The sequence below is a fragment of the Thermobia domestica genome, chromosome 18, assembly GCF_964235325.1.
Source record: "Thermobia domestica chromosome 18, izTheDome1.hap1.1, whole genome shotgun sequence".
Lineage (NCBI taxonomy): Eukaryota > Metazoa > Arthropoda > Insecta > Zygentoma > Lepismatidae > Thermobia > Thermobia domestica.
Genome location: NC_137471.1, coordinates 176,164,058 through 176,308,236, shown reverse-complemented (window position 1 = coordinate 176,308,236; position 144,179 = coordinate 176,164,058). Strand labels below are relative to the sequence as shown.

General features: G+C 36.6%; 1 protein-coding gene across 2 annotated transcripts; it reads right to left on the bottom strand.

The window, feature by feature from the left end:
• Nucleotides 1-55,283: 55,283 nt before the first annotated feature.
• Nucleotides 55,284-114,544, bottom strand: l(1)G0320 (signal sequence receptor subunit 1 l(1)G0320). Of its 2 annotated transcripts, XM_081745271.1 has the most exons (6): nucleotides 114,312-114,544; nucleotides 90,254-90,457; nucleotides 80,780-81,039; nucleotides 73,146-73,404; nucleotides 65,498-65,536; nucleotides 55,284-55,429 (listed from the first exon to the last, which is right to left on the bottom strand). In XM_081745271.1, the coding sequence occupies exons 1-6, from the start codon at nucleotides 114,373-114,375 to the stop codon at nucleotides 55,356-55,358; spliced, it is 900 nt and encodes a 299-aa protein (XP_081601397.1). In that variant the 5' UTR covers nucleotides 114,376-114,544; the 3' UTR covers nucleotides 55,284-55,355. The 2 variants fall into 2 exon arrangements, with proteins under 2 accessions (XP_081601397.1, XP_081601398.1); XM_081745272.1 differs by lacking the exon at nucleotides 65,498-65,536 and having other exon boundaries at nucleotides 114,312-114,541.
• Nucleotides 114,545-144,179: the final 29,635 nt, after the last annotated feature.

The following is a 144,179-nucleotide window of genomic DNA, read 5'->3' as shown; positions in this document are numbered from 1 at the left end:
TTATTGATTATACAAATCTGTTTATCAGTAGTGTACGCGGTGGATTTAAAAGAGAACCTGATGCAAGTAATGTCGATTTGAGTGAAATCAAGATCTCCGTTCGATTTAGATCATTACACACAAACAGATTGACACTGGAAAATTTTGTAAGGAGATGGTGTAGATGAAATTAGGAACGAACGTTATAAGCCTTCAGATATTTAGTTCTTACGGGATGCCAGGCTTTACGACCGAAGAAAGCGTAATGAAAGACGAGCAATTGGTTCCTTTCATTGCAACTAATAGGGTAAATGGAATGGAGCAATAAACGAAAGTTCTGCCATATGTCATTATATCAGGCGCGTATACAATTTGTTGTTTTTGTTGGGAGTGGTCCAAGCTTGAGGACAAGGTTCAATACTGCAAGCCACTACTGTATGTATTGGGTTGGCAACTAAGTTCCCGACGTTTTTTAAATTGGAAATATCTGTATGACATTAAATACTTTTGGCACGAAGTTGTACATTATTCAAAAGAGAATGTATTGTTCTACCTAAATATATGTTTCGTTGTTACTAAGATACTACTTTTTTTGTTATTTTCAGATCAGTAACATAGAATGTCAAGTTGAGAAGAATGGACATTTTCGATTCCTCCTTCTTTTTGCCTTTAATCAAGGTTGTAAGACCGCAGAAGCTGCTCGCAATATTTGTGCTGTGTATGGAGTGTGTGCTATAGCTAAAAGAAACGCCCGTGATTGGTGCGCAAAGTTCAAAAAAGGAAATTTTGACCTCAAAGACGCCCCTCGTTCTGGCCATCGATGAAGAGTTCGATGAAGAGCGATTGAACCATCTTTTGCATGAAAATCCGCGTCAAACAACAAGGAAGCTGGCAGAGACAATGGATTACTCCCACACTACTGTAGAGAAGCATCTTCACTCGATGGGCAAAGTTCAGAAGTACAGGAGCATGGGTGCCTGACACTAAAAACGGCGGGAACTTAGTTGCCAACCCAATATTATTGAACGGGTATTATTCTGCACCCGAGAGATGGTAAGTAATTGTAAAATACTTCCACCTATACTTTCAGAAAAACAAGAACCAGATTGTTTTTATAGGAAAAAGAGTACAGATGAAGTGTAAGATCAAATTTTGACGCTATATCAATCATTTTTCTGCTAAACAAATAGGGCTATATGCAGAGTCGTTTTGACGTGTGATTAGTGACATACTAAAGAGTTCGACTAACTTATGTTTCCTGCAGTAGTCAGCCCTTTAGCATGACACTAATCATATGTCAAAACGACTCTGCATAAGGCGGAAATAGTTTTATTAAGAAAGTGTACAAACGTATGTTCAGTTGGGAAGATTTGGCCGAGGGTTTCCAGACCCGATGGACCTCCCCGTGGGTGCGTCAATGCATTACGCCTACATCAATTTTTATATTAAAAGATGTAGTTACAGAAAGCGAATGGATCTATCAAGAAGTTTTGTTACCAACTACATATAAATATATATATACCTTCAGGGAGCATATAAGAAAACCTGTTATTCTTATGGTGTAACGTATATTAGTTTCAAACCAAAGATTTCAATTTTGAAGTGAAAAAGTACTTATGAAACGTTGAAAGAAATAGAAACCTAATAAAAATTATGTTGTAGACTAAGAATAATTCATACATATTTTGAAGCGGGATTTTTAAAAAAAAGAATTGAATAAAAGGGCAAAGTATTCTTCCATTTTATCAGTTTGATACATTGCTACTCTTTTCATTTTAAAAATCATATCTCACTGACTTCACATTATTTTCATTCTTATTTGTTTCTTCAAATGAGGAAAATCATACAGTTAATTTAGTCTTAGAAATATTTAAAATAAGTTAATAAATATAGCGTATTTATAAATATATATAAATGAAAGTAACTATGTTTGTAATTTAATAACTCTGGCACCACCCGACCGATCTCGATCAAATTTTCAACATAGATGAGAATCGGACCTGGGATAGTTTGTATCATTTTGTTTTGAAGGTGCAACTTGGGGGGTGTTGAGTGATCCTCACCGTACAGCGTGAGCACATGTTATTCAAACAACATGTGCTATTATTTATAAGCAGCAGACGATACACAAGGCTAGAAAGACACGAAGAACAACAAGGGGACGAGCTACCCCGAAATGTCCTTAAAAAAAGTGGACCCAAGAAGCCGGAGGCATCAGTTGGCCACTGATCGCTTAACCTATACCTGCTCCGGAGGTCGCCTTAAACAAAGGAGTATTACCTTGTATAAAATACGTGGAGGCTGCCTTGAGGGAAGGGGATTCCTAATCACAAACCGAACCTCACGAGGCTGCCATGAGCTGAAGCGGTTACCAAAAGGACCATATCCTAAAGTTGCTGTAAGACGCCCTGGAGGCTGTTTGAGCTAAAGAGGTTCCCGTCCTTCCTTCACCTTTCTGGTCATAAGGAAGATCTAAGATATTAACTGCGTAGGTACAAAGACTATTTTGTAATATTTAGTAAAATAAATTAGTTGAGGGGCTAGAATCCCGGACTGTCATTGTATCTACTCACACAAATATTACAAGATATATATATAAACTCTTGAACCATCCGACCAATGTTGTAAATAATTATTATGTGAAAGTGGAAGAAAATCAAGTGTATCAATTTGATACATTGCAAAAAATGTTACACATCACAATGTTGCGACTAACGGACAGATATGTACACTTTTGTTGCGTTTTTTCTCCTTATTACAGCATAACGTTCCTCTCTTTTTTCCTACGGAAATTGCCCCTTTAAAAATCTGAATCTTAATTATTACTTTTTACATTTCTTTTTCTATTTTGAAGTTTTATTGCCCGTTTCTTTAAGCGTTTTCTTAAATAACTCATAACTCACTATTATGCTCTTTAGAGATGTTGGTTTCTTTATCATCGCCTTTATGTATAACAGTCACTGTTTCTTGACGCCTAATTTTCCTTCTCGTTATCTAAAATATTAGAATTCTTACGCAGATTTTTTTTTTTTATCCGTAAAGACGTCTTTTGTAAAGTTCTTTTGACTAGATATGAGAATGAAATATTAATAAAATTCAAAATATAGTAAAAGTACATTACACAAAGGAAACCACAATCTCTGCGTGGACTCTGTTAAGTTCACTACAATTGCCTGCAAAGAGATCAACACCAACCTCGTCATGTTCGTAGCTGTGTTTGACAGACTTCAAAAATGTTAGTGTTAATGGCAGACATCTTTAACATAACTAGTAGTATTTTGTAAAATTATTGCTTTTATATTTGAAATAATTTATTTATATAGGGTGGAACAACATTTTTTTTTTTTTCAAAACAAAATCTGTTGACAAATTTGAGTTCGTATTGAAATAACATTTTACAAAGTCCAGTGCGGAAAACAAAATTTGACATAATCCCGTCGTCATTGATGATTTCCGAAGACCTACTGCTAACAGTGATACATTCTTCTACGAATAATTTACATACTGCTAACTAGGCTTGCCAACTTTTGGAAATGGAAATACCGGACTCTCTTCTGGAGTTACATATACTCTTAAGATTGTGACATCATCGGTCGTCAAAAATGTCAACGACTTGAAGGTGGTTACTTCACATAAAATTGAACGATTCGGAGTTCGAATTTAATAACTTTAGTTACTTTTGAAGCATTTATTCAAGTTACTTATTCCACTTTGGTTGAGCGTACATGTAATTTTTGTAGTCTACCATCAATAATACGTCATATTTAAAACAACAGCAAACTGGCAGTATAATTGGCAATATAATTATGGCATGCACAAAATATACTTGAAAAATAAGTCTTACCAGCTTCGCTGAAGCTGGTAATGTTTTATAATATATACATACTTTTACTGGATCTGAATACATTATTTAATTGGAAGATGTGCTTGAGCATGAAGCCGTGCTAGCTGCTAGCTTGAAAATATACTTTTGTTGACCTTTAGAAGTTTTGATAAGTTCAGTAAATTTTCCTGTCTTCAATTCTTCAGTAAATTCCGTGCACGACAGGTCGATATCAAACCGAATTATAAGCTCTGCATTAACCATGTTCATTGACAAACCGATTCCTTTCGTCACTCAAAAATAATCTGAATAGAACAGAGAATATGACTAGCAAGACGAAAAATTACCACACATTTAACGTCCGGTTTTGAGGTCGTACCGGACACCGGACAAGGAGACCAAAAACTGAACTGTCCGGTAAAACACCGGACAGTTGGCAACCTTACTGCTAACAGTAACGCAATCAGAAACATAAAGAAGCAAAATTTTTTGATAAGCAAGTAAAATTTTAATTTCTAATGTTCAACGACTAACTTTTTTTCCCCTCTAAATAGACTAAGTATTGATTGTTGCCGAGATACAAACGGTACTTGTAGTCAGGGTTGGTAGCATAATTTTTTGTTTGATCTTTTTACGTAAATTACACTTGAAGAGGTGAATTCCAAAAGAGCCTAAATGAATTTTTGTCAATTTTGAGATATTGGTTCTATTAACTTCCTTTTCAACATCTTCGTATATTGAAGAAGGTTTCATCCCAAAACTACATAAATCAAATTAGTTGTAGACAAAAGAAAACTGAGTTGTTTTCCAAAATATCCTTAGTCAACTGTATTCTCTGAAGTTATTTTCTGACTCATGCCTACAAATACTTATAAAACTCTTGCTATAGATGATAATTTCAGCGTTATCTTACGAAACGTAGGTAATTACAGTTTTCTTTTATGTAATTACTTTTCTTTTACGGAAATTGAATGATGGAAACGCACACAAAATATCGTCTCCTGAAAAACTTGCTTTTTAAACTTAGGCTCTTTTTGAATTGAGCTCTTCAATTAATTTACGTCACGTAGAAAACCAGTTGTAAAAAAACAGAAAACAATTTTTCTTTAAGAGAAACTATAACCATTTACAAGCAGAAAACAAAATACAGTTTCTTCAACTGCTTCAATTAACTGCTAGGGGTCCGCGGTTGCTGAATGGTAGAGCGTTCACCTCTGGTGCTTGGGGTCCCTGGTTCGATCCCAGTCCCCGCCAAGTGAACTTTGTGGTGGACAAACACCGTGTGCGTGGGTTTTCTCGGGGTTCTCCCGTTTCCACCCACTTTCTTCATTCCACCGTTTCACTCGTTTCTCATAATCACCGTCTCCTTTAGCCTAAGCGGCATAATCGTGGGACGTAAAACTCAAAGATTTCATTTCATTTTCGATTAACTGCTAGTTCCGTGAAGCGAAGTTTAAACTTTTAGGGCCTTATGCAGAGTCGTTTTGATTCGTGATTAGTGCCATACTAAAGAGTTCGACTAACATATGTTTCCTGCAGTAGTCTGGCTTTTAGTATTCGGCTTATCATACGTCAAAACGACTCTGCATAAGGCGGTTAGAGTTTATCTTAAGAACAGAGATTGTGAAAAGTAACATGTGGAGCATGTAGCTAATATTTCTTATTGTTCTACTTTCGTTGCAGACTGCGAAGCAGACAAAGTACTAAAAACTAAAACCGACAAAATAGCCCACAGCAAGTGTGAAGTAGAGTGAGTTTCTCTGAGTGCAGAAAGCCGTCAGACGCGGTGACCGCGAGGGCGCATGGATATCAAAAGCAAGTATTGTTGTTACATATTGTATATACAATCGTCCCTTAGTTGTACATCACTGTCGACCACAGAGGATTTAAAACGTAAAACATTACGAATTTTTTAAAAACATAATCACGCGTGCAAATTCTAGTACTTATTTGCAATTTATATAGACGAGATTATTTTACGAAGTCAGTATGGTAGTTTATAAAATTGCAAAATCCAGCAAAGGTCCATACGAGTTTGGAAGGAGTCTTTCAAATTGTTTTTCTCTGTATTAAAGCAAAAAGTAACCATTGCAGAAAAGTTTGATTTTAATTTGTAAACTTGTCTCTATGTTTTCTTTTACGTACTTTGCATATTTTAACGCGTGTGTTAAGCGTATTCTATGCATTATCACATAAAATACTCCTCTTTACGTGTAATTACCCCAGCGCCGTAACAGATCTTTTCGGGGTGGTGGTGCAAGCATTAATACGCGTATTTGGGCCCCCTAGAAAAAGTTGTTTTTCTAATTCTTGGGCCCCGTCTTTCAATCTTTCTTATACTCTTCATGCCCCCCCGTAGCCTGTGAGCCCTCCGGCACGGCAAGGTCTGCGGGGTCGTTAATTACGCCCCTGGGCCCGTTCCATACATGACAAATTAATTAAGGGGATATTATTGACCAATCTCAAAGCCATATGAATAATTATTATTTCTAGAGCCCCTGATAGTAAACATTTTTACTGAAATTGGCCCACGACTCATTTTTGCCTTATTTACCTTTTGTGTGCTGTTTTCTTAAGTGTAATGTAGTGAACCTGTTTGATGCTTCATTTATAAATTAGTGTTCGTATCGTATATGGAGTAAGAAAATTTTGTCTTAAAATGCCCCCCCCCCTTGGAAAGGCGGGTAGCTTTCCTGAGGGGAGAAGTTGCCCCCCTGCCCCCACAAGTTACGACTCTTAATTACCCCATCCTGCTTCTAGCGTACTGTAAATTGTGGAGCGAGTAGTTTGCTAGATGTGTATACTCTGAAAGCCTGGCGTATAGGCAACCAACATTACATGCAAAAGAAATACCATGCGAGAATATTCAATGCAAAACAAGCAATCGATAACTTTTCTGAGCGACAACAAAAAAAAATCTAGTATGTCATTGTTTGAGATCAAAGTCCTTTGTAAACAAGCTTAATTGCCTTTTACTTTATTTATCTAATTATACGAGACATTGGGAGTAGTAAAGTGTATAAATATTGGGAATAATTGTCTGACGATTGTCATCATTAGAAGCGTGGTTGCACGCAGCGTGGGACGACAAGGAAAAGTCGCTCTCTACTGGATGTTTGAAGGGTGTTCAATTCTTGGAACTACACGTCAAAAAAATACTAATTTGACGTCAAGACATACTCATTCATGGTACTTAATATACTATTAATTTTAATTATTATAATACCACAGTTTGTTTTTGTAGTTAACAAGGATATTTTCGAAGATAACTGTTCTTTTACATTATGAATTATGTCCACACATGCATCAAAGTGTGCGTGTGTGTATTCAGAGCCGGCTTGTTCATATAGATTTTAGGGACGGCGCTTAACTTTGCTTTGCGGAGTTTGTAACTTTAATAGTCTGAGCAATTATTATAACAAGCTATATGAAAACATTAAAGCAAGCTATCATATATGGTAGCAAGCTTCACCACGTACTTGAAATCGAAATCATATTAACTTATGTTCAAGTCAGGAGGCTAGTGAAAGGATATTTTTGCTTAGGTAAATTTACTTTAATAAAATAGAAAAAGGGTAATATTACTGGAAGAGACTCCCAACCCTGATATGAGGCGACGCCTTGTGGGGGACGCCGAAATACGTCTCACCTAGGGTGTCAAATAGGTATGACCGGAACCGGTTCCTGGTGGAACCGGTTTTCGGCTCTGAACGGATCCGGTTATAAAAGATACGGTTCCGGAGCCGGGTTTTCGGATTCAGGTCTGAAACTAGTTCCTAAGATCCGTTTCCGGAACCGGGTTTTCGTATCCATGTCTGAAACCGGATCTCGAAGAATCGGTTTGCCACGGAACCAGTTCCCCGGGATCGGAACTTTGTTGCCATCTCTAGTATCAAAATAACTTGAGCCGGTCCTGGAAACCAGATCTCCAAGAACCGGTTTCCCACGGAACTGGTTCCCCCGGAACCGGAACTTTGTTGCCATCCCTAGTGTCAAGATAACTTGAGCCGGTCCTGTGTATATTCGTGACTGCGCTTGGGTCCTTCAGGGTCATAAAACTTTGATTTCCTCCATTTTCTCGAAGCCTACGCATGTGAATTTATGCTCGAACATGCAATTTTGTTCAGTTTGATATTACAAATTGACAGATATATTATAATTCAATAAAATTATAGTTTATATTTTTAAAATTTGAAGTTTTAAAGTTTGTAGTTTTGGGGCATTCCACGTTAACCATGGCGTGTATGTCGTCTTTGAAGTGTTATGTTTAAGAGCTTCTTACACTTAGTGGTACACAAAAGCATCAGTTTCATTTTAGCAAGTGTTGGCCACGAAATGAGAAATTCCTCGTCTTGTCTCAATTCTCCTCTCGAATAAGATACATGACAATTATTTTCATGCGAAACAAAAACTGCGCAGCCCTCTGTGTTTAGGTAGAAACTATTCCTACTGAACACTGGTCGCCAGCTTTAATTTTTTTTAGTCGCTAATGGCGACCTGGCGGCCGGAAATTTTGTACCCTGATATATATATACAAAAGCATAGACAAAAAGTATAGACCAACCTGGATGCACAAATACTGTCGAAAACATGAAAAAGTTAATTTAAAGATGCATAGCTCCAATAGGATGGGACGTATCATAGTCGGGTCAAGACTTCACTTAGGAACTAATAGGTGCTCTATCCAAATATCCAAGTTTCACAATCTACGGTACTTCCGCAACAATTTTTATAGAGCTAGTTGCTGAATACTTCAAGTTACATATTCGTAATCAAACTCCCTCCACAAAAATTCTTGTGTGAGTATCGCAGGACTGATATATATATATATATATATATATATATATATATATATATATATATGTACAGTGGCGGATCCAGGATATGATCAAGGGACGGCCTAAAGCAAAGTTTGCCACTTATCCAGTGTAAAGTAGGATTGAAGCCTATTTTATCCAGTGTATACCTGAGCGTCAAGAAGGGGGGCTATAGCCCCTATAGCCCCCTATAGCCCCTTATATATATAAGGTATGGGTCGCGGACATAAGCTCACCAGTAATAATATAATTTATATTGATATATTGAGCCTATATATATATATATATTGATAAAGTGATTGTACAAACAGAATGAACAGCATTTATCATCGTTTAAAAATACAGAAGTTATTACACAATATTCTCCAATAATTAATATGATTTAAATCTATATATATAAAAGAGAACGTACAAATCCTTTGTCCGCTCATCACGCTAATACGGCTGAACCAATTTCTTTTATTTTTGGGGGGTTATTAGGATTTGGACCCTAGATGGTTTTTATCATATCACTTTAATTTTCAATTACCAGTGTCTTGAGATAATTGACCATTCAGGTGTCCATTACGTACAAATCCTTTGTTAGTTCATCATAGGTATAAAAATAAACGTATTTATATGCAACCCGCATGACCGTGTCACTCGGCGGGTTAACATAAATGACAGGCGTTATAATGGTTTTTATCATATCACTTGAAAGCGAAAAAGTAAAAATTATCTAAGTAACAAAGTTTATTGCGTTCGGGGGTGACCGCAGCCAAGCGGGGCGGGTTAACATAAATGACAGGCGATATAATGTTAAGATTTACTGCAATCTTCTATGGTTTTTATCATATCACTTGAAAGCGAAAAAGTAAAAATTATCTAAGTAACAAAGTTTATTGCGTTCCGGGGTGACCGCAGCGAAGCGGGGTGAACGCTGCTAGTTCTGTTATAAACACTCTTCATAGATCTCTTGTCACTCAGACGGATTCTTAAAACTTCTACACGAAATTAAGAGAAAAGAAACCATGCTAATAAGTTTGTATTTAAATTTACAAAAAGAAACCTTTCTAATATCTTTCAAGTTCTCGTCTCACGATTATAGCCTTTAGAGTAAAGAAGTGATGATTAAAGTAATGATTAAAGTAGTGATGATTAAAGTAATGATTAAAGTAATGATTAAAGAAGTGATGATTAAAGTAAGTGAATGATGATGGAAGAATTGGTGGAATGAGAAAGTGGGAGGACACCGATGGACACGATGCTGCCTACTACAAACTTATCTGGGCGAGGATCGAACTAGGGACCTCATGTACCAGAAGTGAACGCTCTACCACTGAGCCACCCTGCCCCCTTTACAAAGTGAGACGAGACGAAAAAGGTCTTTTTGAGATTCGAGATGGGAAAAGAAATAAATCTCTGAGAATCCAGACGAGACGAGACTTTTACAAAATTTGAGCTCATTCGTGGCTAAGCGGTTATCGTACGTGCCTTTGACGTGGGAGACCCGGGTGCTTTTCCCGGCGGAAGCTCATGTGGTTTGGATCACACGTCTCGCTGCTGAAAAGTACGCTAAACTCAAAATCAAATAAAATCAAATTCTACAAAAATTCACAAGACGAGACAAGAAAGCTATTTCTCGTTTCATGGTTAGCATTAAGCTTAATACGTGAATGGTTGTCTTATAGCATCGATTCTTACGATTTCCAAAGAATTCGTTCTCGAGCAATACGTATGAAGTTACCCATATAATTTTATTCACTTGAATTAGATCTCGATATCTCACCTTCCGCCATTTTTTCCCCTTGAACATTAATACTATTGTGGAGTTCCCGCTCTCTGCTTTCCTAACATTTTGTAATAATATTTCTGTTCTAATCACTTATTGATCTCAATTCCTCCACATAACAGACTTTCAAATGGTTCCAGTCATACCCTCCATGCTCATCTAGTGGCTATCATAAGCGAACCTCTCGTACATGGGGTTCGAATTCCACCTTCAACTGTATGTAAAAGAGGGATTTGAAGGCCAATAACTCTCCTCGCGGACCCCAGTATTGTAAAGGAGAACAAGGAGACGCCATTTTAGTTTGTATTTATGTAGAATAATGTATCACTTACTTAATGCATTGCACAGCTAATAATTTGAAAGTTGAATTTTTTTTTTCAGTTTTCCTAAGCAATATGGCGGAGGCAAGTTTCCACAACTTTGAGTAGAAGTCATTATTCTAACTGTGTCTTCATATTTTTTACATTATCTTTTCATAAAATTGTTCCTATATTTTCCAACTTTTAGAATAAAGTGTTGATAAATAAATACTAAAGGTTGCCGCTCTTTCGGGACAAGTCATGAAGCCACAAGGGTTGTGTATCTATTACTTTTTTTTTGCTCTATATTCATCATCATCATCATCATAGGTATTCTGCCATTATTGGCAGGTCATTTACTTCAACTGAGACGCTTGCATGTTCCACGATTTTCCGTAAACCTCTTCGTCTTCACGTAGATTTTTCTGTGCTGATATCGTCCATTAATTGTAGTCCTCTTCATCCCTCCCTCTCTTTCCTGTCACTATACACTCTAGTACATCCCTCATAATACAGTTCTTTCTTATCCAATGTTCAACAAGTTTCTCTTCCTCTTCTTAATAATATCTGAAATTGTTCTTTTCTCCCCGACCATTTCTAACACCGTCTGATTGGTTTTCCGCTCTACCCAATTAATTCGTTCCATTCTTTTCAATACCCACATTTCGAAAGCTTCCAGTTCTTTTTGATCATTTTTTTGCCTAATACCCATATTTCTGCCGAAACTCCACACGAAGCATTTTATGAGTCTTTTTCTTAACTCTTTACTCAAGGTCCCACAAAATAGTATTTTCTTCCTCCTAAAGGCTTCTTTCGCCATTCCTATTCTTCTGACCCATACAATACAATACAATACAACTCACTTACCACTTTATGAGTCTTTTTCTTAACTCTTTACTCAAGGTCCCACAAAGTAGTATTTTCTTCCTCCTAAAGGCTTCTTTCGCCATTCCTATTCTTCTGACCCATACAATACAATACAATACAACTCACTTACCACTTTATGAGTCTTTTTCTTAACTCTTTACTCAAGGTCCCACAAAGTAGTATTTTCTTCCTCCTAAAGGCTTCTTTCGCCATTCCTATTCTTCTGACCCATACAATACAATACAATACAACTCACTTACCACTTTATGAGTCTTTTTCTTAACTCTTTACTCAAGGTCCCACAAAGTAGTATTTTCTTCCTCCTAAAGGCTTCTTTCGCCATTCCTATTCTTCTGACCCATACAATACAATACAATACAACTCACTTACCACTTTATGAGTCTTTTTCTTAACTCTTTACTCAAGGTCCCACAAAGTAGTATTTTCTTCCTCCTAAAGGCTTCTTTCGCCATTCCTATTCTTCTGACCCATACAATACAATACAATACAACTCACTTACCACTTTATGAGTCTTTTTCTTAACTCTTTACTCAAGGTCCCACAAAGTAGTATTTTCTTCCTCCTAAAGGCTTCTTTCGCCATTCCTATTCTTCTGACCCATACAATACAATACAATACAACTCACTTACCACTTTATGAGTCTTTTTCTTAACTCTTTACTCAAGGTCCCACAAAGTAGTATTTTCTTCCTCCTAAAGGCTTCTTTCGCCATTCCTATTCTTCTGACCCATACAATACAATACAATACAACTCACTTACCACTTTATGAGTCTTTTTCTTAACTCTTTACTCAAGGTCCCACAAAGTAGTATTTTCTTCCTCCTAAAGGCTTCTTTCGCCATTCCTATTCTTCTGACCCATACAATACAATACAATACAACTCACTTACCACTTTATGAGTCTTTTTCTTAACTCTTTACTCAAGGTCCCACAAAGTAGTATTTTCTTCCTCCTAAAGGCTTCTTTCGCCATTCCTATTCTTCTGACCCATACAATACAATACAATACAACTCACTTACCACTTTATGAGTCTTTTTCTTAACTCTTTACTCAAGGTCCCACAAAGTAGTATTTTCTTCCTCCTAAAGGCTTCTTTCGCCATTCCTATTCTTCTGACCCATACAATACAATACAATACAACTCACTTACCACTTTATGAGTCTTTTTCTTAACTCTTTACTCAAGGTCCCACAAGATAGTATTTTCTTCCTCCTAAAGGCTTCTTTCGCCATTCCTATTCTTCTGACCCATACAATACAATACAATACAACTCACTTACCACTTTATGAGTCTTTTTCTTAACTCTTTACTCAAGGTCCCACAAAATAGTATTTTCTTCCTCCTAAAGGCTTCTTTCGCCATTCCTATCTTTGCTTTTATTTCAAGTTCACACTTCATATAATTACTAATAATACTACCCAGGTATCGAAAACTAGTTACCTGTTCTATTTTCTCCACTCCTACTTCTATATTTGACATCGACCACTTCGTTCCAATCACCATGGCTTTTGTCTTTCTAACATTTATTTTCATCCCATATTCTTCACAGCCCTTCCTCAAGTTTTGTAACATCTTACTGATTTAATCTATGTCTGGCTTTTGTCCCCTCCCCGCCCTTGGAAAAATCCTGCAGATGTTTCTGGATACGCGTAAAAGTGTTCTTATTTAGAACTGTTATAATCTTCAGGTGTGCATGTATAAAATGTGATCGTCCCTCAACACTTTTCTATTCGTAACTCATGTGGCAACATCGCATGTGTCGCAATGTGCTCTGCCATCTAGTGAGAAAGTTTTACCCTAAATGTGAGTAGCGATCCAGCTTAAAATCAAACAACAGACAACTTAAATATACCCCATACATAATGACATACACATATATAAAAATAACAATGAAATATTGCATTCTCACACCCCTAATATCACTGAAATTCAAAATTTCATCACTGAATGACGTCAGAAAATGAGTTAAATTAGGTTGGAAGATTTGAGGACACAGTTAAAGAAAAGTTAAACCTTTATTAAATTAAAGAAAAACTTCTATTAGGTAAGAAGCCAAAAGTAACCTTTGAACTATATACGGTATACTAGAATTTTGTCTTTATTTTGAGCAGGAATTAGCTCCTTTTGTTCCAATAAAATCAAACATAAGTATAATACTCTCTGCAACCCACATAATAAAAAAAAAAAATGAACTTATCATTTCTATTTTACGGTTTTTGTTTCCTCTTAGCGTATCAATGATCTGAATTTGAGCTATGCGAACATCCTGAATAAAGTTTCGTAAAAGACAGACGCTCATTTGTTGTTGCTTTGGAGGGGATTATTGGCCATTTAATCGGAACAATAAACAGGAAACTCTTCGTTTGATTGGTCTCCTGGGCGAGAGAGTTAATAACGCTATTTACCAGTTAGATTGTATCATAGACGAAACACAACGAAAGCTGGGTGCGGTCGGATTAGCTTTACGATTTCGTTGCCTCTAGTAAAACGCTTTGGATTTGGGTTCGTTTTCGTATTGATTGGTGTTGGGCTAGTTTTCAACGGAGAGCGCAACTCCTTCACTCCCTGGCTACGTCATAGATCGAACCCCGGTCTACTCCCGCCATTGACCAAACCCTACCCCCACCCCCTCGTCTGTCGGGAATGCAGCCGTCCGTAGAAAAGCCAAGAGGAATTTCACTCAATGAATGGTCGTCTCGTTCATTCACAAACTTCCATGTTTCACTGAAATTCTGTAAAGTTGACATTACATCGAACCGTGTGACTTAGCTCCTACTTTTCAGAAAGTGACACACAAAATAGTTGAAAAGCACCAAGTTATGGCAGGAGAAGTCAAAGAATTCTATCAACAAAGATAACTTTGCTCTTTCCTTCTCTTTGTCTTTCAACATTTTGAATCAAATCAATTGTGCTTACATATTGAAGTTCAAAAACAAGGTTGCTACGGACACATACATTTAAATTATACAATTTTTCATTTTAAATGTGGTAAATACGTCACACTATGCAGAACGCAATTCATTTTATAGAAACAAATATTATTTAGCGTTTAACAAGAAAATAATATCCAAAAGACTAGATATATGTCAATCAATATACAGGGTGGTACGATAATATACCAACAAACTAGAGGAGGTGATATTAGACACAAAATTGAACAAAACGTGTCGACTGAACAACTGAACATGGGTCGAAAGGGACATCGTTTTCTCGTGAGAGATGTTGGCAATTGTCGAAGGAACTGGTATAAAGCCGAATATGTTATGAATGCGGAAAGATAATATTGTCAAAACAAAAGACTACACAGAGAGTCGCATCCGATATATGAAATGACGTACACACAGGGAGTAGCGGTCGCCACGTAATGGGATCTCCACAGATGAAGAATACGTGTTTGAATTTTGTATCTATCTGTACAGATTGCCGTGTCGTAGCGACCGATTCGCTCTTATTTGCGTATCATTACATTTGAAGGATTCGACTTTCTGTGTAATCTTTTGATCTGATAGTAATGTCTTTCCGCTTTCATAAGATATTCGGCATTAGTCAGTTCCTTCGCCGGTTTTCAATATCTCTCATGAGCAAATGATGCAGTTCTTGGCTCATATTCAGTCGACATTTTTTTTTTTTTTTTTTTTTTTTGTTGTTGTTGTTAAATTTGAAAAGTGTGAACTGCATCTTGGGCGCGCTATACATTACGAGATCAATCCTAGGAAATATCTTAGGATTTATCTTCGGAAAAATGTTGACATATCTTGTAGGAAATCTTACCCTTGTGTGCCATACACGTGAAGATTTTTCCTGTCTGACCGAATGACGTATATCAACATTGTGAAATAGTTCTATTTAATAAAAGTATAAAGTTGAAGAATTACTATGCTAACCACACTGCACATCCCACTGATACACTGATATTAATATCAGGCGCTATATTGTTAAATTGGATACATCTAAAAAAAAAAAAAAAAAAAAAAAGCATAAGTCAGAAGGGTGCTGGTATACTTTTGGCGCACCACATTTTAGGAGATTTACAAGTAAAATTTAATACTTTGCATGAAAAGACATATTTATAAGGAACAAATTTTTTGGAAGCAACATAATTAAATACAAAGTAATACACCTGTATTTTATGTTTACAACTGTAGGGTTACTAGTGTAAAATCATTATAAATGTTTTAACGACGGTTAAAATAGGTGAGACAATGTTTAACAGAAAGGGTCCAGCTATTTTTTCTAAGAAATGCTACAATTTCGGTAGTTTATATTCACATTAGTTTAGTTTAGGTTGGTTCAGGTTAGTTACGGTTATGTTACGTTAGATTATATTGGTATATGGGTCCAACACAATTTTCAAAAAGTGATAGAATTTCGCTTACTTCTATTAATATTAGGTTAGTTTAAGCTAGTTAACTTCATTAGGTTAGATTTAGTTAGGTTGTGTTAGGTCTAAGTACTTGCATCTTCCATTTCTCCTGTAAATTTTGTATGTTCTGCTTACTTCTGGACCCCTTCTGCGAAACTTTTACGTAAGTGAGTGCATATGAAAGTTGACCGGTTCTACTATTTTCCACCACCGGTGTATTTCTGCATAGTTTACAGAAGCTATAATTTATGTTTACGAGTGGAGCGCTACTACCACGATACCATGACAAGTGCTATTCAAACTCTTATCATTGCCAAAACCCACTCGTTTTCACTACATCAACTGACGCGCCTGCTTCCTTCGCTCGCACCCCCTCACTGACGCTCGGGACCCCGCTTAGCCCTGCTCTGGCTCGGTTAAATAGCATTCGTACTTTCTAGAAACAACCTAGCACAACTTGGTTTGCGTTTTTTGCACTATAGTTTTTATACTATATATATATATATATATATATATATATATATATATATATATATATATATATATATATATATCTTGACCCCGTATTTGTACGCAAATCGTAAAAGAATTGTAGTTTATCAACAATTGCTTTTGTAGGTTCCCTTCAGGGATTTTATCTATGCTATGTAAGATATTTTCATGTCGGTCAACGCAAATCATTTAGGAAATAGTGACAAATTATAATTTTTCAACAATTATTTCGAGTGGTACATCTAAAGTAAACCTGCACGATCAGAAGATACCTCATCATTTGTGTTTTCAATTGTTTTGTTTTCACTTTCTCTCACCTGATGTCGCTTAAATCGAAATCTTACGAATTTTCTTTCCGAAATAGAGCGTGCTCTAAACAAGAGAAATCTCATAGGATCGTTCAGAACACAGGAAATGACATGGGATCTGTTGCCATACACGTTGAGATTTTGACTCTAGGATAAATCGTAAGAGATTTCCTAGGATCTATCTTATAGTGTATAGCCGGCCTTGTGTACGAGTAATACAAGATGTAGTATGCGGGCTTGTCGCCATCGGTCATGGATATTGATCAATAGTTTATTTGGGAAAGCACAGGCATTGACTTTCCACCAACAGACATTGCTATACACTTGAAAGAACTTGAGCTAGCATTAAAATTATACCGTAAAGACCAATTGGTACAAGAAGCACAAAATAAACTGTATAAACAATATTTAAATTCTATGTGCAAAATGCATGTATGTGTTAACAATACCAATTAACAATCAGTGTTTGTGAAAAGTAGAAATAAAATTATAATCTTATTTTTTTTTATTTTGTTATATTATATATATATACGGTGTATATATATATTTTTTACAGTTTACCAATAAATTTATTACAATTCAAAATTATTCGACATTCAACTAAAATAACAACAGGCATAAATGAGGAGTGGAACAATAATTGCTAACAGAATAACATAAAAATATATTTTTGTTTTTTCATTTCAAGTGAACAGTAGAACCGAAGATTAAAAGAATAATTATAAAAATCACGTCATGGAGTTACAACAACCAACCACATCTATGACAACAAGAAGTAACTGTTATTTTTGCTAAGTAATGAAAGGCAGGCTACTTCTAGAAAAAAAAAAAGGTTTGATTGTCAATAAAAATATCTGTTTATATAAAATTTTGTTCAAATTTTGCTTACAATTTCTTATTGCATAGGCTAAATGTTCTTTTTTTTTTTCAAATTGTTCGTAGGATTTATTTTTATCGTTTAATTTTTTTGTTTGCGTAATGTTTTAGTCGATATTTTTTTTTCGTTTAAATTTTAGTTTGCATAAAGATTTAATCGATAAACACTTTTGTTTAACAGTTTGCTTACTTTTTTATTCGCATAAAAATTTGTTTAATTTCTTGTATTAAAATATTTCGGTTTAAATTTTTAGGATTTTTTTTATTTGTCCATTAGAAATATTTTCAAATTCTTTTCTGTTTGAATACATATTTTAAATTAATAAAAACTTGTTTAAAAGGTTTTTGGTTACAGTATTTTTGGTTCTATAAACATTTCTCGTTTCAAATTCTTGCTTAAACTATTTTGTTAAAAATTTTTACTTACATTTTTTGTTTTATTTTCTTGTTCTGATAGAACAATAAAATTATCATTCAGAGGTAAGAACATCGTTTAGCTGACAAATCATATTTCACCTAAGATAACTTTCCAGCAATTAAAACTCAGCAATGTAGACCAAGAGAACCTTAGAGTATTGCAGAATTTTCAGGACGTTTAATTGATTACAGATAGCTTCTTGCTAAGTATTATTGTTTTTACTTTGTAGTGATCAACGTTAAAATCAGACCTGGTTTGAATATTATCTCCATCAAAAAACGCGATTCCTAACTTCTAACTTTCCACATCATGGCTTAAATTCAGTAGCGGCGATTGGACGTTAAAAGTTGAAAGGGGGGCAAGGTATGATCTGTTCCTGTAGTTTTTTTAACTCTACGGGAAGACAAATAACCAATACGTACTCACGCAACGACAAATATTATATGGCACCATTTTTTTTCTATGAACCAGCAATATATACAAAAACTTTACATTTACATATACATTACGGGGTCACTTCAAAAAAGTGGTGGGCAACTGCATCCTCTTGCCCTCCGAATCGCCGCCACTGCTTAAATTGATGGTGTTTCATCAAGCAGTTCTTCAGATTTTGTATTTTTCAGATGGACGGGCACATGGACAGACAGAATAAATAGATAGAAGAGAGCTTGATAAACCAAACCTGTTAATAAATTAGTGCTACCGCACAGTGCATTTTCCTTTTTCTTTGAAAAGCAATATTGAATGGAAATGGAACATGTCATCAAAGGTTGTACAGAATCCCAATATTGCATACAACTCATCAGGCTCGTACATGTCCAATCTTCAGTTTGATTGAATCAGGGGTACAATACATGATAGAAAAAATAATCGTATATGAACTGTCAAAAAAAAAAAAGAGCTTCAAGTGGAAAGTGAACATTGAAACAACTAAGTAATGTTTAGCAATTTTGTAAGAAAATGAAGGATAAAATTAAAAGGAAAAGCAGGAATGAGGAATTTCAAAAGTAAAGGAAGTGAATATTTATATCTCTCTGGAACAAAATGTCTCTGTGGATGGAAGCATTAAAGAAAAAGATAACAAGAATTATATGATTCTAGAATGGATTGAATTCGGAAGGAACTGCTAACTCAAGTAATTAAGGTAAATATAAAGGAGTGCTAGTCACCAATGGACATAGTCTCCATATTTTTTAACAATGTATTTTGTTAGAGATCGACAATATTCGGAAAAAACTCAATAAAGATCAAAAGATGGATTTCAAAATTTTGCCCAAATACAAACTGAATTAATAAATCATTAGAGAATAATCCGTGCAGTTTTTTGAGACCTCGTTTCTTCCTATTAATAGCGAAGGATTACTATGGTTGGGATAAATGTTCTTTATTAATTTATTTAATGCTCACTGTTTTCATAAAGCATTTGAAGATTTTGTGATCTTTATATCATAAACTTAAGGTTGGGACGAGATAAATGTGAGGTGCGAAAGTATGAAGAATTGCTGTACACATCACAATACATAGATATTGTTAAAGAGACGAGTGACGGTATCTTTTTGATCCAGGGCAACGTGGGACATTGATGTAAAACGTGACAGCCCTGTTCGTACAGCAGAATCATTTCACATGATATGATGGGAAGATGAGATTGAATGAAAATGGAGTTGAAAGAGGAATATCGGGTTAATCAGAGGGAATTGTGAAACGATAAAGAGTAAAGAGCAAAGAGAGAATGGTGGGGCGTGGTTGGTGGAGAATAGTGTATGATTTGTAGTCAGGAGTTGAGTGATATATTTCAGGTGGAGCGATTCTAGGTGTGCAAGAAGAGTAGGAAACGTATTATGGCTATATAGGTCGCAGTGAGATTGGGCAAATATATATGATAGGCGATTCGGAAGGCATGACATTCCAGAAGTTTAGCTTTTTGTAGAAGAAAGGGGTTGCATGTACCCAGGTTGTGAAACTATAGGTCAACACGGGTCGAAGATTATAGATTATAAGGACTGTATGTGATTTGAGGCCCCAGGTTGTGCCAGTCAGGCGACGAAGTTAAGTCTATTATACGCTTTAGTCAGAATAGATTCCAGGTGAGATGTTCGTCCAAGAGAAGACTAAGATATTCTCCTGTGTTACAAGGAAGAATACGTGTACCTTGACGGTGTACATTCAGCAGGGGTGGATTGCGATGAACTCGAGTACGTTTGCCAGGGGGAAGAAAAACAACTGCTTGGGTTTTATCGATATTAATCTTAAGCCGCCATTTGAGACACTAGCACGAGAACAGATCTCTAGCTTCTTGAAGATTTCTGTTTGTTTGTTGAATGGTTTTACCAAGTGCCAACAAAGCCGCATATTGAAAAATACGTAAGTGTTGTCCTCATTTTGAAAAATACTGATGTTACGTGGAAAAGGCGGGAGACAATGCGACATAAAAAAAGATAATGGAGCGGAGACAATGCAGATCCTTGTGGGACACCTGAATGTAGAAAGATTGGATGAGGTAATACGTTATTAATGGAGATGTAAGCTATGCGTCCGGTGATAAAGTTGAAAATAAACGGATGTAGGTAAGAGGTAAATGACACTGATTCAATTTGTAAACCAGGTCACCGTCAAATGTTTTTCAAAGTCAAAGAGGACAAGGCAAGAAGACTTTGTGGAATAGAATTGATTGGATATTAGAGATATGATTAATGAGCCGAAGTAGCTTTTTATTCATTAATGTTAAACTGAGGGTGAAAACGGGTTTGATAAAGAGGGAGAAGGCGGTGATTGATACAATAAGTGTGAAGAGTACGACCAGCAATAGTGCGAATCTTTGATATATCGGTAGGAGATATTATATATTCCCGGTGCATTATTTTGTTTTCGCTTTGTAACATATAGGATGTTATCGAGGGTTATAGGTGCTGGTTAGTTCGTGGTTGTCGACTAAGAAGTAGTCGACTGGAGGTTGCAGATGGGTGAGTGGAAGCCGATGCTATCCACGGGATGTCGACGTGAATAAGGAAGTGGGGGAGGCAGAGTGGATATATCCTATAGATAATCAGCACTTTGTCAGTGTCTGTTGGAAGCGGCTGATTATTATGAATAAGAGGATATGTCGTGATTGAACGTTTGTCAGTGAGTCGGTTGGATTGCTTCCAGTACTGTGTCGGATCTGATATATCAGATAAAGTGTTTCAAGTTTTCACCCACTATCGGTGTTTATAGGCTGTAATGTAATTGATAATAACATGTTGTAAATAATGGTGATGAAGTAATGATTCCCTGTTTCCTGTGCGTTTATAGTCTCGGAAGAATTAATGAGATCTGCGAATGAATGGAAAACAGCGTAGTGGCAATTTTGGACTATAAGGATTCGAACTACTTGCTGGAACGTAGATGATGGATGCCTGGTTTGTCTATCAGTTAGGAGGAGTCTTCTGACGTGCGTCGTGAGATTTTAGAGTTTATCCGTGATGTAAGTGGGATATCCTATCCAACCTGCTTTGTTACAGTTGAGTGATGGACGGATTAAAGTTCGGCGGTTTTGAGGAGTGTGATGGCTATGATTGATATTGAGCTTGATTGATAAATTATCACTTTCAATTGGATCGAACGTTTCGATGGTGCAGGAAGGTACAAGCTTAGTAGACGTACCTACTCAACAAGAGAGAACAACATCAGGCGAGGTTTGAGACGATGGTAGTGTGGGCTTAGGTGGTTGATGAAGAGTCTCAGTGATGTGAGTTGTAAGAAAGCTGCCGAATATATATCAACAGTTGAAAGCCGATAGTGACTCGGTCGACAGCTGAAAGCCGATAGCTTCGTGCAGGCATAGTGCTGCCTTTACGAATGATTGTATAACTAGGCATTTTGCATTGCTCGAGGCGTCAGGTGCATGTCGTTGAGAAGAAAGACTGAAATACATTGTCTTGCAAGACCAATGCGAAAAGTGGTTTGTGCTGGGTGATATAACTGATGTTTACGAAGATAAATATAATGATAGGAAATAAGTATGGAACTGGTTTAAACCTCGGTTTCCAGAGATTAACATGAAAGTATACGTTATTTCCGCTGTATGTTGCATGCAAGTTCATATTAAATATGACATTGTTGAATTTTGAAACTTTTGTAGTATGTGGGGTCGATTGAAAGGACGAACATTTTATAGTGTGTGTTTAGAACTCCAGAAGTTGTTCAATGATGACAGCCTGGGTTTTTCTGTAGATAGCTGAGAAAATGTGGTAGGTTTGCTGTGATGATGCAGTGGAACAGACAATTCAGGTTTGCTTTCCTCCGAAGATGGTCGTTGTTTGCACTTGTAGCTAAACGCCGTGTATTGCTCATGACACGTTGGACAATTTGGAGGTGCTGAAGATTTTGACATTGGCGGGTATAATGTGGGCCGGAGTAGTAAGCACAGAGAGGTTGATTTGGATATTTGTCGGTAGGATGGGCGTTATATTGCTGGCAGCGTTCGCAATGTAGCGGTAGTGGAGGCTGCGACCTAGAAGGTTCAACTCTATGGCGTTTACGATACATATAAACCTCATTTGACAGTAAATCGTCGATTGTCTCTTGCGATTGCGAGAGAACTCTGCCGTTGTTGTTCTGAATCCAGATGCATTTCGAGAGGTGTAGCCTTCTTCCTTGAGCTCTTCCTCTGAAATATCAGTGTCTACTCCACGAATGAGAACTGATAATAGAGGTTCTTTCCGTGATGGAGGCACCTGTTTAAGCGGCTTCTAATCGAGTCGAGTGGGAGTTGTGTTTTTCCCAAAGAGTTCGAAGCTATGTTTGTTGGGTAGTGTTTACCGAAATTGGGATCTAGAGTTCGTAAGATTGTGCCGTTACGTGTGGGTATGATTTGTGTGATGTTGGCTCGCGGCATGTTCTAAAATAATTCCTTGTATATATTATGTTCCAGCGAGTATTTAGGATCGACGTTACAAAGTAGAAATAATTGAAGCTCTGGGTGAGTTGTCTTTCTTAATTCTGGAAAGCTCTCGTGGTCCATGGCAGACCAGACGCACTTGTTGAATCACAAATGTCGTCCAGTCGGATTTTCTTTGGTGGTGGTGACTTCTGGTTATCAGTATATGGCTGGCCATTAAGAGACCTAGTAGCGGGACTCGGTTCGCGACTGGTGCCACGGTTGCTTTTACCCCTTCGTTTTCTTCCCGTAGCAAGAGTATAAGGACCAGCTACTATCATAGGTAGGCCTTGATGATGTTCGAGGTCCCGAGAAGGAGATATGTACACAGTCCTTATGTTTGGGCCCGAAGGTCAAGGTTGAAGCTGTGTGGACTACTAGTGTATGCAAATGAGATGATGAACAAAAGTAAGACTACCCGTTTGGATGGTAGTCTTGGGGTGAGCAGCTCCATTGCCTTTACAGTAGAATCAGACGCCCTTGGCTGGATCATCTAACGTCAAGATTCTTTTGAAAAGGCATGACAAAGTACCCGAGATGAAAAAGGAAGGAGAACAACTTTTTTTTTTTTTAAAAAAAAAAAAAGCTTTACAGGCGTTGGGTCAGTGGCGGATCTAACCCCGGGTTGGCCGCTCAGACTTTTGAGTGACAAAAATAATTTAAGCTATTATTTTTATGTTTTTTAAAGTTTATAGTAAACTCACGATATACTTATCATAGTTCTGACTGCCCCCTCCCAAGTTTTTAAATTCTAGATTCGCCTCTGCCTAGTTGATATGATCGAATTAAGTATCGATCTAGAGCATGATTTTCTTCGATTGTAAAGAGATAATCATTGTCAGGAGCGTGTTTCTAGAGTAAAACTAAATGATTTCAACAAATATATATCCTCTGAATATATATTCAAGTTATCTTTCAATAAAATTTGAATAGATCTAATAATATCGTGAATTTGACTGAATTATTGTGATATTGTCTGTTCTTAGAAAATATATTGGAAAGATATGAAAAATGGGAAATGTGCTGCCTTGTATTGGCGGTAATCGAAACTTTTCACTTACCTTAATGGAAACTGCCACTTGGATATCAGTATTAAGAGAAAAATGTTGATGTATGTACCTCAAGCGTAATACTTTCAATGAATATACAGGTATTGTCCCTGCTTTGACATAGCATGAGAGACGTCGTCATTAACAAAATCAGACATCGGTGGACTATAAAAAGACAAAGGTAGAAACGGAGAATACTCCGCAAAGATAGAAAAGAACTAAATCGGTCAGCAAGACGGCAAGATAGAACATATTGTAAGGTTCCGCATGTCTACACGTCATGCAATAACCACGTGTGAACTACATGTGTTAATAGTAAATAAAAACAGACGACGGTCCCGAAGAGGAGTCGCCCACCATCGTCAACAGTCGGAAGGACGAGGACCACCGAAGGAAGCCGACACTACAGGATAAAAGGGAGCTGCACGCCTCGACCAACATCAATCTCCACAGGTTGATCAAACTACCTAAAGCCCTAAGGCGCCCGGCCATTGGGTTACCCTACCCTCTCACGACGCTTGGTCAATTAACAGACACCTAATCCTAAAGCCCTAAGACGCACGGTCATTGGGTTCCTTCTCTCTCTCTCTCTCATGACGCCCGGTCATCGAGGGAGACACCTAAATCATACAAAACTTAACCCCTCTCACGCCGCCTGGTCAAGGAGAGTTACCTCACCTCAAAGCCCACGACGCTTGGTCATCGGGTTCCCACCACACTTTAACCTAAAGTATTTAAAGGAATCTATCATTGTACATGCTTCTGTATTAGATGAAATTTTTATAATAAAAAGGTAATGGGAAAAGTCCAAATCCCGAGTACTATATTTGTTCTACCCAAGAAATTTTACAATATTAAAAGACATTGAAGTGGCAGTGGGCAAGACATATTGAAAGAGGTAATGTTGCACAGTGTTTGAGCGTTACATGATTCAACGCATAAAATCTATAAATAAGTAAATTAAATGTAGAAGCATGATGGAAAGCATTTTATGAACGTTTAAGATACGCAAGTCATTACACACTATACTCCGATCTTAAATATGATTTAAACGTTATATCACACCATCGAATATACTGAATAAGCAGTCGCGGACAGACGGCAAGGGATGGTCCTCCAGCTTGGGAGTTTGACTTAAGGCCAACAACTTCATCCTGTAGAAAAAAAAAAGCACTTGTTCAGAAACATTTACAAAAAATCATGCCTGATGTTCTGTTTGGTTGCGAAATATGATCGCTTACTATGAAGGAAGAACATAGACTGAAAGTATTTGAGAACAAAATCCTGAGACGAATATTCGGACCCAAGATGAACGGGAATGGAGAATGTCGGAAACTTCATAACGAGGAACTACGTAACTACGTAATATCATTTATCAAACATTGTTAGGATCATCAAACATAGGAGACTCAGAGGAACAGGTCACGCGTCATGTAGCCAGAATGGAAGAAAATAGGAACGCTTTCAAAGTTTTAACTGGGAGTCTAATCGGAAAACGTCCAATAGGAAGACCTAGGCGCAGATGGGAGGACAATATTAAGATGGATCTCGCAGAGATAGGAATCGAAAGTAGAAGCTGGATCCAGTTGGCTAGCAATAAAAATAGAAGTCAGTGGAGAGGTTTTGTAAACGCGGCATTGAACCTCCGGGTTCCATAGGCCATAGAGTTAATTAGTAATATCACACCATTCTTTGACCTCTTGTAGAGCGGAATGATTTTGATAACTTCTAGATAAAAACAGAAAAATGAAGGCAAATTTTGAAAATAAATTTACAAGACGAGAAATAATTCTTCGATAATCGAGACGAGACGAGACTTCTGCAGAATTAACGAGTCGAGACGACAAAACCTTATTTCTCGTTTCGACTTGAGGGTAACATTAAAAAGAAAGAAATCAGCAGTTAAAGGGAGACGGTATACGGTGGTATGCCATACCACTTCTGGTTTTTCTGTGATGAAGGCATACCGCCCTAGATTTTCAGTGATCAAGACATACCATCACTGCTAAATACCTTTAATAAATCTATTTTTATACATAGTAATTGACGAATAGTTTTGCACGTAAAGAGATCTTATTTCTTATATAGAATTAATTTCTAAGTTGACAACACCGAGATTTTTGTTATCCTTTTCCTATCTTTTGTTTTTAAAATGAGATGTCTTCAAAGAAGTGCATCTAGTTTAGAGTTGCCATATTGCCCGATTTTAGCGGGTACCACCCGATTTTCAGGTCCTATATTCGTCCCCCGCTTAATCGTCTCTTAATCACGAAAAACCATCCGCTTTTCTGGATTGGAGAAAAATCTAAGACGACTTTGTTGATGAAGTGTTGTTATATTCAACGTAAACCGCTACATCTCTGTATCAGTCCCAATCGCGATTGAGTTAAATTTAGACTCGCGCTCAGGCTCAGGCTGTGAGCTATTTGCCCAGTGCGCGTGCTAAAAAGAGATTTGCTCAAATGCACAGTGGTTTTCTTTGTGTAGTTTATATGTTTTAATGTAAAGTACTGGAGGTTCTATGTCTTTACCTAGTCTATGTTCACCTCGTCTTATATATTTAGAAATGATTGCAAATTGAATTACGGTATTTTTGTTTAGATTAAATCCATAAAATGTTTATGCTGTATTTCACATATTGTGAAACCATGGTAATTTTGTATGTTAGCACGATTTCAAGTAGCAATCTTTCAAAATGATTAGAAATTTTATGAGACGGAACAAGAATTCTAATATATGTTTTACCTTTCTTATGTAAAAATTTAGAAATTATTTTGTGCTTCTTACTGTTAGAGACAAAACCGTATCTGCAATATATTGCTTGCTCTTTTATTTATTTATTTGGGGGAGGGGAAACTTGCCTTACATATACCCTTACAATTACAGATATGTTACTGTAATACTTACTCTACAACTCGAGACTCACATTTGTTGAACTTGATAAAGAGTAAGGAAAAAAATAAATTTGCTTTACTTTAGTTTCGTTAGAAAAGTACATTGGAAGGGTCACTTAACAAAGAAATAATAAAAAAATAATAATAATAATAAAATGTTCCAAGGATTCCAGGTCAGTATTTGTAAAACACAATTTACATCAGTACTTACAGTTTAGAATCCCCCGCTTTTCTAATTTTAAAATATGGCAACCCTAATCTAGTTTATATTTTGATGTGCTATATTGAATTATTTCTTTCTTATATATATATGTGTATATTTTCTTGCCTTAATGCATATAAATGCCGTGTTTTGAGCATGGGCGGAGTTAGCTGTTATCTGCTGTGGGAGTGGATCTTCCAGGAGTTTGGAATACCCGTCAGTCGAGTGGGAGGTCCAGCAGTTTTCCTGCAGCAAATTCTTAACATAAAAACTCAATTTTTCAGCATTTTCGTGTATAATTCTTTATAATACAACATACGGAGATACTTTTTATTTTATATTTCAGGTTACATACCCTCACTGTATTTCAACAATGTCGGTATGTCAAATCAAAATCGAAATGAAACATACCGCCTCTGCTTTTGTTTTGCACTTCGAACACCGGAAATAATGATTGTTGGATAAAGAGAATTCTTGATTGGCTGGATACAAAAGAGACAAGATGCTAATACGTTCTCCTCATACAAGATGGCATGACGTAATGAAGAAGTACTACAAACAGTAACGCGGAATATATAGTTACCAAAATAAATTATTTTACATAAAAGCTGGAGACACCTTCATCTAGCAGTAGATTGACAATGAATGATGACATTCTTGGAACTACTACGTGTGCTGGATCCATAACAAAATATTTATCGTACAACCGGATACATGTGATAAATATACAATATTGATTCCAAATGTATAGGCGTGTGTATGACGGCACATTAACCATCAGTGACGTATTTAGGAGGGCGCTAATGGGCTCAAGCCATCCCCGTAATAAATTTTTTCGCACTCCACGTACAACAATAATACTTCTTACCATTTCTAAGAATGTCATTGATCTATTTTCTTATGCTCTTTGTTCAGAAATAATACTGTATTTGTCAAATTTCATTCCATGTAAGAACTGCGTTCCTTTTTACTTTCTATCGTCCATTCTACTCTTCTGTTTCTTTTTCTTAGTTGTTACTTTCTTTCGTTTTTCCTATCATACTTTCGACAGTTGTTAGTTGTGATTCAAATCGGCCGTCGTCACTAACACCAAAACTAAGAGGAGCTGATAAGCGAAACTGGTGTTTTACACCAACTTCCACGCATATTTACATAATGGGAATTTAGTTATTATAGCAAAGGAATATTTACATCGTTTAGTTATAAAGAAAGGTAAATGTTTGAACTAAAGAAATCAAGAGGGGATAAGTAGACCGGGAAATTAGGTAGGCGAAGAGGATTCTTCCTTTTCTTTCTATGAATGGAATAAAAGGTTAGATTCACATATCACGTAAGATTCACCAGTCTGCAATTCTTACCATTAAAACTTCAATTTATGCATAAATTAAAATATATTTAATTCTCAAATTGATATGGACAATTGTCCCTTGCTTCTCCGTGTCGTGCATAGCCCTCCCGAAACAAAATCCTAAATACGCCACTATTAGTTACTATATCTTGATCTCGTGAACTTACGAACTTCTGTATGATGACTATATTGTGTAAAACCATGCCCACTTCTGATGAAAATCTAACGAGGATGTGATAAACTTGTTGTGGAATAGAAGGAGGTACTTCCCTTCATGTTCTGAGTAATTATGAAGTGAATTGGTGGAAACTTGGTATTACTTAGAATGTGCGTTGTTGAGTGTAGAATTGTAGGTCAGACGATCTCCATGACTACAGCAAATAGCAGAGATCGATCAGCAACCACCACACTCGCGTTTCGCTTCTCCTGCTCAGCCGAGCAAGCAACAACAAATTAACCTTTTCAAGGACGAGCTACGGGCACGGGCGGATCTACAAGGGTCTCCTTGGTAACACAAGCTTTCCAATATTAAACGTAATTACTTACAAACTACTCTCTTTCAACAGAGGGCGGTGGATGCTTGATAAATGCCTTGTAAATAACATTTAACTACGACGGAAATCACGAGCCTTCTTTTTTTTTTCTTTGTCCTGTTTGCTATATTTAAATGAGTGCAAATTATAATTGGTTGAACACAATGTATTGAATGACGATCTGTCTTTAGCTCGGCTGCAAAGGGCTCATAAATCTAATGCTGGCACCTGTTGCATGGGGAACAACAAGCATTTAAGTTAAGCTTGCAATTTGGCTCATAAGGTGGTTTAGACACGATCACATTTTGCCATAGAATATTACATTATCTACCTATTAAAATGTTGCAATAGCAATAAAAGCGCCTGAGCTCCAACCTCTAACTGTTGATTTCAAACATTTGATTTACGGTTATTCGTGATTTCAAGTTTAACAAACACAAATGTTCTAAAGTATGCGTACTTTAAATAAATTATGTAAATAGATATTTTCTATATAAAGTAAACTTTTTTAAAATTATTGTTCAAAGCCTTTGTATTATAACAAGCCTTCTCCAAAATCAATGGAAATGAATTGTGCTGCCATCTTTGGACTTATTTTAAACTACCGGTATATGTTTGTGGGAGTTTACATGTTTGTGGCCAATCCTTTCGACAATGAGATCTCGGAAACTACAGGCTCTAGATAGATGACGTTTTCACTGATCGATTGCAAATTTTGCGTAGATCGTCCAGTTCTAATTGAATATTTAAAAAAAACATGGCCATTATTTCTTTATTACATTTTTAAAGGTACACTGGAAGTGTTGAATTAAAAAAAGGCATCATATCCTACGCATTATACATACCAACACCACATTGTTGTATATAGGGGTTGCATATGTCTCAGGCGTTTGTTTCATGGCCAAATAATGACAATGAAAAAGGAAAGAATAACCATTTCTCCAGTCTAAGATGAGTCTTTATTTTTGGAGTGTTTTGCCCAATGAACACCGTATATAACTGACATTATAATGAATTGTGTATGTATTTGCTTATTACATACTGCATGCAAAAAGAAAGAAAACACTGGTCATACATGAATTAGAAATTCCAACCGGAAGTAGGCTAAAATCTTGCAAACGGTGCGAGATATTGAGAAAAAATAATCGAAAAAATCTCCCCTTTATGATACCCCTTGCCGATTTTTATCAAGACGTCCTTCACTTATGTCTGTGAAGGGTCGTGTACAGATGTGAGGAATGACAAGGTGATTTATGTTCATATGCGAATGATGCGCTGTGTAGAGAGCGCAGGTTCAGCTAGTTTATATATTAAAATGCTACGTTTATATGTTTGTCTCCAATTCTTTCGACAATGAAATCTCGAAAACCACAAGTGCTAGAAACGTACCCTTTTCACTGATCGATTCCAAATTTTGTGTAGATTGTCCAGTTCTAATTGAATATTTAAAAAAAATAAACATGGAGTACACTGTAAGTGTTGATTTTTTTTAAAAAAAGTAAAGCATTATATCATACAAGTTACACATTCCAACACCACATAATTGTATACAGGGGTTGCATATCTATCAAACGTTGGTCTCTTGGCTAAATGATAATGAAAAACGAAGGATAACCATTTCTCCAGTCTAAGATGAATCTTTATTGTTTGGAGTACTTTGCCCAATGAACGCCATATATCACTGACATTATAATTATTGTGTGTGTAATGTATTTGCTTATTACATATTGCGTGCAAGAAGAAAGAAAACACTGATCATATAGACTATGTAGAAACTCCAACTGGAAGTAGGCTCAAATTTTGGAAACGGTGCGAGCTATTAAAAAAAAATAATAATAACCTCCCTTTTATGGTACCCTTTGCCGATTTTTATCAAGACATCTTTCATTTGTGTCTGTAAAGGGACATATACAGATGTGAGGAATAACAAGGAAATTCATGCTCATATGTAAATGATGCGCTGTGTAGAGAACGCAGGTTCAGATGTTACTTATAAAAAGATTGTATGAAGCTGAGTACTGAACTCAAACGAAATTTCCTGTAAACTGAAGGAAACAAGGTGAACTGTTTAAAGAGTGAATGATTATATATAAATGATTAAATTCACAGACTTACTCATCAACAGATCTACGGAATTATTAAGCATAGAACCTTGAAAATTTTCACAAATGTTCCTCTTGCTTCGTAACCTGTAGATAAGACGGTGTTTTGCGAAATACCAATGCTGAGAGAAGATAATGGGGCTTGAATGATTTGTTGCAGATTCCTGATCTCCAAAACTATTAGGCGTGCTATGCACTATGAGATAAAACCTAGAGTCAAAATCTCAACATTCCTTTCCTATATTCTGAACGATGCTATGAGATTTATCTTTTTTTAGAGCACGCTTTATTTCGGAAAGAAAATTCGAAAGATTTCGATTTTAGCGACATCAAGTGAGAGAAAATGAAAACAAATTTGTTTCTCCCCGCCAGCAAAGATGCAATTTGCGCACTTATTAGTGCATACGAAGAGCATCACTTTTATATAATTCAAAGTCAATGCTCTATTACAACAGATATGCAAGGCAGAAGGCATTGGAAAACATTGCTGGCCGAGTATGCGTTGTGAGACTTGGCACCTTTTCGAAGGATGTGAAACAGGAAAAAAATTCATGTGTATGCCATAAAAGGATATGTCTTAACATTTGTCCTACGACAAATCCTAAGATTTATCTCATTGTATAAGTGTTCTCCATGCACAGGTTGTAGATAATGCAATATTTTGTAAAATGCGGCCCCTAATAAGGATGCGCACGAGACGAGACGAGACAGAATTTTCCTGACAAAATTCGAGTCGAGATAAAGCTCTTCTAATAGAAAAATATACATTATTCGAGTCGAGACATCACTTTTACAACATTTTCAGTCGAGACAGCCTCAAATCTTGTCTCGTGCGCATCCCTAGCCCCTAAGGGGGATAGGGAGGCTTGAATCATTTTTGTGGTTCACTAGATCTTTGAAATTATTAGGTATATAATCTTGAAATCTTGCATGAATGTTTTTCTTACATTCTTAGATGTAAATAAGCCTTTTTAATGCGGTTGAATGAGGGTGGAATTAAAGGGAGACTGTAATATATTTGCGTTATCCAGATTTAAGAAACTATAGTAGGCGCAAAACCTACAAATTTCGCATATGAATATTTCCCATGGACCCTTGACTAAGGAAGTAAAGAAGGTTTGCAGATTAAAAGAAAACATTTTCTTCGACTTGTAGCACATCTTCGGAACTCTTGGGCACAAGAACCTGAAATTTTGTACAAATGTTCTTCTTGAACCTTAGACCGAGAGTGATGTAGAATATTACGAAATGGCACTACTGCAGGAAAGAAGGTACCTTAAACACTTCCTTCAACTACAGGGTGTCTACTAAAATTCCAAAATGAAATTTCGTGACTTTTTCGCGACCTTTTCTTTACCAAACCATAAAATTTCGTAACATTTTCAAGAACGAATTTGGATGCCAATTAGGCCAAATTTTCATGTATATGATAGAAGCTGGCTTTGCTTGCTATTTGGAAGCGTCTAAAGCTGATCACAGACATTTCTGGTTGTGAATTTTACGTTTTATAGAAAAAAATATTTGTACAGATAAAAATAATCGTGGCCCAAAAGTTAAATTTCGTGACTTTCTCTTGATTTTCATGACCGTTTTCTGATTTCGTGACTTTCGTGACCAATAGACACCCTGAACTAGTACCAGATTTTTTGAACTCTTAAGAGCCTGCTTTACTAAAAGTAATACAAAATTTACCATTTTTCTTTTGCTTGTTTATTCATCAGTGAAAGGAGATAATGAAATGCAAGTCGCCACAATCATAGATAATGCTATTCTACAATAAAAATATGAACCTGAAGAATGTTCTGTGTTGCCATCCATAGAAATTACAGTGTTGCCAGAAAAAACAATTTCCGTAAAATCTAAGTTAAGGCAGCGAGTAGAGGAACAAACTCAACTGCATTTGGTTACGTTTCATATTGGTTTGGTTTCCTCTGAACTACTTTTTAAATAATAGTTGTATTTAATTTGTAATAAACAAAATAGTTTTAACATACACTTATTAAAATTGAATAATAATGTTAATTAAAAAGTAGTTCACAAGAAACCAAAACAACATGATTCGTAATCAAATGCAGTTGAGTTCATTCCTCTACTCTTTGTCTTAACTTAGATTTTAGGGAAATTGTTTTTCTGGCAACACTGTAATTTCTATGGATTGCAACACTGAACATTCTTCAGGTTCATATTTTCTGTTGTAGAATAGCGTTACCTATGATTTGTGGTGACTTGCATTTCATTATCTCCTTTCACTCATGAACAATGATGCAAAAGAAAAATGGTAAATTTCGTATTATTTTTAGTAAGGCAGGCTCTTAAGTGTAGAACTTGATATTTTGTAGAAATTTCTTAATTGAATCCTAGGCTGAGGATAGGATAGAGTTTGCTGTGTACCAGATCTCCAAAATAGTTGGGGTTAAGTAATTGAAACTTCTTTTTCAAAAAATCGTCAGACTATGCATAGAAAGATTAAAATTTCTCAAATTTGAGACCAAAGATGGCGGAAAAGGGACATAAACCTATTCTCTGCTGAAGAGCACTTTATTATTACTCGTATTATTATTATTTGAGGCGTTCAGAAGCCAAACCGATTAACTCCATTTTTTTTAAAGTTCTATAAATTTTTGACTTGAAAAAGATATATTCTTTTCAGAAGCAGTGGCCCCGCGAAGCGTAGTCGCTAACGCTCTCGCCTTCGGTGGGAGCGGTCCCGGGTTCGATTCCCGGTGGGGTTACTCGGTCGAAAAGTGTAACACGCTTTTTCAGGCCAGCCACCCTGAATGAGCTTTTCCTGGGTTTTCCTCATTCACACCAGGCAAATGCCGGGGTGGCACCTAACTTATAGGTCCCAGGGCGCTTCCTTCCTTCCCCAATCCTTTCTTCCTTCCCTTTCCCCGGATTGTGTGCTCGTCGAGGGACGTCATCCCTCAAATCGTGAAGGGCTAAATGGCCTTAGATGCCGAAAGCCCAGAAATCTAAATCCTAAATCCCTAAATCTTTTCAGAAGCAAAATCGATTAACTCCATAGTGTAACAATTTGCCACTATAATGCATACACGTTCTGATCACTCTCATTCATATGGAGCCGCGGTTTCTCAGTGGTAGAGAGTTCACCTCTGGTGCATGCGGTTCGATCCCAACTCCCGCCAAGTAAATTTTGTAATGGACAAACACAATGTGCGTGAGTTTCCTTGGGGTTCTCCCGTTTCCTCCTACTTTCTTCATTCCATCATTTCAATCATTTCTCATCATAACTGTTTCCTTTAGTCTAGCCGGTATAACCGTGGGACGTAAAACTCAAACCGCCTTATGCAGAGTCGTTTCGACGTATGATTAGCATCATACTAAAACACTGACTACTGCAGGAGACTTATGTTAGTCGAACTCTTTAGTACAACACTAATCACGCGTCAGAACTACTCTGTATGAGAACCATTATATCTAAGTTACTAAAATGCTCGCTACTGAAAAATCTCTTTTGATGGAATTAATCGGTTTTGCATTACATAAGATCTTCATTACATAATATTTCATTTCAATAGAGAACTCATAAACATCTACCATAATGCCAAAAGGTCTTTCCTAGTAAGATATAAATAGTATAAAATCTGCCCTTGTTCCTAAATTGGGTCGTTATTGACCCTAAATATTAGTTACGACCTAAAACCACCCTCAAAAAGTTTCTACCCCCTACTCCCACTCCTTACGAATTATCGTATCATACATACTCAAATTTTAATATTGTTTAATTCTGGTGGGGGTGGTCCAAATAACTTGAAAGTTACACAGATTGTAGATACAATGTAGGTGTAAATGTAAGCATATTTTTTTTTCAAAACAATTTATGCGTATTTTCTTGTCTTTATTGTTAAAAATTTCAAAAAATCATAAAAAAGTGGGGGGAAGGCACGTCGGTGATTTTTTGTTAAAAATGTGGTGATACCCTTAGATACAGAGCTCCTCCATGGCTAAGCGGTTAGCGTACGCGCCTTTGGCGCGGGAGACCCGGGTTGGATTCCCGGCGGGAGCTCATGTGGTTCGGATTCCACGTTAATCAGTAGGTCCACGTCTCATATAGCCTCGCTGCTGAACGGGAGATAAAACTCAAAATCAATCAATCAAACCCTTAGATACAACATATATTTTTTTCAGGGTCTAAAAATGATGGTAACATTGTCAAAAACATAAACAACACAAATAAATAAATAAATAAATAAATAAAACTGGAAAAACGTGCTTTTCACACTTTTTGATAATTTTATTTAGGATCCTCAAGGGCAAAACTTCGAATATTTCTTTGCTCTTCCTTTCTTTTTCGTCACCAACTTATTTAAAACAGTCTCTAAAGTTGAAAATATTCCAATCAACGAAGTTGAAAACATTCCGATGTTTACCTCTAATCTCTAACGAAGCTAGAACTGGTGGAACTATATCACTTCCGGTTTCAATATTAATCGAGAAAATATCACCCTATACAAACCAAACTTTTTCACGTGCTGTACACGCGGCGCTGCTACTTGCTTTCATCTGTGACAGCTCCATAACAATCTCAGTATCCACCGTCCCCTCCCCGTAGTGTACAAGAATTTAAGACTGCATACTTTATACATTCATCACGTAATTGCATAGCATTTTACCCCTCCCCTTTCTCTGTCTCTTTGGGTAGAATCCTCTTTGGAATAACCGGTTGGCACGGAAATAGCTATTAAGTGAATTGCAATTTTGATCAGTACATGCTGCTTTCGGGTAATCTGACACCAGACCATAAATTGTGTAAGTGCTGTAATAAAAGTCAGAAAGCCTCTGAATATATTAACTCATGGTCGTCGGTAAAATTGCTGTTTCCTAAGTGCTTCTGTCCATTCAAAGTGTTGAAGTAATAAGTAAATGCATTCTTAAATGAACGAGCAAATGACATGTCTCTCCATTTTGAGTTTACAACTCTTTTTGCTTTCTGTAATAAATTAGAGAAAAATATTTCTTCAGATAGCTGAAGTCTATAAACGTTATTATTTGCAAGGAATTCTATAATGTTATTAGATCTTAAAGAAAATATGTTCAAGGATGGAATCGAAAGATCTTATTTAGCTGAACAAAATAACATGATTGCAAGTTTTCATGCGTAGTTTTTGAGAAAAACTGTTTGAATATCAAACTACTAGCAGTGTCCCGTGTATGCCCAGAGCCGGCCCTAGGTAACTTGCCGCCCCGTGCATTATTTGCCGTCCTCTTTCTCCATAAAGAACAAATCTTATAAGCCACGATTTTAAGCGTGCTACCCAGGCCCGTAGCCAGCCCAAAAATTTAGGGGGATCCGGTCGAAGTTTGGGGGAGCCCGATCCAACCACATCATAGTTCATCACCATATTATATAGTTCACTTGTAAGCCTACCGTGAAAATTTTAGTAGGGGCCAGTAAAAATTTAGGGGGTGGGCCTCCCTTGACCCACCCTGGATACGGGCCTGGTGCTACCCCTTCATGAACAATGAAGGGGACTAAAAGAGCAATCACACTCAGAAAAAAAAAAAACACGACAAATACAATCTCGTTGTATCTAATTTTTCTTTAAATAATAATATATTATGTTAATGAAAGATAAAGTAAACTCCTGCAATGGAAAGATGGTAATCCTTTTTATAACATTCAATATCGAGCTCTTTTATCTTTATTTCTTGATTGGCCTTCTATATCTTTTATTTAAAAAAAAAAAAAACTTGTTACGCCTTCAATGATAAGGAACTTGTTTGTGACAAAAACAAAACTAGTTTTCATATGAAAACTGTGATAACTAACTAAATGGAACAGGTGTTCGATACTGTTGCAGAATTGAGTTCTTGTATTTGACAACAATTATGCAATTCATGCTGGGATTTGTTCGACCATTTGGTTTAGGACTGTCCATGCGACCTTAAACTAATGCGACCTAAACATGATTTATGAATGTAGTATTCAAATGGAAGGTCAGCTTAGTAAATTTAACTACCATCATCATGAAGTCTGTTTCTAACAAGAAATACTTATTTTAAATAATATAATTATGACACATTTTGCCACCTCTCAAAACTTGTCTAGGCCAAATGCACGTGTTTCACGTATGGTAGAGTTGGTCCTGTGTATACCACGTGAAGGAATTTGGTTTTTACAGCGTGATATTCTCTCAATATTGAAACCGGAAGTGGTACTAGATTTATATCACTTTCGATTTTAGTAGGGAGATTTTTCAGTTCCCCGTAAAACCACTCTAAAGTTGGAAATTTTCATTTTTACTGATTTACTTAGGTAATGCTAACGAAAAAGTACAAACATACCAAATTTCAAGCTTTTATTCTAATTCCAAGTACCTTAAATATGAGAAAATAGATCAACGAAAAGCCCATTTAAATAACATGAGGAAATTTTTCACCCACCTTTAGGCCCCCTAAAAATTAAAAACATTAACTTTTTGGCAGTTTTTCTGTGTGTTAGCACTTGAAAGGTATAATCATGCCAAATGTCAACTTTCCACGTCAACCGGAAGTGCCCCTTTAATTTATGTCAGTTCATGCAGCTTTATATATAGTTAGGATTACAGTGGAGATGGAATTTTGTGATGAAAAGGCCTTGTGTCCATCTTAAACACAAACTAAATACAACTTCCTTACAAGGCTGTCTATAATCTTTATTATAAATTAACTAGAAATGTTACAGTTTCGGAAGTAGTAGTCTGAAGAAGGAAGTGATATACTTCCGAAACTGTAACATTTCTAGTTAATTTATAATAAAGATTATAGACAGCCTTGTAAGGAAGTTGTATTTAGTTTGTGTTGGAGATGGAATATTTTGTTGGAACTCTTGATTGCAGGAAATCGTTTCTCGCTATCTATTACCGTTTTTGCCCTACCGTTAAAACCGGAAAATGTTGATTTCTGACCCACATTTGAATGGAGGGTTAAGAGAGAAGATGACACCAAAGATGGAGTGGGTCGTAAGTTAATAGGACGTGATCCACTGCGACCCACTCTGGTCAGTGCATTGTAGACAGCATCTTCTGAACACTGGTGAATTTATCTACGTTTTACTTTCAAGGCCTCAATTTTTCTTTCTTTTTCATGTTTCTTTCTTTTCCTTGTTTCTTACCTGAGATGGGTATACGTAAGTTAAGAAAGAACTTCAGGCACTTTTGATATTGATATTTGTTATTGTAATAATAGTAATAGGACTTAGTGCTTGGCTTTCGAGGCACAGTTAAACTTTACATTGATTTTTACCCTTTACGTTGGTCTACTTTACCTTGATTTGAGACTTTCAAATTTCATCCTATTTTTCACTGAAAAGTATCGATAATTCAACAAGGAAATAATTATATATGATAATTAAATTGAAATGCATCGTAATGTGGCGCACGACAAACACTTAACCGTTTTATATCATAAAGGTCAGATCCAGTGGTATTGTAACAGAACGATGCTTGAGTGGTTGACCGTAGAAATTGAAACCCCGATGAGTGACAATTTCACAGCATCGTTTTATTACAAGTGTAAGCTCTTTAAGAGTCTTCATCCCGGCGAAATTAAAATACCGCTAATTTTACAGAAATTATGCGACATCTTGAAATAGATAAAAGATAATTGAAATGTGGAACAAGAGCGCCCTAGACAATATTATTTTACATGAGAAATTGTTATCACGACTCACTTATCTGCTTTCGATTTCTAGCCATTTTGAAAATCGGCATTTATTTTCGCGTTTCTAAACAGCTAAAAACGGAAAGCTAGTAGGTGACTTGTGATAACGGTACCTCACGCAAAATAATATTGTATTTTATCTATTTGAAGATATCACATAATTACTGTAAAATTAGCGGTATTTTAATTTCGCCGGGACGAAGACTCTTAATCAGTGGAGAGAGAGCGTGGATCATGAGTCAGAGTTGAGATGACGATGGGTTTTGGCGCGTGGTGGATCGTGGGTCACGGTGGGTGATGAGTCAAGTTTTCATTTAGCCGCGCCATCTCTGGATGACAATTATTCTTAGAACGCCAAATAGTTTTACAAAATATAACGCTTCTTCTTCTCTTATCGTTTTTATTCTATGTAGATTAATATTGGAACCGGAAGTTGTAGTGGACTTATATCAAGGGCGTTATTTGGGGATGATAGGGGGCAATTGTCCCCCTCCCTCCCACTGATGCTCTTTAATAAATTGTATTACTTAAAAACCGAAAACTCTTTTTTCGGTTGACAATTTTGCCTCCTGGCAAAATCTGAAATGACACCGCTGATTTATTTCACTTCCGGCCGCTCTCTACAATGAAACCGGAAATGGTTGATTTGAACCACTTCCTGTTTGAATATCATCTCCATCAATGAACTTTTGACACTCTATTTTTGCACTCTGGTCAAAATTGATGGTGACGCAGCAGTGGCGTATTTAAGGGGGGCTTCCGGGTTTAAGCCCCCTCGAAATTCAATAAATTATTTTAAAGTAAATGGAATATCGTTCAGAATTTTCACATTTCCACGAGTAAAGTTAGCAAAGGAAATAGTTCATGAGATTATTTGTCTCCTGGATGGACAGACAGGGTAAATACAAGATATGATCAAAAAATATATGAATTATTTAGCACCAAATGCTGACGCTACAATCATGGGATGTGATTTCTCCGATAGCCTGGTTCTTTGAGACAGGCAGCGTCAAGTTGCAACATGTTATGACTTGTCAGTCAGCGTTCAGAGCCGCTAGAGTGTGGTTGTGTTTACTGTGTCTATCGTCTATCATGGATTTCGAACAACGTGTGAACATTAAGTTCTGTTTCAAATTGCAAAAAAGTCCAAAAGAAACTCACGAAATGTTGAAATTGGTGTATTCCGATAATGCTGTAACTCTGAAGACTGTTTATAAGTGGTAAGCCTACGAGCAATTTAAAAGCGGAAATGAGTTGGTAGAAGACGAGTAACGTTAGGGACGTCCATTAACTTCAAAAACAGAAGAAAACGTGCAAAAATGTTCGTTCAAACAGACAAATATTCGAGAGGTTTCCGAAGAACTGAACATCCTGTATGGGTCCGTCTAAAGCATTTTAACAGCGGATTGGCAAATGAGAAGAGTGAGTGCGAAATTACTGTATTTCCCCACGCCTCGGTTTTGATAACGCGAATTTTTAGCCGAATTCTTGTTTGTCCATATCCACGGTATTCTCCGGATATAGCATCATGTGATTTCTGGCTCTTCCCAAAAATCAAAATTCTGCTTAAAAAGAGACGTTTTTATCAAGAACGCCAATCCTGGGGGGGGGGGGGAAGCCCCCCCCCCAAGCTCATGTGGGCCCTCTCATTGTATTTGTGAATATTCAATATTTGGCATAACTTGAATGCAATTTGTCTTAAAATCCTCATATATGTCGTCTGCATCTGAATGAATCCTCCCAAATTTACAGAGAAATCGGCGCCCTTGGTTTTTATACTATTCCTGACTTGACAGAGCAGCTCAACGCCCTACTAAAAGAAGCCATCCAGAAATGCTTCCAGTCATGGATTCAATGTTGGGATAAGTGCCTTGCTAGCCAAGGACAGTACTTTGAAGGAGATTAAATAAATTTCCATGTAAGCTTATTGCTTTATTTTCAATAAAATTAATAGTATTTTTTTATCACATGTTGTATATATATATATATATATATATATATATATATATATATATATATATATATATATATATATATATATATATATATGTTTTAGTTGGTAAACCGAACTGTTTAAAACTTGATGGTTTACAATAACGAAGCCACATCTGAAGCAAACCCTCATAACGCTTCTCTTTATGACAGCAGCAACATCAAAGTACAATTAATGAAAAAAATGAAATGAAATCTTTGAGTTTTACGTCCCACGGTTATGCCGGTTAGGCTAAAGGAGACGGTGATTATGAGAGATGAGTGAAATGGTGGAATGAAGAAAGTGGGAGGAAACGGGAGAACCCCGAGAAAACCCACGAGCACGGTGTTTGTCCACCACAAAGTTCACTTGGCGGGGGCTGGGATCGAACCCGGGACCCCAAGCACCAGAGGTGAACGCTCTACCACTGAGCCACCGCGCCCCCTACAATTAATGAGATATAGTCCAAATTATTATTAAGAGTCTTATCCCGGCGAAATTAAAATACCGCTAATTTTACAGTAATTATGTGATATCTTAAAATAGATAAAAGATAATCGAAATGTGGAACAAGAGCGCCCTAGACAATATTATTTTACATGAGAAACCGTTATCACGATTCACTTATCTGCTTTCGATTTCGAGCCATTTTGAAAATCGGCATTTATTTTCGCGTTTCTAAACAGCTGAAAAAGGAAAACCACTAGGTGACTTGTGATAACGATACCTCACGCAAAATAATATTGTCTAGGGCGCTCTTGTTCCGTATTTCAATTATCTTTTATCTATTTGAAGATATCACATAATTACTGTAAAATTAGCGGTATTTTAATTTCGCCGGGATGAAGACTCTTAATTCTTACACTTTCATTTTTTATTTAACTTCGACATTGCCCCAGAGATAACAAATACATTGGTTGTTAGATCAGATTAAGCTGAACAAAATGAGATACTTGAGGATAAATTCTCATGCGTAGATTTCAAAAAAAAAAAAAAAAAAAAGCTATTTTATGGCGCTAAAAGGAATCTTCATTTGTTGTCAATAATAATACCAGTTAACAAAGGTTTTGTTAAATACATAATGTTTACAATTTCTTAATGATTTCGACGCTCTGGTTCCGAATCTGAATTCACATTTTTTCTTTATCAGCCTGCAATTTGTGTACACAATGTTGCCAGTGAATATAAGTAAGTTAGTGCTTCAGTATTGAAAGCACGATCAGAAAATTTCCTCCCCTGGACAGGGAGGTGACCACTGATTAGCCTGATGAACCATTCCCTATATTTGTAATGGAAATTCGAATCGCTCCCACAATGCAACAAAAGTGACTCTGCGACACTATCGGCTGGACTTGTAACTAACTGCATCGTCTGATACAAGGATCTTATTAAATAGAGGATCTGGCCTTACAACAAAATTCTGAAGCCATACGTCACAGTTTCGCCACCCCTACTCTGCCCACCCCGCTCAATAGGATCGCAATGTTTTGAGCCAACAATCATGGTGGAAACGAAAGTAGCCAATCAGACGATGGCAGAAACGAGAGTAGCCAATCAGACGTGCCGATGCTCGGTTGTTTTTTGGCTTCATCGGTTTAATAGGATGAAGATACATATGGGCATATCCTCTATTTATAACATCCTTGGTCTGATACTGGTAGTAGCTAAGTGTATCATTGGCTAATTCTATCAGACTCACGCGCTCTGAATGATTTGATTCGTTCTTGCTTTTAGTAGTTCCTAGTACCAAACTCCCTTGAGTGGTGGCGCCACAGTCTCAGCGGGAAGAGCAGCTGAGACTTCTTTATACTATATTATTACTTTATACAGCATATATATATAAGATTGCTTAGAGAAGTCCTGAATGCTCCAAGAACAACCACTTAATCAACATAAAACCATCTTCTGGTTCCAACTGGACCGCTTAATAGGAAGAGAGTGGACTACTCTAAGCAACAGTGTCACGGAATATTACAAATCTCTGGAACTTTCGATAGACAGCTTGTGTAGCTGTTTACCAGAAGTTCTTTAAAGTGAATAAAATTTGTTATTAAGATCACTATATTAAACAGTTTCACGGAAACGTTTGAAATATCTAATTAAATATTCGTGTTCATAATAACCTGGAACTTCAAATGGAAGAAACTTTCAATGCGATCAAAAACATATATAAACAAGCATTTTAGGAACGATCCAAAAAATGGATCAAAAGATTTCGATCTTGGCTAATAATTATTTTTGGGAACACGGCCACAAACTTTTTGAACGACCCCTAAATGGAGTTTTTTTTTTTTTTTTTTTTTTAACGGAATAAGCACGTTATACTGAGTTAAGTGATAGATTGGGTGTGGCTACAATAAATGTAATTCTCTACATATAAAGCGTACAAGAAAATTTTTGCCTAAAATATATTGGATCTTTTGAGCTAAAAGTATCACAACAAAAGAATACAATCCCGAATTTGGATTCATTAAAAAAAACTGATCTTAAGAAGGAAAAAAATAATCTTATTGTCGAAATGAATTAACTATGTGTTGTACTAGTGCATACATTTAGTAGTGTATGCAAATCATTTTAATAATATTGCATTTCGTTAAAAGTGTAGAATATGTGTTGACAACAAATCCTCTTTCCAAAGTGTATGTCGCTTCTTACCGTAATTTTTATTGATCAATAATGTTATCCTGCAGATAGTGCTACTCTAAAATTGTAAAATATTTTATTCTTTTGTATGAAGGTTAAAAACAGAAAGAACATATTAAAAATTTCTTCTTGATGTAAACATTCGACTCCACTCCTTAATAAAATTGAATTAGTAAAATTTTATTCACGTGGCCAATGTCGTATTGCTGAAATTCGTCACTTGATTTCAAGTAGTTCCTCCTTATTTTTTTCACTATGCCTTAACTATAATAGATGTACCAGATTACCAAAGGTAATTTTCTCCTTAACCCTTTTAAATTATGGCTCATAAGTTAAATTATACACTTTCAGTCAAGCGGCTACAGTATCATCAATGTTTATCCTAAGATCATGATTCGTATCTCATTCTCTTCAGAATAGAACAGTCTTTTAAACGGTATAATTCATATTTCACTATCATGTCCCTGAGGCGGAAAATTTGAAAGAAATCGGATTTTTTCAGATTTTTTAAAAAAATTTGAGTCCCATTGGACCACCTCTGTGTTAATGCACAGATCTCAAAGTCAATTGAAAAATAGAAAGGAGTGTAGTACAAAACTTCAAGATTTTATCTTGAATACTAAGGACGAGGAAAATATTTACCAATAAGTCCCACAATGCCCCAGACTACCACAAAAGACACGAACCTCAGGAAAAATATTCTGTAACATTCCTATTTATCCTAGGGTCATGTTTTGTAATTCATTCTCTTCAGAATAGAATAGCCTTTAAAACCATGTCTGAGACAGGAAAATCGCGAAAAAAAGGGATTTTTTAAATAAAAAATATGACTTTTTACCTTTTTGCTTCTCTGGACGCCCCTGTGTTAACGCAGATCTCAAAAAATCTAAAAAAAAAATACTAACGGGTGCATTGAATGTTTGTGCAAAATGTCAATCTTCTAGCTGTAAAAGTAAGCCCGTCAAAAAATTTTAAAAAAATAAAAAAATAGGCCTAACATTTTTTAAAGTTATGACGTCATCAAAGCATGTCTCGATGCAGAAAGGCGTGAAACCATACGTAAAGTGTTCTACAATGTCTCTATGCTTAAAAAAAAACGAGGTAAAAGCTTTATTGGTAATTTTTAAATCGAATAATGAAGGTACTACTTTAGTACCTAAAAACAGTACTAGAACTCCAAAGGGTTAAATTTGTAAAGCTTCCATTTTTTCCTATATTTGATATTAACTATTGTAACTTAGACATAAATGTTATTGGCGAGACGCGAAGTCATCATCCTTATTTCAGCGGACATTAACGACAACTTTATGCTAATAGGAAAACTAAAACAATTTTCGGAAATGCAATATTGACTTCAGAAAAACAGTATCCTATTTGTTGCAGTCTGAAAAAAAAAGTACAGGGGTTAGAGAAAAAAAAATCTAAAAACAGTTCATACAGAGCACGTAAGTTTGGCCCCCACTGTACAACACGTGTTGCGGTTGCCGATCGTTTTTTGTTTTCAATGTGTCATGTACACCTTCTTCTTCCGTCAGCACTAACCCATTCACCTGTGAGTGTCGTGGTGTGGTAAAATGGGCGACTTGACAGACTTTCAAAGAGGCATGATCGTTGGTGCCCGTCTGGTTGGAGCTTCAGTGGCAACAGTGGGGAACATTGTGGGGGTATCGAAAGGCACTGTGTCCAATGCCACGAGGGCATACTCAATTCATGGGTAAACGACGTCTGCAAAGCACAACAATGGTCGAAAGACTATCCTGTCATTAAAACGGATTGTAGCAGCTAAAAAGACTATTGCCATGAAAATTACGTCTGAACTCAATTCCGGCCTACCGAACCCGGTTTTATCGAAAACAGCGCGACGGGAACTTCATAAAATGAAAATTCATGGCAGGGACGCAGTCGCCAAACCCCTGGTCACAGCAGTAAATGCGAAGAGGCGTATCCAGTGGTGCAAGGACCACAAGGCGTGCACTTATGAGCAGTGGAAACACGTAATGTGGACCGATGAATCGACCTTCACCTTGTTTCCAACAACCGGTCGTGTTTACGTATGGAGAACACCGTCGCAGGCCTATGATACAGACTGTCTGCTCCCAACTGTAAAGCATGGGGGTGGTTCTGTTACAGTACGGGTAGTGATATCGTGGTTTTCTGCAGGTCCCATCATAGCCCTGCATGGAATTATGAATGCTAATGCATATGAGGCCATTTTGGAGGACCAGGTTCTACCCATGGCCCAAATATTGTTCCCTGATGTTGATGGCATCTACCAAGATGATTTGGCATCCTGTCACACTGCAAAAACGATGAAATCGTGGTTTGAGGAGTATGACCAGGAGCTATCACACTTCCCCTGGGTCCCACAATCACCAGATCTGAACATCATTGAGCCTTTGTGGTCTTGAGTTAGAAAGGCGTGTTTGGTTTCATTACCCTCCACCAGCATCCCTTAAGGAACTGGAGCATGTTTTGGAGGAGCAATGGTACAAAATTCCATACACCACGATTCAGGAGCTGTATACGTCCATTCCACGTCGGATCCAAGCTGTTTTGGACGCAAAAGGAGGCCCCACACCATACTAGGTATGATTTTCACACTTTTGCAAACGTTTTAGATTTTTTGTCCTACTCCTGTATACTTGCTAAACACTTTATTTTGCAACGCTTTAAAAAAAAGTCACAAGATTGCAATTGCACATTTTTCTTATTTTGACACATGTGGAATGTCAGAACAGATCAAATCAGTGTTCGTAAATTTCGTGAAGAAATTTTCCCTTTTCTTACCAAATTTTCCCTACTTTCTTGACTGTGCAGTTCCTACGAAAGAAGATATAAGGTTAATTTAGCCATATTAAAGGAAGTGCCAAACACATTTTTTTAATTCATTTATTTGTTTTTTTAAATTTTTCCTTTACTTTGTTCTACAAAAAATAACACGCAGCAAACAATGGGTACAAATTATGCCACTTGGACAGACAGACACACACACAAAGGAAAAAACTATTGTTATTCTACTGGTTTATTTCCGAAAACCAAAGAAAAATGTAAGCATATATATTGGTCAATCAATTAGATCAAGAATTTCCCTGGATTTTCACGCTTTATCGAAAAAATCCCTTTTTGCTAAATTTATTTACGAAATTTCCGTCGACTTGGGATATTTCTCTTAAACTACGAACACTGAAAAGAGTAAGTGAAAGGACCCAAATACATTATACGCAATACTAAATTGTAATTTAACATTTTAAAAAATCTGTAGAATTCATAGTCCTCGAAGAGTTCGTCACTTATCTGGTAAGACCATTTGCATGACGTCACTGTTGCAGCCATCGGGCCTTGTCTCTAGGTGGTGGTGTATTAAGTCCCCGTAGAAAGGGTTACCTGAAGCATTAATTTCTGACAGTGCCGTGCCGGGGGCGCCGAAAGTAAAGGGCGCAAAATGTATAAAATGGTAGGAAAAAGTAATAAAACGTTCTGAAAGTCAAGGAAAAACAGGGTTTAATTTTTGAAAATTTTCTTACGATTCGCGCCAACCATGATGGTGTCTGGCCTGTCGATCTCACGCATATGTACGGGAGCGCCGTTATATACTCTCGCCCCGGGCGCTGATTTCCATGGTTCGGATTACTGACTTCTTTGTTTTTTTTAGAATTACTATTATTATTACTGCTTATTGTTATATATTTTCTCTATTGTTACTATTATTACTATTTATTGTTATTGATATATATTTACTATTTCTTGCTATTGTTATTCCCATATATTTATTATTTTATTTCCTCTTTTAGATTTTGATTTTTCTTTTACAGCAGCTTGTTATATTTTGATACATTTGTTTTTAAATTTGAGTCGTGTTGATCGTAAATAGCCTCGCTACTGACTTCCCCATGGAATATCATTCACAACCAGCTCCATCTTCATAAAGTATCCCTGCGATATCATGCAGGGTCATTCTTCTGTCTTAAGGAATCGCTGCAACGACGTCATATCTGTCGGCGATGTACGTTGCTGGTCTGTCACTTCTGTCGATCTGTCACAGTCATTTTACTACTGTGAATGCATGGCACCACACATATATCTGGTGTAGTGAAAAGTAATCCATTATTTTGCCAATAGATGGGTTCAGTGATCTGTATCTCGCGTTGTATAAGTCCGATCGGGTTCAACGAGATGGCATTCAAACGATGAGATTGCGTACTGCAAACACTGTTCAGATAGTTGTGATGAGTTGACTCAGTGTTGTGTGAGCGCCAGTCAAAATGGACACTAGCAAAGAGAAAATACGCTATATTTTACAGTTTTTCTTCGATTAAGGCGAAAACGCAAGCCAGGCGGCTGCAAATGTGAATAGTGTTTATGGTCCTGATTTTGGTTTCGTCCGGTAATTTTGACGTCAAAGATGCACCACGCACTGGAAGGCCAAGTGTCGAAAATGTCGATAAAATCATGGACATTGTCGCGTCCGACCGTCATGTAAGCACTGTGTCGATTGCCCAAGAGCTAAACATTGCACAAAAAACCGTGTGGAACCATTTGCATAAGGCTGGATACAAAAAGAAGCTTCATATATGGGTCCCACACGAGTTAACGTAAAAAAAAAAAAAAAAAAAAAAAAAAAAAAAAAAAAAAAAAAAAAAAAAAAACTCATGGACCGAATTTCCATCTGTGAATCGCTGCTGAATCGCAACAAAATCGACCAATTTCTGAAGCGGTTGGTGACTGGCGATGAAAACTGGATCACTTACGACAACGTCACGCAAAAACGGTCGTGGTCGAAGCGCGGTGAGCCGGCGCAAACGGTGCCCAAGCCAGGAAAGTTTTGCTGTGTGTTTGGTGGGATTTTCAGGGAATTATCTACTATGAGCTGCTCCCCTACGGCCAAACTCTTAACTCGGAACTGTACTGTCAACAGTTGGACAGTCTGAAGGCAGCAATCGCCCAGAAGCGGCCAGCTTTAGCCAATATTCTCAGTGTTCCACCAGGAAAACGCCAGCCACACACATGAATAGTGACTCTCCAGAAGCTCCGGGAGCTTGATTGGGAGGTTCTTATGCAGCCACCTTATAGTGCGAACCTGGTACCGAGTGATTACCATCTGTTCCTGTTCACGGCGAACACGTTTGCTAGTGAAAGAGTCGCTTCAAGAGAGGCTTGTGAAAATCGACTGTCTCAATTTTTTGCCACTAGGGACCAGGGCTTCTATGAGAGAGGCATCATGATATTACCTTCCAAATGGCAACACGTTATCGAATAAAATGGCGCATATGTGACCTAAATCGGATAATTCTAACTATGGTAAGTCAAGCCTTCAATATCATGCCAAAATAATGGATTACTTTTTACTACACCAGATTTCTGCGACATAACATTCTGTCTATAGACCTCCAATTCTCGATGACTTCCATTCCTTGGCACATAAAATGAGTAACATCATGTATCTCCTCCTTCGAGCAATGTTCAAGTCAATGCGCCATCTTTAAATTGCTGTAAGTACCAGATGGGTTGATAAAGCTGTAATTGCCGTCCGAGTACCCTCACCTTGGTATTTTCAAATACAAAAAACTCAATTAGCTACACAAAAGAAGGTGTTTTAGAGACAAATTCACATTTTTTATACACCTTTGTATTGAACGAGTATTCTCAGTGTTTCAAAATAGGCCATATTCAAATGTCTACATTGTGCCTTATTCTTTTCTTTATATATATATATATATATATATATATATATATATATATATATATATATATATATATATATATATATATATATATATAAAGTTGTAATTATTCACTTGCAGTTTCTACGTATAACAAAATTTTTTAAAAAATTAAATTTGAACTGACTTTCTACCAATAAAATATATATTGAGCGGTTAAAGCAGTGCTAATGAACAGATGGTAGTAGATATCCCATATATATCCATCAAACTTTCACCAAAGACAAGTTGTTGGGAGTAATTAGAAAATAATCCATGCACTTGTGATATTTTGCTTCCTTCAATTGTTGAGAGAATTACTGTTAAAAACACGCTCCTGCAAAATACTATTAAGCGCTCTATATATAGGTACAATAAATAAATCAAAATAATCAAGAAATTCACCAATTATCCTTTGCTTATCTAATCAACTTGTTTTTAGACATTCATCTCTCTCTGAAGTTGATTGAATATTTTCGTTCCTTACAAAATACATTGAAAATATAGGTGATATATGCTGCCATCTGTTCGGAATAGTCGAGCCTTTACACTCACCTTAATCTAGTGGTTCCCTCCCTTTTCTGATCGACAGCACACTCCACTGAACACCCGCGATATACTTATTTGGTTTTGATTATTAATAATAATACGAGGAATGATCGAAAAAAAAAAAAAAAAAGTTATGTGAGACAGTTGGAAGATCAATACAGCTGATGATAGAGGGCTCTCAACAATAGTCCTCGATGTAATCACAAATTTTATTCAACCGCCGCTTATCACAACGGCAGATAAAGTTTTCTATACTATTTGTATAGAAATTCGCGTCAAGTTTTCGTAGTAATCGTGAGGCTGTGCTTTAGACATAATCACGTGCCAGATAATGGTGGCCAGCCATTTTCTGCTTTAGAACAGGAGAAAGATGAAACTCAATGGGGCTAGATTAGGGCTATAAAAGGGGTGATCTAGTTGTTCCAAGCGTAAAGTCAGTGGCTGATGTACTGAGTCTATTGCTGTGTTCAAGAGTGTCATTAACAATATTCGCCCGTCTTTCTTTAAAAGGCACGACACAATTTCTTTACATGTTGTTTTGAAATTTAGCCCTCCTCCTACAATCTGCATATGAATGTCAGCGGGTGTACGGTTTTTGGCCCACAGGAACTGTACCACTGACCTCACTTCTAGCAATATTCCAGACGTGTCATCGTTTTTAATGTTCGCTTCTCGGTTATACATAGTCAGAATCCGAAGTCTTCAAACCTGCACCAAGACAGACATGTTAATCTACAAATAAAGTTTCGTTAGGTCACACTGAACAACATAGAAGTTTTCAGCTTTGCAACATTTTTTTTGATCGTCCCTCATATGTAGCATGTAATTTTAAGTTACGTACGAGCTGATGTTAACACGCAAGCTAAATAAAAGCAACATGTCATGTGGCGTTCGAGAAAGACATAAGCTCTGGGAATACTTATCTATTTATACCAGAAATCGGACTAATATATATTACATAAAATAAACTCACTTCTAAAACTAATGGGAAACCTGCGCCTATTGTGAAGTGTGTCAACACGTGGCCTTATGGTTGAAAGGCGTAGTTTTCAAATTCCAGTTCGAAAGCTCGATTCAAATAATGTATATTACTCTCCCTTCTCTTATTTTGTGATTTCCTTCCAAATTTTATACAATAAACGTTAATGCATGTTCTACTATACGGTCCGCAGCAAATCTTGTGGAACTAGACCTAACAGCGCAGGGAATCAACATAGCATCTAAGTGGAAGGAATCACACCAGGAGAAACTTCGGTGTCCTCTCCTGCACACTTATTTTGGAGCAAAAGACTTCGTCGTTTCAAAATAAACTTACTTGCTCATGTTACAGTTTTTTTTTCCCGGACTGTACAAAGACATTCTGAATGGTATAAAACTAAATTGTAAATTTAGCGGTATACCGGTTGGGAACCACTGTCTTAATTAAATGTTTCTAGTACTCGTTATCATTCCACTTGCCCCCTTACATATCCACGCTTATGACTGTTTCCAACTTCTCAATGTGTATCTCATGTCCACTGATGGACTATTCACCTCTACTTCCATACCCTGTGTCGTCTTTTGATTCACAGTGCGGTATAAAGTATATATTGATATCGACATTTTGTTGACTTTCTAAAGGAATTACGCAACATACCTTAGCGTTCCACCTTATAGAAATTAAGTTATAATACGAGGTGTGGCTAGAAAAAAAGTTATTTTGCTACTGCCGTTTCCAATGGTGCAAGCGGCGGAACGTGACCATTGAACAAGGCGGACCGTACGTCTGTGCTGCGTCGGAGTGTTAAAATGAAACAGGTTATCAACGTGAAATTTCCTTTCAAACTGAGAAAATCTGCGACAAATTTACGATTTACTACACGTAGTGTTCAGAGATTACTAACACACACAGTTTTTGAGTGGGTCAAACGGTTTAAAGAGTGACGAGAAATTATTGCAGACGACCAGTGTCCTGACTGGAAAACGGACTAAAATAGCCGGCGATGAGATTCAAGAAGATCGTTGCTTGAGTATTCGATTTGATTTTAAGTTTAGCATCCCTTTCAGCAGCGAGGCTATATAAGACGTGGACCTACAGCTTAATGTGAGTTCCAAACTACACGAGCTCCCGCCGGGAATCGAGCCTGGGTCTCCCACACCAAAGACTCGTACACTAACTGCTTATCCACGAAGAAGTTCGCTTGAGTATTCGAGCTGTTGCAGCAATCACAAGAATTGACAAAATAAGTCTTCATCAAATTTCACATAAAAGTTTTAATATGAAGAAAGTGTGTTCAAAATGGGTGTTAAGGAATCTGGCATTAGAACGGAAAAGAAACGCAGATGAACATTTGCGATGACATTTTGACAAACATTGAACGAGACTTTACATACTTAGAGTGACAACCTATGACGAATTGTGGTTTTTCATGTACGATCCTGAAACCAAACGCAAATAAATTCGTTGGAAAAGTTGCAGTTTGCCACGCCGTAAGGAAGCTGGAATCACTAAATAAAAATTCAAAGCAATAATGATTCTTTTTTCTCGACATTTGTAGGATTGTGTACGTTAATTGGGTACCCACGGTGACAGTGTAGAGGAACGTTATTACTTCGATGTGCTGACAACACTGTGAGCAAGTAAGATGACCTGATCTCTTGACAAAAACATTATCTTGGTGATTCTGCACCAAGACGACAATGCTCCTGCTTACACGACATTGTTAGTGAGGACCGTTGTGGACAAACATGAAATCCCTATGTTAGATTTTCTCCATATTCCTCAATCTTGCCCCGTGTGATTTTCTTTCTTTTATTATTCTTCAAGGTATAGTCAGCACTGATGCGAACTAGATTTGAGACGGAAGCTGTGAAAAGAAAACCGATGGATATCATGAACAGTTCCCGGTAACTATTGGCAACACTGCTTCCAGCAATGGGAATTTTGTATGGAACGGTGTAGGGATGGTGCACAGGGGAGTATTTTGAAGGGAATGATGTTCCTATCGTACAAAATGACCAATAGAAGATTTTGTAGCCCCAGTGCGGTTACTTTCTAGTCGCACCTCGTATGATACAAGGTAACCAAAAGTTCTTGCCGTTTTTGACGTCCCATTAACCATGCTCTCACAGAGAGGAAACTAAATGACACACGCGCCTGTCAAGCGATCATGAGTTAGTCTGACCGTCGACCTTCAGTAATACAGGCACGTTGCGCATACAGGAATCATAGCTTGTCCAATGTCGAAGAGAAATGGAGGTATCGAAGCATCTTGTTCGCGTGACTTTAATGGGAGCCTATCAGCTGCCAAATATGAGGAAAATGCCGTGAACGAATGCACCGCCAAGCACTGGTTCCAGAAATTCCGTTTGAGAGATGTGAGCCTTTCGGTTGAACCTCGCAATGGACGATCAGGCCCTGAAAGTAGTCATCGAGGACACTAGTCTAACGTGTGCTTAATTATAGAAAAGGTTCCAGGCTTCCGCTGAAACATTCAGACTATACCTCTATGGGATAGAGAAGCCTTACGAGACAAGCCTTGTTTGTCCTTGCTCACTTGGCATTTGAACACAGTCATCTTTCATTGCTTGCCCACTGGTGACGAAAAGTGGCTCCTCTATGACACTCCCAAGCGTACCAGACATTGGTTGTCGCCACGAGAAGTTATGCTCTCTGTATGGTGGAATTGAGAAGTGATTCATTACGAGCTCCTTCTACCTGGTAGGACAATCACCGCTGACCTCTACTCTCAGAAGTTGTAAAGGATGCACCGTGCATTGAGAGAAGTTGACATTGGTGAATCGGAAAAGTGTAAACTGTATTGTCCCTGCAAGGCAATGTCAAGTCACATGTGTAAAGAGGATCAGGGAGATTTTCAACAACTTTGCTGGGAGACACTGCCATGTATCATATTCAGCGGACCCTGCGCCAACATATTAGCACGTGTTTCATTCACTCGACAACTTTCTCCGTGGGAGATGCTTTGCAAATGAGGGAGAGTATTGTGCTATTGTGCAGCTGCACGAACATCGGATACTGATGAAGATTACTTCGATAAAGATACGTACCATCCACTGTATTGCTCTTTGTTTATCACTGCTCTAGAATGGTAAAAACTTTTTTGGTTTACTTGTAATTATCAATGGAAGTTAAATCTAACAGAATAAGACAGCTTATTTTTCTCCTTATTTCTCTTTTATTATTCTTGTCAGCACCATGTTAGGTTATTTATCAATCTCAATTAAGAAACACACCAACCCGTACAATGAAAAATACCTTTCTCATCACAGATATACAAAGGGACAATAACAAAAGTCTTCTTTTAAATTAGTTCAAGAATTATTCACATCTCTATTTACAAGGGAAACAGTCATCAGAATGGCCAACTCACGCTGAATGGAGAACGTTATCTTCTGCTGGGTATCAGTACTTGTTTTATGTATTTTATTTCTCAGGTCTTGGAATGTACCAGTCATGTATTTTTTTTTAAATCATTTTTGAACTTTTAATTTTTTTTAAATATAATATTTTAAAAGATTTATAACATTTGTCATGATACAAAAACACCACAACCACACTATCTTGCACACAATATGTACGGTAGATAAATTTCACAACACCTAAAAAAACAATCTTCTGAAAAAATAAAAATTATTGCACCAACTACTTCCAAATTTTGCCCCCAGCATGGCTGAAGTGAACTCTGCATACTGTATTTTAAAAAGCGACTAGTGGACTGAGGATTTTATAAACGAAACAACCAAACAGCTGCACTGGTATCGTTTGTTTACGAGCAAAAAGTGTTGTACGAGAATTCTCAATATACAACAGTAGAACATATTAAGCGGTGCACTTCTCTTTAATTTGTTACATTTGTGGAATCAAGTACGGTAGGTATGACAATCAAGTACTACCATTAAGTTGGCCACTTGGTCGTAGTTTTCTGCGAAAAGGGCAACTTACTAAAACAGGTTTCACTGCATAGTAAAATCTGTAAAGTTGATCATATGCCAGAGGCATCACGCAGACACACTTAACTACTAACATATCAAACTAACATTGTAAGTTAAATTAAGGATGGCCAACTTAATGCAGGTTTCACTATAATTCAAGGAGTCATGCATTTTTTTTTTTTTTTTTCAATACAGGCAATTTATGATAATTAAAAAAAGGCGAAAGAAAGTATGTCGTCAAAAGTACAGTCAAAACGTATCATCTACATAGATACATGTAAATTTCGCTGCCACATACACTACTACTGAAGTGATACTTAAGGCGAAATTTACAAAGTAAGTAATAAATACTTAACTGGTAACGTAGTAATTAACGGTAACATTAATTCACAAAAATGACTACATATTCAACACAAGACAAATAATAAAAAAAGCTTAATAGTGTAAAAGTACGTAGTTTGTGCTAAACCTAAGTTCAGTCCACTTAAATATATCGTTCTTCAGCACATATTTACATACACACGTTACTTTTTCTTTCTAGTATCATAAAGACGTATACAACTATTCAAGTATGCAATGCTCACTACAACAATGCTGGGGGCAACCACATGAATTTAGCATCGTTTGGGACAGTTCTAACAACCTGAACCTTTTGTGCTAACCTACAATGTGGTGATGGAGTCGTGGATGTGTGTTTACAAAGATGAGATGTGACAAGACTTAACATTTGGTTGTCTTTTTCCTGCAAACACATTAAATCAGTCAAAGTATCGATGTCCGAACTCTGCCCACGAACCTCCAGTTCTGTGCTTTCAACCTCAGTGGCCAGAACCAGCAGAATGCTTTGTTTTCCGTTGTCTGGGACTCTGCTTCGGCTGACGAGGAGATTTGTCTGTAGGGAGAAAAATAAAAGTTATGAGAAATTTCTGATATTCAGCCATTATTATCACGATAATAAACATACAAATACTATACATTTAATAAAGGAATAATTATCCCAAAAGCGCCCACAATTAACTAACTGTGAATGTTTCGGTAAAAATTTATTACCTTCTTCAGTTCATACCCCATTGGGAAACTAACGCTATATGAAACTGCATCCCGATTCACGGCAGTAACTCGTGGGGGGCTCCGCCGTTCGAGGAAGGCCCACTTTAAGACAATTTTTTTTTTACTCCATATATGATACGAACATGAAATTACAAATGAAGCATCAAAAAGGTTCAATATATTACATAACCAAAACAGTACACAAAAGTTAAATAAAACAAAAATGAGTCGTGGGCCCATTTCAGTAAAAAAAAAAAAAAAAAAAAAAAAAAAAAAAAAAAAAAAAAAAAAAAAAAAAACAAAACAAAACTATTAGGGACCCTAGAACTAATATTTATTTGTATGACTGAGATTTGTCAAGATTGTTCCCTTAATTAATTTGTCATGTATGGAACGGGCCCAGGGGAGTGTGGGAGGATTCACAGAGTAAGAGGAAGATAGCAAGAGGGGGCCCAATTAGAAAAACAACTTTTTCTAGGGGAGCCAAATACACGTATTAATGCTTGCTCCCCAGAAAAAATCTAAGTTACGGCGCTGTCCCAGTTATTATCTCCTTCCAAAATATCACTACTTTTATTATTTCCAATAGTCCTACACAAAAATTAAAATTTCCATTGTCTCTAAAACTTCTCTTCATGTGCACCGACTGGCATCTTATGGAACTGATTGTTGCTTAATAGAAGAAACAAAACGCAGATGAAAAAAAAAAAAAAAAAGTGCGAATGAGAGGCAGTGGTTCTTTATTATCCCTTTCAAAATCCTGCCTTTTTCTTTAGGTCAATTATAGACTTTCAGTTAAGCAGGTATTGTTCCATTGCTATTTATCGTAGGATCATGGTTCATACCTCGTCTCCCCCCCCCCCAATATTTCCCTGTGGCGGGAAATTTTGAAAGAAATCGGGATTTTTTTCTCTGAATATTACATATATATATTTAAATTTTGAACCCCCTTGTGTTAACGCACAGATCTCAAAATCAACTGAACAATAGTAAGGGGTGTACTAAATGTGTGTACACAACTTCAAGCTTCTATCTTAAATAGTAAGGGCGGGAAAAATAATTAACAATGAGCCCCACAATGTCCCAGATTATTTTAAATGATCCAGATGTAATAAAAATTCCTGAGACACAACCTATTTATCCTATGGTCATGGTTCGTACATCATTCTCTTTAGAATAGAACAGACCTTTAAACTGTACCATTTACATGTCTCATCGTGTATCTGAGGCATATGAATGGTACAGTTTAAAAGTCTGTTCTACCTTTTTGCCCGTCTGGCCTCCCCTGTTTTAACGCAGAGATCTGAAACATACTAACGGGTGCACTGAATGTGTGTGCAAAATTACAATCTTCTATGTGCAGAAGTAAGCCCGCCAAAAAATTCCCGAGACATCCCTATTTATCCTAGGATCATGGTTTGTACATCATTCTCTTCAGAATAGAACAGCCTTTCAAGCGGTATCATTCACGTGTCTCCATTATCTGAGGCGGCAAAAATCAAGAAAGGATTTTTAGTTTTAAAAATCCCTTTTTGCTCCCTCTGGAACCCCTGTGTTATCGCAGAGATCTAAGAAAAAAATCTGAAAAATACTAAGGATTACAATGAATGTCTGCGCGTGCAAAATTCCAATCTTCTAGATGCAAAAGTAAGCCCGGCAAAGATTTAATAAAAATAGGCCTGACGAAAAAAAAAATAAGTTGTGACGCCATTACCCTCTGTGTCGACGCAGAGGCGTGAAACCATACTAAGTTGTTCCACAATGCATCTATGCTTGCAAAAAACACACACAAAAAAACTATCTAAAAAGCTTCATTAGTGCTTTTTAATTGAATAATTAAGATACTATCCTATCGTAGTTGTATTCGCTACATAAGACCCTGGTTGGTGTTCATTTAGAACATTTACGTACAAAGAACATTTTGTGGACTACTGGAAGGAAAGTAATATTTCGAAAAAGATAATACCGGAATGTTAGTTACGCATTCAGTGTTAACTATCTGAAAAGATGTGTTGAGGAAGGCAATGACTGTTGCCGAAATATTCATTAGTTAGTGTTTTGAGATTGTCATTTCTTTAAAGAATATTTAATATTTATCCTGTTAAAACAAGTAGCTAATACAAGTACTATTTGATGAAGTATTTAAAATTCTCGAACACAAAAATACAAAACAAGTCATGTAAATTTCTCAGCTACTGTGCTACATCTTAATGTTTGGACGCGAGTTTAATATATCCTGTTAAAATATACTTCATAAGGAAAAAAGTTTATTTCTATTGACAGATTAAATAAATATAATAATATTTGTAAGTATGTGCTCGGAAAACTTATTAAAAGAAAGCTTTATGTATTTTGATTATTTCAGTGTTTCATAGATTGTTTACAACGACGATACGAGGGCTGTCCAAAAACAAACAGACATTTTACAATAAAAAAAAAAGTAACAATGAACAAACCAAGCTGTATTATATACGTTTGAAAGGTGCTCTCGAACTATTTTTCCACATAATTGCCATGCAAATTAAGGCACTTATACCGTGGCATAAGTTCTTCAATGCCGTCGCGGTAGAAATCTGTCGCCTGCAATTTGAACCATTGTTTTACACCGGCATGCAGTTCGGCGTCAGTATCAAAGCGTTGTGTAGCAAGACATGTCTTCATCGCTAGGAAGAAGTGGTAGTTGCTCGGCGCTAAATCTAGGCTGTATGGTGGATGATCGAATCCTCCCATGCAAAACCATCCAAGAGCTCGGCTGTGTGCATACGTGTTGTCGTGAAAAAACGCGTTATTCCTTGTCCGTACACTTCACAGTGTTGGCGATGGATCAATTGGCTTTTTTTTCTTTCTTCAATAAAAACTTGATCACAGATCGCACCTCAGAAGAGGCGGGATTTTCTACTGCAGCGCACATTGTAACACGTTACAGAAAGCACAGTAAGATCGTCATAGTCCTCACGCTACCTCAGCTGGATACATACTGAGTGTGGCAACGTTCTGACACCAAGATGGTGAGTCTAGCCCCACCCACTGCTGCGATGGGCCAAAACGTTTGGTACTTTCTGGAAAGTTCTCGTATTTATAAATGTGGAGATTTGGGCCGAGTATCCAAAATGTACTGCAATAAAATACCAGTATAACGAAGTTTTTGAGATTTTCGAAATCAATTTGCTACTGAAGCTTTATTACATTGGAACAAGTCAATTCTCAAGAACTCATTTGTTATATTCACTGCAGGATCTGTATTAGTAGGAGTTTCTTCAGTTAAAATATGGATGTGCGAATAGGTGTGTTCAATATGAAAATTCATACTACACATTTCAGTCCTATCATGATGCTACACTGCGTTCTGCGAACTATTCTTGCATTCAGCCATCAGCTGATTTAGAGCACTTCACGTTGCGCAAACTGAGTCTTGGAATTAGAACCGTTGTTATTTGCATGCATTTAAATAACATTGTAACGCTGCACCACTTACCATCAGGGCCGGTTCGACTATATGTGAAACATGTACATTTGCACGGTGCGGCAAAATCTGTCATTAATATACAGGGTGTCTCAGAATTCTTTCACTGATTACAAACATTCGTAAGGCAGAAAATATGACACATAGACAAAACAGATTTTATCTTGAATTGCATGCAATATATTCAAGCTTTTGTGTACACAATACATTTCTACGTGTAATCCTTTCGTTGCCCGAAGGATATCCAGGCGATATTCCAATTCCACACATGTGTTGGTCAACATTACGTGAGGGATGGATGTTATGACTTCAGCCATTCTGTGCCATAATGTTGGAATGACGTTCACTAGTGTTACGTAAACTTGGTCCTTGACATAAACCCAACGGAAGAAATCTAGTTGTGATCGCAGAGGCCAGTTTATGGGACCATCACATCCGATTATCTTCCCGAAAATTTATCCAAATAGGCACAGACATATAACTCCCAATGAGGTGGCGCACCATCTTGTTGGAAAATTAAGTCCAGAATGCCCTGAGGGCACAACAAATAACTGGAACATAAGATAGGAATTGCTATGATCGCCTTTTCACTGGAGAAAAAAGGTTCCATGATTTTCTTGTGCGTAAGACCGCACTACACGTTCAGTTTAGGGCTGTCTCTGACAGCCTCAAACACAACGTGGGGATTCTCGGGCCCCAAGTACTAGCATTGTGTCAGTTGATAACACTTCAAATGAAATGTGGCCTCATCTGAGAAAAGGACACGTCTCAGATAGTCAACATATTCCTCAATCTCAGACAGCATAGCAACAGCAAAGTCATAACGAACACTGTCATCGGTTGGTTTTAGAAACGGCACGATCTGGGCTTTGTACGTGCAGGTATTTATGTAGGATGCGGTGCACTGATATCCCAGGAATCTGCAACTCATGTGAGGCTCTGCGGACTGACTTCTTACATAAGAATCTCTCACTGAATTATATGCACAGTAGATCCAGGCCTGCCTGTTCTAGGGTGTACGTAATCCTCTAACACATGCAGGTACACAACGGATGTCTTGCTGTAGTCCATGCACACCAACGGTCCCAGTCCATACCAACGAACATCCCCAAACAATACAGCCGCCCCCACCTTCCTGTACAATACAAACCCATGCACGAGAGGTCCATAGCATCGTGCTGTTGGTGCCACACATACGCACGCCTGTCCGAGAGGAGTAGCACAAACCGTGATTTATCGGACCAACACATCCTTTTCCAATCATCTATGTTCTTGTACCAAAGTGCGATGACGTGGGCACTTACGAGTCGTAACGAGTGGGTCGTCTGCTGTGGAACTTTTTGTATGGAATATGGGTGTTTTGCATCCACCACTGTATTGGTCACGTAATTCCCGGACAATGATGGTTTGTTCTCCACGTTTTGAACTTACGTACGCCCTGCAGTTCCGTCTTGGAGACAGTTACCTTATTCTTCTCACTATTTGTACCAGGGTTGGCAAAAACCATGGTTTTTATTAAAAAAACCAAATAAACCGGTTTTTTTGGTTTAAACCAGGTTTTTCTGGTTTAAACCAGGTTTTTATGGTTTAAATAATTTGCTCTATATATTCATATCATATATGGACAGAAATAAGTTTGTTTCGCTTTGATGTTATTATGCGACAACCGAGTTATGCTGGAAGGGGTCACATAAGCTTAAAATGGAATAAAAACCGCTTCTCGAGTTACATCCGAGAGAAATTGTCCTCCATTTGAACTCGGAACCAGGACTAATTGGCCACAAATGCGATACATCTGCCGACTCACTCACGAAGGAATCCTGATAAAAAAAACGTTGTACTGATCTTTACATGCTTCTTAATATAACTGTCAAGAGTCATTTCAGAAGGACAAAAAGATAAACAGTTGCACAAGTGAAACCATTACACAGAATTACATATGAACAATTTCAAAGTAGTACGGAGTACAGAAGAACTAATTTAGTTCAAGTTAGTTAATAACGACTTTTATTGGTCCAAATTAAAGAAATACATCGACTTAATCTGCATATCAATAAGAAAAGTGAATAAAGATACGAATTATTTGAGTCCACTTTGGCTCAGACTCATTTATACATAAATAGATACCAAAGATACTTATTTCACTAAAGGCCTCTCGTGAGGTCTGTATGACCCCCCCCCCCTCCACACACACACAAAAAGTACGGCATTTTCGATGTATTTTATCAATAGTAAACATTGAAACGAAACAATATTTAGAATTTTTCTTCGATTGCAATTACATAACAATAATAACTACAAAAAATCACAAAATAAACATTTATAAACTTATAAAAAAAAAGTTGCTTTTGTAGTATAATCTTTTTGAGTAATGAATGGGGAATTTAGGTCTGGATATAATACGAATAATATACGGGAGTGAAACGTGATAACCCACAAATGTGTGTTCATCAAGATTTTACAAACACTTACACTTTTACGAACATTTTTTGTTTTTTGGTTTAAACCAGTTGGTTTTTTTGAAAAAAACAGCTGGTTTAAACCTTGGTTTAAACCATGGTTTAAACCACCTTGGTTTAAACCAGCCAACCCTGATTTGTACACACCTTCAGTACACAGGAACGGTCTGGGTTATTGACGCACCTATTGCTCGGGCACCCACAATCCTGCCCACCTCCCACTTTAATAGTGTGCTGTCTGCCAATATGTAGCCTCGAGTGTGTTCTTTCTCTGCAATACTACAAGTCAGGGTGGTTGCAATTCAGTGAGCACTTTGTGTACATGAAATACGCATTTTTCTTTTTCTTTCTTTCTTTCTTTCTTTTTTTTTTTTTTTTAATATCTAGGCACCAACGGCCTTACCTAGCAGAATGAACTAGGAAACGAAAAGGCAAAACATTTTTTTTTTTCGGTTAAAAGTGACGTCTCTATTCAGGCTGAAGTAATATCAGGCCTTCTATACTCTTCCTATTACGTATGGAGTTTTTTAAAAAAATCTTTATTCCCAGGCCGCCATTTGGCCATTACTGGTCTACATAATGTGTCTGTTAAAGGTAATGATACATTGCCGCAACTATAACACACATTAGTAAGTGGTTGCTTTGGCAAGTTTTATTTTTATGTAAGTTACATATAAGTTCAACGCTAGAAAGGGCAGCATTCAGCTAGCTACTATATTATATACAGAGGTTGGACAAAACTAAAACGTTTGCAAAAGTGTGAAAATCATACTTAGTATGGTGTGGGGCCTACTTTTACGTGGAAAACAGCTTGGATCCGACGTGGAATGGACGTATACAGCTCCTGAATCGTGGTGTGTGGCATTTTGTGCCATTGTTCCTCCAAAACATGCTCCAGCTCCTTAAGGGATGCTGGTGGAGGGTAATGAGACCGAACACGCCTTTCTAACTCAGACCACAATGGCTCAATGATGTTCAGATCTGGTGATTGTGGGACCCAGGGGAGGTGCGATAGCTCCTGGTCATGCTCCTCAAACCATGTTTTCACCGTTTTTGCAACGTGACAGGGTGCCAAATAATCTTGGTAGATGCCATCACCATTAGGGAACAATATTTAGGCCATGGGTACAACCTGGTCCCCCAAAATGGCCTCATACGCCTTAGCATTCATCATTCCATGCAGGGCTATGATGGGACCTGCAGAAAACCACGATATCACTGCCCATACTGTAACAGAACCACCCCCATGCTTTACAGTTGGGAGCAGACAGTCTGTATCATAGGCCTGCGACGGTGTTCTCCATACGTAAACACGACCGGTTGTTGGAAACAAGGTGAAGGTCGATTCATCGGACCACATTAGTGTTTCCACTGCTCGAGTCCACGCCTTGTGGTCCTTGCACCACTGGATACACCTCTTCGCATTTACTGCTGTGACCAGGGGTTTGGCGATAGCGGCCCTGCCATGAATTTTCATTTTATGAAGTTCCCGTCGCACTGTTTTCGATGAAACCGGGTTCGGTAGGCCGGAATTGAGTTCAAATGTAATTTTCATTGCAGTGGTCTTCTTTTTAGCTACTACAATCCGTTTTAATGCCCTCCGGTCCCTATCTGACCACTGTCTTTCGACCACTGTTGTGCTTTGCAGACGTTGTTTTCCCATGAATTGTGTATGCCCTCGTGACACTGGACACAGTGCCTTTCGATACCCCCACAATGTTCGCCACTGTTGGCACTGAAGCTCCAACCAGACGGCACCAACGATCATGCCTCTTTGGAAGTCTGTCAGGTCGCCCGTTTTACCGCACCACTTTCACACCACGACACTCACAGGTGAACGGGTTAGTGCTGACGGAAGAAGAAGGTCCACATGACACATTGAAAACAAAAAACGATTGGCAACAGCAACACGTGTTGTACAGTGCAGGGTCAAACTTACGTGTCCTGTAGAGTGCATAGTTTCAGAGCTAGGGCTGTCCAAAATCGTGAAAAAGACAAATTTCAAGAGGACCTATTTCGAATTCGAGAGACTGTGGATGGTGGTCCTTCTCAGCGTAAAGGAAGTCACGCATACGCAATCCAAACATGTATACTTCATTTATGTTCAATGTATGTACAGATTATTCCCTGCAGGGTGAAATTCCCAGACATGCCATCAACCGAATTGAGATATGCTCTGATTTTATGATTGGTCCAAAGCAGGTAAACTATAAGCCTTGATAGTAGTGGACACAAATCCTTTGGCGCGAAGTCGGAAGTGTTAAAGATCGTCAGCAGCACGGTCTCTTGTGCTCGGGAAAACGCATGGTGAGATGTTTTCTTTCACGCTTATAAGTGACGAAAACGCGAAATATACCGTGACGAAATACACATCACGTGTTATTCCGAACACAACGAAACATGGAACTGCCTGTTCCAAACACTTCCGCCTTCCCTTCGAAGCATTGGATATCCATTGTTGTCAAGGTACCTTCAGTCTACTTTGGACCCTTCTTGCAATCAGGGTATATCTGAAAACTCGATTGAAAACATCTGAGAATTTCACCCTGTAGGGAATACCCTCTACATCTATTGACAATTGATGAAATAGGCCCTTTTAGATTGTATATGCGTGGCTTCCTTTACGCTTATAAGAAAGACCATCCACAGTTTCTGGAATTCGAAATAGGGTCTATTGAAATTTAGCTTTTTCGCGATTTTGGACAGCCCTAGCTCTGAAACTGCACTTTTCGCCATATGAACTTTCTCTCTTATTTTGATGTGAGGAATCACCTCTTACAGTTTGTCGGTATAGTTCATTAACAACCTGTACATATAAGCGGACTTCGCCCCACAGATTTTCGCATTTGCTCGCACCTCGTATTTCAGACTTTGCTCCCGTTCTTCGCACGACAAGAATACGTTTATGAAATTGATTTTGTGAAAAATTTAAATCCCTTTACCTTCCAGAATACCCATTCCAATCAAAGTGAACTGATAAAAACTCATGTCGGCGCCAAGTGTTCAAACATTTATTTCAAACGTTTAACCTGTTTTCCCTGCCGATGAGATTGACAACCTCGCACTTTTCTATATTTAAAAAATACAAATTGCTTCTCTTGTAAACTCAGCTAGAGCGGTCACCTCTGGTTTATGAGGTCCCTCGTTCGATCGCAGCTCGCGCTAAGTGGACTTTGTGGTGCACAAACACCATGTGCGTAGGTTTTCTCGATGTTCTCCCTTTTCCTCCCACTTGATTCATTCCACTATTGCATCCATTTCTCATCATCGCCTCCTTTAGCCTACAAGCATAATCGTGTGACCTAAAACATTTCATTTCATTTTCTTGTGAACGCGGAGTTTCAGAAAACGCTTTGGCATATACCTGTGCATTTTGGATAATAAAGAGTTCATATCTCTAATGCTTCTCTAATCACAAAAGGATTTCGAGAAGTCGCAATCTCACTATAAGAATTAGAACCCGCAGCTTCTTCCTTTTGAGGGAGATATCAAAAAACGCTGAAACACATCTTTAATTATTTCAAATGAAAAGTCTATTAAGTGATTTCGTGATATGGCCGTCTTATTTTAACAACTGTAACTCCCACGCTTTTCTTCCCTTGTAAGGGAAATATCGAGAAACGCGACTCAAATTATTTTGAATAGGAGGTACTTAAATAAAATATGTCTCTACTATATGGACATTTTACTATAATACTTGCCACCCCTAATCTTCCCCTTTTCATCGTAGAATTTCCATAAACCCATCCGTAGTGGTATCTTAACGTCACAAATCACATGCACTATCACAATTTCAAGTTTCTAGTTTAAGCGGTTTGGGCTGGGCATTGATCACTAAATCAGTTAGGACGACCACTGTTATACACATATATATATACATTAAAAAAATAATTAAACAATTCATTCCATAAATGTGAACTAAATTGTAAAAAGGAGATTTTTGTGTTATTTACAGTAGTGACAAATAAAGCATTTAGTTTTAGCTTACCCGGCTCAACTTCTGTTGAGTGAACACGTTTGTGTGCCTCTGTGACGAACAAAAAAGAAAATCATTATTACACATGTACTAGCAATGGAAACTTAATGACTAAAAGCAAATTAAAAATTATATCAACCATTACTACAGTTTATCTTATAAACATTCGATGAATGGTACATAAGCTTAATTCTGCAAACTGCTTTATAACAAAAAATAGCTAAGAATTTTTTTAACAGTTAAACTATTCAAAAAGTAAGTTAACACGCTTCGTTTCTGATTCCTAAAAAAATCCTTGCACTTCCAATATTCACAGAGAATAGAAATAGAAGAGAAATACAATGTTCCCAACTATGCGAGTTCAATATTGAAATTGAAAGTACTAGATCTGGAATTTGTTCTTCGGACGCTGTATCCATATATACAGGGTATCCCGGAAGGAAGTGACAATATTTTGGGAAATGGTAGTATAAGCTATTCTAAAACAAAGAAGTTCATATGAACATAGTTCTATTCTCAGCTGTTCGCGAGCTCAGGTAGTGAACCATTTTCGATTTTATGTTGCTTATTGCTCACCCTGTGATTATTCTACAGGTGAGACATCGGATTTGAAGTGTGATGGAATGGAACGCCCTTTCCAATGCTATGCAACATGTGGCAACGATGTGTAAGGAAGGCAAGTTACTAAGGGAAATTGGGGAATCAGTGTTGCCATCTAATTCTCTTAAATCTTAACTTTTCCAAATTTCCCTCCATAACTTCTCTTCCAGAGAAATGGTTTGTTATAAAATATTTAGGGGTCATTTTCCGAAAAGATTCCATTTTGTAACCACTAGACTTGCAGTAATTGCGCATTCATCTGTGAACATAACCCTAACCTTCTATATCACTGTTAGAATTAGTGGCACATCAAAGTATAAGCATTTACATATCTGTTAGTACTGGCATCTTTTAACATACGCATTGTCAATGTATGCCAAGCGTTCAGTTGCAGTTTCTACCTCCTGTGTTTGTTCATGGTTGATTCTCGTAGTTCCAAATCTACAGCGCGTTTGTACGTACATTTCATCGGGAATCGTCGAAAACATTCTGCTACATTTGCACCAATTCATGTTTGACGAATAGTCTTCCATTTCTCAGCGCGCCGCAAACAATGCCCGTTCAAAACCTTACTGTTTCCATTACAACTTCTTTTCGTCAGCGTTGCCTTCTAAAATCTTGCAACGACACATCCATGTCATGTTTCACAGATCTGTTGTTCATTTGACATTTTATAGAACCACTAAAAGCTCTATTGTATGATCAGGGGGCGCGGTGGTTCAGTGGTAGAGCGTTCACCTCCGGTGCTTGGGGTCCCTGGTTCGATCCCAGCTCGCGTCGTGTGGACTTTGTGCTGGACAAACACCGGGGTCGTGGGTTTTCTCGGGGTTCTCTTGTTTCTTCCCACTTCTTTCAGTCCACCATTTCACTCATCTCTCATTATCACCGTCTCCTTTAGTCTAACCGGCATAACAGTGGGGCGTAAAACTTAAAGATTTCATTTTTCCATTGTATGATCAGTTGTATTGGTCACACCGTGACACATACACACTAGTGAATCAATTAGCAATTGTCATGCAATCGCCACACGCATCAGCAAGAACGAGGCATCATCACTCACACTTATATGAGAGTATACAGTTGAGTTAATTTTGAGTTTAACGTCCCTTTCAGCAGCGAGGCTATATGAGACGTGGACCTACTGATTAACGTGGAATTCGAACCACATGAGGTCCCGCCGGGAATCGAACCCGGGTCTCCCACGCCAAAGGCGCGTATGCTAACCGCTTAGCCACGGAGGAGCTCATGAGAGTATACAGTCCTATTATTAACTAAGTTTTATCCATAAGCTTCTTTACGTACAATTAAAAATAGTGCAACTTTTCGAAGTGATGGTGCAAGTTTAACTATGTAATAAGCAGTCAGTACATCGATTTCCAATAGCTCTATTTTTACCGAAATTAGTAACGTTTTAATAGCCCTATGAAGCCGAGTCAACAACCTGCGTTCACTAAAAGTCACGAAGTATCGAATACAGGGAACCACTTAAATTTTACCATAACGTGATAACTACACAACATGTATTATGAAATGAAATTTGTAATTTAATATCACAGAGGTTGCCAGATTTTTCAGACAGAAAACAAGATTTATAGCGATGTAGGACATTTCCATAGTGAAACGTGTCAGAAAAACTAAAAAGTTACAGGAAAATTTATAACCTGGCAACTCTTAGTCCCACAGTTATGTCTTTTAAGGTTACGAAGACATGACTACTGAAAGTTCATGATTATTAAAGAATTAGTAGATGGGAATGTAAGAAGAAACCAGAGAACTACGCCGTAATAAGAAAAATCATTTCATAACACACGTGAAGCCCCAGTAAGTGATTGGAACAAAACATTAGTGTATTTGAAGTACTCTCCTTTCAACAAACTATCCATCATGGTATGGCTTATGATTTAATTTTCAAATATCAGAGGTAAGCTTAACCATAGCCGAAACAGAAACTGAGATTTGATAGAAACTATAATGTGTGTTTATGTGAATAAATAGGCCACTGACGAAGATTAATGTTTCCACTGAAAAGGGACTATTCAGTTGCAATGATGTGAATAGACTTTGGGAGAAATCGCTGTAATTTAGCTCACATGTAGAAAAGATTATGTAGATTCTATATTCCACAAGCAAACTGTTCTAAAATTGATGGAACATAGTCAAAAGAAAGCACGAAACAATAATGTCAATGCAAAATCAATGAAAAACAAATAATTCCACCAGTTTATGTCAAAAATCAAAAGGGGGAAATGGCTGAAATTCAGCTTAAATGGAGAAAAGACTGTAGATTCTGCATTCTAAAAGCAAGTTGTCCTAAAATGGATGAAACAGTCAAAAAAATCACGAAACATTAACATTTAAAGTCAATGAAAAATCAATGAAAAGATGACGTCATCCACATCTCAAAAACTATAATAAGGAGATGGCTAATTGAAAGCTTATTGCAAAGACATAATAAAGAGCTTAAAAACAATGTATAGCACGTAAGGTAAATATCGATAGAATATTGTCAAAACTCAAGTTGTTTTACTAAAATCAATAATAATGATGAATTATATGCATCTTCTGCGAATTACCCTGGGCGCCCCAAGCGGAGCTTACGTGCTTGAAATATCTCATCTGGATTTCGAATCTCCAGACTCGATTTAGTACGCAACGTGACTTTTGACCTGATCACGAGATACAGTCTGATCCTTACGGCTAGGGCCTTTCATCATTAATATTTATTTACAGGACTTCCGGAGTTGCGACCATGCGTCAGTTTAGTTCCTTCGGTCGTATTCCTTAGTATGCTAATGTTTTCATTTTGTTCATTTTGTTTACATTATCATACATTATATAGAAAATAAATGTTTTGACACACCTTGCGTTGGTTTATTTTATTTTTGACCGAATATTTCCCGCCCTTTACACTGCAAGCATCACCTGGGATTAGACTTATGAATAAATATAAAGATTGTATTCAAACTTTTCAAATTATCTTCTTCCTTATTTCAAGATAGTTGTGGGTTTGAATTTGAGTTGCGAAAATCATTCTTACTAGTTTACAGATTACATGAAAAAATTATTATTTACAGCCATTTTATAAAAAATGATAACTGTTACTGCAAAAATAGCAATTGTTTGGGCTACGTCACCATAAATCAATGTAACCAGTGTCTGGTGAACATTAATGGATAATTGTTATAAAAAAATTTAAAAAAAAAAATCTGAAGAGAAATAAACTTATTTTTATGCGAATTGGATGGTATTTTCTAGATTAATGATGTTCCAGCTTTCATTGAAGAGCCTTATTTAAGATTTAGTTTTGGCATCTTGGTCCTAATAAAGTATGATTCATACACACTGTTTTGTATTTGCAATATTTTAGGGAGTATTTTTACAATTTTAACTGAGTGCCTCTTGGGTAAACCCGATTTTTCATCTGAAATAGAAAACGCTACGTAGGAATCATTAATTTTACATTAGGGGTAACTAACTCACTCACTCTATGGCCTATGGAACCCAGAGGTCCAATGCCGTGTTCACAAAAGCTCTCCACTGACTTCTATCCTTAGCCAATTGCATCCAGTTTTTACTTTGTATCCCTATCTCTGCGAGATCCATCTTAATATTGTCCTCCCATCTGCGCCTAGGTCTTCCTAATAGTCGTTTTCCGATTGCTCTTCCATTCAAGACTTTGAAACCGTTTCTACTTTCTTCAATTCTAGTTACATGACCTGCCCACCTAAGCCTCCTAGACTTCACGACCCTAACAATGTTGGGTAAACCGTATAAATTATGTAGTTCCTTGTTATGAACTTTCCGCCATTCCCGTTCCTCTTGGTTCCGAATATTCGTCTCAGGATCTTGTTCTCAAATACTTTCAGACTATGTTCTTCCCTCAGAGTAAATAAGCATGTTTCGTAACCATACAGAACAACAGGCATGATTATCGTTTTATATACTTTTAAGCTTCAAATTCCTCGACAGAATTCGCAACAAGAGATTTTGAACCGAATAGTAACACGAATTCCCTGCTCTTAGTCGACATTTAATTTCTTCTTAAACATGATTTTCGTCTGTTAATATTGATCCTAAATATTTGAAAGTATCCACTTTATCAAAAGTATTATTTAATATTTTAACGCATCCACAATTTGCCGCATTACGGTCCCGACGCACTTCCATGTAGTTAGTTTTCTTTGCATTTACTTTTAAACCCTTGTCCCTGCAAGCATTAGGGCTAAGATGCCAAAATTAAGTTTTGAATAAGGTTCGTTAAAAAATATGAAATCTTTCACTTTAACGTTCCACAATTATGCTCTTTAGGCTAAGGGAGACGGATGATTAAAACAAGTGAATGATGGAAGAATTGGTAGAATGAGATTGTGGGATGAATTGGGTGTTTTCTGAGAAACCCCATGGATACCATGTTGTCCACCATAAACTTGTTTGGCCGGGGATCGAACCAGGGACCACACCCCAGAAGTAAGCGCTCTAGCACTGAGCCAGCGTGCTCTTTTGATAGAAGCTGGAACACGTCATTGATCCAGGAAATACCAACAAATCTGCATAAAAATAAGTAAGTTTCTCTTCAATGATTCCTGTGTAACAATTATCCTTTAATGATCACTTCAGAAACTGGCTACATTGATTTATGCTGACGTTAATTCGAAAAATTTTAATTTTTGTAGTGACAGTTAACATTTTTCCAGATAATAGCTGTAAACAATAAAATTTTTCATTTAGTGTGGAAATTAATAAGAATAATTTTTGCACCTCAAATTTAAAATCACAAGCATCTAAGTAAGGAAGAAGACAGTTTGGAAACTATGTGAAAAGAACGTTGATATTTCTTCAAAAGTCTAACCCCAGATGATGCTTCCAGTGTAAAGCATAGGAAATACTGAGTCACACATTAAATAAAAGAAGGTGAGGAAAGCGAGTACTTTTACGTTTATTAATTTATCTTCAAGCTTTAAAGGCTAACGAGGGAACCTATCCAAGTGTAACTCTGACTTCGAGTCTAGACTATGGCCGTTAGATACCTTGTCCCAAACGAACGTAACACGAAAAGGGGTAACATCCTCGATCGAAACCGTTGCGGAAATATAAGCGTGAAAAGTTAGAAATTGAGCTCCATACTATACATTACAAAGTGAGATTCCGGGTCAGATTTTTCGGAAACTGTCGGGTAAGGAAACTCAGCGAATACATATCAAATTAGTGTGGGGAACCCAGCACCTTTTGAATTAAAAATGTGTGTCCCCGGGGCACTCGCAGGGTCCCAGGAGGGGTCCAACTCAACATTTGCAAATGGAACCTGGGGTTAAATAGCATACTGTATGAAAGCTATTGTTAAATAAAAGAATATACAACAAATCTCAACTCTCTACGATAAGACTGTACCAACGGGCAACTGGTCAAAATGTCAATACAACCTACATCAGAAAATCTATGGCCACGCTTCTAAATCCGTTAAGTTGCGATAATAACAAAGCAGAAAAACACGTTTAAAAGTGCAAGGTATTGAAGTAAAGGAAATTACTGCAGTCTCTCACAGAGTCGCACAACGGAAATTATCCAAGTATAAGTGTGACTTCGAATGACCAATGGACCATAGAATAACCATGGCCATTGGATTTCGGGTCCTAGAAGAGAAAGGATACACTGTCAATCGCAACTGTCGTGAAGGGTAAGATCAAAAGGCAACGGTATATGCTTCGCGCATCGGGACCCCATTCACAGATTGCACAGTGAAATTTCTATCGGAGGATTTGCTGAACAAGAAACATGATGGTAAAGACGAATAGGAGTGACCTTGAAACTGTGAGGCAACTTGGAGAGGAGTGGGGCTGGAGAAATCTGGGATAATGGTGCAGAAATAAAATATATCGCAGGATGCTTTTGAGAGAGAGAGACTGCAGCAATTTGCTTTACGTCAATACCTTGCACTTTTAAACGTGTTTTTCTGCTTTATTATTATCGCAACTTAACGGATTTCGAAGCGTGGCCATAGATTTTCTGATGTAGGTTGTATTGACATTTTGACCAGTTGCACGTTTTCACAGGGTTATCTTAAAGAGTTGAGAATTGTTCTATCTTCTTTTATTTAACAATAGCTTTTATACAATATGCTATTTGACCCCAGGTTCCATTTGCAAATTTTGAGTTGGACCCCGCCTGAGACCCTGCGAGTGCCACGGGGACACACATTTTTAATTCAAAAGGTGCTGGGCTCCCCACACTAATTTGATATGTATTCGCTGAGTATCCTTACCCGACGTTTCTGAAAAATCTGACCCGGAATCTCACTTTGTAATGTATAGTATGCAACTAAGTTTTCACGCTTATATCTTCGCAATGGTTGTGATCGAGGATGTATCCCTTTTCGTGTTATGTTCTTTTGGGACAAGGTATCCAACGGCCATAGTGTCAATTCGAAGTCAAAGTTACACTTGGATAGGTTCCCTCGTAAGAGAATGTTTAACACACAAAGAGCGAAAACGTGACTGGACTGGGACTAGAATCCGGGACCCTCCAGCGGCCACTCAATCCGCTTCCCAGAACAATCACTCACTCTCGAGTTTGATGCTTTTAACCCGGACCACGTAGGTTGTACACACAGCTGTTGTGCTTGGACAGTCACCGTCTCTCTAGGAAGCGGACTGCGTAGCGTAGTAAACGCATCAGTACGGTATATCGGAGGGTCCCGCGTTCGAGTACCGGTTCAGTTAGTCGCTTTTTCACTTTTTGTGTGTTATGGAATTCACATCTACAGAGGATCTGGTGTGTTAAAAAATCGACTGTTTCCTCTTTCATTGATATAGAAGAGAATGTAGTTGACGATATACACATGCACACAGCCTGCAATTCCACCCACGCTAATATCTAATATTTCAATGTTAAGATTTAACAAACCTATTAACTATTAAATTAAACATCCAGTCCCACGTGCAGAATACTACGTTAGAAGCTTCCGAAGTTATGAATTTGAATAATGACATCGGAGTTAAAGTTATTTTTTCATTGATACTGTACTCCCACCATTTAATACTAAAATTCTATCCATTGTACTTACTAATATTGTTAAGAGTTTCTTTTGGAAGCCACTCGTAATCAACGCCATCTGTGTTTGTAGTTCCTGTTTCCACAACCTGTTTGGTTTTCGTTCCCTTTTTACCAAATGACGAAAGAAACTGCTGACCCAGTACAAGCAACAGCAGAACACAGGCTGCCAGAAAAACATACAGAAACAGAGTTTCTCCATCCAATCCTTCTTCCAGCTCAATGATTTGGACAGTCTCGTTAAATACGGCCTCTTGGAATACACCACCAGACTGAAACGAACACATTCAATAAATTAATGTGGTCTCATTTTGATTACGGTAATTCAGCAAGAGAAAAAAAAATATTAAAAGTTCTCTCTACATGTCAAGATAAAACTAGAAATTTTCATAGGTTAATAACTTTTTCCTTAGGAATGCACAAAGACGAAAGAACCGTCGAGATATTAAGTTGCAGGATCATAAATTAATTAAGGCTAGTACTTAATGGCTTCTTGTACACGATCCGCCAGAAAAATGTATACACAGTTAAAAAAACTATATATGATATTTCTTAATTACATTAATTTATTGTTCAAACATGTGTTACAAACCTTCAAGCAAGCATATGTTTACATTAGATGTTAAAAATATTGGCCGTTGGCGGCCAAACACCCATCAGAACGACGAGCGGTAGCTGCAGCGGTCAATGTATCAATAGAGACCGATGCACATGTCTCTAATTTTCCATACGCCTTAAATTTGTCAACAATGCATTTGATTGTTAGGCAGGTTGGTTGTTCAGTACTAAACTCCCCTCTCCACTGACACTGCACTTCGATGGCATTCCCAAACGTACTTACGTTGCTCGAATGTAACGCATGCACTTGCTATTTTCTTATCTTACTAACCGTGCTGACGGTATAGACTTCTGTTGAGCGAAAAACCATACCACAACATACTTAAATTTCAGAGCAATTGTCAACGCCAGTAACCTGATACAAGATGACAAAGGGTGTATACATTTTTTAGGCGGACTTTGTATAATGTGAGGCAGTTAAATGATCAGATGAAAATGCAAAGTTTAGTCAAGTATGGCAGATCTGGAGTTAAAAATTTAAAGCCGTACGCCATAATGACATTGATGTAACTTCCCTTAATTAAGACATTGGCAAAAGCCCGATTAACTATTGATTTATTTATCAACAAATATTCCTTTTCTCTCATTAGATACAAATTTTCAGCCAAATGCATCAGAGGTTCCTTAGAAGCAAATTTCAACAGAAAAGTATCTGTGCTTACAATATGCATCATATGCACTGGCAATATTCATATAAAAATGATTTTCTTTTAATTACTAACGAATGAAATACTGACAAAGTATACTAATTTAAATTCACTCCTACTTGAAAACTGTAAAGATGAATCCGTGTGCTGCTGTTATTTCAGTATAAAATATGGCACTATTATATTATATAATAATAGTGTCCAGAATATATCCTTTACGCTGGAAGCATGGAAAGAACAAATACACTTTTCTAGTTCAATTTGTTAGAAGGCATGACCACAGTTTTGTAAAGTTATCAGTTCTTGGCTGATAAAATTTGAGTTTCCTTCATCGCTGCCCATCAAATTGACTGCGTAAAAATAAAGGTTCATACGTCCTTCTATATATAAGCTGTTGTTTTGGCTTATACTGCAGAGAAAAGAAAATTCTCGCATGGAAATTTATTAAGAATTTCAGGCGACAATTTTTGAAAGTTAGGTATATACTTATTCTTTGTAACACTACTCGGGCTTCATTCAAACAAAGTAAAACCAGCCTATATGGACCATAATCGGTTTCACTGAAAAAGTAGCCAATTTACAGAAATGAAATGTATTTAGAAGCAAAAATTATTACATTTCGTAATACAGGGTGTACCAAAAGTCCGGGGTCACAGGCGAACTCCATTATGAGTAAAGATACGGAACAATGGAAAGTTGTTGGGAACAGGTGGGTTTCAAGACAACCGACGTTATTCGTTAAGTTCAAAGAATAATTCTTGTAATGAACATACAAGCGATCATGACAAATTGGGAATTGAGAAAAATATTTACAAAGAAAAAAAAAAGTCTCTAAATAGGATTACTTTTACATGAGTAAACTATTTTCTCGCAAAAGCTTAGAATATTTTAAACTGCTGACTAATGCCTGGTTTATATTTCTGATAGAATTTTCGCTTCTGAGGATGAGAGCTAAGAACATGCTTTTATCTAGAAAATATGCGCATCACTACAATACTGGTATATTATGTTCTATTCTCGGACCAGGGGCGTTCATTGGCCTATTGAATAATACGTTAAGGGTACATAACCTATATGCATATGACACTTACTGTTAATTGCTCAATATTGCTATTAAAAAATTACCCTGTTAAAAGTAATATCTACCACATGACTGATGCCATGTTAAACTAATTTTCTAACGTTACCTTGTTGGTAGGACATCATTCAGTATTGATAAACAATAGAATCTGTTTCACTTTGCCTCATTTTCGTAGAAAAAACTTTTTTTTTTCCCATAAGACGTACATTACCTAGTATTTTGTAAATTGTTCATTTTGCCTCTTCAATTGCAAATTTCTTCCAATGCTCTTAATGACGTCTCCATGTATATTGGAAACTGTTTCAGAACATTTTTTACTGTTGTATGTTTCGGGAGGTTAATAAGCCCGAGGGCGAAAGTAGGAAAACGTTTCCGTTGATAGTGATTTCTCCAAGAAGTTACAAGATGCGGTGGTACGGTTTATTGTCATATCTGTTGTTGGCGAGAGGTGAACATATTTAACTTCCTCATTCGTATTTTATATTTCGAGAAATTTTATATTCCAGTTCGGAGGGATTTACTGAAATAGTGATGTCTTTGCTTTCCGTCACAGGTTCGAATTCTTCATCTTTTATGCAAATCTTACAGGAAATTTACAAATGGGACAATCGGGTTCGTGCTGTCAGTCACAAAAGAAAAGAGAAAAACAACACAAGTTGTTGGCGGTCAACAGCCGTTAGGAGGATGAATGTAACTATCTGTGAATCCACAGAGCTGCTAAGAAATGCTTTTGGTTGTTTTACAACTTAAGAGGATAGAGGTACAGTAGAGCGTCGATTATCCGAACGTCGGTCAACCGAACGACCGCTTAACCGAACTGTGTACTCGCTCGCACCTGTTAGGCGTGCTATACACTACGAGATCAATCCTAGGAAATATCTTAGGATTTATCTTCGGAAAAATGTTATGACATATCTTATAGGAAATCCTACCCTTTTAGTGCCATACACGTGAAGAGTTTTCCTGTCTGACCGAATGACGTTTATCAACATTGTGAAATAGTTCTATTTAATAAAAGTACAAAGTTGAAGAATTACTATGCTAACCACACTGCACATCCCACTGATATTAATATCAGGCGCTATATTGTTAAATTGGATACCTCTAAAAAGAGAAAAAAAGAAAAGAAGCATAAAAATCAGAAGGGTGCTGGTATACTTTTGGCGCACCACATTTTAGGAGATTTACGAGTAAAATTTAATACTTTGTCTGAAAAGACATATTTATAAGGAACAAATTTCTGCAAGCAACATAATTAAATACAAAGTAATGCACCTGTATTTTATGTTTGCAACTGTAGGGTTACTAGTATAAAATCATTATAAATGTTTTAACGACGGATAAAATAGGTGAGAGACAATGTTTAGCAGAAACGGTCCAGCAAAATTTTCTAAGAAATGTTACAATTTCGGTAGTTTGTATTCACATTAGTTTAGTTTAGGTTGGTTCAGATTAATTATGGTTATGTTACGTTAGATTATATTAGTATATGAGTCCAGCACAATTTTCAAAAAGTGACAGAATTTAGCTTACTTCTATTAATATTAGGTTAGTTTAAGTTAGTTAATTTCATTAGGTTAAATTTGGTTAGTTTGTGTTAGGTCTAAGTACTTGCATCTTCCATTTCTCCTGTAAATTTTGTATGTTTCGCCAACTTCTGGACCCCTTCCGCGAAACATTTACCTGAGTGGGTGCATATGAAAGATGACCGGTTCTACTATTTTCCACCACCGGTGTATTTCTGCATAGTTTACAGAAGCTATAATTTATCTTTACAAGTGGAGCGCTACTACCACGATACCATGATAAGTGCCATTCAAATTTCGCACTGTCGTACTTTCCAGAGGCCACCTAGCACTACTTGGTATGCGTATTTTGCACTATAGTTTTTATACTATACATCCGGACCCCACTTTTGTACGCAAATCGTATAAGAATTATAGTTTATCAACAATTGCTTTCGATGGTCCCCTTGAATTTTATATATGCTATGTGAGATATGTTCATGTCGGTCAACGCAAATCATTTAGGAAACAGTGACAAATTATAATTTTTCAACAATTATTTCGAGTGATACACCTAAAGTAAACCTGCACGATCAGAAGATACCTCATCAGTTCTGTTTTCACTTGTTCTGTTTTCAATTTCTCTCACCTGATGTCGCTTAAATCGAAATCTTACGAATTTTCTTTCCGAAATAGAGCGTGCTCTAAACAAGAGAAATCTCATAGGATCGTTCAGAACACAGGAAATGACATGCGATCTGACGCCATACACGTTGAGATTTTGACTCTAGGACAAATCGCAAGGGATTTCCTAGGATCTATCTTATGGTGTATAGCCGGCCTTACTCTCCCACCCTACCGTCCATCATCCCCCTCACTCCCAAACCAAGTTTCCCACAGTAGTCGCTGTGTTTCAACAATCAGCACACTTCTGTCGGTTTGGCACTGGCTGTAGAAGTAGCGGCAGTATCAAAGCTGTTCACAGCAACAGCTGCGCCAGCTTAGAGTTGAGGCGTGCCGCTCCGCGCAGTTTGAAGGATTGCGCGCCCTCAAGAAGAGCTTATCACGGTGCAAACAGTAACCTTCTGTTCTCTGTTACGACCACTTGTGTGCTGCTGCGTGAAGAAGTGAACTTGACGATACAAAATGCTTAAACGTAAACGTGTTGTCCTTTCTATGAGGGACTGTACCACATACTATATATTCCTACTAAAGTTGCCTTTGTACGTTACTTTGTAATACTTAAAGAGATGCCTGTTTTTATGAATAAATTTACTGTACAGTACTTGTTTTTGGCAAATAAACATGTACAGTTCGATTATCCGAACAAACCAGTTTTCCGAACACCCATGTCCCCCAATTACTTCGGATAATCGACGCTCTACTGTATTGTCAATCTTTTGAATTTTTTCTTGTAGCTGATGATATACGTGTTTGTTATAGTTGGAAAGGATTAAAACTATTACAAATATGTCGTAGCATTTTGTAGGGAATTAGCATGTTGAAATTACATTTAAATATAGTGCAGTAGACAATCTAAGCTCGATATTTATTACATACGACTTTTTAATACTATAGAAACAAACTTTACTACATATTCTTTATAAAATACAAACTAACGCGCAGATAATAATCTGCACAGACCTGTGGGTATCTAATGTTATTCAAAGGCAAATCCAGGAATTCATTTTTCTAAGTGATTTCGCTCTTACCAATGCCACTCTTTGTGTTAAAAATCGAGAAGATTAAGGAGCTGACTGTCGAAGATCATTCCCTTACGAAGAAATGTATTGTGAAACCTAAGCCATAATTACATCGCTATAACTTTCCTGACATAAAATACAGATTTTATTTATTAACGATTTTTTCTCTCTCCATTATCAACAATATCCTTACTGTCTACTCAGAAACTGTATTTTCGGCCAAATGCATCAGAGGTTCCTTAGAAGCAAGAATCAACATAAAAGTATCTGTGCTTCAAGTATACATCACATGCACTGGCAATACTCGTACATTTATATGCATCACTGAACAATAGCATAATTATTTATGATTTAAAAATAAGTTGATTAAATATACCAAGATCTAATCATGTTTAAATGCAATGCTACTTGGAAGCGTTAAATACTCTCAAAGGGGGATTAATTCAACCGAGCCAAATATTGATAATTTGCACCAGACTATATGAAAGTTTAGAACCAATTATTTACGTTCCTTAAATGTAGAGTTTTGACTTAGAGCGACCTCACACATGGCCATACATAAATACACTGACAATACTTGATACTTTTATTTATACGCTATTCCTATATCCCTGAGATACTGATTCAAATACTAAAAAGTGTCACAATAAAAAAAGTCAAAACAAATAAGTGTACACAGTAACTACAGCATAGATTTTTCCAACAAAGTAAAAATACAAGAGAATCCTGAGAATAATATCTGATACCTTTGTTTCAACAGATTCATAAGGATTAAAACTTCCTAATCAGAGTATGTGCAACCTTCTTTGGTACTTTGAGTCCAGTACAAACATTTTGTGCCCGTTCCAATTCCCAACAGGAAGCACTTAAAGGTGGGTAATTTTAAAAGTCAAATTATTTCCGCGCGCTATTCTTTTAGCGATTCGGTTAACCAGGAAGTTCGGTTAATTGGGATTGTGCTTATTCTAAAGTATTAACATTTATTCCGAAAAATGTTGTTTTAAATAATTTCAACGCTTTCTAGGGTTTTCGTCAGTAACTTCTCCAGCTGCTATAATTATTGTTGATTGTTAATCCACGTTAATCGACAAACTTCACAAACATTTATGGATCTTTCTTCATATTGTTAATTTTGGTGATTCAAGCATGTCCCCCCACGTGGATTAACATTCAACAACAGCAGCGGGAGAAGAGTTACTGACGAAAACGCCAGAAAGGGTTGAAATAATTTAATACAGCATTTTTTGAAATACAAGGTTAGGACTTAATTTTAATTTGGATTCTTCAAATATTCGGACAAAATCAGTTATTCCAATAATTGTTCGGGCATAACTAATAATTTAGGCACTAATACACAATATAGGTAGCCTATCGTCTGTATAACTTGTAAAAAAATATTTTAAAAAATATTATCTGTTCATCGCATTTTAATATAAGAATTAGTGAATGTATAGGGTGTTTCAAAATGAATATTGGCTTTGTAGTATTACAATTAACTTACAATTACCATATAAATAATACATCAAAGGAAAGAGCAAGTCAAACAGTTTTGTACGCACGCATGCAAATGCACTATTTCCTCTGTCTGCCGTTAGAAAGAACTAGTAGGAAAGATGGCCAGTAATGACTAGAAAGCTTTTTGTGGTTTACATTTTGGAAGATTTTCTGAAACGTGTCGTTTTCAGTGATGAATCGACATTTCACCTAAGTGGCAATGTGAACCCTCAATATTTGCATCTGGAAGTCAGCAAATCTCCACGAGATGGTACAGTTGCAACGAGAGTCCCCTAAATTGAATGTGTTTTGTGTCATATCCCGGCGGAATGTTTATGCGCCTTTCTCGCCTATTGACTCTGTGTGCCATGTGACAAATGGTGCTCACATTGAACACTTGTAGCAGAAACTGAGCTGCTCTTTTATTTAATGCATTATTTATAATTGTACGTTAATGTTAATAAACACTATAAAGCCTTATAACCCTATTCATTTTGAAACACCCTGTATTTTCTGTGAATATTGAAGTTACGGAATAAGAGCTAAAATAACTTAATTACAATTGACTTGGGGCAAAATGTAAGCAAATGATAACTTACAGCATTTCTGTAACTGAGATTAATGCTCAAACCGAACGGCCGTCCTGCGAACGTCTCTGCTGGAATAAATGAATAAGCAAGTGTAGCCTCCTGCTTGGGTTTCACAACCTTATTGTATGCAATCGTTGAGAAGTTCTGGATATAAAAGCTGAAGTCCATTGCATAGCGGAAAGAGGCGTCCAGCGTTTCCAAAATAAAATCTTCATCACCTTTGTTCGTGAAACCAACCAAAAATTCGATTACATTGCCTGCTGGGAGCTCTGAAAGTTAATATACAAAAACAAAATTAGGTCACAACATTACCAAAACTACAGGAAATTAATCTATATCCTATGTTAAGTATACTTAGTCAAGAGCAATGTATAGTGTATTCACTCAACAGGAGTGCAGTTCGGCAAATATCATTGAAGTTCCCATGCTGCCCTTTCCCACTCCATCACCTTTTTCGACCGCATTTGCGGGGTTGCAACGTTTCAACACCCACTACATCTATTCTTTCTTCCCAATACTATGGCTAATATAAAACAGATGTCAGGCAATGTAAGAACAAGAAAGCTGGTCTTGAGAACAGGGAATCGAGTGTAATATATTTTTAGAAAACTACATATATTAAACAACAATCTTCTAACAGCGTTTGGAACTGTTGCAACTAAGACTCCACATGGATTTGACAAGTGACTGTCAATTGTTTCAAATGAGGGTTCTGGTTGGCCATTTAGTTATTGGGAGTGTTTTCAGCAAGATATCTTATTTATGGCACGAGGCAAAACAAGTAGAAGGCGGCATTCTTTATATAGGAACTGCACTCCGATTGAAATAAAACTACTTCCCTACGTCTAGCCTATCCCTATGCTATTTTTTTATTCTTTTTTATTAGCACTAGTAATTGAACTATTTAAGGATACCAGGACAAAGGACAAATGCGTAGATCAAGAATATATTAGGTGCACTTTAAAGAACTAGAATGGTAAGCATATGAGAGAAGAGAATGATACAAATTTCCCATGGTCGTGAGCTGTATCTCGTAACTATCAAAACCACGGGAATTACTTATGAAATATACACAACATATGAATCATTAGTCTAATTGCATGCTATGATGTATGCTATGTACGAGGTGTGATCAAAAAATACGGTGAATTATTTTATAAGAAACAAAGTAATAAGCTTACAAGGAATTTAATTTAATCCCCTTCTAAGTACTGTCATTGGCTAGCAATGCACTTATCTCAACATTCAATCCATGACTGGAAGCATTTCTGGAAGGTCTCTTTGAAAAGAGCATTCAGCTGCTCTGTCGTGGCCCTCTCAATGACAGGAATGGTGTCAAAACGTTTTCCCTTAAGCACGGTCTAATTTCTGAGAAGAGCCAGAAGTCGCATGATGACATATCTGGAGAGCACAGTGAATGTGCAGAGACAAATATTTTTTTGGCCAAAAACTTGCGGATGCAAGATAAAGCAAGGTGTGTGACGGCGTGTTTTCGTGGTGAGGAAGGAAGCCATTTTACTCTTTAATCGGGGGTTAAAATGGTTTTCACGGACCCATACGAAATCTTTACTTCTTCAAAAAGCTCTCGAATAGTCATTCACCTGTTTGAACAAATCATTTGTGCCACTTTTTGCACGTTTTTATCTGTTTTTGACATTGAAGAACTTCTCCATCGTTGCTTGTTTTCAACAGACTCTTTGCCGCTTTTGAATCGCTCATACCTGTTGAAGACAGTCTTGAATGCCGCTTCATCGCCATACACTGATTTTGATATTTTGTGAGATTCTTTGGTACGTTTTTACAGCTTAGAATGAAACTTGATTTTGGCGCGCGACAGACACTCTTAACACGTCTTCACTCTTCTGCCACTGGGAGGCAACTAACACGTCACAAGGCGTTCAAACTCGACACTGACTGTACCAAAGGGTCAGGCTGCCGAGATTACTAGTTGAAATGGGTATAAATGGTACTTTGCAACTACATTCACCGTATCTTGTAATTACCAGAATAATCACCATGACAATTTATGAAACAATAGTGCACGAGTTAAAAATCTGCGAGACACTTTCGAAACACGTGTTCCTTTCCTCTTCGTTTCTAAACTACTACAGGCACAAATGAGAGAATAATAACCGATTTTCAACTTCAATGTGGCTTTGTCACACTGCGCTTAGAGCAAAGACTTGAACTACTACTATTAGTCGAACCAGAATTTTAATTACCCCGACTTAATTTGTTATCTCGAGCAGAGAAAGCATGCTTTAATATTATTTTCGAAATTAGAAACTCTTATTATTCGATCCTATCATTATCTCGAGGATGATTTCATGCTCCGCCCATAAATCGAATTTCTGAGAAAAACTTTATTGGAGAATAACACGTTGAGTGGTATGTTATAAGCAAGTTTGAGAACATGCCCTTACGAGTGAAATTTAAGGTTTTAAAAGAGGCAGGTTAGTAATTGACCGAAAGAACATTTATTATTATTATTATTATTATTATTATTATTATTATTATTATTATTATTATTATAAGCAAGAAGTATCATAACTGTAGTTGCACCGCAAAAATTTGATGTCTGATATGTTACAATCACCAGAAAATATAAGCTTGTCAGAAGCAGATACATCATTGTACTGACATCTTTTTCCAGCAGTTTTTCGGGAATAAATAATTTCTAGCTATTGTTCTCGCCATTTGACTATGCCCTAATTTATTACAATGCTTTTAGCTAAAGTTTCTAACTTTGTCAGCGATTAAGTCAATATCGTTGGACTACATCAACTTTCAAAAGTTCTCATGCAATCGAAGATTAAAAAAGGAGGTAAAGGAAACAGCACCAGAACGAAGAATACAGATTGACATCTTTCACAAACTGCACGTATCAATACAGTTTTTCTCCCAAAGATAATTAATTAAGGTGGTCTTTTCAACACGACAGCCTTCTACAGTATTTACTGTTGTTAGTTAGATGAGTAGGCTAACATATAGCCACAACATTTGCTGCCGTTATTAGTAGGATCGGCAAAGAAGCTGCTCGAACTATCATTACATAACCCCTCTAGATATAAGTTCATGTGTGACATTATGGAGAAATATCAAACTTTTAAATATAATTTAAGTAAAGGGCTTATCCGATTTCCCATAAGCACCAGATTGTGTCACGTGATCAGGTCAAAAGTCACGTAGCATGCTAAATCGAGTCTGGAGATTCCAAATCAAATTGTGAGATATTTCCAGCACGTAACCTCCGCGTGGAGCGCCCCGGGTAATTCGAAGAAGATTCATACTTTGTCATTATTATTGATTTTACGCACACAACTTGACTTGACAAGTGTTCTATCCACATTTACCTTACGTGCACTTCTAAGCTCTTCACTGTCTTTGCAATAAGCTTTCTATTAGCCATTTCCATATTACAGTTTTTTAGATAGTAGACGACTTAATTTTTTTCCACTAATTTATCTTTGATTATGTTCCATCCATTTTAGGACAATTTCTTCTTTGGAATGTAGAATCTGCATAGTCTGTTCTATACATATTTAGTCTAATTTTCAGCCATCTCCCTCTTTAGGTTTTTGAGATAAGTGGAGGAATTACTTTTTTCCCCATTGATGTTCTGTTGACATTAATATTAATGTTTCGTACTTTTTGAATATGTTCCATCCATTTTAAGACAATTTGCTTTTCGACAATTTGCTGTATAGCCTTTTCTTCATTTGAGCTGAATTTCATCCATCTCCCCCAAAGTGTTTTACATCACTGAAACCGAATAGACCTTTCATCTGTATCGTTATACGAAGGCAGCTTGTATTATAACGTATCAGAAAGAAATTATGTATTGTATAAATAAAGTCTAAATAGGTATACAGGGTGTCTACTGAGTTTCAATTTTAAAATTCCAGTATATTCAGCATAACTATCAGCAAAATTCTAGTACCTAATACAATGATTTTTAAGAAGTTATTTAGGAATAATCACACTCTTGATGATTTTAGGTTTGTAATTGTTTTACCATCAATTGAATATTTTATTTTTAATAAATTTAGCCTTGATTTCTTTGAAATACAAATGATTAGGTTATATGTAGCTGCTCACGAAAGCGCTGAAATCTTTACACAAGCAATCTGCCGCATCCATACCAAGCATTAAAACTGGTCCTCAGTTTCCCCATCATTGGGCATGCTTTTACTAACAAGTTTGCAGCCTGTATACTGTACTTGAAGCATTGCATATAATACATCCATTGTTATTATACGTGAGGTATTGAGAAAAAAAGCGGAAACTGAAAACAGTATTTGTAGAAAAGGGAAGTTAGTGACTATCTGCATCCCCAACAGAGATGGCGTCACCTCTCAACGCCGGATCATTAGGGAAAGTAACAATTTATTATTTCAGTAACTGTACTGTATTACGTAAGTATTGTTCTATAAAATCACTTTTTTTTTTTTATGATCTGAAGCTCAATTTCAATACTTTTCTTTGAGCGACAACCTCAATTCATGACTTTCATGGCCCGTAGACACCCTGCTCGGAGGCCTGATACAGATCATAAAACTGAATAATAAACTGAACTAAGAAGCATTATTTGTATTATACTTATAAATGTATTAAGTTACATTATAACTTGTTTAAATAATTGTATGTTATCCTATTCAAGTTACAATGCAAGATTGTTATTACTCTGAACTTCTGGAGCTCAAAAATCCAGGGTAGATTATAAAGAATAATATTTGTATATTTATAATTTTTTCAATATGTGGATCAAAATTCCAGTATATTTTCAATATTTCCAGTATAAGTCAAGTATTTCAAGTATTTCCAGTATAAGTAGACACCATGGTATAAAATTAAGTAGTTTATAGGGATCTAAATAGGTTAAAGTGCCAAACGCATCAGAGGTTCCTTAGAAGAAAGTCTCAACATGACTGAATACAGTATTTGAATTTTACATCATTTGCTTTGGCACTATTGACTATTCGGAAAACAGAGTTTCACTTACATTATTTATTTTTTATCTCAGCAAGCAGAAACTAACCAAGTGATTAGTTTTGGTTTTTCTAGAACTATAAATGCATTGTCAAATTTTACATAACATGATTAAAGGGAGTAAGATTTTGGTGCCACGAAATACGTGTGTTACCGGTATAACATTCCTCTTTTATTCCTGCTTTGAAAATTAGATGTTAAGACTCATCATGAAGTATTTATACCATGAATGGCCCTGATGGCTATTTTGATGGATGATATATGGCCAGCAAGTAAGTTCCCATCGCAGTTAATTTTGGATGACTAGAATTATCACTGCCAAAGTTAACGATGTTTCACCATACTACGTGAACTTCGAACCCTTCCTCTAACCGTAATAAGGAATCGAACCCGGCAAAATATGAGTTTTAACTGGTCTTACGAAATCAGAAATCTGATTCACACACACAATAAAATTTTCTAAACTGAGCCCAATATGTTACTGTAAACCATCGGCGCAGATTTTAGAGTAAGTTTAGGAGTGTGTTCGGGTGTGCGTTTCGTTGTCAGATATGCCACGAAAAATATGGAAATGCTAAAGAGGCAAGGGAACATTGCAGGGTGCCCCTCTCCCCCTCCCCAAATCAACGCCTGTTGTAAACTAACCTTAAATCCAATAATATCGACGACTCAAAATGTAAACTAGAAAAGGCATTGTCCTACCGCTTCTAGAAAAAAAAAGTGTGCCCACGAAAGAGTGAAATATAACGAGTCTGCTTGGATATGACGAGAGTTCGACAAAAGACACTGGGAACTTAACTAAAAATTTATTTATTTAACAATCACCAGATACAGCTCAGAGGCCATTTTACACTTGATATCCAAGAACAACAACAATAACAATGGAAAGGATTTGGGAAGGTATCGGCGAGGGCCTGTTTAGTAGGTACCATCCCGGCATTTGCCTGGTAGGACCGAAAGAAACCCTGGAAAACCTCAGTCAGGATGGTCGGCAGCGGGATTCGAACCCACGACCTCCCGAATACGAAGCCAACGCTCTACCACTTGAGCTACTTCGCTCGGTAAAGATGGGATGATACAAGGAAAGTGGTACTTTATGGAAATCATTTGCTATATTTGCACTTAGCTACTTGGATGGCAATTGGAAATCCCATGAATGTGTGAACTATAGGCGAATGTGTGTGTCGTGGCTCAGATAAGCTGGACGAGAAAAACAAGTTTAATGGTAAAATACTACTTAGGCAATGTAGTCTATCTTCGATTGAAATTTCACTAAAAACCCAAAATATACGAGAAGAGATGAATTTGTACAGTTCGACAGGAATGACTTGGTGTTTGAATTGCTAAAACTACAGGGAATCAAACTGACACAATGATCTATTAACACTTACAACAATTGATAAAGAACTGATCACTTCTAGCTATTGCTTCTAATTTGGCAATGTTAATAGTTTCTCATTGATTTGATGCAAAAGTTCATCCCGCTATTGACACTAGATGGAACTGAAGCACAAAACTGTCTGCCACTTTCGCTTGTGATTCTCTATTGAAACGGGACGAAATTTATGCACTTTTAAAGTGGATTGTTACAAGTGATGAAAATTGGATTATGTTTAACAATGTTAGGCGTAAAAGAACACAGAGTAAGCACGAGGATGCCCCTTCAAGCAGTGCTAAAGGAAGTTTACATCCGAAGGAGGTTAAGTTATGGATTCAGTGAGAGTGGAAAAGAATAGTTTGACTTATTACCTGAAAACCAAGACCATTAATTGGGATAAATACTGTTCACAAATCAGTGAATTACAGCGAGCAATCGACCAGAATAGAACAGAAAGGGTATTGTATTCCATCAGACGTGTCTTTGGTCACCATGCACAAACTGTTAGAACATGAGGGGCATCATTTGGTTCACTCACCGTTCTCCCCTGACCTCGCACCTTCCGACTACCATTTATTTCGATAGCTTCAGAACAGATTAAATGGTAAAAGCTTCATTTCCTTGTAAGATCTGAAAACCACTTGTATGTTATTTTGCCAGAAACCTCTGATCTATGAGCGCGGAATTATGCAGCTATCAGAGAGAGGAAGAAATATCACTGAATACAAAGGTACAAACTTTATTGATTAAAACTTGTTTATGAAATAAACTGTTTTATCCAAGTTTTGTCACAAAAAGGGACGCATTTTTGCATCAAACCAATACTACAATTCTAACTTACCTAACGATTAAGTTATTCTTACCGAGCTATACCTGACACTTCGCGTTTCTAATCTACTACCTAGAGCAGCGTTTCCCAACCGGTGTGCCGCGGCACACTGGTGTGCCGCGAATGAGCCGTTGGTGTGCCGCGAGGAAATCGAAACAAAATTATTAATTCTATAGCAACCAAATTGCAAGACATAGGAAAAAGGGTATATTAATATTTCACATTGCTATTAACTTCCACAACGTAAAAAAATTACTGCAACTGTAACATTATTGTACATACATTGCTGTATAGCAGATAGTATTTCGGAAACAGAATTTTAATTGTCGGAGCGTCATACACACCAATGTTGATGCTTCAGTTGACTTCATTTGACTGGGTGAGGGAACCTTTTGCGCCTTCTGTCCTACATTCATCAGAATTAAATGTCCAGGAAGAACGTGAATTGGTCGATGTAAGGAATGACGAGGTTTGAAGCTTAAGTACTCACAGCAAGATATGGGATTATTCTATATTTCTCTCCGGAGATAATATCCAGCTATTTCTACAAAGGTTGTGAAAGTTCCTATTCCCTTTTCTACATCCTACTTAAATAAAGCAGGATTTTCTGCAACGAACACAATTAAGTGTAAGAACAGGTCACAATTATTAACTCCGGAACACGATATAAGGTTGTGTTTATCAATCATCATTCCAGAATTGAACTAGATTATGAAAGAACATCAAGCTCATGTTGCATATTAATTTTGCTTCGTGCACCAACTTGTTTTACTTATTTTTGAAAAATTGTAACATTCATACAATATTTTTTTTAAAAAAGTAACATATATTAACCGTGTTAATACATTTTGAGTTTCATACTATGTTACTTTTCTGCACATATTTAATGTTGAAAAAAGTATTTATCGTTATGACCATTATTGCCTCTTTATTGTTGCAAACTATATCGAAACTTGAAATGTTAAAATATCATTCAATCCTTTCGACGAAGCAAACATGCATACAAATTACTTACATTTGCGTTTTAAAAGTATGAGAGATTTGTTTGTTCGTTCGTTATTTTAATGATCTCCCTTCTTAGTGAAAGGTTGAATACAGTTTTCGAAAATGAAAGTGTATTTTTAAAAGCTGAGTCCTATAATTCATTGCAGTTGTTTTCTGTTTTTAAATTAGAACGATAAATAAGCATAATCATTTGCCACGGGGAAAAACCAGTGATCAGCTTTCTTCTCTGAGAGATGATCAGTAATCTCACACACAAAATATATAACGGTTTTTTATATTTACAAATATTATTATTATTATTATTATTATTATTATTATTATTATTATGAGTGTGCCGCGAGAATTCAAGTTACACCCGTAGTGTGCCGCAAGTTGAAAAAGGTTGGGAAACGCTGACCTAGAGAATACATGTGCGCCCAAAAGTTTCACTCGCCTTTGGCCTGTTCCCTTATAACTTGCAAGCGAACTTAATGCAGTAATAGTTGCGATCTTGATGCATTAAAAATTCGATACACAAAAACAAGTGCTGAAAGTGACTACCACGCTTATTGTTACTGCAAGAATTTGATGTCCCTCATTTAGCACCATGGCTATGCGTGATGCGGAATGCAAACTAAAACAGCTTCCACCAGGAATCTATACTTATCAACTGAATAGAAACACCTGAAGAAAGTGGAACTTACCAGAATAATATGGCGTGAATGATAGCAAGTGGAATATCATGCATTGTGTCACTCAGTTCGGTGAGAAGATTGAGGCGGAAACTGCGCTAGATTTTTGGTTCCAAAACGGACCACAAACGTTCAGGTACGGGGGTTGGGTGGGCTACGGAAGGAGTCCAACTTCATTTGAACTTCTGGAATAAATTAGAGTAATTGAATTTCTTCTGATTGTGGTATTAAGTGTTGTCCTGGGTAGATCTCAGGCCACACCAACACCATTTTCGTGGATGTTTTCGATGTTCTCCCATTTCCTCCAACTTCCGTCATTCCACCATTATCATTAATCTAATCATCACAGACTTCTTTAGCTTCGATGCATAATCGTGAAACATTAAACTACAAAAACTAGAAGTACTAATTTCAAAACTTACGGAAAAATTGGGAGCTGAGAACGAGTGAACCATCCTGCACAAAAAAACACGCGGAATTTTAACATCGGCGCTCATGTTCTAACCACGATTGTAACAGTTTTTAAACAAAGCTCTTTACAAATCAATCTAATCGTTCAGTAGGATAGATCCTTACAAACTATGCCAAAATCACAAAAGCAAAATCTTTACCAAGATTGGTTGTGCCGACTGGTTTGGTAAAAAGTATCGTTGTATCTGCAAATGGCGATGCGCCTGGAGGCCCCTCTTCGTCTTCCACTTCTCCTTCGTCCGTCACTGCTCTCTCTTCAACCTCAGCTTCTGGTTCCTCATCGACCACATCATCATCTCCTTCAGTCTCTACATCATCTTCTGCTAACGCCACCACTCGAGATCCTATAAATAGAAATGGAAGTTCATATGCTAACTCAACAATGCACAATTGAGAACTATTAGGTACTTTGTACTACTACACAATGAACATGCTGACCAAACGTACAAAGCCACTCCTCTCAAGTATTCTATTATTTCACACCTGCTCCTGATGGCTAGCAACCAGTTATGTCCAAATTAACAATTTCAAAGTTTTATTATGTATTTCTTTGAACAAACCTGTTTCTCCCATTCCAAGTGAAAGGGGCCAACTTCTGTCAAAAGTGTAAAAATAAATAAGATTTATGAATTTTATTCTAATACTGGTCTATGGATCTGAAACTGATGAAAAATTGTAAAGTCAGCAACACAAAAAGTAATGTGGAGTAGCAGTTGTTTCGGTATAATCGCTGAAGATGAAAGAACCCAAGAGCATCCCGCTGATTAGCCAGGCCTGGGGCAACAGTACATTGCGAGACCAATAATGCAGGTTTAAATTTCATCACCAATTGCTTGAAACTCCACGGACAGCTAAGAAATTACTACCGACTCAACACTGCACAAATGAATTAAATGATAATTAAAGAAGAGTGGAAACACTAATGCCGTTTTTGCGTCTGAAAGATTTACTGTAGAGTTTCATCCACTTATGCTGTGGCCCTCTTTACTAGATCAAGTAGGCCTACTCATATTAAGAATTAATCACTTCATGAACGAGTTTTAGTGCAAGGGTTCATAATTGGAAGGAGACCTTGTTAAACTGGTATTTATGTAGACTTTTTTTTATTTATTTGTTTATTTTTACGGAACCTATTTGAGTGAAGTAACCATTTCACACTAACGCTGTAAGATACATGCAGATATTAACAACATTTGAGAATCTTTTTAAGTTATTTTTGTTTTAATGTAACTAATTCATTTGAGAACTCAAAATCTTACCTATAGCCCTCAACTGTTGCTATTGTTTAATACCCCATTCGACAGGATACTTGTTAGACTCAAGACAGAGCTAACGTATCATGCAGAATGACGTCCTAAATTGAAGCGGCCATTGGTGGTGAAAGGTTAAGAGTTTGAGTTTTGAATTATGTTCGCAAGAGAACAGTTTACTAATTATTTCACTTGACAAACTTCCTGCAAAAATTAAATAATAGAAGGTGACATAAATTGTTGGTTATGTGATCATTAAAAAACATTACAATTTAAGTTCTTTAGCTATTAATTTAAACACGTTGAACGTGGCAGCTGAGCTATTCAAAACAATTTTCAGTCTTAAGTAATTAATCTAATTTTCAATTCTGTTTGTAGAATACATTCAGAAGAATGTGACTATTTCCTGTGGAAAAAATTTCAACAATCCGTTTCATATTTTGATAGCGCCACCGGTAATCTGCGCTACAGCACTTGGAGCGACAACGATTGCCCTGACTAGTCCAATCGTAACATTACATACATTACCACGCCATTCCCTCGCGGAAGCAGTATGATGCCCAGCGTTATACCGTTTACAGATTTATATCCACTCCACTCCACGTAAAATTTCCGGCCGCCAGTCGCCATTGGCGACTAGAAATTTAGAGCTGGAGACCAGTATTTAGTAGGAATAGTTTCTGCCTAAACTCACAAGGCTGTTCAGTTTCTGTTTCGCACGAAAACAATTGACACTGAGTGAGACAAAACAGGAAATGTGAAGTCTTCCCAACGTTGTAAGTCGTCCCTCCTTTCCTTATGGACATAAGGACTTTAGTCGGAAAACTGCAATCGACAACTGGTACCTCAGTGCAGAGAAAGAGCATTACACAAACGCTTAGTCTTAAGGTGAGATTTAAAAAACATGTATATGAATTGCCCAATTCAAAATTGATTATCCTGAATCTGTCTGGTTTTGAAACTTTATACGCTGTTATATTCGCTTTCTTTCATAATTTGTACGTGAGAGATACTGGTGACCATCATTATTGGATTGGCGAGTGTATCTGACTTTGAAATTTTGCGCCCTTTAATGTAGCCATTCCTGATGCTGTGATTCATTAATAGTACACAGTCGTATAAATATACTCAATACTTTGAATCCCAATAATGATTCAGAAATACTAAACACACTACTTTTCCAAAGTGCCAAATTCTTTCCTCTTACGACCTTTGATAACTTTCCTTCCTCACAGTACAACCTCGGGAGAACCTTCTGAAACTGTTAAGTAATTTGAGATTAACACGAAATCTGAGGTAATTCCAATATTAGCGTTCACTTTTATATATATAATTATTCTTTTTTCATTTTGTAATTATTTATTTTTCTCTTATCCAAGTGCGGTGACCTAATATAGATACGAGTCCATATGCCTATCGTAACTGGGGGAGACCCGGTACGCTACTGCAATGGGAAAAAATCTTTGTATTCCTTTCCTTTTGGTTCCAATCCACATATTGTTCATTATGGCGTGTGTTGCACCAGAAATTAGAGTTAAACTTGGATATGGAAGTTTGTTGCATTTAAAGTTACCTTTGACAATATATGTACTACCATGAGCAAAATAAATGACGCGTCTCTTTATTTTGAAATTTTTTGAAAATATCTCCGTTTTCTTTATATGTTCGAAATTTCGGAAGGTTTCCCCAGCAGGACAGGTTAATAACAAACCCGTTTTTAATATTTGTGTTAGATATTAGCTTAAAATAAAGAAATTAGAAGCAAAAAACATTAAATCGACAGAAATCTCGAGAATTACCAACTCTGCTAAAGTGGGAAATTTTCAAGAACGCGAGGGAATTCTGCAGTTCAACACGAAGCAGCGACATCTATGTCAGTGAGAGAAGCGTGGATTAGATCTACAAACGAAAATTTTAACAAAATATTTCTAGTATGTCTTATTATATGCATTATCAGCGAACTCCAAATATATGAATCTATGCTAAGTATTAACGTATAGATAGTGCAAATAGTGGAAATTACCTATGGAAAAAGACGAATTGTTAGCCCAATCGTAATGAAAAATCGTCTTTACTGTAGAACAGATTCAGCTTACGTAAGAAAGCAAATAGCTCAGTTAGATAAAGCAACGAGTTTGTATACCGAAGGTAGACGGTTCGAATCCCGTGAAGGACTGTTGTCATTTTTATCACTAAGGTTATTTTATTTATTTTTTATTTGGGAAAGAATCAAATTGTAACATATGTGTAAAACTCATGACGATACCCAAAAAAATATCGTCGCATTTGCATTAGTGTCTCTAATTTTTGTTTGCAAACAGATTCGTAATTATTTCCCCTGTGCTCACTGATGCATAACGAATGTTTTCCAGTAAATGTTAATCCTAATTTGGAGAATTTTATAGTTTCACAATTCCTCACTACATAGTCTTCTATCTACGTGTTTGGATATTTTGATAACAGATTTCCCTATTAAATGTTTAATTTTCTCTATAAATATTTGTCTTAAATTGAAATTGTTTTGAATTTACTACATAAGCAAAGTTGTCCGAAGGAGGAGAGCTCAAGTAACAGATATTCTACGTAAAAGCAATCTATTGTAGAATGATGATGCTTCTTACCTTCAGCACATAATCTTAACGTTAGAGTGTCAGAGAGAGAAAAATCCTGTTTTTCCTCCCCTATGACCCCTCATCTTAAAGCTCTACCTATAATGATTCGTGTCACATACTTTCGGCTCTCCAAAGACATTCATATTTATTATTATTATTATTATTATTCCTGTGACTTTTTGGCGCCCTTCCCCTAGTAGTAGCCTATATTTTACATTTTATCATAGTGTTTTTAATAGTTTAAACCAGGAGCGTCATTTCAGATTTTGCTTTGGGGGGGGGGGGGCAAGACCTCTTGATATAAGTAAAATTTCGCGTTTTTCACTGATTTACTACTATTCTAATGATAAACTCTATATACATCTCAAACTCAGGGGGGGGGCAAATGCCCCTCCCTGCCCTCCCTAAATGACGCCCCTGTTTTAAACCCACGCCTGCCTTCTGTGGTACCGGGTCCAATTCCCGGTGGATTACTGTTGAACGATAAAAGTGGTTCGGATTCCACTATAATTAGTATCCACATCTCCCTTGCCCATTAAGGCATAATCGTGGAACGCTAAACTCAAGCAAACAAACAAACAATACTTAATTCCCGGCACTCTTTATTCTACATGCCATCTCTCAATTTTTCGATACAGCCCCCTTAGTACTATGAAACTCTCTTCTTCCATAGTGAAATGGAAAAAGATCATATAATTGCCATTACTTTACAAGAATATAAACCAAAAACGTCAGTAGAAAGCACATTATAAAATTTACTTTTTGATGCTCGTTTTGGTGTCCCTCTTTCTCTGGCGCCCCGGGCAGTCGCCCGGCCCTTAGTCCGCCCTTGAAAGTACGGACGCATAACTAAGGACTGCGGAGGAGAGGTTAACCTTCATGTTATGCCACTGGTTTGACGTGTTTGAAATGTTCAGTAAGTGATCGGTTAGTGAAATAATTTCGACAGTTACTGATGTTTAAAGTTTAGCTAAGACAAAGCTACCTAATCAAATACATTTGATATCGGGATGTCACAATTTGATTTTTCCTCACATAAAAAAGATAAAAACAATAGTAATAAAAACCCTTACTCGTACTGGGCTCCTAACTAACTAACAACCTAATTCTTACAGACTAGTTGCTCTGACCAACTGAGTTTCGATTTCTTACGCGAAAGAAGTCTGTTATATTAAGAGGCATGCTTTTCATTATCAAAACTGTTCGAAGTAATACGAACATGGCTTAAGAACAGAGACCAGGGTTTGAAAAAACCCGGGCTTTTTTGAAAAAGCCCAACCCACCTGGGCCCATATGGGTTTTTTCGGGTATTTTCGGGTTTAATTGGGTTTTTTCGGGTTTAATCGGGTTTTTTCGAAATATTTCAATGTCTTTGGGGTAAAAGTGTTAAAATGTTATTTATATTTGTGATTTATGTTTCAAGATTGTCATTGACACAACTTACAACAATTTTCTACTCAATGCTGTTTTGAAAAAATGGCCGCCATTTTGAAATTTTACATTCGATCGCCGAGAAAATCTATATAGTAAATTTAGCATAACTTGTGCTTCCACCGTCAAAATTTCAACTTAAAAGACTGAAAATTGCGCTTCGTAGCGTAGATACTCGCTGTTTTGAAAAAATTGTCGCCATTTTGATATTTTTCGTTGGTATGCCGCCAAAATCTATACAGGAAATTTAGATTGTCTCTTCTTGTACTGTGAAAATTTTAACTTAAAAGACCGAAAGTTGTATCCTGTAATGTGTGTGGTAAAGGCAAACGAGTTGAGTTGATTTTGTGTTTAACGTCCCTTTTAGCAGCGAGGCTATATTACACGGGACCTACTGATTAAAGTGGAATCCGAACCACATGATCTCCCTCCGGGAAGCAAACCCGGGCCACCCACGCCGAAGACGCGTACACTAACCGCTTAGCCATGAAGGAGCTCGGCAAACAAACGAACAAATGTAGATCAAGTCATCCAGAAGCCTGACTGCCATTCGCCAAATATGAATACAAAAGGGGTCTATTAATTTAAAACAAAGATACAATTCATGTTGTATGAAATAAATAAATGTTTCAAAATGTCTTATATGAAATTAAATCTTCCAGCGTAAATAAACCTGTCATATTTTCTCCATGAGAATACGGGACACCTCAGATCTCCCACCTCAACTTTCCAACACAATGAATTGAACTATAGTCTGGTTATGAATAAAAGTATAATAGGCCGCGGTGGCTCAGTGGTAGAGCGTTCACCTCTGGTGCATGGGGTCCCTAGTTCGATCCCAGCTCGCGCCAAGTGAGCTTTGTGGTAGACAAACACCGTGTGCGTGGGTTTTCTCGGGATTCTCACATTTCCTCCCACTTTCTCCATTCCGTCATTTCATTCATTTCTCATCATCACCGTCACCTTGAGCATAGCAGGCATAACCGTGAGACTAAAAGTAAAAGATTTCATTTTTATTTATGTATTTTTTTTTCAAGAATATAATAGGCGAAAGTTCACTAAGCAGCAGCTGTTTTTCTCTCTTCGTACCCTGCAATTAATTGTACAGACTGAAGCTGCCTAAAAACTTAAGATGTGCTATAAAAATGCTGTGCAGGAAAACAATATGCAAATTATTTAAATCAGTGATACAATCTACTTTTAATATTCTTCGCGCGTTTAGCAATATTTATTTACATGGATTTATTTGCCAAAATTATGTTCGTCAGTTTAATCTGATGAAAAGCTGATTTTTCTCCCTGTGTCGTGTGAAACTGTCAGGACCAGATTTACATTTTTCTAAGACGTGGACCAAAGCACAATTCTGAGCCCCTAGCCCCTGAAAAAGATTATAATTCTTGTTAACTTACTTAATGTGTTGCTGGAGAAAAGGTCAGCCATCTTCCCCCGTGTTTGTAAATGTAGAAACACTCAAAGCCATTTTATTATTATTTTTAATCCGGAGTATCCGAGTTTTTATCAAGTTCAATGGAAAAAGTACCATTCCAAATTTCGCTCGCTATCAAGTCGAACAGGGTGGTGTAATAACTTCCTCGAAACTGTTACATGCAACAGCGTACTGTACATTCACTAATTATAGGATTCCCAGTCAATGTCAGAATTTTCTGTTTTTCACTTTTCGAATAAGCGGATATTGATAACAGAAATGGAACAGAGTTAAAATACGGGACATTTCACTTTTCCGACTAAATTTATGGGGACGCGGGACACTCGGGCCCAAAAACGGGACTGTTCCGTTTTTTTACGGGACGTATGCCAGGCTTAAGCGTAAAATAAATAGTTTTATTATTGAAGTATTCATTTCCGATCCTTCTGTAATAATGCCAACAGTAAAATAGTGTGCCAGCATCTGGGCTCACAGAATATTTGCAAATAAAAAATTAAGGGAACAAATAAACAGAGTTCAGAGAGGAGTTATAATTAGAACAATAGGAATAATCAAAACACTACCGATAGAATCCTTACAGGTGCTTGCACTAGAAGAACCAATCCACTACCAAATACTAAGAGAAGCTGTAAAACGATGGAAAACAAATAATGAAACTATAAAAATAATAGAGATTCTAGGTACAAATCCGAACAACGAAGATGAACTAAATATGTTGATAGAAAGAAAATGGCAGGAGGAATGGTACACCACAACAAAAGGAGAAAAGCTCAAAGAATACATACCAACTATCAAAGTAAGGAAAGAAATTGGTGAAATAAAGAAGGAAACTATGGAAGCGCTGTCGGGACATGGACCCTTCAAAACACATTTGAAAAGATTAAATATTGAAAATGACGAAATGTGTTCATGTGGAGAAATCCAAACACCTGAACACGTAATATGGAATTGTGAAAATTACGTAACTAGTGAAGAAATAAGGGATCTCAGAGATGAAGATTGGACTAGCTTACGGCAGGATAAAACAAAATTCGATAACTTTCGAAAAATAACAGAGCATATAGTGAGAAACCTATGGAATGAACGAACCCAACGAAGAAGGTAATTGAACAAATAGCACTTTGAAAAGATATTAATTAAATAAAAACAAATCAAATTCTAATAGAAACAATCTTAAAGTTCTGGCAAACACCCAGAACTATAGTACAAACTTACGTTTCTTTTATTTATTTATTTATGTCGTTTTTTATTTCTATAACCCCTACCGTATTAACATTGTGTGTGTGTCAGTGTTGTGCGTGTTAGAGTAATAAACACATATGAGAAACAGTGTGATTAAAACTTAGAGAATCATAGAAGAAAGAAGAAACTACAAGACAGTCAACACCAAATGAGAAGATGTTGTTTTTTACACTGTGTTTTGTTTATCTTTTTCTTTTTAAATTTTTACTTTTCAGGATGGTGAATGTGCTGCTTCCCAATCATTTATATTATGTATTAATCAATTATTTTCTTTCTTCTTTCAGGTTATTTTCTGCATGTAAAAGGTAAATAAAGGAAAATAAAACAAACAAACCAAAAAAAAAAAAAAAAAAAAGAGAGCGAAATATAAGGGCATGGTTTTAAATATTAGGTGCCATGCTGAAAAGAAATGTGCCTCACCTCAATCTGCTGAGGTTTGACAGCCGAAAAGACAGGGAGATAATGAAGAAACATCAAGTATAAGAGAGAGAATAAAGGCAAGAGGCAGTTGCGTCTGCCATAAATAAGTCCGAAAGTAATCGGCCAAGGCAGGGGGAAGTGGAGGCATAAAAAAAAAAAGAATTCCGATCCTTCTGCGTTTAATTCGGGAATTTCTCGAGCACTTCTTTCACGGCGTGTACATCAAAACTTTCACTAGTACGGAAATTTGAACTCAGCACTTGAAATAGTAAGCGTTACATAGTCTTCGGAACCCCGAGCATTAAGCTTCTTAAATTTGACAAGAATTTTTACGCTATTGCTGGTGTAGATTCTACAGAATGCTTATTTGAAGAGTAGCAACAAATGACTGAACTGTTATGGTTCAACCAAATTTTAGTTGAAAACACTTGTGTTTTACATCAATAGTAAGAAATAATACTAATAGTTTTACAAATGTATTTATATATGTACTATTAGTACCGGCACCTATGACCTTAAACCCGTCAAACGTATGAGTGATAACGTCCCTCGGTGTCGCTGAGTCGACGAGCACACTATTCACGGAAAATATTTTCTAAAGTACAAAATTGCTTCTTTTACTTCAAAAGGCTATAAGCATAATCCATACATTAATTTGTTCTATAACTATCTCAAGCCAAGTTTTTTTTTTTTTTTTTTTAACTCATTTAGCGCATTCAGAGCTTTATAAAGGTCTTATGTTGAATGTTGTTGTATATCTTAACGTAAAAGTGTCTAATTCGCCCAAGAAAAGTCTAAAATCTGATAAAAATCACTTACAATGTAATCACTTTAGTTGTACCAATAATATACTAACAAATAGGTCAAAAACCCAGGTGGGTTTTAAAGTGGTTTTTTTCAGATGGGTCCAACCCGAAAAAACCCACCGGGTTTTTTCGGGCTGGGCCCACCTGGGCAAACCCTGACAGAGACGGAACTGAATTACCACTCGATTGACCTTGAGGGCAAATCACCAAAGCGTAAAGACGTAAGTTCAGCATGCATTTCTCTGGAGTTGTGTTCAGTATTCCTATCTGCCAGTCATGCTTGTTCGTAGGAGTAATATGTTACAAACCTGACCTTTCGATACAGCACAATAGCAAAAGAATAAAAGGGAAGGAATTCTTGCCCTTGTGAACGTTGGATACCACCATGTGCAATAAAACTGTCGCGTCTCCTTGAAGTGATATTTTATCGAAAATAACTCGTTTTCCTTTATATAGTCTATCCGAAGTTTTTGAGGGTTTCAAAATGAGGAAATGTTACTGACAAACAAGGACGCATTCAGGGGTGGGTCCAGGGGGTCCGGACCCCCTCTGAAACCCCAACTTTTCTGTAAATTTAGCCTAATTTTGGGGATTATCTTTTAAAATTTTATTATAATTTATCCTAATATTGAAGTCGGACCCCTCCCGAAATAAATTACTGCATACGTGTCTCTGACAATTTTCAATATATTCGTTAAATAATAAAGTAAAATAACTAAATTAGGAGCAAAAAGCTTTAATAATAATAATAATAATAATAATAATAATAATAATAATAATAATAATTGAAGCGAGCTTAACGAGTTTCAACCGTACGACGCAACCAACGTTTGGGTGCCTGTTCGTTCGTCTGCTCCTCTCATAAAAGACATTTCATTTTAATGAAACTAGTAAGTGCCTTCTTTTAGCTCTGCGGAGTAACTATTGCTTGGAATATGAATCTGCAAAACATAAGAGGTAAAATTAACCAAATGGTGCAAGTTTCCACTTATATATATAAAACAATTTTGCAATATCAACTACGTGAATCTTGTCCCATAAAGAAGCCGAAACCCCTACACCGAAGAGCCCTCCGAGATTTGATCATTGTCCACACGGACTGAAATTGTCATTTGAAGCCAAGACTTTAATATGAAGCCAATAATTTCTTTAAAATAGACGGAAAATTCGGAAGTAATAAGCATTTTCATATTTTTGCCTTTTCCCATAAGGGAGCCGTAGCCCCCTATACTGAAGAGCCCCCCCCCCCCCGGAGATTTGATCATTGTCCACTCGGACTGAATTTGTCATTTGGAACCAACACTTTAATACGAAGCAAAATATTTCTTTAAAATAGACGAAAAATTCGAAAGTTATAAACATGTTAACAATTTTGCCTTTTCTCATAAGGGGGCCGTATTAGCCTACACTGAAGAGCCCCACGAGATTTGATCATTGACCACTTGGACTGAAACTCTCATTTGAAACCAAAACTTTAATATGAAGCCAAAAATTAAACTTTTACATCAATTTAAACTGACTGGGTTCCGGTTCCCCCCACTATTGTTTAGTTTAGTTAAGTGGTAATTTGTGACAGCTTCACATCATCAAAAGAATGTTTCACTTCCCCTCCCCTCCCCCAGGAGTTCGTGCTGGATCCACCACTGGAATCAATAGACAATCTTCCTATTCTTTTTGTCACCCTTGATTGTGTAGGGGCTCCTTCGTACAAATAAAGAAGCGGTAATATTACAATCAAGGGGCGCTATATATTAGGTATTCTTTTAGTTACCTACCCCTAACCGCACAGGGCCATCTTTCGTAGAATAAAAAAATATTACGTGATATTCCAATCATGAAAGGGGAGAGGATGCTGTAAATATATTTCTTATTCATTTTGTCTGTCCTGCTTATCAAAAATTACTTTCTGTTGGAAGGCTACTGAAATGAGAGGGGCAAAATAAAAAGTCGTACCCCCTCCTACATGGTTGCTCAAATAAGTACTAAAGAAAGCATTTTAAACTAAGATATTTAAGATTTAAACTAGGAAACTAAGATATCCTTACATTATGTAAGGATGGCATATTCAGGATTATTATTATTATTATTATTATATTATTATTATTATTATTTGAATGTTTTTGGAGCACCGAAATTTTGTGAGACGAACAACGATATGTAGAGGTTTAAGATGGGTGGTCATAGAGGAGGAAAAACAGGATTTTTCTCTGTCTGACTCTCTAACGTAAAGATTATGTGCTGAAGGTAAGAAGCATCATCATTCTACAATAGGTTGCTTTTACGTAGAATATCAATTACTTGAGTTCTCCTCCTTGGGTCTACTTACCTTATGTAGTAAATTCAAAACAATTTCAATTCAATACAAATACATTGTAAAACTTTTCCGTAATTAAACATCTAGAGAAAATTAAACATTTAATAGGGACATCTGTTATCAAAATATCCAAACACGTAGATAGAAGACTATCTAGTGAGAAATATTGTGAAACTTTATAAAATTCTCCAAATTAGAATTAACATTTACTGGGAAACATTCGTTATGCGCCAGCGAGCATATGGTGAGCAGTGAGCACAGGGGAAATAATTACGAAACTGTTTGCAAACAAAATATAGGGACGCAAGTGCGACAACGGCATTTTTTCTTTTTTTGGTATCGTCATGAGTTTTACACATACGTTACAATTTGATTCTTTCCCACATAAAAAAATAAATAAAATAACCGTAGTGTAGTGATAAAAATGACAACGGCATTTCCAGGGGATCGAACCCGCTACCTTCAGCATACAGACTCGTTGCTTTAACTAACTGAGCTATTTGCTTTTTACGTGAACTGAGCCTGTTCCGGTAAAGACGATATTTCATTACGATCGTCCTACCAATTCGTCCTTTTCCATAGATAATTTCCACTATTTGCTCTATCTTTATGTTAATACTTAGCATATATTCATATATTTGGAGTTTGCAGATAATGCATATAATAAGACATACTAGAAATATTCGTTAAAAGTTTAGTTTGTAGATTTAATCCACATTTCTCTCAATGACATAGATGTCGCTGCTTCGTGTTGAAATGCAGAATTCCCTCGTGTTCTTGAAAATTTCCCACTTTAGCAGAGTTGGTAATTCTCGAGATTTCTGTCGATTTAATGTTTTTTGCTTCTAATTTCTTTATTTTAAGCTAATATCTAACACAAATATTAAAAACGGGTTTGTTATTAACCTGTCCTGCTGGGGAAACCTTCCGAAATTTCGAACATATAAAGAAAACGGAGATATTTTCAAAAAACTTCAAAATAAAGAGACGCGTCATTTATTTTGCTCATGGTAGTACAATACTATTTGAAGCACGAAATACTAAAATCCACAACACTGGAAACCTCATTGGTTCCCTAAACAAAAAATTCTATAGAAAGAAAATCTTAACACTGACACGTTAATAATTTCGAGAAGATCTAATTTGAACAGTTTTCTTTATCGTCGAGAGAACTAACAATGCACGATAAAGGAGAGTCAAGTAAGTAAATTCGTTCCGAAAATGCTAATAAAGGAACTTGTACGAAAACGTAAGGACTTCTTGCGAATGGCCTAGTTTCACTCTCTACATTAATGTATTTCTTTATTATGGTACATAGTATTTTGTTCATATTTTGGCAACCTTTCTACAAATTCGGAATATGACTGTCGTTTCACAGTTTCACCTCCCTCTATATGAAATTTCGCTTTTTCTGCATGACCTATATCAAACGTAAAACGTTCCAAGTGGTCCAGTAAGTGATTTATTGAAAATAATTTCTTAAATATCACAATCTTTCTCCATCATTTACTCTATAATGCCGAACTTAATAATGGGACACACAAAATGCAGAATTTCTATTAACAGTAAATGATTATTTGCTTTTGACTTTCAACATGGCTTTCCGGCATGCCTATACGAGACGTGGACACAAGCTCCTGCCAAGGATCGAACCCGGGTTTCCTACACCCAAGGCTACAACGTTAACCACACGCGAATCGTAATTACACGATCTAATGAAAATCGTACTTTATCCCCTCGGAAATAATTTAAAAAGTGCATGTATTAAGTGACTGAATGAATTTTGCTACTAAGCATACAATTCAGTTGATTAGATTGACTTTCATTCTTATGAAAAGGTCTGATAGAAAATGACGAAGACTTGACTGTAAACATTATTATAAATGTAGCTTATCAGATAAACGATTGCTCTTGAAATGAAAATATTACGTAACATTACTGATCCTATGACATAACTCAGCTAGCAAAAAAAGCTGACTCCGATAGAAAAGGTGTGATTAAGCATTTGTATAGTACATAAACATCTTCCAAATGATAAAACTCTATCTCATCTATTAAAATTTCTTCGCCGCTGATGCTTTTACTATACTTAAGTACTAAATACACAACTTCTAATTTATTATTATTCATAATAGAAATTGCCTATGTAAAGAGTGTGCAAAATATCATGCAATTCCTATAGAAAGTTACAACTATATTATTAAAAATAAAATATCCATCACCTACACACTAAATTACTCTAAAAATTAACAACCAAGAATATATCCATAATTTAAATACAGGCACTCATACTTCTCCTTTTTAGAAAACTTGAGGAAGGCTGTGAAGAATATGGGATGAAAAATGTTAGAAAGACAAAAGCTATCGTGATTGGAACAATGGGAGTCACTGCCAAATATAGAAGTAGAAGCAGAGAAAATAGAAGACGTGACTAGTTTTCAATACTTGGGTAGTATTATTAGTAATGATATGAAGTGTGAACGTGAAATGAAAGCAAAAAATAGGAATGGCAAAAGAAGGCTTTAGGAGGAAGAAAATACTTTTTTGTGGGACCTTGAACAAAGAGTTGAGAAAAACTAAATTCTTCGTGTGGAATACTGAACTGTATGGGTCACAAACATGGACATTACGCAGACAAGATGAAAAACTACTGAAAGCTTTCGAAATGTGGGTGTGGAGAAGAATCTAGCGAAAACGAATGAGAGGGTGTTAGAACTGGTGGAGGAGAAAAGAACAATGTTAGAAAATTTTAAAAGAAAGAGAAACTGGTTGGGACATTGGCTAAGAAGGAACTATATCATGAGGGTCGTGATAGAGAGTATGGTAGCAGGAAAGAGAGGGAGAGGGCGAAAGAGACTAGAATTAATGAACGATATCAGAACAGAAAATCATACGTGAAGACGAAGAGATTAGCGAAAGACCGTTGAAAATGGACGCTTCTCAGTTGCAGCAAGTGATCTACCAATAATGGCAAATACCTATCACGGTGATGACTATAATTTCGCACTCTCGGAGACCTTCTGAAGTAGCGTTACCTCTATTTGTTCTTCATTCCTTGTCTATTCGATGTCCCGCTGATCTTGTGTATTTTAAATGTTTCATGAAGATCCTCTCCCGAGGATGAAGAGGGAAAGAAAGAATAACAACTAGAAATAACGTTACTTAAGAAGGCTTCAAGAGATCCGAAATTACAGTACATCTCAAAAAAGTAATCGAGCGCTCTGATTATTGTGAGCATCTCTTATAAACGTATTATTTTGGCACAAGAACTTTGATGTTGGGTATGAGAGGTACTCCTGGCTAATGCATAAAATAGAGAGTTGAATCTTGTTATGTTCCACGAAAATAAATAACGCGCTTTCCGAAAATTTCGCCCCAAGAAAACCCACTCCCATACGTACACTATCCAATTTAGGATTATTTAATAAGAAATGACATTCCATATAATAAAGTTATTAATGAAATATCTGTTTATGGGTTAATCCATATCAGGGTTGACTGGTTTAAACCAGCTGAAAAAAAAATGGTTTAAACAAAGAAAGAAAGAAAAAAAAAAACGAAAAATGTTCGTAAAAGGGTAAGTGTTCGTACAATCTTGATGAACACACATTTATGGGTTATCACGTTTCACTTCCATGTATTATTCGTATTATATTCAGACCTAAATTCCCCATTCATTACTCAAAGAGATTATACTACAAAAGCATATATATATATATATATATATATATATATATATATATATATATATATATATATATAAAGTTTATGAATTTTTTTTTTTTTTTTTGTGATTTTTTCATAGTTTGTTATTATTGTTATTCAATTGCAACCAAAGAAAAATTATAAATATTGTTTCGTTTTGATGTTTACTATTGATAAAATACATCGAAATGTCGAACTTTTTTAGGTGGGGGTCATACAAACCCCAGGAGACGCATTTATTGAAATCAGAAGTATCTTTTGTATCTATTCATATATAAAAGGGTCAGAGCCAAAGTGGACTCAAGTAATTCGTTTCTTCATTCACTTTTCCCACTGATAAGCAAATTAAGGTGTTGTAGTTCTTTAACTTGAATTAATAAAAGTCGTAGTGAACTAACTTGGACTAAATTAGTTTTTTTGTACCCTGCAGTATTTTGAAATTGTCCATATGTAATTCTGTATAATGGTTTCACTTGTGCAACTGTTTATCTTTTTGTCCACTTGACAATTATATTAACAAGTATGTAAAGATCAGTACAACGTATTTTTATCAGGAGTCCTTCGTGAGTCGGCAGACGTATCACATTTATGGCCAATTAGTCCCAGTTTCGAGTTCAAATGGAGGACAAATTCTCTCGGATGTAAGCCGAGAAGCCGTTTGGATTCCGCTTTAACCTTATATGACCCCTTCCAGCATAACCCGATTGTTGCATAACACCAAGACGAGAGAAACTTATTTTTGTCCATATGTGCTATAAACAGATAGAGCAAATTATTTCAAAAAACTTTAAACAAAATAAAACCGGATTTAAAAAAAAAACAATCTTTTACTTTTTCTCAATAAACAACATGGTTTTTGCCAACGCTGATCCATGTCAATTCACTAGGGCCATGACACCCACCAATTCAGATTTTCATGCTACTTGATACAGCTGTAAGGATTAACAAGTTAGTAAGCATATGAAAATTTTCTTTTCTGGTTTATATAGTTTCAAAGATACAGGTTATTAGAGTGAGAAAATTACTCAAATATCGCTTACTAGCACCTGCTTATGACTAGAGTGTTCGAGGAGAAACCTCATAAGTCACTAATGAACTTATCTGCGTCAAATATTTACCAAATACTAATCAAAACATCTAGGTCTAAAGGAAAACTGTTTCATCAACCTTGCGCATCTGGAAGATCTACTAAAAAAAATAATTTTGCTAAATCACGAAAAATTTTTGGCTGCGCAACATGAAGTCAGAAAATGAGTTTTATAACCAAAAGGCATGAGAGTTTCAACTTTCCTTTTTGTTTTATAATGAACCAAAGTATGTCCGAAAATGCTATGAAAAACTAATTTTTTGAAAGTCTAGGAGCCTATAAGTATTTGCGTTGTTCTGCTAAAAAAGTTCAAGGGGGAAAAAAATGAAAACATTTGTAATTAGAGAACTGTCTCAGGAATTTAAATAAAATTTTGAATATGGATAAGTGGAGTGCTACGTGATAAGGGTGTGTAAACATCATGGCAGTATTTTGAATTTAGTTTCAGAATGTTAAATCAGAAGTGGGCCGAGTGATATATCGTTTTAATCTGGATTGTTCTTAAAAATCCAAAGAAGTTATTCTTTTCAACCTATGGTTACTTATGAATGACTTTTTATGGAAAGATTTCGACTTGTAAACTGTTCTGTACAGTCCGCAGCAAAAAACATGCAACATGAGCATGTAATTTGTGAAACTACGCCTAACAGCCCAGGGAAAAAACTCGGCGTCCTCCCCTGCACTTATTTTGGAGCAAAATACTTCGTCGTTTCACAAACTTACACGCTCGTGTTGCAGGTTTTTTTGCTACGGACTGTACCTTAACCATTATCTCGAAAATAACTTATTTCTTAATTACCAATCTTGCTTAGCTAGGGGTCAATTGCTTCTGAAAGTCAGGAAAACCATTTTGGTGGCCAGGGAAAATCTGCAAAACATGCTGAAAGTTAGGGAAACCTATACTTCACAGAAGACCCAGGGAATTTTTTCCAGCTGTAGGGTCAGTAAGAGTAATTAGAGACACATTTCACAACTTTTCCACGTTACTCAGCTTCTATTAGTTTTGAAAGAAGTTAACCTAGGCAACAGTTCAGGGCGCCAGTAAAGAACAAGTTGTTGCCAAGGAACTTACTGTTATCTCATAAGTTTATGAGTAAATGTCAAATTTGTGCTGTCTCATAATTTCTCTCCAAAAGTGAGTCGTATTTCAGAAAATAATAATTCATCGATCGTTTAAGGTGCATTTAGTAGATTTACTTAAAGACGTACACATGAAATGAATTTATGTATGGATCAGTACAATAAATCTGCACTTACGATTAATTGAACAGTAATCCTGACAAAGTATGGTGTAAGTTGTGGAGGTCAGGTTTAGGCACCTAAATCGACATGACAGTTGAAAAATTATAGTTCATTAATAGTTTCCTTCCTATTGTCCTCCAAACGATTTTCACTAAGCAACACCACAATACACCACATAGCACAGATGACGTTCAACGGGACCACTACGAATAATTGTTGAAAAATTAATTCTTTCACGATTTGCATGTAAATATAGCGTCCGGACATATGCCATAAAAAGCGTAGTCCAAAATACTCAGAACATGTACTAGATGACCACTAAAATGCATGAATGTTCCCTAACGGAGCCAAGCCTGGCGAAGCGGTTGGACTCGAAAGATAGGACGGGGTATGTCCGAAGGAAGCAGACACATCAATGATGGTAAATATACATGTACGCTAAGATAGTGGAAAAAAAGGCTTTCGCAGTGATAGAAGTTCTTATAGCACTTGTAATTGTTTTACACTAACAACGCTACACTTGTAAACAAAATACAGTTGTAACACGTACCACATAATTCTGCGGCCTACAGAAATTTGTTTCGGGTTAACTGCTGTATCGCCGGACCAATTTTAGGAAATTTACCAGATGAATTTGAGTTCGTGAAAGTCAGGTGAGGGGAATCGAAGTTAAGAAAATACTTGCTGTTAGCTGTTTTTGATGTTGTAAGAGGCACTATATGTGGAAGCAGAATCTACTATATGGCGCAGAGTCGATTATTATTATTTACGAGAAAGGACGTGGGGAAATAAAAGATTGTCACATCTCGTGTTTTAATATTTTAACGATTGTACAAAAATTAGGTACACTCGAACAGCTTATCGTAAGTGTAGAAACTAATTGAAACTACAGAAAAGAAGAGGAACATCTAACTAAATCTAACCTAATTTAGTACATTTTGGTCCTTTTTGGATAACATTTAGTTTCTTCCCCAAAACTGTGCAACACATAAGTCACTCATTTTGTGACATATAAAGTGTGTCTCCAATATTCTCCTTTATGCATGTACACACCACCGCTGACGCGCCTGCTTCCTACGAATGCACCCCCTCACTACCGCTTGGGACCCCTGCTGCGCTTCTACCCGGGGATGAGTTTACTTAGGCCATTTCATTCAATTGAATCGTTCAATGGACCGATTCATAAAGAACTGATTCCTCGGAACAGTTCCTGAAATATCACCGGAACCAGTTCCTTACGAATAGAATTCGTTAGAAATTATGGTAGTTCCGACTATAATGATTCTACTATTATTTACAACATTTCATTTCATATTTCAAGCATTGATACATACAGAACTAAGCGAACTTCGTATCGTATCAGTTCTAAATGTAACAAAACTTAAAATACATTACGTAGTAAACAATAGATGAAACTACAGCAAGAACCACCATACCTTCATAACAAAAAAACATTAGGGTGGGGGGCCAGCCCCCCAAACCCCCTTCCTACAAACGAAAAATAATGAGGGTAGCACGCTCTCCTAACCCTTTTCTAACCCCATTACAGTTTATAAAACGGCAATTAACGTCCAGTGTAAATTTCACAAAACTATACACTTAAAATGAAAGAACAGCAAACAAAACCAAACACCTCATATTTCAATGCAGAACTAGAATCTCAAAACAAACTTCTCTGCAAAAGCTGAGCCAACAAGAAACTGTTTTTTTGCTTAACAAACAGCCAAATGAACATTCATGAATAATATTCTCATAATTCGTAACTCCTGACACGAACATATAACAAAAGAATCTAACGTACTCCCACCTTAGATCCACTAATAAAGCTGCCAGTTCGCACAGACAACTGCTTCAAGTAAGAAGAACAATGACGTTTATAACATACAAAATACACTCTTAACCGGTTATGTAGAAGTGTGTTCAATAGCTTCAGCTTTTCAAAGACAACGCAAATACTTTAAAGGTTTAATACACTCACATTGAAACAATATCTTATAAGCATCAACACTATTTCCGCAAATTAATGTTGTCAGCTTGTAAAAATTTAGAACTCCTATGACTTTTTCATCACGAGAACCTCTATGCCATTCGACATTCCACGAACACCACAGCAATAAAGCAGCACCCAAGAAACCACGTGTAGTATTAAAGACTGCCACACAAGATGACGTCACACCATATCCATAATTCTCCGCTCAAACAAAGAAACATCTTGAACCTTGAACCATATGACTTCCTACAAGCAATCAAGTTAGCGGAACAGGTAAGCTCTCAAAACCGGAATCAAAAGATCAAATCACTGAATCGAAAAAATGAATGAGATGGCTATAGGAAACTCTTGCCCACTAGTTTTTATGCCATAGATCCACAATGTATTTCGAGCAATAATCACTGTCAAGTGTGCAAAGGTCACAACCTAGTATTTTGGTGAACAAGGTTGGCAAAAACCATTGTTTTTATTGAAAAAACCAAAAAACCAGGTTTTTTTGGTTTAAATAATTTGCTCTATGTATTTATATCACAGACGGAAAGAAATAAGTTTGTTTGGCCTTGGTGTTATCATGCAACAACCGGATTATGTTGGAAGGGGTCACATACGGAATTCAACCGCTTCTCGGCTTACATCTGAGGGAACCGTCCTTCATTTGGACTCGAAACCGGGACTAATTGGCCAAAACTGCGATACGTCTGCCGACTACTCACGAAGGACTCCTGATAAAAATACGTTGTACTGATCTTTACATACTTCTTAATATAATTATCAAGAGTCATTTCAGAAGGACAAAATGATAAATACTTGCACAAGTGAAACCATTATACAGATTTACATATGGACAATTTCAAAATACTGCAGAGTACAAAAGAAGTAATGTCCAAGTTAGTTCACTACGACTTTTATTATTCTAAGTTAAATAAATACAACGACTTAATTTGCGTATCAGTACGAAAAGTGAATAAAAATACTAATTATTTGACTCTACTTTGACCCATTTATACATAAATAGATACCAGAGATACTTCTGATTTCAAAAATGCCTCTCGTGCGGTTTGTATGACCCCCCCCCCCCCCAAGTACGGCATTTCGATGTATTTTATCAATAGTAAATATTATTAGAACGAAACAATATTTAGAATTTTTCTTTGATTGCAACTGCATAATAATAATAAACTATAAAAAAAAATCACATAAAGCACTCACAGGTACCCAGTGTAACACGCCGATTGTAATAAGATTGTACAGACATAAAGAACATCCAAAAAGGTTTCTTTTTTCTTTTTTTTTTTTTATCGGCCAACAAACGTATTGAAAGGGTCAAATAGGAGCTTAACGATGGGGTCAAAATGAGATTATGTGGAATATAGCGAGAACGAAACGAGAGATCAGAAAAGGGTAAATGTACGAAATATTACCCATAGTCGGCGCAAGGCAATGAGGTAGAATACAACCATCTGAAGAAAGCAAAATATCTGGAAATGGACCAATCACATGTACGACATTGTCGCAATGTCTTACGGAAATAAGCCAAAGGGGTGGTAACAAGCAGAAAGAAAGAAGAAACGGAAAAAGAAAATACGTATTTTTGCTTTCGGTGCGTATGTCGCCCGTATGCGAGAGACACATTCACCTCAATGCACGAAGATGGGAGAACACGCACGAAGGATGCAAACGCCGTTCTTATAGGCAGCCAGCGGTGCAGTGGGCTGCATATATCGCATAACGGAAACAACGATAAGCAGGATGTTGGAGACGACAAAAATGTTACCGTTATGTTGTTCGCGTATTTTAGTAGTGATGTAATTTTGATACCCATGCGTTGTAGTGACATTACTGTTGATGTTTATCTTACGTATGTGGACTACCTACTATTACATTCTACTGTGCCATACCTTACGCGATATATGCAGCCCACTGTGCAGTACTGTCTCGCTGGCTGCCTATACGAAGGGCGTTTGCATCCTTCCTGTGTGTTCTCCCATCTTCACGCATTGAGATGAATCTGCGTCTCTTTCGCATATGGGAACATACGCACCCAAAGCAAAAACACCGTATTTTCTGTTTCCGTTTTTTCTTTCTTTCTGCTCTTTACCACCCTTTCCGCTAATTTCCGTAACACATTGTGACAATGTTGTACACGTGATTGGTCCATTTCAGGATGTTCTGCTCTCTTCTCATGGGTGTGTTCTACCTCATTCAATTGCGTCGAATATGGGTACTATTTCGTACATTTAATCTTTTCCGATATCTCTTCTCGTTCCACACAATCTCATTTTGACCGATTTTCAAGTCCCTATTTCATTCTTTCAATACGCTTGGCCGATATAAAACAAATACGTGTCGCTTCTTTTTCGATGTTCTCTGTCTCTGCAATCTTATCACAATCAGCGTGGTACACCAGGGTACCCTGCCTTGTTAGACCAAACATAACGTAACCAAATGTAACCTAACTTCAATTAACCTAATGTGAACAGAAAAAGCAGATTTTAACATTTTTCAGAAACAACTGGTGGACCCTTCTGCTAAACATTAGCCTTTGTTTCCATGCAGTTTTACTACACGGATCCACACAGAAATTCATAATAAAAAAAATCTCTCTCCATGGTTCCATTTCCTGTACTTTCAGCAATCATTTCCGAGGTGTGTGCTCGCATTCCCCGGTGCAGGTTCATTTTAACAGGTCTTCTAAAACTTTCGAAGCTGTGCTAGGTGGCCACTAAAAAGCACTAATGCCACACCAAACAACGTGCGGTTTTACAGTACAGATCCATAGTACTAGTAGTAGTAGTAGGAGCAGTAAGAGTAGGAGTAGCAACGGGTAAGAAGCCCCGCAGTGGTTGGTTGGGTTCTGTTCTCGACGTGAAATGGGCAAATTTAAGACTTCCCCAAATTTTTCTGTACACTTTACAATCTATGGATGCGTCTAGTAAAATTACACCTTTGTTGTAATTTATGATAACCTATTTCACAAACTACAAATTCATCTGTAATGAACTTATGGAAGATTACGTGCATTTCAGGTTTAATTTCTATATTTCCACGTAAATACGAATCTCAGATGTAAGTGCAAACCATATTTCCATTACTTATACACTGCTCCATTATTAGAATTTCTTCAATAAATCGGGTTAAGTTCCAAAGTTGGGCGTCCGTTTCCAGGAAAATTTTTAAAATTTACAGGAAAGAAATGGACAATTTGATCGTTTGTGTGCTTGATAATATAAAAGTCTCGAAAAATCTGTTTATTTGTTATATATAAGCGGTTATGAACACAGGACTATATGGCGACCGGAGGGAACTACTTGGCGCAAGGTAACAAAACAGTTGCATTGTCGAAAAGAAACGAGCATATATGTTATCAACATGACGAATGTACAAGGGCAATGGAGTAACAGTTTTAACATTTGTAAAGCAGTATGTTGATAACGAACAAAATCTTTTAAAAGTTTGTGAAGAGCACGGATTAATGAATCTAGTAACAAATTGCAGAAAGTGTGCAAAGGAGATAACAGCGAAAAAACTTGGCGAAAGCCGACGCCCAACTGCGGAATAAATGCCTTTACTTGTACCTACATTTTGCAAAATGTGGTGTAAGTAAACTTGACCAGCACCGTATAAGTAATCTACAGTGGCCAACATATTCTGAATGCATGAAAACCAGTTCTCCTTTTCACTTAATTATTTCTTGAGTGGCATACTATAAGGAAGCGATGGAACTTTTTAAAAAGAACAAGTAGCCTATGGGAACATGTCGGTATTGAAGCATAATGAAAACATATTGTAAACTCAAAACTTGAGCGAATGAGGGGTCAACAACAATCGATAAACATCTTACGGTCTATGTTTAGCAGAAGGGGTCCAGCTCTCTTAGCTCTCTTCTCTAAAAAATGTTACAATATTGGTAGTTTCTCTTCACATTCGGTTAGTTTAGGGTAGGGTTGGTTAGTTTAAGTTAGGTTAGGCTAGTTTAGGTTACGTTAGGTTAGTTTAGTTTATGTTATATTAGTGTAGGAGTCCCGCATAATTTTCCAAAAAAATGATTAGGTTAGTTTAGGTTAGTTCAGGTTAGCTTATGTTAGGTTACTTTAGATTTCGTTACTTTATGTTACGTCTAAGTACTTGCATCACTCATTTCTCCTGTAAATTTTGTGTTTCTTACGTGCTTCTGGACCCCTTGTACTAAACATACCACCATCTTACATCAAAACGAAGATGTTAACTAGAGACGTCCATGTATGGAAATTCACATCTCACATTAGCTTTCATTAAAAATATGCTACACAAGTACACCCGTGTCACTAATATTTGCTTCAATATAGCTGAAAATCATGTCTGATGATTGAAATTATTTTTTGTAAGGATTTCAATCTGGCAGGACACTAAAATAAACTCAAATTTCTTTTTCAGTTCAATTCAAGATTTCAGCTACGATTCGAAAACACTTACATTTTATTTAAAAGGATAATATATATGCAACTTATGAATGTAACACATATCGTTTATGCAAGTCAGAGAAATAATTTGGCTTCAATAACAAAGTAGGGTAGTATAAACTATTTTCACGTGAATTGTAGCACAGCTGTGTTGTAGTCGCGGTTGTCACCTGATTTGTAAACACTACAATTAACTCCAAAATACCCACTTACCATTTTCTACCAACAGGATTACCGCTGGAAAAACTAACAATAACAGCAAAAATATAGACTTCATTTTCTTCACAGATGATATACAACTAAATTCTTGATCACTATGCCACCCGATGTCTGCAGATTATCATCCCCTGTACAACTCTTCCCAACACAGTAATGTGGCGTCATGCGAAAAGAACTATGGGAGGTACGTGGAGGCCAGAAATGGACCAGCGACCACGCACTGGTACACATGGCAATAAACAAAACACTAACGATAAAAACTATTGAAACTTTCTAAACAAAACAAGTACTCGGCGCGTACATGATATTCTTTCATGTATCGTTTTTGCATGTATACCGTTCTATGGATAATAGCGCTAACAGTTGCAGAGTATGCAGACAATTCTGACGAAGTCCAAATTTGATGGAAAATAAGTCATGAAACGAAGTTCTGCATACCATAACAGTCGTATTTCATATCCTTACTTAGCGGGTCAAATGTTTCTGAAGAAAAAATGAATATATGTGTTCGTAAATTGAAATATTCTCTAGAAGAACGATATCCTTAACTCCCTTACTTTTTTTCTCTGTTATTTTGGTCAGAGTGGTTTCTCACAACTCGATCTTAGCCAGTCTCCTAAGATCTTGATGTTGGTGAGGGATTATCCAAAAATCATGTCCTTACTTGAGTGCCGCGGTGGCTCAGTGGTAGAGCGTTCACCTCTGGTGCTTGGGGTCCTGGGTTCGATCCCGGCCCCCGCCAAACTTCCGAAGAGAAGGAAGGAAAATACCTTGAACCTGAACCTGAACCTGAAGTGAACCTTGTGGTGGACAAACACCGTGTGCGTGAGTTTCTTTGGGGCTCTCCCGTGTCCTCCCACTTTCTTCATTCCACCATTTCATTCATTACTCATCATCACCGTCTCCTTTAGCCTAACCGGCATAACCGCGGGACGTAAAACTCAAAGATTTCATTTCATTTCATTGTCCTTACTTTGATGTATGGATCAAATGAAGAGTTGGTTAACAATTAGAATTATTACTCATATCCAGTGATGTAATATTAATTTTTAGGTGAGTATACGCTCCATCCCTCGTTACACATACACACACATATTTATATATATTTAGGGTGTTGCAATACTATTAGTCTTTGCACTATCAAGATTTAAAGTTCAGTTCATAAGAAAGTTATGAAATATCCTTGCTTATAAACAACTCACACTGGCTGTCTGCGCGTATCGGTTGCATAACAAGCAGGATATGTATATGAAGTAACAAGAGAAGTCTGAATGGAGAGCTATGTTTTGGAGAACAGTTACTGGACTACTTAACCTATCAACCAGAGACTAAGAAAAAGATTACCTATAATGTTATTGATTAATTCAAGACCTTATTTAGCTCTCTGCGTTAAGTAGGTTAGTCTGTAGAAGGGGTTGTACTTGTATGACTTATAACAGTGGTGCCCACCCCCCCTATGTCCATGACGCACCCCCCCCACAATTGTCTATCCGTAGGTGTTCTTCCATGAAAAAATCTTTTCGATTAATTTAACCCCCCATCAAACATATATATATATAGATTTTTACACCCCCAAATATTTCAATGACGCAGTTTGCGTCATAGCCCCCCCCTTATGGGCACCCCTACTTATAACTATAAGAAGCAAAAAAATGACTTGGACCAATGATGTTTCCGCCACCTTGCTCATTCCTTTGGTCCTATCTATCACTATGACAGTCGGATGTATTTAATGTACACAGAGATACACATGTTTCGTTTGAGTTAAAATATTGATAACATTTGGAGTAATTTAAGATTGAAATTTTGAATTTTAACATTGTAAAACGGTCGCGAACTACAGCCTACTGGCTGCTCAGGGCCATAACCAAGAAGAGATTAATATCCCTCAACCTGTAGTTTGTCCGTCCTGCAACTTAGAACCTCTTTCTTTCTCCCAAATTGTGTTTAGTTGTTCTTTTGCTCGGAGAATGAATTTAGCTTTCTTTTGTCAGATCTTAATTGCAGTAAAATAGAAAAAGTGTAATCTTGGTTTCGTTGGCGCATGACTGTTTTAGAATTGAAAGGCTGAGTGACCCAGTAGCATAAGTGCAACAGCAATAATGTCGAAATTAGTATCCGTATTAATACTAATATCGGCCTTATGGCGGTTGATATTTAGGGTAATGTGTCACTCAACTATTCAATTAAAACAATGACCTCTATGTCCCAATGAGCAAAATAATTAACAACTTGAAGCGTTAATAGCTAAGTATAAAGAATAGACAAATAAACAATACAATAATACGAAGACAAGCTGTTTTCATGAAGTACCACACATAAAACTTTTAGATGTCTCGGAAAAGCAGAAATAAACTTAGGTTATACCACTGTCATAAGTACAAATCTAGTCTTTGTTGCGATCTTCAGACACGAAGCTTTCTTTTGCTTTAGATGCCAATTTCAAGACAAATTTGGACCGAATAAAGCATATGCCGCCTGCTGCGGCGTTATGATCGAATATTTTTCGTGTTTGCAACTTGGTCCGATTAGTTTTTTCTTTTTAATTAAACGTTTAGTTTTTTATCAGAAGCGATGCAAAAGAGTCGCTTCGACCAAACAACAAATAGGCATCTTAGAGAACATTTTCGAGGCCAATTTATGAGTGAATTAAACCCTGATACTAGCTAGGTCGTGGGTTCCAGTCCCGCTGCCAATCATCCTAACTGGAGTTTTCCTCAGTACTACCAGGCAAATGCCGAGATAGTACCTACTAAACAGACCCTGACCGATACCTTCCCAAATCCTTTCTATTATTGTTGTTGTTGTTAGATATGCAATATAAAATGTCCTTTAAGCTATATCTGGTGATTATTAAATAAATAAAATAAATACGCACCCTAGGAAAAAGAAAAAAATAGATAAAGACAAAAAGTGCTCTCCTAAAAGTATTTCCTAAAAGAAATAAAAGTTGTAAACTGTTTTTATTATTATTATTATTATTATTATTATTATTATTATTATTATTATTATTATTATTAAAACTGAGGAAGCAAATAAGAAAACCCGCAAGTCTAGCTCTTCTAGTTAGATTACAATTTTTGTGGTCAGACATTTTCTCAATGTTGAAAGGTGTTTCCAGTATATTGTAAAACTTTGTGTAAACTCGTCTCATATAAGGAAGAGGTAGAGCAGTTAATAAAAAGAGTGTCCGGAATCGACTCCCACTACCAGTTTTATTATAAAAATATGAGTATTTGTACAAAATACTATACAATTTGGTCTCTATTTAAAAGGGTGAGTAAAAGGTAGTCTTTGACCGAGTGGTCGCAGACAGGATCTCCAACAGAGCCCCGTAGCAGGCTAAGAGGAGTGGAGTTAAGGAACCAATGCTCCGTAGCAAGCAGAGGCAGGTTAAGTTGCCAACAGAGCCCCGTAGCAGGCTAAGCGGCTGAGGTTGGGATTCCCAGACAGAGCCCCGTAGCAGGCTAAGCCAGGAGATAGGATAGGCGTAGTCCCGTAGCAGACTAGAGGCCTGGGGTTAGGTTACTCCAAGAGTCCCGTAGCAGACTAGTGGAGGGTCACCAGAAAACTGGTGTCGGGTTGCCTTCGTCCATCCAATTTATAGGGTCCTTTTGGGTGGCGGTGGCGCTGCTGCTCCGATGTCGTCTTCTGCTCCGTGGGAGGGGCCAGAAGCCGTCGTCTGCATGTGATTACAGGTCCCTCTGGTGGAAGATCCTCTTGCCGAACCATGTGGTGTTGTTTGTAAACATTGAAGCGTGGAACTGCTTGTTTACGACATCACATAGGATATTACAATATTGTCACACAAAAGGATTTGACAAAGGATGCTTATAAAGCCGATATACTATTCCAGCATTCACTTAATCTGTCAAAAGCTTGGAAATACCAGTAAGGATGTCTGACTATCGACTTTTTAAGAGTAGAATTACTCGAACAACAATTGTTTCGAGCGAAATTTAACCCTGGGGCCGTTCACACAGATGATGCCAATAATAATAATAATAATAATAATAATAATAATAATAATAATAATAATAATAATAATAATAATAATAATAATAATAATAATAATAATAATAATAAATCAGTCAAGAGGGTGTGAAAAAGCTTTTGCAGGTCAGCCATTCTAAGAGAGGTTTTTCTTCATTCGCACCAGACAAATGTCGGAATAGTACCTAACTTACAGGCCCCAAGTACTCTCCTATCCAATGCTTTTAACGAAGGACGTTATCCATCTGACATCTTCATTATCAAGCCGGAGATGCCATAACAACCTTTATAATGTGAAATAAATAGATAAATATACTTATGTCTTTCTCTGAATAGTAGCTGGCAACTTAACGTGTTCTTTGGATTTTTCTTCACCATTTCTCGATGTATTTGTTTTCACATTTTCGTCAATGGAATTTACACAGCTATTGTCTCTTTTCCTTTGTAACTAATTTTCTAACTCCTTCTTGGACATCTTGCAAATTGCGAAGCAATTCTTAATTCATCGACCCACAAAGAAATTTTAAACCTTTTGGGATTTCCACTTTTTGAGGTAAATTTTTGACTTCCACTGAAACAGTTACTGCTTCCTTACTATTTATCGTAAGATCATGGTTCATACCTTGTTGTTGTTGTTGTTGTTTTTGTTTTATTTTGTTTTGTTTTTTGTTTTGTTTTGTTTGTGTTCCGGCACTACTCACCTGTCCATATTATACACCAGAAATGAGAAAAGCAGGGAAAACCGGGAGCTTTTTCGAATTTATATATCGGGTGTTGCAAAATAAGTGTTACAACTCTTGGGAGGTGACTCCTGCCACTGAGACAAGAAAAAAATTTCTCTTCAACTTTCTGCTATCGGACATAGTTTCAGATCTACAAGGTGCCGAAAGCGTGGGAAAATGGCTTTCGGACGCCAATAGTTCGGAAACTATCCAACATAAAGAGGGCGGGTAAAAAATTCACTGAAGAAGTCATACCTGTTCTATTGAATTTTGCATGTTTCACAATCCTACCGTGCACGCGCAAGGGATTCCCCAAAGGAACGTTGGGAGTCCAGGATAATCTGCCAAATGAAACTTGGTCTAAATGGATATGAATTGATAGGCTTTCTACCAGGTAACAATAATTCGTTTATCTTAAGTCGATATCTGGAACAAATACAAAATGGCGGACACCTTTATGCCCGTTGTGTGTGGTTGCATAATCGCCAATTACGGATGCTGGCCAACAGTGACGTTCTGAGTATTAATTGTAGCAAATTTGTACTCAAATGCTCTAGAAAGACATCTGGAGTGTCGGTAGAGCATAACAGATGAAGCAGGGTGATTCACATGTGTGGAAACACTTAACGAAAAATGCCCAGAAATGCACTCATACTCAGTAAACGTGAGTTCAAAGCGTCGAAAATGTAAGGATTAGCGTCAAGAACATGAAAGCTACTGCCAATTCACCAATAATATTCCCTCAAACCGATGCAATATGATGTGCACGGTTGCATACCAATAAGGATGCAACAACTGAGGCCAAGTTCAAATTGTGCAATGGACTCACAAAGAAACTGGGTAAACTAAAGGAATGTCGCTAGTGGAATGGCATGATCGATATTGAAATGTGGCCAATGTGTGTGTTGATATCAACATGTAGCTAATGAACAAATGTCAACATGTCGCACTACTGCTGGGACACCATCTCACGTGCGAAAACTAGAAAAAAAACGTTGTACATTCTGCTATTACATCTGGTGCACCTTTTGGTAGAACGTAACTAGAACACGATTCTATCAATGTCCCTCTTTGTTTGCGACAGTGTCCCACAGTCGGCACATATGAAAAGAAATCTCTTAATGCATGGTTCAAATTCTGATAGAGCGTGAAAATTACAAACTTGTATCATGTCCCACGTCTTCTGAGACATATGACGTACTCGAAATATAGGAAAATACCTCCAGAAATTCGTATCTTACACACAGTGCACATGCCAAGACAAAGACGAAAATGAACCGATTTGGCACATTGAACACTACAGCTGGAACACCATACATATGGAAAACAAAACGACATGAGAAATAGGAAGAAACGTCTTAAAGCTCTGATTGTTTACAACTGTGCAGTAGGAGTAACAAAATGAAACACACAAGTATGTCGGGAGGCTGTACAAGAGGGCTTGCCAAACAAAGTGGGTACTCCTCAAAGAAACGAATACAGAGAAAGTGAGGCTTCTTCGAACCTCAGGGCTAGAGCGCTCGCTTTTGCTCGCGTGGTCGCAGTTTCCAATCCTACTGGGAGCCCACGGCCTCATATTCAAGACCCGAGTAGTTATTTTCCTATTTTTCGCACGTGGGACGATATCCCATCAGTAGTGGGACATGTTGACATTTGTTCATTAGCTACATGTTGATATCAACACACACATTGGCCACATTTCAATATCGATCATGCGATCCCACTAATGACATTCATTTAGTTTACCCAATTTCTTACTGAGTCCATTCCACAATTTTAACTTGGCCTCAGTTGTTGCATCCTTATTGGTATGCAACCGTGCACATCATGTTGCATCTGTTTGAAGGAATATTATTGGTGAATTGGCAATGGCTTTCATGTTATTGACGCTAATCCTTACATTTCCGACGCTTTGAACTCACGTTTACTGAGTATGAGTGCATTTCTGGCCATTTTTCGTTAAGTGTTTCCACACATGTGAATCACCCTGCTTCATCTGTTATGCTCTACCGACACTCAAGATGTCTTTCTAGAGCGTTTGAGTACAAATTCGCTACAATTAATACTCAGAACGTCACTGTTGACCAGCATCCGTACCTGGCGATTATGCAACCACACACAACGGGCATAAAGGTGTCCGCCATTTTGTATTTGTTCCAGATATCGACTTAAGACAAACGAATTATTGTTACCTGGTAGAAAGCCTATCAATTCATATCCATTTAGACCAAGTTTCATTTGGCAGATTATCCGGGACTCCCTACATTCCTTTGGGGAATCCCTTGCGCGTGCATGGTAGGATTGTGAAACATGCAAAATTCAATAGAGCAGGTATGACTTCTTCAGTGAATTTTTTACCCGCCCTCTTTATGTTGGATAGTTTCCGAACTATTGGCGTCCGAAAGTCATTTTCCCACGCTTTCGGCACCTTGTAGATCTGAAACTACGTCCGATAGCAGAAAGTTGAAAAGAACTTTTTTTCTTGTCTCAGTGGCAGGAGTCACCTCCCAAGAGTTGTAACACTTATTTTGCAACACCCGATATATATATATATATATATATATATATATATATATATACAGTAGAGCGTCGATTATCCGAACGTCGGTCAACCGAACGACCGCTTAACAGAACTGTGTACTCGCTCGCACCTGTTACTCTCCCACCCTACCGTCCATCATCCCCCTCACTCCCAAACCAAGTTTCCCACAGTAGTCGCCGCACTGAGCCACCGCTGGCGGAACATTGCTTCTAATGGGGCCTTCATAAGGCGCTGCTGACCGGCCAAGCCGCCAGTCACTGTGTTTCAACAATCAGCACACTTCTGTCGGTTTGGCACTGGCTGTAGAAGTACAGTACAGTACAGTACAGAGTTGGCGTGGGTCAATGAAAACTTGACCCACGACCCACTGACCCACCACCCACCGTGACCCACTCTGACCCACCATGACCCACCACCCACGGTAACCCACTCTGACCCTCCACCCACCGTGACCCACCACCCACGGTGACCCACTCTGACCCATCACCCACCATGAACTACTCTCATCTACTTTGACCTACTCTGGCTCACCAAAATCCATCGTCACCAACTCTGAACACGATCCACGGCCTCTTCTGAACTGACTAAAGAGTTTACACTTGTAATAAAACAAGAGTGCGAAATTATTACTAATCGGAGTTTGAATTTCTAGTCAATCGCTCAAGCACAACTCTGTTACAATAATGGTGGATCTGACCTTTACGGTATAAAATGGTAAAGTGTTTGTCAGTGAGGAAATTGAAGCAGTTCGAGGTGGGGGGAAATTAGTGTGTGCCTAAAATATACTTGTACTAAGAGAGTATTCTTGCAAGTGTTAATTTCTGAACGCATTCCACAAGAAACTTCTATTCGCAGAAAAAAATTTCCCTGTACTATATGGAAAAGGTTATGGTTTCTCAGTTCACAGTATTTTTCTCACAAAAAACTTGAAAAATCAGTTTTTCATAGTGTATAAAGGTGGTCTGGTACCCTATGTGAGAGCATTTCCATAAAGCATGCTCATAATTGTAATTTGTGTAATCACTAAAGCACCACGTTAAATATAAGTTACAAATATGCATAATTGAAATTATTATAGTAGTAGAAAATGGATCGATCTGGGACAGCATCAGACAATTCACAAGCCCCTGGGAAATTGAGCACCTTACACCGTGAGCCTACGGTCTTTTACGACCTCCATTTTAGGGGTGAATTTATTCCCTTTTATGAGCACTTTTTAGGGGTGTATTCGTTCTCTTTTACGAGCACATTTTAAGGGGTGAACTCATTCCCTTTTATGAGCACTTTTCCAACCCCTATGTTAATTACGAACACATAGAAGAGAAGATAACACATAACACTACGTAACACACAGCAGAACAGATAACACATAAGAGTACGTAACATAACAAGGGTGTACTCGTTCTCTTTTATGAGCATATTTTTCAACCCCTATTTTAACATAGGAGATAACACATAAGATTACGAACACATAGAAGAGAAGATAACACATAACACTACGTAACACACAGCAGAACAGATAACACATAAGAGTACGTAACATAACAAGGGTGTACTCGTTCTCTTTTATGAGCATATTTTTCAACCCCTATTTTAACATAGGAGATAACACATAAGATTACGAACACATAGAAGAGCTGATAACACATAGCACTATTTTAACATAGCAGAACATAAGACTACGTAACATAGCAAGGGTGGACTCGTTCTCTTTTATGAGCATATTTTCCAACCCTTATTTTAACATAGCATAAGACTACGAACACATAGCAGAGGTGTATTCGTTTTCAACCCCTTAGCATAAGACTATGTAACATAGCAGTTACGAACACATAGTAGAGCAGATAATAAACACAACAACCTCCATTTTAGGGGTGAATTTATTCCCTTTTATGAGCATATTTTCCAACCCCTATTTCAACATGACAGAGACTACGAAACATAGCGGACATAGCACAGGGGGTGTATTCATTTTCTCCACCCCTAATTGAACATAGCAGAAATTACACTGAGACTACGTAACACACAACAACCTCCATTTTAGGGGTGGACTCGTTCTCTTTTATAATTACTTTTCCAACCCCTATTTTACCATAGCAGAAATTACATAAAAATTTTTTTTCAACCCCTATTTTAAGACAATGAATACCTATGTAACATAGCGATTCGATACGCTCTTTGAACCGATTTGGATGAAACTCGGCATATGGGGGTTTTCGGACATGCTGATTACGAATATCATACTTATTTTTACCTGGGTCTTATAGTTTATGTGGGATACGCCCTTTGTATGACACTTAAAAACCCAATAACTCGAAAACGAAGCAACGTATTGAGGTGGTGTTTCCACATTTAGCAATAGGTCATCAACTAGTACAAGTTCCAAAATAATGATCATCGAGGTCAAAGGTCACAATACTTAAAACCCAATAACTCGAAAACGAAGCGACGTATTGAGGTGGTGTTTCCACATTTAGCAATAGGTCATCAGGTACTACATGTCCCAAAATTAGTGGTCATCGAGGTCAAAGGTCAAAATACTTAAAACCCAATCACTCGTAAACTGCGTCACATATTGAGATGGTGTTTCCATATTTAGTAATTGGTCATCAACTGCTACAAGTTCCAAAATAATGATCATCGAGGTCAAAGGTCACAATACGTAAAACCCAATAACTCGAAAACGAAGCAACGTATTGAGGTGGTGTTTCCACATTTAGCAATAGGTCATCAGGTACTACAATTTCCAAAAATAATGGCCATCGAGGTCAAAGGTCAAAATACTTAAGACCAAATAACTCGAAAATGGATCGACATACTGAGGTGCTGTTTCCACATTTAGTAATTGCTCATCAACTACTACAAGTTCCAAAAATAATGGTCATCGAGGTCAAAGGTCAAAATACTTAAAACCTAATACCTCGAAAACTGAGCCACATATTGAGATGGTGTTTCCACATTTAGTAATTGGTCATCAGATACTACATGTCCCAAAATTAGTGGTCATCGAGGTCAAAGGTCAAAATACTTAAAACCTAATAACTCGAAAACGGGACCACATATTGAGATGTTGTTTCCATATTTAGTAATTGGTTACCAACTACTACAAGTTCCAAAATAATGATCATCAAGGTCAAAGGTCACAATACTTAAAACCTAATAACTCGAAAATGGATCCACATATTGAGGTGCTGTTTCCAAATCTAGTAATACGTCATCAACTATTACATGTTCCAAAAGTACTGACTATCGAGGTCAATGGTCAAATATTTAAGCCTTAATAACCTTAAACAAAGCCTGTGTGACCTATTCAGTTTTGTACCAAGCAGAGAGAAGTGAAGAAGGAATAAATTTGAGTGGCTTATTTACTTTTGTATTAAGGAGAAAGAAATCAAAGGAACACAATTTTAACTAGCGCAGACTTTCTGTACCTTTTTGGGCTATTCAAATGGATTAACAAGAAAGAAAGCAAAGATATGCCATATTAACTAGCTATGTATTATTTAAGCAAAATGAAGGGCTACATTTGAGAAAGCGAACATGGACCATTTTACTCAAATTTGGATGGAGTATTTATCTTTGTATGAACCAAAAAAATGAAGAAGGTTCAATATTTCTATACAATTTTGTACTACCCAAATAAACGAAATTTTATTTTTGTACCAATCACAAGAAAATCAAAGAAGGGTCATTTTATACCTTTTTTGTGCTATTCAAATAATAGAGGGAACAAATTTCAGTGGTCTATTTTATTTTTGTACCAATCAGAAGAAAAGCAAAGATATGCCATTTTAACTATTTAAACAAACGAAAAGATAAATTTGAATGACCTATTCAATTTTGCACCAACGAGAAATACCATTTTTACTAATCAAATAAACAAAAAAAACCGAAGAAGGATCATTTTAACTAACTCAGACTTTTATACCATTTTGTACTACTCCAATAAACGAAGGAATACCAGTAAAAACAAGCGAAGATTAGGTGAATTATTTTCTTTTGTACCAACTGGAAAAGAGAAGAAGAGCTACTTTAACTAGCTCAGAATTTATGTAACTTTTGAACTACTGAAATGTTCTATTTTTGTATCAATCAGAAAAACCCGAAGAAGGATCATTTTAACAAGTTGATAATTTCTGTAACGAAAGAATAATTTCGATGTTCTACTTTTTATACCAACGAGAAAAAATGAACTAGCTGAATATACGAAAGAATAAATTTAAGTGATCTATTCAATTTTGTACCAATGAGAAATGGCATTTTAACTGGCTCATAATTTTACTACTCAAATAAACAATGGAGTATTTAGTTTTGTACCACCAAGAAAAAAAGAAATTGCACCATTTTGGAGTATTCAAATAAACAAAGGAATTATAATTTGTGTCAACTCTAAAATCAATTAAACGAAGTAATGCATTTGAGTGAGTTATTTAATTTGAAAAAAACCGAAGTTGAGTATTTTATACCATCTTGTATTATTTCAACAAACAAAGGAATAAGCAAAAAAAGGATCATTTTATATCATTTTAAACTAGTCTAATAAACGAAGGCATAAATATGAGTGAGCTATTTAATTTTGTAGCTGAGTATTTTCACGAAAGAACAAAATTGTACTAATCAGATAAAGCGAAGAAGACCCATTTTAACTAACTGAGAATTTCTGTACCTTTTTGTACTATTTAAACAAACGATGGGATAAATTTGAGTGACCTTTTTTTGTACTAACCAGAAAAATCGAACAAGGTCCAATTTAGCTAACTCAGAATTTATATACCTTTATAGTAGCTCAATGAACGAAAGAACAAATTTGGGTGTTCTACTTTTTTATACCAAACAAGGAAGAACCATTCTAACTTGCTGAGTATTTTATACCATTTTGTACTACTCAAATAAACGAAAGAAAAAGCGAAAAAAGACCTTTTTAACTAGCGCAGAATTTCTGTAACGCAAAAATTAATTTGGATGGAGTAACAAGAAAGAAAGCAAAGATATGCCATATTAACTATTTAAATAAACGAAGGGATAAATTTAAGTGATCTATTCCATTTTGTACCAAGGAGAAATGCCATTTTTATCTAGCTTAGAATTTCTAGTGCATGTTGTATTATTTAAACAAAACGAAGGGCTTAATTTGAGAAAGCGAACATGAACCATTTTACTCAAATTTGGATGGAGTATTTAGCTTTGTATGAACCAGAAAAAAAAGTGAAGAAGAACCATTTTAACTAACTCAGATCTTTATACCATTTTTACTACTCCAATAAACGAAATGTTATTTTTGTACCAATAAGAAGAAAATCAAAGAAGGGCCATTTTAACTAGCCAAGCAGAAAAAGGAAAGAATTAACACTTTGTACTAATCAAGTAAACGAAGGTATAAATTTGTACTAATCAGAAAAGGAGAAGAAGGATCAGCATTCTATACTTTTTTGTGCCATTTATTGGGGTGTCCTATTTCCTTTTGTACCAACGAGAACCATTTTAACTGGCTTAGAATTTTATGCCTTTTTGTAAAATTTGTATCAAACCGAAAAAAGCAAGGAAATACCATTTTGAATAGCTCAGCATGTTATAACTTTTTGTGTTTTTGGTCTACCCAATTTCTTGACCATATTGTACTATTTAAACAAACAAAGGAATAAATTGGTGTGACCTATTCACTTTTGTTACAAGCAGAAAAAGGAAAGAATAAATTTGAGTGGCTTAAGCAAAGAAGGTCAATGGTAACTAGCCTTTTTGTGCTATTAAATTTGAGTGACCTATTGAAGAATGAATAAATTTTGTTTGCAATTAAAAAAGCGGAGAAGGTCTACTTTCTGTACCAACTATAGAAAAACAAATTTGTTTGACCTATTCACTTTTATAGCAAGCAGAAGAAAGCACGAAAAAAGGGAAGAAGGTTCATTATAACAAGCTTGGTATTTTTATCTTTGTACTGCTACATTTTGTATTATTTTTGTGTCATCCAGGTGATATATATATATACAGTGAAACCTCTCTAAAGCGGACAGCCGTGGGGAATCAAAAATTGTCCGCTATAGAGAGGTGTCCGTCTTAAAGAGGTTTCAATATCTTCTTACGTAAATTAATAAACAAGGTAATATGCAATTAGAAAAAAACATATTTTTGCATGAATCACGTATTTATGAATATTACCAAAATGTTACTGTACCTGCATTATCTTGCGGCATCCAATTCGAGGCACAACATGGGAATAAGAGTTTATAGTTCTCTGCACTTTACACTTATCACTACTTACTACGTTTTCAGTGTCCCTTTAATTTATGAGTTAATTGCAGTCCAGCAATGACTTTTTCTTTTAAAGACAATATGCGTACCCGTGGTCAAAAATACCAAACTTGTCTTCTGTTTGGTTAGAGATTCCAGCGGGACAGTAGAATGATGTGTCATTCCTAACAGTGGACAACTGTCAATCACTTTTATTTCTGAAGCAGATTGGGTGGGAGTAGAATGCAAGCAAAGGATATAAGGGTGTTGTGAAACAGAGACCCTTCCTCTGGGTTGCTGAACAGACAATTGAGGAGGCAAAATGTTGTCACACCCACATGTTCTTTCTTGGTGACATACGTATGAATTACTAAAAGTGTATTTTTACTGCACTTTCCAACTTGTTTCTAGAGAAAGTGTCCGTAATACGGAGGTAAATAATACCTATAAAAGACAAGAAAGACTGTCCGTGTCCGTACTAGAGAGTGTCCGCTTTAGAGAGGTTTGCCAATATGTTTTTTTTCCTATTACAGTGTTTGGGGATTACAAAATATGTCCGTTATGGGAGGTGTCCGCTTTATAGAGGTGTCCGTTAGTAGAGGTTTCACTGTATATATATATATATATATATATATATATATATATATATATATATATATATATATATATATATATGGTCGCAAAAATTTACTGCGCCCTTTCCAACGGTACAATTACAAGTCCGTATCATACACCTAAACCGGAAAATTCGGGAAAAACTTAATTTTTTTTTAAAAAAATCACCCCCTTGGAACATTTCGCTCCTCTGGCCCGGCCTGGTATCACGTAGGGATATGAAAATCTCTTGGAAAATACGTTGTTATGTACACAATGCAGATCAGAAAAATTGTTTGAAAATCTGAAGGATAAAAGAGGAGAGTACACCACAGAAGACATCATCAATCTCGCCTGATTAATCAAACCACCAACTCTCTAAGACGTCTGGCCATTGAGACATCTTAACCACCTTCTCTAAAACACCTGGTCATTGAGAGATACCTTTCCTACAAGCTCTAAGACCCATAGCCATTGAGCTCCTTTACTTCCTCTCTAAAGTGCTCGGTCATCTATCCTTCCTACACTGGGAAAAATCCGTTCTCCGGATTGTACAAATATACGGTATCCTCTTGATTACTATAGAAATCAGTACGGAGCATACGTTATCCACATGCTACATAGGCACTGCCTTTAGTTGTTGCATCATGCCGTTGCAGGGTATCTGATATCTAACAGTCTTCCTTATATTACATACATATATGTATGTTACCTTCGTCAACTAAATGTTATATACGTCCATTTGTATGTGAGATCCTGACCACCTATATTGTTTCATACGGATGGATCAATTATACAGAAAGTATTATAAAACATGCGTTTTCAGTTATACGTCTGTTGTATGTTAAGTCCAAAAACTACAGAAATTACTCATGTAACCTATCTATTTAGTACGCCACCTACAATTTTTTTTTCTCAGTGTAAGGTGCTCTAGAGCTACCCTTCTATACGCTCTAAGACGCTTGGTCATTTTTCTTAAGTATTACTTTTATTTCCCTTTAGTGAATTTATTCAAGTAAGAAAATGCGGTTTCAACATCCAGTACTTGTAAATCCTATATTCAATCCGGAACTGAGGAAGGGTTTCAACCTGTCATTTCAGCTGCAGCCGACAAAACTGTACGTACATTATTCAACCACCATATCCCAAATGTCGTTATGGTTGCCTAACCATCTTATCAAGTATCTGGAAGTTATACAACTTAATATGTTAGATGTGTGCATAAGTTTCCTTCTTTCTTTTTCTTTTCTTTTTCTTTTTCTTTTTTTTTTACATAGCGTAAATATTACAATTTTAAGTAACGTAATACAAACTTAATCATCAAAGTATTTTCCTTCACTCTCTATTAGCGATGGCCTCAAAGTTCCGGTTCTCAGAACCGGTCCTGGATCCGAAAACCAGGTTCCAGAACCGGATCTTAGAACCCAGTTCCAGACCTGGATCCAAAAACCCGGTTCCAGACTTGGATCCAAAGAACCGGTCCCGGAACCGGATCTTCTAGAACCGGATCCGTTCAGACCCGAAAACCGGTTCCACAAGGAACCGGTTCTCGTCATCTCTACTCTCTATTATTTTAGCCCGTAAGTCAGGTAGCATGCGTATTCCCTGTCTAAAGAAAGACTTAACTTACGTTAGAGGCGATAAAGTTGTTGCAATTCTTGGTATTATAAATATTTGCGAAGCGCTAGACAGAGGAGTTGTTAACTTGTGAATTAAATCTTATTTGCAAAATCGTGCTCAAGCTGTTGAACTATCATTTATGTCCAATACAGCTGAATCAGCAACTCATAAATCTAAATTTAAAACCATTTCTACCGGTGTTCCTCAGGGATCGATATTAGGACCCATATTATTTCTACTATATGTAAATGATTTGCCAAATGACGTAACATTAGCAAATACAATTATGTACGCTGATGACACGAGTCTAACTATAACAGGTACAAATCATAATATTATCTGTGATAAAATTGACAAGACAACCCGTAGTTTAGAAAACTGGTTTGCCCAAAACAAACTAAAATTAAACACAGACAAATCTATAACATTAAATTTTCATCACATTCAAAATAAGCATTGCCTAGAAACTGATATAATGTTAAATAATCAAAAAATAATGTATTCAAACTCAACTAAATTTCTGGGACTTTGGCTAAACCACAATCTTTCCTGGGAAGCACACATATTTTCACTAGTACAAAAGCTCAATAAAATGCTCTATGCATTAAAATCAATCAAACATGTTTTAAATCTAGATACCATTCGTAACTTGTATTTCGGACTCTTTTAGTCTTTATTTTCATACGGCATAATCTTCTGGGGAAACTCCCAAAAAAAAAGTAATATGTTGTTCGTCATTCAAAAAAGGGTTTTAAGAACTATGCCTGGGGCCAAAATAAACGACTCGTGTAGGCCAATATTTAAGGAACTTGAAATATTGCCTTTACCCTCGCTATACGTATTTTGTATGTTACTGTTTGTTAAAACCAACATTAAGGTATTTAACGCACCAGCAATCCATAAATACGATACCAGGCGTAAGTAGAGATGCAAGGGCTCGGAAAAAAACCGGCTTTTTTGGAAAAAAACTCGTTTTTTTTCTGCTTCGCTTTTTTGCTTGGGAAATTTTGGGCTTTTTTCAAAATTCTGCTTTAAATTGATAAAGCAGACTTTGTTTCGCTTCTCTATAACACAAAAAGTCATTTAATTAGTGGTTGATGCTGATAATAATATAAAACCTCGAAAATAAACCATGAATTTCGAAAAGATATTTTAAACATTTTTACTTCAACATTTCTACATTATGAATTCCAAAGGATTAACTAATGTATATAATAAAAATAATTTTAACCTCCTATATACAAAAGTAAGCAGAGTTGGCAAGAACCATGGTTGTTTCTGAAAATGCCAAAAACCTGTTTTTTGGGGGGAGTTTAAACCAGGTTTTTTTGGGTTTTAAACCAGGTTTTTTGATTTAGATATTTTGCTTTATGAATTTATATTACATATTCACAGAAATAAGTTTGTTTCGCCTTTGTGTTATTATGCAACAACGGGGTTATGCTGGAGGAGGTCCCATAAGCTTAAAGAAGTCCGGTCAGTAAATTTCTTAAATTGAGAAACTCCCGCCCTAGCCATCGGGAAAATCCCGTCATTATTTTAAATGTAAAACAATAACGGGAAAATCCTGTTATTGCTTTCCATGTAAAATTTAAAGGTCAACGTATTATAATCAGTACGCTAAATTGAGGTATTAAATTACAAATTTAGTATGTAGATATCATTGAAAGTCCAATTCAAGCTAATGTTGGAAGCTACGTAGGCAATCGATAAATTTTACCAATTTCAATCAATATATTTAAGCAACCTTGGCTTCTTTATAAAACAACAGGCATGCAGAAATATATAATTTGGTTTCGTTTCGTATGTTTAGGCTTAACATCCTTACGTAATACCGAGGTTATCAAGGAGAAGACTTTCGCTTAAAGTGACATCCGAACCGCTACTTGGTTTACACATGAAAGAAGAGTTGTGGTTCGACCGAGAATTGAACATGGGACACCTTGATTAAAAGGTGAAAAGGAAATACGACTAATGCAGATGGTTTGACATGTGGAAATGTCACCATGAAGTTCACACGATTCGCATTTTTGTTCTTTTTTATTTATTTATTTATTTATTTTTGGTTTAAACCAGTTATTAAAAAGAAAACAGCTGGTGTAAACGAGCCAACCCTAAAAGTAAAAACTTCTTTTAAAAAAATATACAAATAACTAGCAAAATTGTATGTAGTATTTTTACTTCAAAACATTCCATACCCTCTTTTTGAAACAAAATAAAACATAAGAAAAATACTTAGATTTATTATTAAAGGTTGCACATCTGGAACTTTTGGTTCTGTATATTCTTGAAATTCTGCAGTTAAGTTTTTTATAACCACCATCGAGGGTGCCCATCAGGGGGGCAAGGGGGCGCTGGCCCCCTAGAAGAAAATGTACTTCAGAATATCGAAAATCCAATAGAAAATCCAATAGCTAAATACAACTGCACAACAAACATGACTGAGTGGTTGGCTTTTGCGCTTCTATCGGGAAGTCCGGGATTCAACCCAGCATTCGACCATTCTGACCAAGCTTTCCTTCATTCCATCTGTGAATGTAGAAATAGTGCGTGTACTGGCCGACTAGGAGTGTAGGAGTTGGCCGACTTCCTTTCTTATTGTTTTTAAATCGTTATTATTACTAATTACCAGCAGTGACGGATTTGCGAAGGTTAGGGGTCGGTCTTTCGGACTGAAACCTGTTCCCCAAAGTTGCGGAATGTCTAAAACTAACGAAATATCTATTAGTTATGCCTTTACTCATAAACTTTAAGCTCCCGTCAAATAAAAATTACGAATGTTTAGAAAAACTAAACATTAGTAGTAAGAAAACCCCTCCCAAAATACTTTTCTAAATTCGCCACGGATTCTCAGTATAAAATGATCAAGGTTGTATCCGGAAGATTATTGCTAAACATATAAACGAAACGAAATATTAGTTATGCCTGTACTCATAAACTTCAAGCACCTCCCAAATAAAATTAGGACTTTTTAGAAAACGAAACGATCAGAGAAACCCCTCCCAAAGTACTTTTCTAAATCCGCTACCGATTATTTGTATAAATTGGTATTCAAGGTTGTATCCGGAAAATTACTGCTAAATCATTGCAGAACTACAGTATAACAGAAATGGTTTGACGGACATATTGAAAAACGTATGCTTTGACGGATACATAGAAAAACGTAAGTTTAACTTTTGTGCTAGAAGCTAGAGTACTAAGCTCTTAGAAATGAAACACGGATGACAAACTAAAATGATCTAGAGAAGAAAAAAAAATGTCTATAACTCAAAAGTTAAAATAAAGTTAAATAGCCTGTAAAATTGCCCTCAAATACTACATTCTTCATGTTAGCTTTAATTCGTAAAACATGTGCTCCATCCATCTAGATGGTGAATTATAGAGCTAAATATGGCATTTAGGTCATGGAATTCTTATCTAACTATAGAATATACTATAAGAAAGCTATTTGGAATGAAAAATCATGAAAATGAAAAAAGCCAAAATTTCCAAAATTCTCGTTTTTTTTCCAAAAAAGCCGGCTTTTTATGTGAAAAAAAAACATCGATTCAAAAAAGCCGCCTTTTTTGCATCTCTAGGCGTAAGGATAAAATGCCCAGCAAACAGCACTGCACTAAATTATACGAAAGAAATCCAATGTATATGGGTACCATACTATATAATAAGCTGCCTCTACATCTTCGAAAGACAGAACAAAGAGGAGAATTTAAGCGATTACTGAAAACCTACCTATTACAGCACTGCTTTTATTCCGTTAATGAATTCCTAGGTGTGTAAATGAATTTGATTATTGGTAGTATTTAAAATATCTATTTTTTGTGTTTCTTTTATATATTAGACGTAGCGTAGTATTTTAATTAATTCGTATGTATATGTTAGAACTATGTATGTTTATGTATTTTTATGCCCTGACGAGTCTTATTCATACGCACGAATTCGTGCAATACGTATGATCATAAAGACGAAATAAAATGAATATGAATATGAATATGCCGCATATAAAAGATCTGATCAGGCGAATATGCCGCATATAAAAAAATTTCCCAACCCAGGTTAAGGATTGTGTTATGTTTAATTAATTATTGAAATGTTAAAAACGAAACTTTTGTATATGAGTGTACAATTAAGAACATTTCATCAGTGTTATACGAAAAAAAAAACAACGTTAGACGTCATAAGACAAACAACTTTTAAAGAAAAACCCACAACGAAAATAAGTTACAAGGACTGCTTACGTACAAGTTGTTTGTCACATACTCACTCTCTCAGACTAGTATAAAAGCTTAAAATTTTGGAACTATTGATCTCAATCGATCTCAATCTTCATCATACTTTGTCTTCGCTACTCCGTCATCTTGCGACTTACAATTGGACTTTGAAGCTTCAACGATGATGGTCAACATCGAGCTGAGAGAGAGACCTCCTAACGTTAAGAGTAAGTTCTTTACCTTTTGAATAATTCAAGTCTCTTTGAAGAAGTAATTTCTTCAGGCAGTCTCCTGCTATGGCCTCAAGTATAACAGCTCTTAAAGCTAAGAAGTCATCATTTATTAATGAATACTATTGTAATGTTTTGCAGACCTTTTGAGCTCATTTTAATACTTAATGTTTGATAATATTACGTCTGCACATTTGTAATAATGATTTAGATATCCTTGTAATAAACATATACATTGAATTCCTTTCTTTAATATACTACCAAATTATTATTTAGCTGTTTAACTTGAGTAATAAGATACTAACCACTATACGCATCTAAATTTCATAATCGATAATATATAGACAAATACTTTTAAATTAAACATGGCTTTCCCTAGCGAACAATAGAGACTAATCATTCAAAAGGCGTATTAGCATTAGCTATGCCGATAATAAGAGGCCTACATTATGAAAATACTTCTTCCTGAGCATTGAAATACTACATGTATACATATCTCTGCATGTCTTAATGGTTTCTGGCTTACATTTCTATTTTGGGCTTTAAAACACTTAGTGCAAGAAATATTTACAAAATGGCTCGTAGACAGCACAACAATAATACATCGTCCAGTGCTCCTTCTGTTACTTTCCCTACGTTTATTGATACCTTTTCAAATTCTGACGGTCAAGACGCGGAAACATTCATACAGAATTTTGAAAGATTTTCCTTATTACATAAATTGAATGAAGACACCCAGAAACAGGTATTCAAACTTTCGTTGACACAGTTTCCAGCGCTTTGGCTTAATAGAAATGAACAGTATTTAAGTTTGTCGTGGTCCGCATTGAAGGACAAATTCTTGGAACAGTTTTCTCCCTCCTCCTCTTCCCTCGAGGCTACACTCTTATTTCAACAACGACAACAAAACAAAGATGAGAAGCTCCTTCCGTTTCTATATGAGAAGTATGATCTGTCTCAGCGCATTTCTCCCCCCATGCCTTTCAAATCGTTTTTGCTGCAAACGATCATATCCCTTCAACCACGTTTTGTACCGCTATTTGCTCAACATCAATTTGATAACTTTTCGCAATTAATAGCAAAAGCACAAATAATAGAAAATTCTGATGCATTGTTAAGATATAGAACTGAGCAGGAAAACAAACATGTAAAATTCCAAGATTCTGCTACCTCCACTCCCTCCCCTTCTCTTTAGTCCGAAGAACAGTTAAACAAGATTTCAAAACAGCTCGAGGCGTTACAAGTAAGTTTAACTATGCGAAATGAAGCAACACAGGTTATTGCCACTGTTTCAAAACAACAACTTGAAGAAAATAAGCAAAGTCAGTATCAAAAGAAATCTAGACGTGCTTCCCCTCACAGGTATAATAATAAACAAAACGGTGAAACTATACAAGCTTCTTCTCAAGGTAATAAGAAGAAGAAAAATAGGTTTTCAAATGGCAAGCAAAATTCTAAACGATTTTATCAACAGTATTATGCTGTTCCCCCTTTCCGTATCACATGCCAACATTTGGGCAGCCTTATGGCTCTCTCTATCCCCACAACGCCTTTCCAGCTTTAGAATATGCACCAATGCCAAAAAACGGGGATCAATAGGGGCTGGGCACCCTGCATCTTTTTGGTTTCCAACCCCGCAATTGAATCAAACTATACCAATATATTCACCTCAGAATTTTAGGCCGAATAATTTCTTGCATGGAAATTCAAAATTAAATCCGGAAGCTCCATCCTTTATACCATCTGCAAAGAGTGCAAACACTCTTCAAGTTAAGCATTCATTTGACTTGCCGTTCAAGTCAAATTCCAGTCAAGGGTTTCATGATAACATTTCTCCGTCACAGATTCATTCTATTACCAATAGTACTAACTATGAAAATGTTAAGCGTACAATTGGTACTCAATATGAATCACATGCCGTTCCTCACCATACCGTTCCGCCTACTCAAACAAATACTAAAGTAACAGTGCCTTTGATATTCAAGAATCAACTTCCTTATGTAACTGGTTCCATTTCAAACCAGCCATATAACTTCTTACTAGATACAGGTGCTATGACATCACTAATTCATTATTCTTTGGTACCGCGAAATTGCAAGATATTTCAATTAGCTACTAAAGTTTATGGCATAAGTTCGACACCTTTACACTTGACAAAAGCAGCCTATATTCCCATAGTTATATCTGGTAAAACTTTTCAGGTTTTATTCCGTATTTCACCTATCGCCAACATTCCCATTCTACTTTCCAATAAATTCCTAACTAATCATGAGGCAAACATTTCGTACCAAGCTAACACGATCACTCTTACCCATTATGGGGACACACACAGATTTCCCCGGGAAAGTGATAAAGAAACCTCATTGTCCGCTAAAGTCAGTAGAAATTGTAGATTTAACTTCTATGTTAGACAAGGCACGGCGATACCCCCTAATTCAATAAGATATGTACCCCTCACTCTTGACACTCCAGTTTCCAACACGGAATTTGTCATTCAAGATCCAATAATAAAGAATATGCAAGGATGTGTTTTTATGCAAACTGCAGTAAACTCAAATAATATGTATTTACCAATAGTGAATCCAGGAAACTCCAAACGTTGTTTGCAGAAAGGTACTCACATTGCTCAGGGCGCTTTGTTACCAAAAGATACACAATCTGCTCACATGTATCTTATCCGTAAAATTTATGAGCCAACAAAAAAGCAAACACGAGATAGGGTTGCCAAACGCCTAAAAAAATTAAACCTTATATTGATTACAGTAAATTCAATATAAACCCAGATTTAACACAGGAACAAAAAGACAAATTACTTGCAGTATTGAAACGACACCCTACATGTTTTTCTTGGCATAACAAAGATTTTCAGATAATAGATTGTTATTCAGCTACACTCAATGTGGTTGATAGAGAACCATGGACGGTTCCCACCTACACAATACCGTTTAGACTGCGAGCTAGAGTCAAAGAAAAAATACAAGAGATGATTGATAATGGTATCATCTCAAAATCGGATAGTTTTTATAGAAACAATCTGATTGCTATTCCCAAACGGGACTCGAACCAAGTCCGCTTAGTTCTCGATCTTAGAGAACTTTCTTCTCGTTCAAAACCAGTAAGTGAACTATCTCCAGGTGTTCAAGATATATTAGACCAATTAGCACAGGCTAAGTATAGTATTAAATCTGACATGGAGCAAAGTTTTCATCAGATAAAATTAGATGAAGCAGATCAAGAATTAACTAGCTTCAGTGTTCATCAATTAGGATTTCCACATAGTCTTTTTAAAATGAATACGCTACCCCAAGGTTTTCGTACATCCACATTAATTCTACATAGAATTGTCAAAGATATGTTTCGAGACTTTTCCCCCAAAGAATTTCTTTCGTATGTAGATGATTTAATATTTTTCAATAGTACATTTGAAGGTATGCTTAGAGTTCTAGAAAAAGCATTACAAACAGCAGAGAAATTTGGTCTTTTATTTAGTCTCAATAAAACACAATTTGGTGTTCAGAAATTTAAATTCTTAGGCTATATAGTGGATCAGGGCCATATCTCACAGGACCCTGACAAAGTTAAAGCCTTAACTTCCCTCGAACGACCACGCACCCCAAAACAGTTAAAAGCATTCTTAGCAGCTTTACAATACAATAGAATGTTTTATAATAAACTATCAATAGTTGCTGCTCCTTTACATAAATTTGCTGCATCGAAAGACAAAAATTTACAGTGGACTCCTGAACTAACTGAAACTTTTGAGAAATTAAAAGAAATGGTCACATCTGCTCCAATATTACAAATTTATAATCCCTCAGCTGAACACATGTTAGTCACAGATGCTAGTTCTGTCGGCTGTGCGGCTGCGCTCCTACAAAAATTACCGAATGAAAAACACTGGTCTATAGTTCAATTTGCTAGTGCTACTCTCCCACCTAGAGTCAAAGCATATCCTATATATTATGCAGAATTATTTGCTGTTTTCTTTGCGCTCCGTAAATTCTACAGATACTTAATAGGAGGACATTTCACCATCTTAACTGACAATTTAGCATTAGTAGCTGTTAAGAAAACCACAAATCTTACTGCATAAATGGTCCGAAGGTTAAGCTATATTCAAATCTTTGATTTTACTATTAGGCACATCAAATCAAAACAAAATTCTCTTTGTGATTATCTCTCCAGACATCCTTTGGAATTATCTCCGGAAGAATATGAAGAGATAGAACCGGAAGAACACCCGTATGCTTTTTTGGTTTTAGATAGCAACACCGACATAGCGGAATTACAACGTTTAGATCCCAAATTTTCTAAGATATACAGGGTGTTACAAAATCAAGACACTAACCATCCCAAGTATGCATTTTGGTCCAAACAATATGTCATACAAAATCATAAGTTATATAGGATAATTTATACACCAGCAGGAAACAAATTACGCTTATGCATTCCCGATTCATTGAAGGACACAGTCTTTCAAGAGTTTCACTCAGACACCCATCCTGGCTTTCATAAAATCAAATTTCTCATTAAAGATAGATATTATATTCCTAACCTTCAAAATTGGCTAAGGACAAAGATAAATGGATGCATAGAATGCAATAAGTTTAAACGTAATTATCGCTCAAATGAAATTCATATACAAACCCATCCCCCGTCGGCACTTTTTGATACTTGGTTTGTAGACGCCATAGGCAAGCTACCAACTTCTAATGGTTATAATTATATTTACGTTGCAACAGAAGCAGTAACCTCCTTTGTGGTAGCACAACCTGTCAAAGATATGACCACTGATACATTCCTACAATTTATTTATGAGAATATCATTTTGCGTTATGGCACACCAAAAGTTATACATATGGATAAGGCTCCCAACCACACTGCTATCAAAGTACAAGAATTTTTTAAATCCCTTAATATTCAAGCCAAATATGCATTACCAGCGTCACATCGCTCAATAGGCTCTGTTGAAGCAACAATTTCAAAAATTCAATCGGCTATTCGTTTTCTTTCAAAACTAAATCATTCATCCTGGTCCCAATACGTAACACAAGCAGTAAGCGTCTGTAATAATACGCCACTGACACAATCAGGTACAGCTCCATTTACGTTACTTTATGGACAACAATTTAGGTTTCCAATAGACAATATCTTACAAATTCCTTCACAGAAAATGGATCAAGATAATAGATTGTTGCAAATAGATGAACTTAGATCCTTGGTCCAATTTCATAGGAATAGAGTATTTCAACAGTTGAAATCGAAAGCGCAAACTAAGCCCAGAGATTATCCGTTAGGTAGTCAGGTGATGGTAAAGAAACTATACACGAAAAAGGGTGAATCGCCATCAATGTCTGAGTTATACACTGGCCCACATACAGTTAAAGCCAAATCATATCACAATAATGAATATATCATAGACATCAATGGCACATTACAGCCCGTAGCAATAGATCGTTTAAAGATCTACATCCCAGACACATCACCAGATCCTGCCTTTCAGGCCAAATATCGTAAATATATGGCTACCAATGCTCCAAAATAATATCATATCTATATATTAGAGATATTTCTCATTTACTACGAATAGTTCTTATATATATACAAAGTAATTGCTTTCTTTATCATAGAAATGTTTTACATTTCCTTCAGGTAGAGATGAGAGAATTAAAATAAATAAATAAATAAATATATAGTATTTGCTTTCATATTTAGCATAATTTCTTTTATATTTAGTGTATACTTATTAGAATATGTATTATATTTGTATATAGGTAATATATATATCTCTAAATAGATAGCTATAAATGCCTAAATTTTAATATTATTTACTTTGGATTAAGTTAATATGTCACCCACCCACCTATTCTTTCCCTTCCCCTCTACATTCTGTCAATAAATACCACCCGAATATAGAGATAGTACTCATTCCCTCTGCGTCTGATTCTCACTCGCTAAGACTCAGGCAACAGAGTTTGACTGACAAGTTTATGGGTGTTAAGTTGAAAACGAATTTCGCTCAAGGATTTATACAATATTCTTGACACAAAGAATTTTGAAAGGTATTACTTTCTTTTCTTACAATATTTCAGTGTTTATTTCGGAACACAATAATAGTGTTCAAATCTCTTATGAATTTCCAAAATTTACTTAAATATTAAAATTTTCAACAGCCCATAATTCAGATTGTCAGAATTTCTTTCTAACCGACAAAATAAGTTTTCAAATCAGTCATAAGTCACTTAAATTCTGTTACTTCTATATTTCGACTACAAAAAAAAAAAAAAAAAGCATTTCCCGTTCTCTACATACTTATATCAAAATTTCTTTAAGAAGTGTACGTAGTTTATTATTTTCAAGCCAGCCACTATGGGATATGTTGAATATATGTATATGTGTAATAAAACACAAACCCATTTCCCATTATCCCATTAAATTCGCGTTTCTTCCCACCCTATATACCATTTCCTTCCCGTATATATATAATTTGATATCAGATGTTAATCTCTCTCTCATCTCTCCTCATCCTACACGGCACCACGCCATCATGTCGTCACCAGCGGCATTCAGCTGACTTCAGCCTCCTGGATGATCTCGTCTCCAGAGATCACAGATGTCTTCATCACATGGACATTCAGTCAAGTTTAACCGCAGACAGCAGTCAACACAGCATTCCTGATTCTTCAATTATCATCAGCAGCATCCCATGCAGTCAACGTTCCAGTTCCAGCAGGTGTTTCCAGTGGTTCTCCAGCAGATGCCTCATCGAAGTGGACTCAGCATGGACACGAACCAGTCACCTCCAGTGATCCAGTCCCACCTGATGGACCCCAGTTCAATTCCCACCCCACCCCATGTGTTTTCGCTACAAGAAGCCACAAACTATCGTCTTTGACTATCGTTTGTGTTACATCTTGTATTCATCTTCGCTCTCCAACATCACTAGATGACCAGCGGCAGTATTGACATCTTCACACATCAGTTCGCAGCCAGGGTTTCCGTCATCCGACATGATGTTCAGTGCAGTCATCCCACGAAGAGCTGGCCTCTCAACAAAGATGCTCCCTGTTACGTCGCCCCTGCCTGATACGCAGTCAGCGTGATTCTATGGAGTCGCGACCATGAGAATCAGCACGCTCCTGTCCAATGGTTTCGTCTCACCAGATGCTCCATTTATCACGTCATCGCTCATCGCAGTTCATCGTCCAAGGAAGACGTTCCTTCTCCTTTGACCCACTTGCTGTATCTACATTGTCAAGGTTAACTTTCTCTCTGACAATGAACTTGGTTTCATGACACAGTAAACCACCACGCTACTATGTTTACAAACACTTGTGTAGTGATTTACAAAGTGAAAGTGATACAAACTCCACCCAATATCAGTGTCTCTGTTTCAAGTTACAATAACTATATACAGTGAACACTCGCTACTTCGTACTATTTATTGAAATATTAAAATTTTTTTCATTGCTCTCTTTTAAAAAATTTGATGACTCTGCATTCAAATAAGAGAACAATTTTAGCAGAAGAGGCTATGTTATGTTTAATTAATTATTGAAATGTTAAAAACGAAACTTTTGTATATGAGTGTACAATTAAGAACATTTCATCAGTGTTATACGAAAAAAAACAACGTTAGACGTCATAAGACAAACAACTTTTAAAGAAAAACCCACAACGAAAATAAGTTACAAGGACTGCTTACGTACAAGTTGTTTGTCACATACTCACTCTCTCAGACTAGTATAAAAGCTTAAAATTTTGGAACTATTGATCTCAATCGATCTCAATCTTCATCATACTTTGTCTTCGCTACTCCGTCATCTTGCGACTTACAATTGGACTTTGAAGCTTCAACGATGATGGTCAACATCGAGCTGAGAGAGAGACCTCCTAACGTTAAGAGTAAGTTCTTTACCTTTTGAATAATTCAAGTCTCTTTGAAGAAGTAATTTCTTCAGGCAGTCTCCTGCTATGGCCTCAAGTATAACAGCTCTTAAAGCTAAGAAGTCATCATTTATTAATGAATACTATTGTAATGTTTTGCAGACCTTTTGAGCTCATTTTAATACTTAATGTTTGATAATATTACGTCTGCACATTTGTAATAATGATTTAGATATCCTTGTAATAAACATATACATTGAATTCCTTTCTTTAATATACTACCAAATTATTATTTAGCTGTTTAACTTGAGTAATAAGATACTAACCACTATACGCATCTAAATTTCATAATCGATAATATATAGACAAATACTTTTAAATTAAACAATTGTTTCTTTGTTGACAAGGCGACATGTGGCCGAAAGTATGCCTCTTCTGTTCTTTGCCCAATATAAGGTTGCTTCTCCCCGATTTTTCGCTTAAACTTACTTTTTTTTTTTTTTTTTTTTTTGCACCGTTCAGCTTTGATGCTTTTACCAGGCTTCAGAAATTCGTAATAGAGCACTCCCTTGATATCGCACCAGACCAACAACACTTTTTTTTTTTTTTTTTTTATGGATATCCGTTTCAAGTGGTGAGTTGACCACGGTTTACCCCCCACTATTTTCACGTTTGGAGTTATCGCAGCAAATTCAACTTTTATCTCCTGTTACAACTTTCTACATAAAAGACCTTTTGTGGCGAGCATACAGTGACACACAAGTGTTCAGACGATACTCTATACTGCGCTCTGTAAGCCCGTGTGGAATCAATTTACTGCTTTCTGGATTTGCCAAGGGCGTGTAGACTTCCAGCGAATTGTCTAAAGGTCGATTCTAAGCTTCTCACCCAATTCTTTCGTTGTTTGGTACGGGTCTTCAAGTAACATTTCCAGACCAGGGGCGTAAATAAGGGCCCCGCAGACCCCGCACTACGGGAGGGCCACAAATTGTGAAGTCTGTCTGCGGGAGGGCCCCCAAGCCTATAGTTACGCCGCTGTTCCAGACCATTGTTTTCGAGTTCTTGAGGTTTTCCACTCTTTCGCTTGTCTTTCAGATTGAAATATTCCTTCTTGAAGTTGGCAAACCTTTCTGTTACCGTACTTGTATCAATGGTATCCTTCCCAGACACTTCATCCATAGTTCTTTTGACTTCTGTAGCAGATATTCCAAGGTTGAAATGAAATAGCATGCAATGTTGAACTTGTTGAGAGGTATGACAAATTAAGATTGAATTCATTTTAAGCTCCCCTGCTTAAGTTTCTTATTCCCTCACTTGAGGAAATTTAATGGAGCTGCTGGGAGGTAACGCTGCATATTTATGCACACATTTATATATATTTTGCTGGTTCAATAAATTTAATCTGGCAGGCAAGAAAAAAGTGCCACAAAAGAAGAAACAGATACAAAAATTATTATTATTATTATTATTATTATTATTATTATTATTATTATTATTATTATTATTATTATTATTATTATTATTATTATTATTATTATTATTATTATTATGCATAAAATTTTGCTTAGATCTCATTCTCTGTTCGGAAAATACTTTATCTCGGGCTTCAGAGATTTCAATGTACTATACACGGCTATTTTGGCTGTTTTAGTTTAAAATCATTATTCATAGAATTCCTTCTTTCTACTGATACAAGTATATCGTCTCAATTTTTTTTAATACGAGGATTGATCAAAAAGTAAGGTTAGAAAGCCTGCAGTGAAACATGTATACATTATTTCACACAACTAATAAAGCCAACAGACATTTACATACATTAGGTTATTTTCCAACATAAT